Source organism: Anoplopoma fimbria, chromosome 3 (genome assembly GCF_027596085.1).
Source record: "Anoplopoma fimbria isolate UVic2021 breed Golden Eagle Sablefish chromosome 3, Afim_UVic_2022, whole genome shotgun sequence".
NCBI lineage: Eukaryota > Metazoa > Chordata > Actinopteri > Perciformes > Anoplopomatidae > Anoplopoma > Anoplopoma fimbria.
Genome location: NC_072451.1, coordinates 17,037,779 through 17,180,216, shown reverse-complemented (window position 1 = coordinate 17,180,216; position 142,438 = coordinate 17,037,779). Strand labels below are relative to the sequence as shown.

At 39.8% G+C, this 142,438-nt stretch overlaps 11 protein-coding genes across 17 annotated transcripts; 2 read left to right on the top strand and 9 right to left on the bottom strand.

Annotated features, from left to right (window-relative positions):
- Positions 1-25,016: 25,016 nt before the first annotated feature.
- Positions 25,017-30,168, bottom strand: LOC129089312 (myoneurin-like). Its single transcript, XM_054596723.1, has 5 exons — positions 29,872-30,168; positions 27,339-27,426; positions 27,077-27,203; positions 26,727-26,985; positions 25,017-26,477 (listed from the first exon to the last, which is right to left on the bottom strand). Exons 1-5 carry the CDS (start codon positions 30,166-30,168, stop codon positions 25,104-25,106), a joined length of 2,145 nt encoding a protein of 714 aa, XP_054452698.1. The 3' UTR covers positions 25,017-25,103.
- Positions 30,169-30,985: 817 nt separating this feature from the next.
- Positions 30,986-34,525, bottom strand: LOC129089194 (zinc finger and SCAN domain-containing protein 12-like). 3 transcript variants are annotated; one of them, XM_054596578.1, is made up of 5 exons: positions 34,173-34,525; positions 33,341-33,458; positions 33,151-33,253; positions 32,802-33,060; positions 30,986-32,395 (listed from the first exon to the last, which is right to left on the bottom strand). In XM_054596578.1, exons 1-5 carry the CDS (start codon positions 34,449-34,451, stop codon positions 31,115-31,117), a joined length of 2,040 nt encoding a protein of 679 aa, XP_054452553.1. In that variant the 5' UTR covers positions 34,452-34,525; the 3' UTR covers positions 30,986-31,114. The 3 variants fall into 3 exon arrangements, with proteins under 3 accessions (XP_054452553.1, XP_054452554.1, XP_054452555.1); XM_054596579.1 differs by having other exon boundaries at positions 33,359-33,458; XM_054596580.1 differs by lacking the exon at positions 34,173-34,525 and adding an exon at positions 34,034-34,101.
- Positions 34,526-35,157: 632 nt separating this feature from the next.
- On the bottom strand, positions 35,158-39,282 carry LOC129089048 (transcription factor E4F1-like). Of its 2 annotated transcripts, XM_054596378.1 has the most exons (5): positions 38,864-39,282; positions 37,793-37,880; positions 37,594-37,708; positions 37,248-37,506; positions 35,158-37,041 (listed from the first exon to the last, which is right to left on the bottom strand). In XM_054596378.1, exons 1-5 carry the CDS (start codon positions 39,173-39,175, stop codon positions 35,659-35,661), a joined length of 2,157 nt encoding a protein of 718 aa, XP_054452353.1. In that variant the 5' UTR covers positions 39,176-39,282; the 3' UTR covers positions 35,158-35,658. The 2 variants fall into 2 exon arrangements, with proteins under 2 accessions (XP_054452353.1, XP_054452354.1); XM_054596379.1 differs by lacking the exon at positions 37,793-37,880 and having other exon boundaries at positions 38,864-38,949.
- A 4,145-nt stretch (positions 39,283-43,427) lies between these two features.
- On the bottom strand, positions 43,428-51,337 carry amotl2b (angiomotin like 2b). Of its 3 annotated transcripts, none has more exons than XM_054626165.1 (10): positions 51,145-51,337; positions 49,753-50,549; positions 49,050-49,218; positions 47,450-47,594; positions 47,244-47,333; positions 46,261-46,556; positions 45,973-46,148; positions 45,567-45,865; positions 45,253-45,381; positions 43,428-44,812 (listed from the first exon to the last, which is right to left on the bottom strand). In XM_054626165.1, exons 2-10 carry the CDS (start codon positions 50,463-50,465, stop codon positions 44,724-44,726), a joined length of 2,106 nt encoding a protein of 701 aa, XP_054482140.1. In that variant the 5' UTR covers positions 50,466-50,549; positions 51,145-51,337; the 3' UTR covers positions 43,428-44,723. The 3 variants fall into 3 exon arrangements, with proteins under 3 accessions (XP_054482140.1, XP_054482149.1, XP_054482157.1); XM_054626174.1 differs by having other exon boundaries at positions 43,428-44,809; XM_054626182.1 differs by having other exon boundaries at positions 45,567-45,817.
- A 15,397-nt stretch (positions 51,338-66,734) lies between these two features.
- Positions 66,735-71,366, bottom strand: aire (autoimmune regulator). The gene is made up of 13 exons (XM_054596722.1): positions 71,220-71,366; positions 70,817-70,991; positions 70,149-70,283; positions 69,980-70,039; positions 69,770-69,892; positions 69,457-69,581; positions 69,238-69,359; positions 69,052-69,121; positions 68,572-68,697; positions 68,305-68,426; positions 67,635-67,734; positions 67,441-67,539; positions 66,735-66,825 (listed from the first exon to the last, which is right to left on the bottom strand). Exons 1-13 carry the CDS (start codon positions 71,364-71,366, stop codon positions 66,745-66,747), a joined length of 1,485 nt encoding a protein of 494 aa, XP_054452697.1. The 3' UTR covers positions 66,735-66,744.
- A 3,297-nt stretch (positions 71,367-74,663) lies between these two features.
- On the bottom strand, positions 74,664-80,438 carry LOC129089003 (ras-related protein Rab-6B-like). Of its 2 annotated transcripts, XM_054596310.1 has the most exons (8): positions 80,369-80,438; positions 78,035-78,093; positions 77,264-77,317; positions 76,635-76,740; positions 76,372-76,483; positions 76,137-76,230; positions 75,726-75,792; positions 74,664-74,728 (listed from the first exon to the last, which is right to left on the bottom strand). In XM_054596310.1, the coding sequence occupies exons 1-8, from the start codon at positions 80,436-80,438 to the stop codon at positions 74,664-74,666; spliced, it is 627 nt and encodes a 208-aa protein (XP_054452285.1). The 2 variants fall into 2 exon arrangements, with proteins under 2 accessions (XP_054452285.1, XP_054452286.1); XM_054596311.1 differs by lacking the exons at positions 76,137-76,230; positions 76,372-76,483; positions 76,635-76,740.
- A 1,601-nt stretch (positions 80,439-82,039) lies between these two features.
- Positions 82,040-90,793, bottom strand: espnlb (espin like b). The gene is made up of 6 exons (XM_054596721.1): positions 90,674-90,793; positions 86,288-86,423; positions 86,017-86,135; positions 84,339-84,518; positions 83,255-83,638; positions 82,040-83,137 (listed from the first exon to the last, which is right to left on the bottom strand). The coding sequence occupies exons 1-6, from the start codon at positions 90,791-90,793 to the stop codon at positions 82,040-82,042; spliced, it is 2,037 nt and encodes a 678-aa protein (XP_054452696.1).
- Positions 90,794-93,899: 3,106 nt separating this feature from the next.
- kif1ab (kinesin family member 1Ab) lies at positions 93,900-115,662 on the bottom strand. The gene is given in 48 exon segments (XM_054596470.1): positions 93,900-94,458; positions 95,251-95,369; positions 95,460-95,652; positions 95,814-95,933; positions 96,961-97,070; positions 97,809-97,880; positions 97,990-98,178; positions 98,790-98,935; positions 99,045-99,106; positions 99,226-99,359; positions 99,488-99,602; positions 99,750-99,773; positions 100,078-100,183; positions 100,298-100,382; positions 100,692-100,758; positions 100,940-101,048; positions 101,227-101,282; positions 101,373-101,491; positions 101,598-101,688; positions 102,120-102,294; positions 102,417-102,552; positions 102,735-102,820; positions 102,944-103,062; positions 103,161-103,298; positions 103,656-103,794; positions 103,797-103,833; positions 104,986-105,134; positions 105,239-105,329; positions 105,463-105,535; positions 105,614-105,794; positions 106,027-106,110; positions 106,253-106,359; positions 106,456-106,535; positions 106,635-106,710; positions 107,405-107,484; positions 107,644-107,843; positions 109,227-109,369; positions 109,856-109,934; positions 110,024-110,102; positions 110,199-110,216; positions 110,320-110,385; positions 110,504-110,581; positions 110,893-111,004; positions 111,189-111,367; positions 111,639-111,707; positions 111,831-112,010; positions 112,162-112,235; positions 115,557-115,662. Coding segments are annotated over 48 exon segments (5,109 nt in total). The 3' UTR covers positions 93,900-94,400.
- Positions 115,663-122,106: 6,444 nt separating this feature from the next.
- Positions 122,107-126,223, top strand: agxtb (alanine--glyoxylate and serine--pyruvate aminotransferase b). Its single transcript, XM_054624701.1, has 11 exons — positions 122,107-122,442; positions 123,018-123,210; positions 123,325-123,389; positions 123,763-123,863; positions 123,964-124,034; positions 124,126-124,210; positions 124,316-124,414; positions 124,588-124,657; positions 124,982-125,077; positions 125,349-125,477; positions 125,922-126,223. The coding sequence occupies exons 1-11, from the start codon at positions 122,191-122,193 to the stop codon at positions 126,027-126,029; spliced, it is 1,269 nt and encodes a 422-aa protein (XP_054480676.1). The 5' UTR covers positions 122,107-122,190; the 3' UTR covers positions 126,030-126,223.
- Positions 126,224-126,275: 52 nt separating this feature from the next.
- On the top strand, positions 126,276-130,823 carry thap4 (THAP domain containing 4). Its single transcript, XM_054624725.1, has 5 exons — positions 126,276-126,517; positions 129,585-129,738; positions 129,816-129,925; positions 130,438-130,541; positions 130,698-130,823. Exons 1-5 carry the CDS (start codon positions 126,493-126,495, stop codon positions 130,821-130,823), a joined length of 519 nt encoding a protein of 172 aa, XP_054480700.1. The 5' UTR covers positions 126,276-126,492.
- Positions 130,824-132,742: 1,919 nt separating this feature from the next.
- LOC129112557 (bcl-2-related ovarian killer protein homolog A-like) lies at positions 132,743-139,298 on the bottom strand. Its single transcript, XM_054624714.1, has 5 exons — positions 139,022-139,298; positions 138,178-138,519; positions 136,641-136,769; positions 133,690-133,853; positions 132,743-132,868 (listed from the first exon to the last, which is right to left on the bottom strand). Exons 2-5 carry the CDS (start codon positions 138,398-138,400, stop codon positions 132,743-132,745), a joined length of 642 nt encoding a protein of 213 aa, XP_054480689.1. The 5' UTR covers positions 138,401-138,519; positions 139,022-139,298.
- Positions 139,299-142,438: the final 3,140 nt, after the last annotated feature.

The following is a 142,438-nucleotide window of genomic DNA, read 5'->3' as shown; positions in this document are numbered from 1 at the left end:
AGTGCATAAATCCTGCAGATGAAAATGCCCACTATTTTCCAGTGCACATCTGAAGAAAAATAGCTAATAAGAGTTATAGGACATAAAGTGGCCGTCTAGGGACACACACATTTTTTACAGTCTATTAATCTATGAATAATTAAAGGCTCTCGGTAACCCCACAGGAGATTTCAGCACTTTGTCTTTCAATACAGTAACTTGTTTATGTCCATGTGCAGCGCACACACACAGTCTCTATTGTCAGGAGGTTCCGAGCACAAAAAATGAACACCTGCACTAAATGTTACAAACAGCAGAACAAAATAGGTCAGAAAAAGAGGCTGCGAAACTCCTGATATTGGTTTTGTTTAATTGGAAGCGACAACAAATATGCAACGTCCAAATTCCTCTCACTTGTTATTTTTATTCCAAGGTGACAAGAGATCACTTTCTTTTTACTGCAATAGAGATTTTTTCATCACTTTTACACAGGACCGTATTAAAATAGTTTGTCATTATTCTGTCACCATCATAACGCAGCAGGATTGATGATACACAGATTTATTTTTCCAGTTTTGTGAGCAGAGATGAGATGTCCAAACAGCAGCTGTTATGGCTGCTTTGCTTGCTTTGAGATTTCGAATGCTTACTCGCATCGCTGGTGACAGTAAACAAGTGCTTCTGAGTGCAGATGATGAAAACAAATAGTTTCCAATCTCATCAAAGGCCAGGCAAACTGAGATTGATACAAAGCCAAGCTGCTGCCAGCATCAAGTGTCTTGAAAATAAAAGCATTCTGCATTTTCTCCACATTAATGGGTGTTCTGTTGTCGGAGAGAGAAACTACTCCACTGTGACTTATATTTAAATCCGCTGGTTCAAATATGGGTTATGGATGCTGATGTGGGCGTTAATGATTGTTATGATGGTTACGTTAGTGAAAACAAAACACATTACACTGAATAAAAAAGCAGCATGATAACAAAGAAGGAATGGAAATAAAACGATAAAAACAGACCTGATCAAACTTAAACAAAAATGCTGTACAATCCAGCAGTGAATTGGTTGTGACTGATAGATGCCCAGAGAGAAAGACTAAGAGATATACAGTATCATAAAAGTAGCCCAAATTTCTTATCAGCAGTGTTTTCTCATTTTTGCAGGGAACAGTGAAGACAGGAAATCGTGGGTGCAATAATTGTCCTGTCTCCTATAATTAGATAAAAAGCCTTACAGCAGCATTTTAGATCAGCTAGCAGCGGGTGATTGGCTTGTGGATAAACCCAGAATAAAGGGATTGTAATTGTCCAAATGAGATTCAGATGAGACATTGTAAAGACAAAAGAATACTTTATTTTGGGTATAATCCCAAAAAGTATGACATGAGTCAAATATGCCACCCTAAATGTGGGTTGCTTCTTGGGTAAAAACCTGAACTGATAGAGAAAAGGACCCTGAATCTCAGATTTGGATTCACTTAGCTGATTTTTTCCCCCTCACTCTACATGATGGTGGCCTTTTAACCAGAATAAATCAAATAGGGTTCTCTCAGACATAGTTTAGAATAATCCTATATGAGTCTAATCCCCTTCAATGGGATTGGGTGATAATGTACTGTATACATAACGTGACCCGCCAGATGGTTTGTTACACAGAACCATCTGAGAGGCCGTCATTGGACAAAAATACTTGGCTAAAACATCTGTCAGTCAAACTCTTAGTCATTAGTTTTCCATTGAGAAAAGCCTTCATCTCTGACCTTTTTTCCTTCAAATAAATATTCTCAAATTCTATGCTATTGCAGCATCTACGCCAACCTCTTTAGGATACCCCATTGTTGTTTAGAAAAAGAACAGTTGCCTCTCCGTGTTGTCTCACACACACCTATGCGACATCTGTAGCTGCCAGTAGCTACTCACAGGATGCGGATTGATCCATGCTCTGGTTTACCAAACACAAAACACATTACTTGAAGCCTGACAAGAGTGGATTTTCTTGTGATATGTGATCCCACAATTTTTTCATTATCTTGTGATAACCAAGAATCCACCTGACTAGAAAGGTTACTGTGAGCCAATAGAAACAAGGCAAGAGAAATTTGAAAATCCTTCTTTACAATTGATGCATAGGTATCTGTTAATATCTCTGATATCAGATAATTGCAGGCAACGTCAGAAGTCAATTAACGGCGCTACTTCAGAAAACATTTGATCAATTTGACTTTTGCTTCATGGGGAGGAAGTTATTTTTCTCTGAATTAGTTAAACAGAAAAGCTGATTTCATAATTGAACTTCCAGACCCAAATGTATTATATCACAATAAATACCAATGTCACAAAAGAAAATTCAATGTAGATTAATAAAATACTCTTGCCTTCAGGTTTGGCACCAAGGTGATAAAGAGCCTGCTCATATAATAAATAGAGGGTTTGAAGGACTAACAGGAGAAAAACCTGGACTGACCTGAATTTTCATCTTTTTCTATTCTCTTGGCTAATTAGTGTCTGTTTCTAATCGTGTTCTAATGTCCTTTGGACTCTCGATGCTTTTGATGTTTTTTGTAAAGCACTTTGAATTGCCTTGTTGCTGACATGTTCTATATAAATACACTTGCCTTGCCTTAACCATGTAGCAACCGAAATGATAAGGGTCATAAGGTGGGTACTAAAAATACAAAAAATGTGAAAAATGAAACATGATAAAAAGGAGGATCAAGAAGGAGAGAGGGGAAGCCACAGGTTTGCATATAGACCTTTCCTAAAACACACACTAGTTGTCAGAGAAGCAACATAAACAAACCACATCAATTATGAAAGGGAAGAGGCAGAGAAGCAATTAAGGGACAAAACAATAAGACAGATTAAGAAGAGAATGTACAGGTGCCACTTATTGCAATAAAGATTGCTCTTTTCCATCCATAGTGTGCCAATATCAGTGAGCCAGCTTGAACACTACTACTGGCATACATGAATGGTATAGAGACATTACTAATGGAATGAAAGTGAGAAAGGTTTATAGTCATTTTTTTTTCAAAACAAAGACATTTCCTCATTTGTTTTATTAACAATACTTAATTACCTGATTTCTGTATTTTGTCACCTTCATTAAATGTGCCTGCTCCATTTTTGCAAAGGGAAGGTTAAGAAATAAAATTAATTTGAAAGAAAAATATGTAAAATCCTGAAATTTTTTAAATAAACCCACCTAAAAAAGAAAAAAAACGAGGGTTAAAATACCTTAAAGTTCTTGAGCACAAGAGGTTAATGATAGTGAACATTACATTACATTAAGTCCTAGCTGAGACCAATTTAAATGTATAAAAAAAGGAAAGCAAAGGAAATAGAATGAAACAATTAAGAGAGCAGAATGAGTTTTCACATAGTTAAATGGAAATAATGATTGTGTTTGAAAGAATAAAGCAGAAACTCTGATAAAGTTATTTCATAATGTTATCAAACACCCAGTGTACTAATATTTGCAGTTAGCTCTTTTTATTACTATCATTTTATTGCAGACAATATATCAGAACGCCTGTCATTGTGGCAGACAATCGTCTCATCATCCTTATCATCGTACGATAAGCGGCACCAGTTAAACACAGAACAGCTCTCCCAACATTCACTTTAACACAAAAACAGCTCGCTTCCTCTCAGTCTCAAAGCAGCAATAAGTGGAAACATCCCACAAATGTATTCATGAAAAACTGTGGAGGGAAACAGTGTCACAAAGTTACTGCAGAGACTTTCATTTTTCTTCAGCATTATCGGGCAATTAGTGCCTTTCATTTATCACGCACACTCGGCTCAGTGGACAATATCGAATATAAATACTGTCTCTCACACATACACACACACACACACAGAATTACACACACTCCCTCTAATGATGGGCATGCTTTTAGTTCTGTCAGCGCGTAGGCACACACACACGCGCACATGCACATACCTCAGTTCCAAAAGGATAAGCATGTTATTTCACAGAATAAAGGGGAGACAGTGAAGAAGAGGAGACCAGTTTTGTGAAGACTTGAGGATTGACAACTCCTGATAGGGCGGTTAAGTCAGCTCTAGATGTTACAGTCTGTTAATAGCTGTCTTTGTAAATAAAATGTTTGCCATTGTTTCAACACTTGAAGGGGATTAGACCGGTCACTAACTCTGCAGCGAAGACTACAACCTTTACAGAAGAAGTTTGGTGATTGCACCAAGTGATGTCTACAGGCTGAAACAAGCTTATGTGGTTTAGTCATGGACAGAGAGAAGAGGTGTCTGGGCAGCTGTAGCTCACAGATGCTCGCAGGGGAGCTAATGTGATCTCCAATATCCCAGCTGCCCATTATGTGTATCTGAAATGATGGTTGGTTGAGCGGACGGATATCCAGGAGCACCAAGGTTCGACCAGCTCCTATGAATTAATAAGAGCGCCGACAGCAAAAGCACCCAGGCTCTTTCATTTATTTTCCAGAAAGGGTTTCACATGAGTGATATTTTTCTGGTTAGATATCCGCTACGTTTTAGCTTGGATCCAACACTGCTCCCTGGTGTTAATGGGATCCGGATTATGTTTTACGTATAATAACATGAAGTGAATGCAGAAGCATTACTAGATATTTCAAGTCGTCAGAACTAATTTCGAGTCCGTAACTTTTTTTGCATCATACCAAACCTTTTCTGATTTTGTCATTTTAAAAATGTAAAAACAATGCCAATTTTTGCCTAGAGTTAGATGCGAAGACTGATATGACTCATATGTTTGTACAGTAAATGTGAGGCAAGCTTAGCTTAAAGACTGTAAATGAGGAGCAACAACTAGCTGCACAAAACAGTGCAGCTTGATGCTGATGGCAGATTTAATTAATTATAGTTGATTAATACCAAAATATAAGGTTATTAATAATTCAATTATAATTCATAAACCCATGAATTTGTATATAAAGAATGGTGGTACTAAGCTAACCCCATAATACACCATTAGTTTAACTAACACAATTGATATAAGATTTAATTCAGGACACCAACCAATTTTGGAAAAATAGGGGAAAATTTGATATTAACCAATTAAATCTCAATCTCAGGGTTATTACTAGTTCTTCTCATGGTGTACAGGTACCTAATATACTCACAAAACAGATGATCATGTTCTTTATAAATTATATATTTATTAGACCAACTCCATAACTAAACTACTGTACAGAAAGTTTATGAATTAACGATAATGTAAACAAAATGAATGGTATAAATAAAGAATATGATGACGAGTACAATGAATAACGGAGAACCAAAAATAAGATGAAAGGATTGTATGTGACCAGTTAGAATACGGGACTCATATTTCATTAATGTATATCAGTTAAATTCGTTTTTGGAAGTCAATACATTAAACTGACCCCAAATCTTAATTTGAGTGTATCCAGGCACATGGTAAATTGAAAGTCTAACCACTTAGTGCCTTATGGGTTGTGAGAGCAGTTCCTGAAATATGTTTTTTTTTATTTAAGACTTTGTCATTGTTGTATTTATTACATTTCAGTTTTAAGATCATTCCGTCAATGTTCGATACAACGGACACAAAAAACTCAAATATGAAAACAGCACGTTGGATATTTTAAATTAAGTGCTATAATTGCTTGGCAAACAGGAAGCCCAGCTGCCGGGTTGCCAAGAAATAGGCTCTTTATGCATAGCGCAAATTTCAGTTTTTGTACAGATTGAACAAACATACAACGCTTAAGTGATGGTGATAGTTGGATTTGTTTTCCTTTTGAAGATCCGGGCTTACCGTTTCCAGTCTGAGTTAATCATCACCAGCTCCACACTTAGCATACTGACATAAAAGTCATGTGGATCTTCTGATCTAACTCTTGGCAGGAACCAATTATCAGCAATAAATCTTTTGATGAATTTTTTTTTTTTTTGAAGAGGTATCATTTCTGAACAACGTGTGATGAAATACTGTAATTTGAACTTGACACAAGTGAAACATCAACTCTTCACTCCACAGTATGTAAATCATGGAAAAATCTGAAACCTCTTCAGTAGAAATGCCAATCGTGTCAAGCTGGCTCAGTTCTGCTGGAGTGCACACTGAAGAATCATCTCCTGAGAATGCAGTAATTTGTCTGCATGTGTTGATGGTCGAGATCCACACAAGGATGATCAGTCTTGACAGGAAACCTGGTTTTATCGCTTTCTTAGAAATCAGATAAGCAAGCAGGATTTAAAGTGAGGAGTGTGGCTTTACTGTAACAGATAGTGAGAGGTAACATAAAACTTTGCATTGGCAAATGAGCATCTAACCTGGCTACACAATGCTGGGGGACAGCCTTAAAATAATCATAGAAATACATTCTAATTGTTAATTCAATGTTTGGATTTCCTTTTTTCTGAAATAAAATAATAACACAAATTAGTAAAAATATAAATCTCACATGTAGGTAATCGTAGTGTTTGCAAGCGTGTTACCAGATCTAAACTTTTTGACTGGCATTTTTTCTCAGGGAACCCTGAACTGCAGCTGGGATCTAACAGCCACTCTGATTCCAGTGGTGTTGTGTTGCCTCTCAGTGTTGAAGTGAGCAGCAGGGATTTCTGCTGCCATTGAGTAACGCCAGAGGGCTTTTTCCACTCAGCAGTGGCTGACCGTGTGGATATGTGAGCTCTGTTTAGCCTCGTGTACCCTTCTAAAAGCGATAAAATGTACTCTCTCGACCGGACAAGCTCAACTGGATTATCTTTTACTACATTTGAGACAGGGACTTGAACACGTAAAAAAGCTTTGTCTTGCTGCTCACATAGCTTTTACTTCATTTTCAGCGGTTAGTGTTGAGCCGAACAAGTCCCAGATGTACCATGAACCATAAAGGTGTAGTAGCACATTTTGGGAAACACTCTTTACAGTATTTATGTAGCCAGCATCTGGTTAGCTAAGCTTAGCTCAAAGACTAGACACTCGGTAAACAGTTAGCCTGGCTCTGTTCAAAGGTAACAAAATCCAAATGCCAACCTATAAATCACTCACTTATTAACACGTTATATCTTGTTTAATTGGAACCCAAACCACAGAGTAGAAGGATAACCAAGAAATCAGAGAGACTTTTGCCAGATTGAGAGGGTGCACTCTTGGCAACATACTTCAACCACACTACAGCTGTTAAATTGACTCAACAGTAAATTATGCTAATTAAGAAACACCATTACTGCCTCTCTGTGCCCAGTGTTATTTTGTGTGTAACATAATGTGTCATAAGAAGCTGACAAAATAGGACAAAAATGGAGAATAATAATACAGAATAAGAAGATTTGAATGGATTTCTTAAAAACATAACATTAACACTAAGTACACCGACAGGTCTGTGTCTGCACTCTTTATGGAAGGTCACAGGCTAAAAGGATTCAAACTTTTTCAATATCATTTTCAGACGAGCAGAGGAGAAAAAGTGATTAAAAGCGATCGTTCAACGCTCTTCGTCTGGAAGTGAAGTGTTCAGCCAGCAGAGAAAGAGAAGAGAGGAAGAGTTGAGTGGAGGGGAGGAGCAGCAGTCAAGGCCTCTGCCAGCCGCTCTGTTCTCACGTGGGAAGGCTGTAATTAATTTGGACACTCGGCTGCTGGGTGGCATCAGCAATAATGTGTGTGTGTGTGTGTGCACAGGCCTTTTATCAGTGATGACATCCCCCCACCCTCCTACTGTATGTTGCCCTTGAGGTGGCTATTTGCATTAGTGTCAAAGCAGGGCACATAAGCTGACACACACACACACACACACACACACACACACACACACACACACACACACACACACACACACACACACACACACACACACACACACACACACACACACACACACACACACACACACACACACACACACACACACACACACACACACACACACACACACACACACACACACACACACACACACACACACACACACCAATTTCCACAGTGATATTTTACCATAGAAAGACAGCATTCTGTAGGATTAGTTCTGGATGTAATATTGAAATGTGTTTGTGAAAGTTGTCATTGATCTACCTCAGCAGACCTGCGGTTTGAATTCAAAACACAGCTATTAAAAATACATTCATTCCTTTTCAAGGCCATAGGGGGCTGTAGGCCTGCAGCATACGCCTGGAGTTGGTGAGAAGTAAGTTAAGAAACATCCTATATAAATCACCAGTCCATCCCAGTGCTAACAGAAATAAACAATTATGAGTGTGAGTGATTGATTGACATGCAGTTACCCTGACCTGCATGTCTTTAGACTGTGGAGAAAGAGGAGAACAGAGCAAGCAAGGCATCAATCCCTGGGTCTTCCTTGTTATTTTTTCCATACTGCACATCTCAGACACGGTAGGTAAAATATAATTTAGAGTGTAACGTCTCTGTGAGGGCCAGGCACAAGTGTATGACCACCTTATCTAGGCAATCACGAAGTAGAAAACCAAAACCCAGCGATCCACCTAAAATGCAAAGACAGGATTATCAGTCATAGAGAAGATAATAATTGTTCAATGGTTTATTGATTTTTTTAAGCCGCTTAGGACGGGCCAGAAGCTATGAACACAACACTGACATATTACACCATAAATAATCAATATGGCAAACATGTTAGCAAACAGTTGTTTATATTTACACATCCAGAAGTTTTGGATTAACATTAGCTTTTAGCGAGTAAATTTGAGTTCCCTCTCGTAAACAGTGATGCAGTGTATATGTCTGTGCTTTTAATGTCAAAGGTAAGAACAAAAGGAGAGGATCAGGTCTGCACTGCCTTTGTCAAGATTGAAATGAGTAATAAAGTTTGCCGTGGTTCAGATTAAGTAGTAGTGTTGTAAATTATTGTCTACGTTTTTATTATGTCCGTTCTGCACAACGTGATTGGTTGATGTATTTATTCAGGTTGCTTAACAGAAAAATCTACCTTATTACATAAAAAAATTACGCTGCTTTTTTCGCCTTGATTGTGTTCTGCGTGAAAGTACTCATGTCAAAAAAACTGTTGAAAAGAATATTAACATGTGATTTATTCACACGAAACAAACGCCCCGGGGTGAAAAGGCCTTAACCCCTTTATTATTACATGATGTATTTTAATCCATTGTTAGCATTAAATACTCATTAGTGTAGCTTTAACGTCTGCAAAGATTGATGGTGCGGAGCAGACGATCTCTCTTGAAACATCATGTAGCGTTGATGACCATCCGTACATGTGTGTGTATGTATATATATATATATATATATATATATATATATATATATATATATATATATAAATCGTATAATAAGGCAATAAGTGCAGCCAAGTGTAGCAGTGTTATAAACCAACCGCAGCTCAGCACTTTAGATGTAATTACAATATAGCAAGCTGTCACATAAACCCAGTACTTTGAGTTAAAATGTTTCTCTAATGCTTAGCTGAGTATTAAGTATAACTTTGCTGATAAACATGGAAGTTTGGCTGAAGAAATAAAAATTGTGATTTCAGCAATCTAAGAAGCAGACACAAATCCATTTCCTCAGAGGGACTCTACTGGGTACACTTTCTTCTTTCCAGTGACATTTTTCTACTGTTGTAGGCTGAGATAGATGTGTCAGCAGCTGTGTGACTCTGCCCACCAACTCTGCAACTGCAAATAAGAATTTCACACTTATGCACTCAGTTACTTGTAGTCTGAAGTTACTTCCATGCAGGCCATCAAAGAGCAGGGAAGTCATGCAGAGCATCACACCTCTGCCTTCACATGGTCAGTACTGCCACAAAAGTTATGATGATGTTGAATAAGGGTTACACAAGTGCCATTGATGATTTCAACACACTGGTGTCAGAGTCCAGAGTCCATAGGGACATGTCTAAGCTCTGCTCCCTTGACCAAAATCCTATGCATCACTTATGAACTACAAAGAAGCCCAGTGTAAGAACATTTTGTTCCTGCAGCTACTGTATGCAGAATTTTAGCTTCCTAACCAGACCGTTGTTGTAGCACAGCAATTTAGTATAACACCTCATCAAAGTTGGGGGACTCACAAGAGACAGATTACATAGAAAAACGAAGCAGCAGAGGCAGATATATCCTGTTTTATTAACCAGTGGGGAAAGCATATTTTGTTAACTTTAACCACACTGCCAAGTGCAAATATATTGCAGAAAGCAGGAATTTTAAAAACACTGTATATGGATGTTATTCAGGGTTTCGCAGAATTATCAAATATTGAGCTTCTTCTGGAGATGGTGCTCTAAATGCATGCTAACTCGTTCCACAATGGCTGTATAAAGACTGCTAAAGGTCACTTTAACCATTAACCATGATGGGGCCTCTTTTTCTTTTGCAGTGAAGATATACTGAAATGGAGTGTGATATGTGGGAAAATGTGAGTGTTCACCAGCATAATATCTGTCAATTCGAACTGAAAATGAACCCTTAAAGTACCAAATTCGGGATATCAGGTCTGGCTCTGACTGAGGGCCAGCAGGCTTTCGTATAGATATTCAGAGTGCCCCGTAATGGTCCAGAGGGGATCATGACAAGCTGTAATCGAGAGTGAGTGCTGTCATTATGCAGTATATCATGAAACAATTGAATATCTGATGTATAAATGTGTAAAATATATATAAAGGGCAAAAAAGCAGGGATGTAAGAGAGATGTAGAAATGGAGATTAATAATAAAAACAGAAAAGAGGAAATGTGCCACAGTCCTAATTAGTCAACCTTGGGCTGTCTGATGAAGATCAATCCATCGACAGAGGCAGCGTTTGTGCCTGCAGGCGGCCAGGAAGGGGAACACACACTGACACAAAAATACACACACTCTCCCACATGCACACACACAGCTTTAATTAAATTTACATTTGTCAAAGCTCTGATCACGAAAGCAAACCGCCCTCTTCCGTCCCTTTTTTCCCCCCACCCATCCCGAGCACATGGGTGACCCGAGCCACGAGGACAGCGCTGAGTGATGTGACAGTTGACGGACTGATGCTCTCTCTTTCTACCGCTCTCATTGTCACACACACAACACTTCCACACTCTATCACGCACACATGCGAGAAAGTGACTCCAGACAGCTATTGATCTGTTTTGTAGCTGATAGGACAGTGATGAACTTCCTGTAGAACAAGAAAGCAAATATGCTCCAAATGTCCCGAGCACGTCAAAGTTTTCTGACTGTTTTATTTTTATAGTCTGAAGTCACTTTTATTTCTTTTTGCAGCACAAGACACTGTCAAACAGATTTTTCCTCAACAAGGACACATCAGATGGTAGAAATGGTAGAAATGTTTGAAATGCCATGCACTTCTCTCACCTCCGTTTCCCCTAAATGATGGTTCGCTTGTTAAGGCGCCAAACCATAAACCATAAGTTATAATGAGCTGCTCTTTGCTCTATATCAGTGATTCCAAATTAGAGGTATGAGTAGCCCAGGGGGTCTGCAGGTACGTGGAAAGATTGTGAAGTAACTCAGCTGATTTGAAGTAGAAATTATGTTTCGTTATGAAATATAAAGATACATGCACATATTTGTGTTTAGGAAGAAAAAGAACACGCACAAATAGGATTACCAACGAGGGAGATGTTTCTCACACCAACCTGAGTCGGCTGTTGATTTTTTTATAAAACTAAATCAGATAATTCATTATTTTATATTTTTACAATAATTCCACATAAAATTAAATATTTTATATACTTTTAAAAGTTTAGTAACTTTAGATGCCATAGCTGCGTTATTCATCTATGTATGCCTGTATGAATAGACTAAAAGCCTTCATTGTTAACTAGAGAAGCCAGAAAAGATAGGAGGAAAACCAGACAGCGAACCATATTACTGATGACATGTTTTTCACTGTGGACAAAACATTCCATACTTATTAGGTGTATTTTCAGTTACATACTTCCTTTATAGAGCTGGGTCTGCATTCTTTCCATTCAGACTCGGTCTGTACTCTTTGTCCATTTTGTGTCCGACCAGCAGCAGGCATGTTGAAATAAATCTGCCCTTATTTAGAATCTACATTGTGGCCTAATTGGTTAATTTCTTCTTGAACTGATTACAGAATCTCACCTTCAGTTGTAACACCCAGTGAACACTATGTGTTGCAACTAAGGGTAAAAACTAGTTATTAGGCGAGCAGAAAAATCAAAATACTAAGCTAAAATAGATAAATACTGAAAATGTCAAGGTTTTGTCAAGTGGTAATTGCATGAATACAAACCTGACCAATCCAACTGAAAAATTGCTCTGAAAAAGACGAAGGTTCCTACAATTGATAATGCAATGTTTCGGGCTTTTTCAAGAGCTACTGTGATTTATTCATCAAGGTCATGTGAAATGAGGACATTCAACGAATTTGGGTGCCTTAAAGTCCTACAAACAAGAACATAGTAACATAATAAATGGAAAGTTAAATGTATGTTCAAGAGAAAATATTGTTTGAAAAAAATTCAACAACTAAGTTCACAAGGAAATAATAGTTATGTTCACATGAATGTTCAAAACGGTTGTCCCACACTCCAAAAAAAAATCCTCCTTATAGAGCACAGTCTCACTAAAATAAGAGATAAGGAGAAAAGAGAAAAAACGAGAATTTTTGATCCTCCCATCAAAATGCTAAAATATAACTCAGGAACAGCAATGCATTGCAAAAAACCCATGACTAAAACTCACCATAAGTAGAAGAGGGAAAAGATAGTCCAGCCTACAGTTGATCCCCAGTCCTCTCATCCCTTGTTATGGTCCTCACATCTCACAGAATGAGGTAGTCTCCACAGTAGGATCTTACATTACTCCTCTGTCTACCTCCAAAACCATTTTTCCTTTCCCAGAAACCAAACAATTCCCTTTCCTTTGTTCTCCAGGCCACACCCTCCTACACCTGTGATGTTGGAGCAACAGGTGACCAGGGGAACGTTCAAAAAGAAAACGGTGTGCAACATTTTGAATGTTTTTCTCTTGTTTGGTGGGAATCAGCAGTGACGTGTATGTAAACCCAGATTATTAAAAGGCAGTGTGCAGAAAACAGGGTATTCAACGATCCACTGTTTCCATTAACGTAAACGTTTTGCTACGTTTATTGGGGCTGAACTCACACCTGATCAGTGTAAGCTTCAGGAATTTGCATTGCAAACAAGTAAAAGCATGGATGACAAGGGTAGACCCCAAAGGGTTAACTTTGAAAGGTGTTTTAGCATTCAACCAACTCTCACTCTCTATTTATATATGAAGTAATTTATGTTTTAATTTAATTTTAGAACTGAAAAGCTGAACAAACAGGATCGTTTCTGCCTAAACAAAAATATTAATAGATTTACAGAATTTTGAGAATTGCCTATTTTAGAGCTGCTAAATAAATCTAGTCTTGAGATGATTGAAAGGGAAAACAGAATAAGTATGTACACAAATTAATTCTGTTAGATGTTGTTTTTTTCTTGTGAATTACTGAATCATTTCATCTGTTCGAACCTTTTAAAAGTATTCAAATAAAACTGTGGAAAATCCCACTATGGTGGACCCTTGAATCAACTGATACGGGTGGCAAGTTGGTGAATGTGATGGGATGGAAAAAAATAGAAAAATAAAGTTTTTGCTATACAAAATTATGTTTTTATTTGTGACTTGGCTTTTTATTCTCATTGTTTTTTCAGTTGTTATACTATTCAAATGAAACCATCTAAAAGGGAAAATAAAACTAAATGTGGCTACCTGCCAGAGGGTCAAATTATTATACTCACAGAAAGCAGTTACACTCTAAGTACTCACCTACCCTGACTATACGAGGATGACTCCCCCTTTGAGTGCCATGTTAGCTTCAAGATCAACTTGTCAGGCACTTAGATAGATGACCTGAAGTGTTGATGGGCTCCATTACACTCTCTAAAAGAACCCGAGTGATCATGAAATAACACGATAAGGACTGACCTTGCTTCTCCTCTTTTTGCTGTGCAAAAAAACGACTTCTCTTTGTTTCCCTCTTCACCCTATTGTCTTTTCTCCTCAGAGCTGTTTCACCATTAAGGTAATGGGGCACAGTCTTGAGTGTGCATGTGACAGAGGCACAGAGAGTGTGCCCTAAATGGACCTGGCATCTCCTCTGAATACAGAAAGGAGCCCATCAATCTTAATGTCCAGCTGGCCGTCCAGCAGCAACGACACTACAGTACTGTATCTGTATTTGTGGGTGTGTAAGTGTGTCCTGATGGGACCTTCTGCCAGAGGGAAGATAATGGGATGTAATGGAAATGAGGTTTATACTCTTTTTTTCCTCTCTTTCTCTTTTTCTATCTTTATCCTTCCTTCATCCTTCCTCTCTTACACTTTCTTCACAGTCTGTCCCTACAGACATGCCTGTTTCGTTTGACTCTCTGACTGACAGACTACATGTTTTCACAGCTCAATGTAAATCTGAGATATTCCTGCAGGATGTGCCGCAGCCGAAGACCGTTTTTTAGTAAGAATACACTTTGTTTTCCAACCTGATTTCATGGGAAAACTGAGTCCAAGCAGAATTTTAAAATGTATTAATTTTGCCTGTCTGCTCTCTCTTCCTTGACGATAGCAAGCTCTTAATCCACTTAGCGGGTTTATTTTTTGTCAGTTAAAAAACCCCACCGGTAGTTTTCAACTTGTCAGAGATCATTCACTCCGCCCCCAACAACATGCATAATCTAAAATATGAAAAATATGCCTCTTATCAAAAATGTCTACCCTCCAGTGATAGTGAGGAGAAAATAAACCATGCAGACAGGTTCATATAGTATACAGCTCACAGAAACACACACAGATATATCATTATCGTGAATGTATAAATGCAATGTACACGCAGGGCTTCATGGAGAGCTTTAGAGGCTGGTTTGATAGACAGGGATTTACCTTCAGGATTTATCATAAGAGCCCTGTAATAAGAGAGACACAGAGTAACAAATAGTAAACTGTGAGCAGCGCTGAGCTCCAGGCGAGAGGAAGCGATGTGTGGGGAGAACTAAATTATAATTTCAAACACTGCTTCCATTTTTTCCCCTCCTTCCTCCTCCCTCCCTCACAGTTATTCTGAAACATCACCCCTCCCCTTCTCTACTCTTACCTCTCCAGCCCGAAGTTGAATTCATACTTCCGTGTTGCAAGAATGAGATCTGAAGCTGAGTTGATGTAACACTCATGTGCCAAATGGGACAGATATTTGAATGAACTGTCACTTATTTCAGGTAGGATTGAAACTGTGCATGTGTTAAACTGGCATTGGGACATTTTTTAAGTTTGTTTCCAACGAAAAGGGAAATAAGATGCACATTTTCTCTTAAAGCTGAAGTCCTGGACATGTGAGTTCCACACATGCATAACAAACCACTCTCAGTGTGAGTGATTTAATATATAAGTGTATTTCAAAGATCACTCTTATCAATGTATTCTAGCCATTAAATCATCAATGTTTCAAAAACGGCATTTTGTTTAATTAAAGTTCAGGCAGATTAAAAATGACCTTAGTTAGACTCTTACATTTTTAATCTTTAGTCAGAGATCACAAAAAGTTATTACAATTCATCCTGAGGGGGGAAAGAACGTCTGTTTGAAATGTAATAACGATCTATCCAGTAGTTGTCGAGACGTTTCACTCAAAATTACAAATATAACACTCATGGTGCTGCTAGAGGAAATGTCAGGGGATCAGCAACGACTGTATGATAAATCACCTGGGAACCATGAAAACCTGTTCTAAAGTTTGTGCCATGTTGAATTAACTGGAAACTTAGCTGCTCGTGTGGATAAAAAGCCCAAACGGGACACTGTTTTTCCGTGGACATCATCTAAAACAAAACAAAAACGAATAATGTCACATATTGCTATAAATTGCATTTGTCAAGGTCCACAATGACTAATTAGCTTCCACAAGAACTCCACCACCAAGAACCTACTTTCAATTCCTTACAGGAATGTGCAGTAAGCTATTTATCAGCTTTAACATAAAAGACAGCGTAATAAATATTGACAGTAATTCAAGTTTAATGTCTATAGTGTAAAAAATAAAGAAAGAATGTTTTATGGAGCCTGAGAGTTCGTTCTTGATCTTGCTGTCTTTCAAGCACTTCTCTGGGTCTTAAAAACTAGAAAGTCGATCTTGGCACAGAATTTGCTGTCTATATCTTGACTTAACTAGCTCTGTTACGGTGGAGCAGATGTGGTTTTAAGTGCCTTTTATGCCACTGGGAGCTGTGTGCTGTTTATGCAACACACTCAAGCAAAACATTGCCTGCAAGAGAAAAAGAGACGGAGAACTGGGAGGACGAAACAGACATTTTTGTGTGATGTGTAATCCACGCAGTTCATATAGAAAAAGATGTATTTACTTCATAGCCTCTTAACTTCATGCATCATACATAGTTGGTTTTTTTCAGGGGACAGCGCTACTGCACATACATTTAGGGATCTGGAACAAGACAAGTCAGTGTTTTTGTGGGCTGCCTAGATCAGAAAACATGTGATTCATCCAGCTATTCAGATTTGGCTCCCCTTCCCATGTCGCATGCAGGCTCGTTGAAATATAGTGCCGGAGCTTTCCAGACAGAGAGTGAATGTATATACTAATAGACAGTATGGGAATATAATGTTGTTGTTTTTTTACATTTTTACATTTTTTCCTAGTGAAGCCATTGCGTGTGTCTTAAAACTTGCATTCTCTCTACTGACCAGCAGGAGCGACTCCTCTGGTTGCAAAAAGAAGTCTGATTTTAAAGAAGTCTACAAGAAAATGACTACTTTTCACTTGATTTATTACCTCAGTTAACATTGTAAACATGAGTTTATGGTCTCAATCTATAGTTTCAAGTCTTACTGTGAATGACCACTACCAGAGCCGCATACACCATCTCTACGTTCCTCTGCAGCTTTGAAAAAATGGTAACTTTATCGGTTGCAAAAAAAAACCAACATGGCGACAGCTGTAATCCAAGATGGCGACAACGAACTGGAGGCTTCAAAACGGCAGTCCACAAACCGATGGGTGACGTCACGATGACTACGTCCACCTCTTATATACAGTCTATGATGTAAACATGTTTTAAGAGGAACCCAAAATACAAGTTTGAACCTTAAAATGAGCATGACATTTCCCCACTAAATTAATGTTTGAAGTTTATTCTTGCTTTTAAAGCAGCTCCACAATACAAGTTCGTCTGAGTGCAGTGCATTGGAAACCATTGTTATGTTAACAAGGTCAGGGCGGGACAATGATAATAATTTTAGAATGCTTATCAAATGCCATTACACACACCATATATCCTTTTATATGATCTGTGAATGGACTTCACAGGGGAGGATGTTCACTTCGTCCTTGGTTTAATGGCTCTGTAAGTTGATAGAGTCATTGCTACAGACAACGTTATGTGCCTGATGTCTCACGTTCCTCCCTCTTGTTCTCCACACAGTCAAGCAGCAGCGTGTGTGCTTGTCAGGCCATCACCGTGATTTCACTGCAGGGTTCATTGCGAGGAAACGACCCATGGACCTTGAATGGGTGTCGTTTGAGAGTAAATAATATACAAGCTCTTCATATCACTCACGACTTTTACAAACCTTCAGGACACGGCAAGCGACATTAGAGGCAATGGAAATGGGCAATTTTGACAACAGTTATTGCCAACAATATTTTTACCATACATACAGTATGAGTGTTCTGCAATACCCATAATATTACTCACATTGATATTTTGTAGAAGAGATCTCAGTCTAACATATATTGGGAGCATTTCTTTGGAGCAGTAACGTCCCCTCATATCCAAATACTTTTGACCTCTATTATGAGAATAACAATGAAATAATACTGGTAGCAGCAGCACTAGCAATACGTATTTGACTCCATTGAGATGGAAGGATTACGCTGCTACTTTTTTCACTGTTATCTGTACTCAGTGGTGATATTTAGCCTGACAACCCCTTCTTTGAAAGCGATTGGTATTTTATACATATTCATGATTCCCATGGTGTATCCTTCTTCTCATGACCTTGGAATCACTAACTCATCTGCAGCGGGTATGGTCTCAACACACACACAGACACGCAAACACACATACAGGGCCTTGATCTGAATAACATGTGCAACCTAATGGCGTTGGAGCCATCAAATGTATATTTCTTCAGTCAAATCCAATTACTTCCTGTGTGGCTTTATACAACATGGAAGGAGTACGGTGAGCAGAGGTGCATTAAGCAGGGAAAGATGGATGGATAAAAAGGTAGAATTATATCCACAGAGAGATAATTATACAATGAATGTTGCAAAGGAGAATATGTAAATGTTTAAAAAGCAGCTAAAGGTGAGATCAAAAGGGATACGGACCATTATACAAAGGACAAAGAAAGACAGAAAGACAGTATCTAAGGACTAATACAGGCGTATACAGTTTCAGTGCTTTAAAGCTAAATCAAAGCACTATACAAATTGCATTTTGTAATGTGGCATAGATACATGGCAGCAAAAAGGGAATTCATGAAGGGCAAAGGGGTTTGGCAGAGATATAGAGTATAGCCAAGGCTATAAAAAAAGACATGGCCAGTAGATTGTTGTTTTGGCTGCCTGTTTTGATCATTTGAGGTCAGGGGAAACTAGTGAATGCAGTGGCCCTAGTAGTGCAGTGCAGCGTGCCAAGAAACCTTAACTGACACATTTTTGACAAGAGTAGGTAATGTTAAAATCACTCCACCTCCCTTATAGAGAAATAAAAGCAGACTGGTGTAAAAAGTGACAAAGTGATGCCTTAACCTTCATCCTAATGTCAGCATGCTAACACGTTTACCTTGACAGTGGAGTGCAACAGGAAATGAGTTAGCATCTTTCACTATGATGCAAAAATAAAAAAAAGTGATGATCATTTGTTAAGATTATCTTGCTGAACAAAATGTTCAAGTATCATAATCCAAAATCCAATGGAAAAATCCCATGGTTTTTTTGTCGAGGGCATCAGTGAGATGCTAATTTTGGGTTTGGCCTACAAAAAAAGAGTCATCGCTGCAGCACTGAGTGCTTGATAACATGCTGATGTCGATAGCAGCTATAATGCTTACAATGTTTACTACCTTAATTTAGCATGATAGCATACTAACATTTGCTAATTAGCACTAAACACAAAGTCCAGCACAGGCTGATGGGAATGTCATAAGGTTTTGCTGGAATTTATTAATAAACTAAAATTTAGGATAATTTTGACCTGATAATTGTGGTAGATGAAAAGTCAGGAGATCACCAAAGTCAGACGGATTCATCCTCTAGGGAACGTGAGTGTCTGAAACAGATGTAATGGCGATCCATTCAAAAGCTGTTAGATATTTCAGTCTGTACCAAAGTGTTGAACCGACAGACTTACCATCCTCGAGTCATGTCGCTTGCATGACTAAAACACGCAAATGTAACAAGTGCCAGTACGCAGTTTCAACCAAAGCTGCACAGAGAGACCTGACAGTAAGTCTGTGATGTGAATAGCTCCTTGAGGGAAGTATTAATCTGCTGCAAGGCGGTGAGTAGAAATGTAACATGCCTGTGTCGATTTGGAGGAGCACAGTAGCCTTGTACAGATAACTCTCTCTGTCTCAGGCCAGCAGTGTCACAGCCACTTGGGGGTTTCTGTCACCTCTGATTTTCCACACTCTGCCTTTCTGCATGCGTGTACTTGTGAGTAAAGGAGTGATTAACATTTAAGGGGTTGATTAAAATTTTTGATCCAAATTATGTAACTCAGGGAATGGGAGGGGAACAGGAAGCAGATGTCAGGTCTTGCAAATATCAACAACTCTCTCTCTCTCTCTCTCTCTCTCTCTCTCTCTCTCTTTATCTGTCTATCTTTCCATATCCAGGCAAGTCTGTCTCCGGTGGGAATACAGTGTTTAGCTCCTCACTTCTCACATTTTGTAGCGCTACAAACTGTGCAAAGAAAAGTGTCAAACTATTTTTTAAGGAGGAATCAGTAAAATTAGGAATGAACATGAGCAAGTACCAGCAAGTCTTATAAGAATCTGACACACTTATTAATATTAATATGACAAGGAAAATGTGGTTTAAATGATAGATATCTCACCAGTTTTGCCGTCATTACAATGAGTTATAACTCAAATGACTTCTTTCTCTTTATCTGCTTCACTTGCAGTCAGAGTGCATTAGTATGCAAGCCACTGAGTTCAAAATGTTTTCATATTATGAATATTTCCATCGCCAGGTTTCTTTATCTGCTTGTGTCTGAGGGTTTTATCCCTGCTGACGAGAGCAACAGGATGCCGAATGAATGCAATATGCTGGAGATCCTGTATGTTGATATTATCTGTCAGTTATAATTCCTTTTATGCTGGAAACTAGTCGACTGAGAAAATTGACTGCTCAGCCATCCATGTGAACTTCAAAGATGGAGCATAAAAGTTAAAACAGCACTTGTATGATTAAATCTCCCAATTGCAGTCACAAAACTTAAAATTCCTGTGAAGTGAATGGATTAGATAACCCATGAAATTAGCACTAGACAACAACAAGAGCTGTTGACTGTTGCAGGCTGCCCAGTGCCTCTTGCTACACAGCTAGTGTTTATTCAGAGTGCTCTGTTCTAAACACACATAAATTAATGTTGCATGGGGACGTTTCCATTAATGCAAATCTGCACCCTCAAGTTTAACTTTGTTGAATTGCAATAGAGCTGTACGCTTGTATTAACATTGACATATATGTATCTTTGTTGTTAGCAATAAAGTTGAAAATCTGACACTCACACAGATGCTGCAAATTGCTTCGGTGTTGCTTTCACATGTGGATTTATATTCAAAACTGACAACAGTATGGATTTCTCAGCCCCTCTCCCATCAAATATACGCTCGGCTCTGACTAAGATCTAACACATCTCCCAACTCAGGGAGAAAACTTGCAGACATCCTTGACACACTAGTCAGTCCCTGCTGTTTTGGATTGACGATGCCGCACTGTGACAGAGAGAGCAAACTAATACTTGCCAGTCAACCAGGCTGGATAGCAGGAGACAAGTGATTGCACAGTTGATGGGGGTAATTCTGCACAGATAGGGGGTGGAAGGTGAGGTGGGTTAGGATAAATAACAGAATACAAATGCTGTGTGATTGATAAATGCTCTATGACAGCAGTGGAAAAGGATGCCATGAAAACTACTGCAGTTAATATTTACAGAGGAAGAGATTTACAGAGGAATAATAGCTTGACATTTTGTGAAATATATTTGTTTGCAATCTTGTCTAAATATATACCACTCTTATGTACGTGAAATAAGAAGCAACAGCCAGCAGCGGGTTTAGCTTAGCTTAGCATAAAGACTGGAAACAGGGGAAACAGCTAGCATGGCTACGTGCAAAGGTTACAAAATCTGCCTATGGATCAACTCTGTTATATAAAACTATTCCTTTAATTGGAGGATAATCCAACTGAACTGTTTAAGAATAAGTTAAATGGTAAGAAAAATAATTGCTGTTATTTTTCTGTACAGGTTTTGCAAAGATATTAAACTTATAACTTGTCAATTGGTGAGCCTTTAAGGGTGCTGGTTGGGTGGATTTTGTCACCTTTGGACAAAGCCATGCTAGCTGTTTGCCCCTGTTTCCACTCTGGATGCTAAGCTAAACTAACCTGCTGATGGCTGTAATATTGTATTTAATATACAGAAGTTGATCTTCTCATTTAACTCTCACCAAGACAGCAAATAAGCATTCATATCAGTACATTTAAGTAAGGTGTTTTTTTAACTTCCCAAAAGCCCAATATTAAATATATTAAAATACAGAGAGCAGAAGAAAGAAAAGGACAACAGTACAAAGGTCAAGTGAATTTCAACAAACAACCAAGCAGTGTTATGAGAAAATGTCATTTGGCCCGGGTGGATTCCTATCTGTTGGGTTTATGACGTTCAGTAGGCATTTACGCTCCCATGTGGGAAACCTATTTTCAAATCTGATTTCTTTTGCAAATACAGACACCATAAAATAAGTTATAGTGGCTCTAGCTACTTGTGGATATATATTTCTAATCTCATTTCATGTTATTTTACCGTACATCTTTCTCCTGATGTTCCCGTCTGTCTGACTCACACTGTGGGAGAAATGAACACGGGGCAATCTACCCTGTATCTAACTGAGTGGATTTTATGGTGCCAAATAAATATTATCCTCACACTGATGGCGCCACAACAGTTATTTTCCTCCATGATGTGCTCTCCAACTCAAGTCTTCCGAAAGCATCAATCTAATTTTCTGTCAACAGCAGGCAGCTCAGATTATCTAACTGACATCTGAAAAAGACCAGCTTCAAATCATCAGAGGCACGGAGGGAGAGTTATGCCAGTGGAAAGAGGAGGAACAGATGGAGGAGGAGAATATTATGTGTACAGCCATGACCTAATAAAAAACAAATAGAAAAAAGTAGAGGAGATAGCTGCCGTTTGTGACGTTAGTGGACGACATTGATTTTGCAAGCCTCAGCAGCTGGCTCTGACGTCTAAGCTGTTATTTAATACATTCTCTTTGTGGGTTGCTTTAGGATATCTGCAAGACCAGGTCGCCTACAGAGTATAAATGGAGAGGGAGAGATGCTGCACTAAAAACCTGCACTCTCCTGGGAGGATATACTGGTTCCCGGGCAAGAAGACAGGGGGAGAGAAAGAGAGAGTGGAAAAGATGTGAATAAAGAAAGACCGAAGAGAAAGGAGAAAGCACATCCCTGACTTGTTCAACAGGCCGGTTCAGACACTGCAGCAGAAATAATGTGTTGGAGAGATGTCCGTGGTTTAAACTTATTGTTTTGCAAAATGAGTCAGTATGTGCGGCACAAGGAGGACATCTAGTGGGGACCCTGTAACCAGCAGGACACTATCATCACCCTGGACGGGCATTCTGTAATATATATGTTTCACAAAGGAACTTTTTAAAGGAAAGGGTTTGAAAGTAAAGTGATTGAAATAGATGTATAATGTTTTCTAATGTTGTGCCATTACCAAATATGTTATTACTAGAGATTCCTGAAAACATTATACTATAAAAATGCATGTAACTACCAAGATCAGGCAAGTATGTACCTGAACGCACTTATTTCAGAGGCCTGGTTCTGTCTTTCTCTTATTAAACCGTGCTGTTTTAAACAAGATACAAACCTGACTAGAGCTCAGTAAAATAAATCTAAATAAATCAATGCACACTGAACCAATTACTGCTTTATCAGTTACAAGCAATATCTGTCTACAGTTTCAAACCTCTGAGATGGAGAGGACTCCAGAGCCAAAGTGTGATCAGATAAAATACTATTACGTGATGAAATTAAAGTCTTAGATTTTCCCAATACATCACAAATTGATAAGACCAAACATGGGGCTCACTTAGCTTTTTTATCTTCTTGTTTTGAGCAGCTGAATAGTTTTGGCATTAAGGGCTTGTTGTGTATTCACACTGAGCTTTAAATAAACTACATCAAGTATCTGATTCACAACTTCTGAGAGGCTTTAAAAAAACTCATCTACCTCTTGTGCTTAAATCCTCATTTGTCGCTCTGAAATGTATCGGTACAACCTAAAAGTACCAAGGTTTGTAGCTCATTAAAACTCAAAAGAAATCCCTTTTATTTCAGTTCTCCAAACATCAGTCCTCATTTTGACAGGCAAACCGTCTGCATGTTTGATCCATTGAGCAGCCTTGGGTTAACTCAGCAACAGGCTGATTCTCTCCCAAAGAGCAAAGCTGAAGAACTTTTACTAACACTCAAAAAAACTTGTTGGGCCTTGAAGCTAGCTTAAGCACTGGCTCACCACAGAGACAGAGAGGATAAACAAGTAAGCAGGGGGAATTATTCAGGGTTCTGGATCAAAGTGGGAATTCAGAAGCCATAAAACCCTTGCACATTTAAATTCAGGAAATGCAAGGTAGGGGAAATAGTCAACGGTTCAATCGTTGTTCCTCCTTTGGCAAGATACTAAACCCACAGCAGCTCCACGGGAGATGGCCAGAGATCAGTTTGTCTGAGGTTTTTTGAGTAGAAATGTGAATGGACTAATCCTTCATTCACCACATTCATTAAGCTAATGGACAAGGTAAAATGACACTCTCAAAAAAGCAGTAAGACACATTTATCTTTTTCATGTTTTATGTCAAATGTATCAGTCCCTTAAAAGGCTCATACTTTGCAACTAGTATTTTGCATGTTTACACCGTTTTCTACAAATTGCATAAACTTAAAATGACTTGCAACTATGTACTAGTTAGTTTCTATTGCAACACACTTTGAGATAATTGACATTTACTTGAAAGGTTATGGGAAACAGTGAAGAAGTCTTCAGCTTTTAGGTATTTATTTAATAACATGTGTTCTATTTCCTTATATGCTTGAGGTCCTTGAACGTGCCATCTTTGTAAAGGTGTTATTGTAACATAAAAGTACCATAACTAACTTCTCTTCACTGCTATGAAGCAGCTACTTTAACTCAAAATAGTTTTAGCCTCAGCAAGCTGATTTTAGCTTCTTTTAGGAAAACAGAATAATAACAATTTGTAGCTATTGGGATGAACAAAACAAAACCATTGGTATGTTAATACCAGTCAACACTCAGGTCAGAGTGATTATCATTGAATTTTAAGACGAGAACCAACATTTCAATACTCTGAAACTTACAATCAGGTGGAAAAACCAAACTGTTATAGGTCTCTATATATACATGAAGGCATAAAAAAACCATTATCATTGAATGAGTCTGATCTATTAGCCGATTATTGTGGAATAATGATTTTTTAGAAGAAAATCAATCCATTGCTGTCTGAATATTTCTAGATTTCCATACGGACTGAAAATTCTCTGAAGTTGCATAATTTTGCAGGTTTAAAGTGAATAAGAAAAGATAGAAACTGGCTGTGCTACAGTGCCCTGACTTCAGCATGAGCATGTCTTTTAAAACTTGACTCACATTTTTACTCACTGTCTTACGACGCACCCAGTAGTCAATATTGAATGACTCCTGACCCTCCATTACTGCAGAGTTAAAGATAATTTAATGCAGAAAGTCATTGGTTTGTCATATTTAAAATATTTTTAATATATATATATATTTTATATATATTTATATATTCACACTCAAGATATATCAATCCACTTGGCTCAGACCACTAGATTCCTCGTTGGCCTCCCCCTACGTTTCCCTGAGCTCTGAGCGATGCTCTGGCTGTTGAACCTCTTTTTCTTTGCTTCTTCTTCTGGATCAAAATCAGTGTCAATGTCATTTTCTGCTCTTCCTCTTAATCTCGCTGTGCTCTTCCTCACCGTCTTCGTCTCCTTCTTCTTTTCTTCTTCTACTCCTTCTTCCTCTTCTGCTGATTCAAAGGACGTGTCGCTGTCTGATTGCTCGTCCTCACTCTCCTCGTTGCTGGAACCTGTTTTCCGGGCCTTTGATTTTGCAGTCTTAGTGTTTGAACGTTTAGCTTCTTTTTGCCCTGCCGGAGCCAAACTGCCCGCTACATTCCTCTTAGGCCTTCCTCTGGGTCTACCCGTGTTCCTCTTTCTACTTTTTCGCACCTCTGTTCTCTCCTTCTGCACCTCCTCTTCCTCGTCTCGTTCTTCTTCTACATATTCAAACTCACAGTCTGTGCCTTTCTTACTCCCACTGTCCTCAGCTTGTATGACCTTTCCCTTCTTCCGTTCACGTCCAGAGCCTGATGAGTGGTAACGCTGGACGTGACTCTTCAAGCTCACGTTGTGATTGAAGCTTTTGTCACAAAGCCGACACTTATAAGGCCTCTCCCCTGTGTGCAGACGCATGTGGGATTTCAGGTGGCTCGTCTGGTTGAAGCCACGTTGGCACACTGAACACTGGTACGGTTTCAAACCCGTGTGCACGACAGAATGTCTCCGAAGATGATGCACGTCTTTAAATTCAATCCCACAGACTCCGCATTTGTACTCTTTCGGGGTTCTGTGATTCGCCAGGTGGATTCTGCGTTTTTTACTGGTGGTGAATGTCTGTTGACAGTCGGGACATTTATAAGGATCTCCGTTATCTTGATGGGTCTGCTCATGTTTGAGTTTGTCCACCCTTGTTTTGAAGGTAACATAACAGTATTTGCAGGGATGGTCGTAGGTTTCGTTGTGGATTCTGCTGTGATTTTTCAGCGACGTCTCCGTAACACATCTTTTGCCACATATATTGCAGGAATAGGGCTTTATTTTGTGCTCACACGTGTGACGCTTCCGAATAGTGAAAAAACTTCCGCACTCGGTGCACAGCTCGTTGATTTTGAGGCCATCCGGGGAAACAAAATCCTCCTCCTCATCGCCTTGATCTTCCGTTTCCTCGTCAGACTCCTTTGTGAGCTCTTCAGCCAGTAAAAAATCCTTCGTTGGATTCCATTCCCCATCTGAACTCACCCCACCATCATCACTTTCCTCTCCTTCGTCCGACGGATCACTTTCTTCATCACTGAAAGTAACAATCTCAGAGAAAGCTGTGCTGCTGGGGGAGTCATCTGTAGACATTTCCTGTGAACAATAATAATAAAATAACCCAGCATGAGTTAGACTTTAAAAGTCTACACAGCACACATTATTGTAGCCAGATTAACAAAGAGAAGGCAGGCAGAAGAAACATTAGGATTTGAACAGCTCAGCCTATTTCTATTGATCCAAGGATTCTAAATGTACATAAAATAAATTCCTGGTTCTTTCAGGATAGAGTAGGTTCTGATGTCATTATACTACAATAATAATGTCTGACCATTAAAGTACTACCTGTTGGGTCTGTGGAGTTACTTCTACTACTTCTGTGAGGTGTTGACCCTCATCTGTTGGGACGCTGGCATTGACTTGGCTTTTCCATTGGTTTCTGTAGTCACACTGAAGACACTGCTGGTTCAAGATGATGAGCACCCCATAGGTGACTTTCTCCATCTGAAGTTTACACCCACACGATGGGCACTTGCGGCGGAACAACTGGAAGAGGCAGCTTTCATTCACAACATGCTTTCCTTTTATCTGTAGAAGTGCAGCTCTGGAAATCAATTCAAATGAAGATTTAAAAAGCCAACCCTAATGTCAACTGCAAAGAGAATAAGCAAACTTTTGGTAAAAGTTTAACTCACTTTTCCTTGTTCAAATCAATATTAATGGATTTTTGATGCATCTGGTCAGATCCGAAGATGGCAGCGTTTATAGCATCAGGTGAATTGGAATCAGAGACACCACTTGACATGGGCCTTGGTTGTGAACCTACAAATGTGAAGGTGTAGAGAAAGTTTACCTTCTTCATGTATTTATATTTATATATGTGTGTGTGTGTGTGTGTGTGTGTGTGTGTGTGTGTGTGTGTGTGTGTGTGTGTGTGCAATACGTAGAGGTTCTTACCTGTTACAGTATGTCTTGAATTGTCAGAGGAAGTTGAACTATTAAGGTCATCACACTGATGAGCAGAATCTGTGGTTTCCACAGGCTCCTACACAAAGGACAAAAGAAAAGCTTGTATCTTTTGTACTTAAACAAAGGCTACATGTAATACGCTAAAATTGTGTTTCAAAGCACCTTACAGAGAGCATAAATTTGAATGCAGTCAAAAAAATGGTTCGCTCTCCCCCTTACTGCACACAAAGCACACACCTGTATTAACAGGGCGGTCTATCAGCAATCAAACGAAACTGCCGAGGCCTAATCATTAAAGAAAGATATATAAAACATTTAAAGACTGACTCATTTATTCCAATAAATCACTTTATTCAAACTGAGTATTTTGTTTGAATAGTTTTTTATGTTGATGTCATAAAATATGACAACAGACATTTGAAGCTACATCCTGATTAAAATACAGCTTGTTTCTTCTCTTGGAGCGAGCAGGGAGCAGTTAGATTGGAGCGGGGTGAAATCTGAGTTTTGCGCGTAGTGAAATTGAGCGGAGGGAAATTCTGACCCCTCCTCTTCGCTCACATGCACTGAAAGTGTAAATCCAATAACTGCAGGGTGAATGGCTACATAACTTGCAGACGTGTGCAGTGGGACAACACAGTGTCTGTATAAGTGCTCATCATACTGTGTGTGACCACAACTGCACTGCAAGGATCAAGGCTGAGTAAATGAGCCGTTAAGCACCTGTCAGTACAAGCAGCATTTAAAGGGACAGTTCACCCCAAAATCAAAAATAGTTTTTTATCCTCTTAGCTGTAGTGCTATTTATCAAACTAGATCAGTGGTTCTTAAACCTTTTTATTAATATTGTACACTTTCTGACATTTCTTTTTTCAAGCCATGATCCCCTTACCAGCGCAAAAATATTTTTGGTTGAAAAAAAATAAAGGTAAAATCAAGCACTGGGCCATCAGTGTCTGATTTACTTAACAACAACATTGTAACTGTTAAACAAGTGTTTTCAGCTGCTACGTTGCCACCATATCCCCATTTTCAGGATTTACGTTTGTCATTTCATATTGAAACTGGCCTCCCTGTCAAAGTGAGGAAATGTAAATGTGATTTTGTTTGAAGTTAGTGTTATAAACTAATGTGTCGCAGTCGTACTCATAACAATCGAAGCATAGCTGCAGTCTACCAAATAACACAACATCATAATACAACTGAGCCTTTTTTCTATTGATCAGAGGTTGAAAGAACCTGATTTTAAATAAATGAAATCTCTCTGACTAGAAAATGTGCATGTTTAACAAATGCGTTGTGAATGGCTACATTAACCTGTAGATGTGGGCAGTGGGATAACACAGTCTCACACACTGTGTGACCTTCACAGCAGACAGCACTGTAGGGAGGAGTCAAGGTTCTATTAAAGGAATACTTCACCACCAATATGATCATCTGTATATCAATTACTCCCCCTGTGTTACTTTGAATTTGTGAAGAAAGCTTTTTTTCACATGCCTCCCGGGGGAATGAAGAATCAAAGAGAGATAAAACAGTTATAATGAATTGAAGTAAATGGAGACGCTTTCGACAACAGCAAAAATGTATCTAAACATCTGTTTACAAACTCTCACTCAACTCGTGCAGTATAATCCAAGTCTCATTTATCCGGTCCCGTGATCACTTCTTCCCAAACCCATACATTTTTGCTCAAACTTTACTATTTAAACACTTCGGCATAAACAGTTCCGTGCTTGCACAGGCGCCCTGGTCTGGTCTTGCTCGAATGAGTAGCGCCGTTTTCTTAACAAATTTAAGGTAAGGGTGAGTTATTGATGTACAAATTGTGATTTTGGGTAAGTTAAGTGTTCCTTCAAGCTCCTCTCAATACAAACAGCATTTAAATCAAGCTTCACAAGACGTGGAGTAACAGTTATTTATGAATATTTAGATATGTGGATGTGATTGACTTAATATATTCTACATGTTGTGTAATAGAAAATAAACAGTAAATATGTGTTTAATGATGGATGTTGATTTGTACAGTTTACAGGGATTACTGTGTCATAAATATGTGAATGAACAAAGGGCGTAGTTAATATAATTATAACTGTTTATGTCTCAAATATGAGCCTCTGACAAAATAAAGTTAATTATATGGAATAAAGACGTATGAAATGACCTGTAGTGTAAACACATGTTTATCTTTGCTTTTATACTGGAAAGCAAACCATGACAAACTTATTTTACTATGTACAGGCTGATTATATTAACACGTTTTATTAGAGTGTCATTCCTTAAATTAAGAAACCCTTCATCAATTACTTTTTTTTTTTTTTTTTTTTAATTGTGGCACTGGCACTGACCTGTTGCCATTTATGATTTATGACTTATTATGCTATTATTAACTAAGATTTAGAGCCACTGAAAGCAGATTTTGCAGATGTTTTGAAACTGTGCTAATGGATCAAGCTGGATTTGTTGGACATGGACGGGGCGGGGCCAGTTACAGATGTGACAGCTGTCAAAGCGGACTCACCACATGTTGCAGGCTCTCCAGATGTTCGCCAGGCTCTGGCTTGACACACACCGTTGGGACAGCGTCGGGCTTCAGCTGGACCCAGAGCACGCCAGTCACCGGGGTCACGTGCTCAAAACAGTCACCAGTAAAGTGTTCGTTACAAACGGTGATATCAGTGCAGCACGATTCTTTGAGTCTTTGCCCGTTGACCTCGAAAATGAACTGGACCCACTCCAGCCTCCTCTCCGGGTCCTCCGGTAACTTGAACCGCTGCGCACCGCGACGCCCCGAATCACACCCGACCACGGAGCACATCGTGGGGTTACACTCTGCCCCTGTACAGGTGGCCGGACTGCTTGGTTTACTAAAAAGGGACTGGGAGATGGACCGGAGCACCTGGGCAGACTGGCTGATAACAGTGACAGCTAAGGGCTATCCATTTAGCTAGGGGGCTGTGTTGGTAACGGAATGGGCGGGGCTCTATGGCCGGGAGTGCGTGGTTTGCTATAAGGCGTATCCCGTCTTTATGGAATTATCTTTTTGGGGAGTTTTTGGGGCGCTGAGAGACAGACCCTCTGTTTGTTGCCTTGACCTACTTTAAAATCTGTGACCCCTTTGTTCTATTTGTTAAAGTTTTAAAAAATGACATTTAACTGCTTTTTCCACGTCTAGACCACATCGACCCTTTCAAAATGCACCATACTTACACTCTCAAACAGTGGACAAGGTAATCCCAGGTAAACCAGAGATTATATCAAACATATCCCATCCTCCTCGTCAGTGCTTCAGGACAACACCAGCAGATGGCGCTGTTGAACTCAGACACACTCGGCCCTAGTGGTATGATACAGAGTATTTTGGTTTGCTTTATATTGACTTATATGTAGTTATATTGACTTCGTATTTAGTACATAACAATATTATGGAATCATGGAACATATGCAACAGGAAAATAGGCAACTAACATTATCCCACTTGAATCTAATTTTACTCATTTTTAACGGGAACAAAGTGACATTATGTCTTAACGGTGAAAAGCAATGAAGTGTGAAAAGAACTGATCCTAAGAATTCGTGTTCAGTTCCCTGATAATACTTAAATTGTTAAAATATATCATCGGAAACATTTCACGTATGTGTAGGACACTCTAAATGGTATTTCTATTAATAAATGCCAACTCAACTTTTATTTTTCAATGTTCATTGTCTTCAACTACTTGATTTTTTCCTGGTTTTCCCTGAGCTTTTACCACTCTTCTGGCTTATTTCCTTTTTTTTTCTGGGTCAAAATCAGGGTCACCATTACAATGTTTTGTCCTTCTTCTTCTTGATCTGCTTGTGTTGGATGTGACTTCCTCACTATTCCCCTCTTTCTCCTCTGTTGGGTCAAAGATCATGCCACTTTGGGTAGGCTCGCCCTCCCTTTCTTCATCACTGCGGCGTGTTCTCTTTGACTTGTGCTCTTGAGCTTCGGCAGTCTTAGTGTTTGAACGCCGGCCTTGCTTTTCACCCAAGTTGCCTGCTGAATCTCTCTTCGGCCTTCCTTTGGGTCGACCTGTGCTTCTCCTTTTACGCTTTGGTAATACTTTTCTGTCTTTCAGCACCTCCTCTTCTTTACCACTAAGCCCAGTGTCTGAGCCTCTGTTGTTCCCATCCTCCTGTGCAACAACAGTTTTGTTTCTTCGACCCTTCTTCCGCTCACGTCCAGAGCCTGGTGAGTGGTAACGCTGGACGTGACTCTTCAAGCTCACGTTGTGGTTGAAGCTTTTGTCACAAAGCTGACACTTATAAGGCCTCTCCCCTGTGTGCAGACGCATGTGGGATTTCAGGTGGCCCGCCTGCTTGAAGCCACGTTGGCACACTGAACACTTAAACGGCTTCTCACCCGTGTGCACGGCCAAGTGTCTCTGGAGAAAACCTTGTTGCGTAAAGTCAATCCCACAGATGTGACATTTAAGCTGTTGGGGGCCTCTGTGATCCTCCAGGTGGATTCTGCGTTCCTTATTTGTGGCAAAACTCTCGGGACAGTCGGGGCATTTATAGGGTTTTCCTTGAGTTACGTGGATCTGCTCGTGGGTGATTTTGTCCACCTTTGTTTTAAATGTAGCGCGACAGTATTTGCAACGGTACTCGTAGTTTTCGGCGTGGATTCTGCTGTGAGAACTGAGAGCGATCTCATTAACACATCTCTTACCACAAATGTTGCAAGAATAGGGTTTGATTTTGTACTCACATGTGTGAGGCTTCTGTTTATTGTAGAGCACCCCACACTCTGTGCAGAGCCGACTGTGTTTGGCAGGAAGTGGAGGATGATAACCATCTTCTTCTTCATCCTCTTCATCTTCAGTTTCCTCCTCAGATTCATCATAAATCTCATTCACCATTGAGAGATCCTCCTCCGGATGCCAATTCTCATCAGAATCCGTGTCACCCTCGTCACCTGATTCCTCCGTTTCATCTATGGGATCACTCTCATCATCAACAACAGGGGCCATCTCAGACATGTCTGTGATACTGCTGCAGTTGTCATCTGTTGACATCATCTGTGAAAGATTTAATGAGTACAAGTAAAGTGCGGCATTTTCAGAGTCTGTACACAATGATTATTGTAATGAGAAGCGGAAAGATAAGAAATTGCAGCATGTTTTAACTGCGTATTAAATAACTTTTAAAGTTATACTGTGAAATTATCAACAAATTTTTTTTTCCCCGTCAAAACAGTAATCGATTAACCGAATGATCGTTTCAGCTCTACCTATTTATGTTAGAGCTGGCACACTCAACTGCACAAAATTACAATAATACAATAATGTTTAAAAAACCAACATATCCAAAATATATAATCATGAGAGTGTATACTGTGTATGTTTTTAGTGTAAAAACTTTCTTGGATGCACAAACAGACACAGTGTGTTTGGATAGTCGTATGTCCAACTTTTAAAGTACTACCTGTTGGGTCTGTGGAGTTACTTCTACTACTTCTGTCAGGTGTTTATTCTCAGCTGTTGGGACGCTGGCATTGACTTGGCTTTTCCATTGGTTTCTGTAGTCACACTGAAGACACTGCTGGTTCAAGATGATGAGCACCCCATAGGTGACCTTCTCCATCTTCACTTTGGAGCCACATGACGGGCATTTGTGTCTGAACAGCTGGAGGAGACGTTTTTCCTTCAGGACGTACTTCCCTTTCATCTGCAGAAGTGCAGCTCTGAAACATGAGTTGAATTTAATTAGTGAGATGCAGCTTTTAAAAGCTAGCCTGGTATAATCAAAGTACAACCGTTCAAGATTAGCTTACTTTTCCCTGATCATATCGATGTTCACAACCTTTTGTAGCATCTGACCATAATCAGACATGAAAGCATCTGGATCATCACTTGGCACTGGGCTTTCTCTGGCAGCTACAAATTAAATTTAACATTCATTATTCACATTAAAATAATACATTTGAATGATTAATCACAATTATTGTTCTTATTAACACATACAAGGGTCAAGTTCCTCACTTGCTGAAGTCAGCCCTGATTCTTCAGAACAGGAGGATGGACTATCACATCTCTTCAGTTTATCGTACTGAGAAGCGACTTCTGTGGTTTCCTCAGGCTCCTACACAAGGTAACAGAGGTAACAGATTGTAGTTGTAGCAATGACTCTCTGTGTGTTGCTGTAACAACATTTACAAACAATACCCCAACAGTTGAGTTTGGTTGATGTTTCCGTTGAAAGCACCTTACAGTACTGCATGATTTATTTTATGGGAAAATAAGTTTACGGTCCATATTAATGGTGAATGGCTCAATGCATCTGTACTCTACATTCTACATATATAACTCCTTTTAATATGTTTGTTGATGGGATAATTTGTTTATTTATAATAAAGAAATGTGTGAATATCTTCAGTATAAAACACCTAGCATACCTGGAAGGGGAATAACCAAACCATTTAACACACCAAATTGTCTACCAAAAACTGCATTCGGTATACTCGACAACTATATTTGTTCTGTGGCTCTGGCCTGCTTTCTAATAATTATTTTTGAATTATGTAATCATTTTATAAGCAATTAACAAGCAATTAGTGGCTATTGAAAACACTTTGTTAATAAAAACCAGTGTGCTACACATAGTGAGTTAACTCCGCCCTCTCAGTTGGATGTGTGCATCAAAACAAACAAACAAACCTCTAAGAACATAATGGTGTCATCATCGGTCAGTGGCGTTTTGTTGTTGTGCTGTCGAAGTTATGAAGGTGTAACTTGTGTATTTGTATTGTACTCATTGTTGATGTCAAATCAGGACTATCACATCCTCCAGCCTCACCTCACGCGGCTCAGGTTCGTCTGGCTCTGACTTGACGCACAGTGACGGGACAGCACCGGACTTTAGCTGGACCGTGCCAGAGGGAGTCAGGTTTATAAAACTATCTCCTTTGAAATGATTTCTGCAAATAGTGATATCAGTCCAGCACGATTCTTTGAGTCGTTGCCCGTTGACTTCAAGAAGGAACTGGACCCACTCCAGCCTCCTCTCCGGGTCCTCCGGTAACCTGAAACGTTGCGCACCGTGACGCTCCGAATCACACCCGACCACGGAGCACATCCTGCTCCGTCCTCCCGTTTAAAGAGGAGGCCGACCACCTTAATGTTTACGGAGACCTCGGTGTGGACTCCTGTCTCCACATGCCAAACAGTCAGAAGCTAAATGTTAGCTTATCTGCTGGCGGGCAGCGGAGTGGGCGGGGTTTTGATTGGTGGGGTTCGCGTGGTTTGATATCACGCGTATCCCGGCTTGTCGTGATAAATTAGCTCGTTACTCTTAATAGAGCAAGCGTTCCCCCTTGGCCGCGGGAGCACGCACGCATTCAGTGAACGTGCACAGACATTACTACGCTCTGATTTTTACCAAAGTAAATGTAAAATAGCAACATGCAGATTGTTTAATGTATTATTTTAGTACATTTTGTCAAAGAGGTTTGACAAAACAAAACGCATGGTTTATCTGTCAAAATAAGTACTTCTATGTTATAAAACCTCGCATTATTCACTCCACTGAATTAAAATGTCATAGAACAGATTCTTTGGAAAAACCTCCTTCTAACAGGTTCAAAAATTCACCAAACCCCTTTTAGGTTCAATGGTTTCACACATAAACCTTCACTAAAGTTAACCTGTTAGATTTACACTGAAGTAAATCAAACTCTCCTCTCAGCAGCACGTGAGACTCATTTAAAGGCAAGTCAAACATCAATCATCATTACAAATGACAGTATTTTAAGTTTTATAAACGTACAACAGAAAAGGACGCAGGCGCTTAACATCAGCCCTGTTTAATATACTTTCATCCACTTTGACCATTTGATCAGGTAACAGGGTTCAAAGGTATTTTCAAAGCAAGAGCTTCTCTTAAAGGTACAGTGTGCATAATTTAGGGAGATATATTTCTTAGAAATGTAATACAATATTAATAAGTATGTTTTCTTTAGTGAAAAATTACCTGAAAAATAAGAATCGTTGTGTTTCTCTTAGAATGAGCTGTTCATATCTACATACGGAGCGGGGTCCTCTTCTTGGATCCGTCTGCCATGCTTCTACAGAAGCCCAGATGGACAAACCAGACCCTTGCTTAAGACAGGGCCATTAGCTGTTTTACATTTTTTTTTGTGCTGGGCACCGTAGTTCTACTTCATGCTTGCCACATTGGAAAGTTTCAGTTGTTTGCAATCTGCATCCTTTAACAGTAGAAGACAATCAAATTGAATTACATTCTTGTCTCGGTGAACATGCTTTGCCTGCTAGCTCAGTTCATTCTAAGAGTCATCTTTAGGATTTCTCCTTGGTCTTCCCCGACGCTTCCCTGAGCTTTTACCACTGCTCTGGCTGCTGTACCTCCTTTTCTTTCTTTCTTCTGGGTCAAAATCACAGTCACTATCAGAATGGTCTGGTCTCCCCCTTGATCTCACTGTGTTCTTCTTCGCATCCCTGCAGCTCTCCTCTTCCTCCTCTGCCGAATCAAAGGATGTGCCACTGTCACTTGGCTTGGCCTCACTTTCTTCATCCCTGCATTGTGTTCTCTTTGACCTCTGTGCTTGCAGTCTTCCAGACTTGGTGTTTGAAGACTGGCCTTCCGCTATGTTGCCTGGTTCATGGCGCTTAGGCCTTCCTATGGGCCTACCTGTGCTTTTCTTTTTAGGTCTATATGTGATCTCCCTCTGCGCCTCCTCTTCTGTGTCCTGTTCGTCCTCCACATTGTCAAGTCCTGAATCTGCACCTCTATTGTTCCCATAATCCTGAGCATCACCGGTGTCACTTGCCCTTTTGTTTAGCTTTTCTTTCATCCGCTCACGTCCAGAGCCTGGTGAGTGGTAACGCTGGACGTGACTCTTCAAGCTCACGTTGTGGTTGAAGCTTTTGTCACAAAGCTGACACTTATAAGGCCTCTCCCCTGTGTGCAGACGCATGTGGGATTTCAGGTGGCCCGCCTGCTTGAAGCCACGTTGGCACACTGAACACTTAAACGGCCTATCTCCCGTGTGCACGGCCAAGTGTCTCTGCAGAGAAAGTGGCCAGAGGAAGTCAATGCCACAGATGTGACATTTTAGCTGTTGGGGGCCTCTGTGATCCTCCAGGTGGATTCTGCGTTCCTTATTTGTGGCAAAACTCTCTGGACAGTCGGGGCATTTATAGGGTTTTCCTTGAATTACGTGGATCTGCTCGTGGGTGATTTTGTCCACCTTTGTTTTAAATGTAGCGTGACAGTATTTGCACTGATACTCGTAGTTTTCATCGTGGATTCTGCTGTGAGTAATCAAGGCTTTGTCACTAACGCATCTCTTACCGCAAATGTTGCAAGAAAAGGGTCTAATTTTGTGCTCACATGTGTGAGGCCTCTGTTTATTGTAGAGCACCCCACACTCTGTGCAGAGCCGACTGTGTTTGACAGGAAGTGGAGGATAATCACCGTCTTCTTCTTCATCCTCTTCTTCGTCACTGTCGTCTTCTTCTTCCTCTTCCTCTTCTGTTTCCCCCTTGGGTTTCTTTATTAGCACTCTAGCACGAGAAGAGCCATTCACTGGCTTCCAATCCTCGTCTGAATCCAGGTCCCCCTGATCACTCGATTCATCGATTGGCTCACTCTCCTCATCAATAACAGCAACAATCTCATGGACCCCCGTGACCCCCGTTGGCACAGCCTGTAACACAATGACAAGGAGGGCGTGAGTCAGATTTTAAGACTACAAGCGGTTTATAAAACTCACAAAAATATGGCATAGTAAATATTGAAAAGTGTGGTGTGTGATTGTGGTTTCCTTAAAGATACTTTCTGGGATGCACAATGTTTCATCCACAAGCAGAATGTCTGAATTTATAGTAGTATGTCTGACTATTTAAGTACTACCTGTTGGGTCTGTGGAGTTACTTCTACTACTTCCGTCAGGTGTTGATTCTCAGCTGTTGGGACGCTGGCATTGACTTGGCTTTTCCATTGGTTTCTGTAGTCACACTGAAGACACTGCTGGTTCAAAATGATGAGCAACCCATAGGTGACCTTCTCCATCTTCACTTTGGAGCCACATGACGGGCATTTGTGTCTGAACAGCTGGAGGAGACGTTTTTCATTCACGACGTACTTCCCTTTCATCTGCAGAAGTGCAGCTCTGAAAATCAATGTAAATGAATAAATATTAAAACATCAACCTGATGCGAAAAGTAGCCAAAGTAAGCAGAAAGTTAAGAAAACTTACTTTTCTCCGATCAAATCAAAATCCATATGTTTTGGTTGCATTTCGCCAGATACAAAAGCATTTGAAGCATCAGCTGAACATGAGACGCCTCTTGGGACTGGGCTTCCTTGGACAGCTGCAAGTTAAGATTTAAAGTGTGAGAAAATACATCACTGCTCTTCATTCTCAATAACGCATTTTTATAATTAAACACTTTTACCCATTGACTCTTCAGAAAAGGCAGTAGGGCCATCACATGTTTTAAGTTGATCACACAGACAAGCAACTTCTGTGGTTTCCTCAGGCTCCTACACAAAGTAACAAAAGTAAAAGTGTGTAGTTGTAACCAAAAGCGACAAACAATACATGTCAAAGCTATGTTTGGTCCATGTTAAAGTACCATATGTTTGAGTTACTTTACTTCCATTTTCAGCTCTGAAAAAAAATGTGAGTTGCTAGATTTACTAACCCGACATGGCGGTTAACTTGCCCCGGGGAAGTCTTATTACTGAGCCCTGCCGAGGACTACTGGGTGGTAGCACTACAGGGCTAAATCACTAATGGCATATTATGCACCTGTGAGTACAAGCAACATCTGAGGCAACATGCAAGAATACAAGATGTGGATTGGCACTGCCAGTAAGTTTGCTTTTGAATCATATTTAGAGTGCAAAAGGTCAGGACATAACCCTTGTGCTGCTGTGTGTTTACTGTGTTGGTGTGCTTGCTTGAGTGTTGCAGGACATCCTAGCCTACTGTACTTTTACTACCTACTGCATCGCTTCTCTCATGAGTCTCAAATGTGAGACCCTGAGGGAATAAGTTAGACATGCAACGAACACATGACGCAACAAATTTAAATCGTTACAGTATAAATGGCTCATACTTCCTCACACTTGTGTTTTAAAATAAAAAGACAGAAAAAAATCTTACTTGACAATAAAATTGTCACTTTTGTAATTCTGCTTTGTTAATGTGTCTTAACTTTATTTGATAACGAGTAAAGGGGAAAAGAGAAAATCTTCACTGTAACAGGATGCAATATAATTTACTCCATTAACTTAGTTTAGGCTTTATGTATACAAAACAAACAATCCCAGATAAGTGCATTTATGTATATATATATATATATATATATATATATATATATATATATATATATATATATATATATATATATATATATACTATAGGCTGTATATGTCAAAGGTAGGATGCAGCATGAGGTGATAATCGTCATGATGTTTAAGTGAGGTAGATCCTATGTTTACATCTGTCAAAGCTGACTCACCACACATGTTTGGCTCTCCAGATGTGTCTCAGGCTCCTCTGACTGGAGACACTGTGATGGGACAGCACCGGGTTTTAACGTCAGCTGGACCTCGTCAGTCACACCTGAACGGACGGATGTCCTGTTGTCAAAACAGCATTCTTTAAAGTGTTCGCTACAGATCGTAATGTCCGTCCAGGACGACTCTTTAAACCGCTGCTTATTGACTGTAGCGAGGAACTGGACCCACTCCAGCCTCCTCTCCGGGTCCTCCGGTAACTTGAACCGCTGCGCACCGCGACGCCCCGAATCACACCCGACCACGGAGCACATCGTGGGGTCAAGTAACGGGGTCCGGCCGCGTTTTAAGTGTCCACGAAGAGACGCACAGACTCTGGCTTCCACTTCCGACCTCAACGACAGCGCTAACCTAGATTAGCTAGTCGTTGTTGCGACTGTAGTGATGGCGACTGGGTGGGCGGGGTTTTATGGATAGGTACGCACGGTTTGTTGTCAGGCGTACACCGGACAGTGGTGCTTCAATCTACTATGGGAGTCTAGATGTTTTCTATTACTAACAACTAACAAGGATTAATAGGCTCTTTAAAAACCCTGCAGACCAAAGGTGACAGATGCCTAGTTACCTGCAGATAAAGTCATTGACACTAACTACAACTAGCCAGCATGACACACGAGGGAGGCCATGGTGGTGATATTAAACTAGCAGTATGACATCCTGTAGTGTATTGACCAGATACGGCTGTGTTTGGGTCAGCACCAGGGTCAGGACATTCCCTCTTGCGTACACACTGACTCCATCAACAGATTTGTCATTAATATAAAGGTTCTGTAGCAGGTGATGAATAGAAAATATGAGGAAATAACCGAATTGAGTCCCTTGAAAGTTTCAAAATAGACTGATAATGACAAAGTGCAGATGCGTTCTGTAGGCATCGGAATTGTCCAGTAGGTGGTGCTGTTCTACTTCAAAAGTTTTGCCAGTTTTGGACTATTGTGATCTTTACATCACTTAGTGAAGTTAACTATAAAATGTCCATTCAGACAACCTAAAGATCTGAGTGAAGTTAAGTAAAAGTCATTAGTTAGGTTAACTATGGCACTATGCCAGACTATGGCATTTGGAATGTATATATATGTGTATGAAAGGCTTTACCACTATAACCTTTATTTGATCAGGGGACGTCCCAATTAGATTTCATTTGCATGAGAGAACTTATAACCTATAAAGTTAAACTAGATACTCAAGAACTATAATACATTAGAATATTAATATATGATGTCAAGCAGAATATAAAATACAATATAATAAACAATAAAAATGAGTAATAAAAGTAGATAACTCAGTTAAAACAAGTTGCAACCTACAGTTAAAACACACACAAAACCCTCCTGAGGTGGCCAGTCATACATTCCCAATAGATGACCTGTGTGTGTGTGTGTGTGTGTGTGTGTGTGTGTGTGTGTGTGTGTGTGTGTGTGTGTGTGTGTGTGTGTGTGTGTGTGTGTGTGTGTTTAGCTTTGTAAAACAGTTAACAGATCTAATCCCCCCAAGTCAAAGAACAAAGAACACGTGTTTTCCAGGAGGTGGAGCATTCAGGGCTTGCCTCATTTTTTGAGTCTCAGAGGATCTGTAAGTGTGAATAATCCACAAGAGGCATTGAATTCTGTCTTTTAACTATTTAATGTATCTAGGGACATTTGTAAGGAGACCCAAACATTGACACATTGAACATTATGTTTATGTCCAGTCATACAAGTTTCTCAAATATTTCAACAGATGAACAACTTTTTAAGAATCCAAAAATGTACATTAGTATACACATATGAGAGTGTGAAGAATAGAACAAAATGGTATTTGGGATCTTTCTTTTGAAAATCAGTAGACATCTTAGCCTGGCTTTCAATTATAATACTGACTTTTTAATGAAGCCCACAGCAGCGACTTGTGGCTGAACTTTGTGTTTGGGGTAATTTTTAAACATAAGGCCCCTTAACAAACAGGAATGCCACTCACAACTGCAGGCTTGTGTAGTAGGTGGTGACAAGTTACTCTCCTGTGGGCATGAAACACATATCACTAATATCCAAAACATATAGGGCCCTACGAAATGACTGAGTTTTGAGGATTGCCGTACTGAGGATGTCTGCTTCCTGCGTATCTGACAAAGTATTCCATGTGTCCATTAATCAGCACTGCATATATCTGCCCTGAGGAGGCCAGCCAATCAATATCTCATCACACTGCCTCTGCATTCTTTAGTATCCTTGTGTTTGTTTGTATGTGTGTACATGCTTGTGGTATGGATACAGCAGATATTATTTAGTCCCCAGAAATCTGAATCGAAGTCCCTGTTCTTAATAAGTGTTTGGCCTAATTCAGAAATAGAGTAATATCATTACCATACCGATGTGACTCGAGGACAATCTGAATTCCAATTGCCCACTTTACTTACTTTGATATCATCATTCAGTGACAGCATATTTGCTGAATGTGCTGAAACTTCAGTGGCTGATGCACGGTAGGAATGTGCTGTTAAACTGTAAACATACGGACGGGGCAATAAATCCGTCAGTGCACACAAACAGCCAGTGTGAGAAGATCATTTCCACGGTTTACACAACAACAAACCCGTTCCTTTCATGGTGATTGCTGTCAACATGAAGTTCCCATGTGACTGAGTCCGAGGAATGAGGGGAATACCGTTCCAAAAAGTTTAGAGAATTAAATATTCTCGGATGTTTGAGCACAACAGGAATTTGACCCCTGACTCCCATTTACGTTCTATCCTCCTTCATCATATGAATTCTGGGAAAGAGAGGGAGCTGCAGTCGAAACATGTTAGCTGACATTCACATTCACGGAGGAATGTTGGCGAGTCTTCACAATGTTGTCAGTCAGTACGCCAGATAAGAGCTCTAAGTTCATAAATAAGATTGATGGCATCTCGCATACCACCAGTTCCTGATCTGTGTTTTCACATACAAGCATCTCCGTGAGAAGCACCCGCACTGCTTTCCTACTTTGATAAATCTGACATGTTTTAGTATGTAAACACAATATAAAAGTACGATCACACTGGACTAAAAGCTCCCCTTTTGGTTGGGTCAAAAACATCACTAATAAGGTATAATGTCAGAGAGCAGATACTTTTCTCTTGTATTCTTGTGATGTCTTGATACTCACCTTCGATGCCACTGAGCTTGGATGGGCATGTGCCACAATTGTATGCCCTTGTATCGACTGGTGTAACACTAAGAAATTGTAATGTAGTTAACAGAGACATTCAGTGTTTTACTTCCTCCCTCCAAAGGGAGGTCAGAGCAACTAGATTCAGAGTCCTCCTCAAGGACACTTCAGCATAAAGGATGCTTGGCAAAGTTAATGGATTGTGAAAATACCAGAGACAATGATGGAAATAGAGTCCAGTATTTTATTGTTCTGAATTGTTGTTTTGGTAGCAATGAGGAGCTCTTTATGAAGGCTTTATAACTTGTGATTACCCTTCAGCCTACCTTCATAATCAACTAAGACTCGCCTGAAAGGAATAGTTTTGCGAAAAAACATCTAAGCAAAATGTATTACACCAAAACAACCAAGATGTCCAAAAACATTTGGTGAATAAAGCCAGCAAAATTATTAGAAGTGTTGTGTGACATGTTTTCATTGTAACAAACCAAACATGGAACCAAAAAGTCACACTTCTTATTGCTCCACACAGCTCCACAATCATAAATTAAAATGTATGAAATCTTCTCTACCACAGCCATATTTCAAATATCACACACATGTTGCACTCAAAACGATGACTGTTGAAACATATGAGTGGCCCCTGATGACACTAAAGCATTCATTGTCATTGTCATTGTCCTGATGCATTGTGAATCCTCTTTGTCAGCGCTGCATAACTGGCCGAAACTGGTACAAGTTGACATCTGTGGCGCTATGTGTGCATGTGTGTGTGCGTGTGTTTGTGTGTGTGAAAGAGAGAAAGATCCATCCTGAAACTGACACCACATAACAGAGCTCTCCATGCCCTCATCTTCACATGCCACGGCACTTCCTGAAATAATTCATAAACACCTTTGTATGCGGGTTCAATCGGAGGCGATTAAAGGTTTTAGTAAACGCAGCACATGTTAGCAAAGGTTGATGGAGGCGCACAGGAATTTCAAAAGGCATTAGAGGCTAATCCGGGAGAAACCTGTCTTTGTCACTTGTAGGGTTACGTGTCCCTATGAGAATGTGATCTATGTCAAGCACGCTCTTCATGGCAAGAGGAGAACAAGAGAGCTGGCCACCCGAGAAAGTTGAACCCAAAAGAATGCAGCTCTGGCATTCAATAATGAAGAGCACTCTTCTCTGTGTTGGAACAAGAGCACAGGCATGAGGAGGTACGGTGACAATGTGAGAGGAAACGGGAAGACAACATTTACCAGAACAACTAATACGTTTTTAAATGATTAGGAGCGTATTTAAGATCCTCTTTATGTCAGAGAAATAAAAACTAGCATGATCTAGATTTCTGCAAATGAAACATTTCTCAAGACAACGAGCCAGTTAATGTATATTAGAATATTTTATTGCATTATGAAATGTTGCATGAATTCAACTGTAAAAACCTTCATATTGTTTGAAGTTCACAGAAATGTCTGTTTTAAGTCAACACTTGGTTGGTTGTGTACAGCTTGACATGACCGTGATTGTCGGCACATAACTTACAACAAACATACATAAAACTCTTTGGCAGCCTGCTCAAAGCACTATCATATCTAAAACAATACAAACATCTGTATAAAATATATAATAATAATAATAATAATAATAATAATAATAATAATAATTAACCTGTTTGTTAGTTCAAAGCTCACAGTACACAATAAAACAACAACACGGTGTAGTTTTCAACTTTTATCCCACAATGGTGAACCGGACCAGCAGAATCACCACATCAGGAAACACACTCACATACCGTAATCACACATGCAAACATACTTTGAGAAGGAAAAAGTCATCAGAAAAACAAATGATGAAATCAACACCATGATGCAACACCCTTCCAAAAAGGACAAACGACACTGTGTCTGTATCGATTTGTCTTTTTATATATTACGCAACCCACCGTTCACACACCTCTGAGCCTTTGCAGAGCCAGCTACTCGAGCTCAGGAGAAGTGGACAGTGAGAGCATTCAAATCAGCAGTGTTTCATGTGTTTTAAGCTTAAATTATTGAACAAAGGGAAGTGTTCCAAACAGATAAGATCCACGTGATGGGAATGAGGTTACTCAGATTGACTTGTTTTTTGGGAGAGGAGGTGCACGGAGGTCACACAGATAACCTTTTATTGAATATTTGTCTAGAAGAGCATGAGGCTTAAGTTAATATTTGGGGAATGTGGAAACCAGGTAAGATAAATATGTAGCTTCTTAATTCACTGGGTTGGGAGGGAAGGTAAAGGGGGAAATAAAGGGGGGGAGCAGCAATAATATATACATATATATATATATATATATATATATATATATATATAAATATTTTGGCATACACTCTCTGTTGTCGTATTACAATCCACAATACTGTCCAAGTACCTCAGAAGATTCATCTTTTTCTCTCCCAGTTGGGCAGACTGCCTGCAGCTGTTCAGCTTATTGAGAGGGAGTGAGTCGGAGCACAGCTCTTTCTCAAAAAATGTGAAAACAGTCCTTTTTTTTTTTTTTCTTCTCTTCGTGCGTTGGCCACTTTCCACGACATTCTTGCATCCAATATTTAATCCACTCACTATTCAAAAACTTGCACTCTTCACAGATTCTCAGAATTGTTTAGTTTTTCCCCTCATTCAAAGTCCACCTCTCGGTTCTTTTTAAATGAAGATTTCCACCGCCTCTGACTCCAGCTCATCCACTCCTCTGAAGGGGTTTAAGAGCAACTTCTTGGGCGCTGCTTTGTCTACTGGGGGGAAAAAAGGAGAGAATGAATAAAAATATAAATGCTCTGAGGCTAAAACAGTGGGTGAATGTCCTAGATAGAGCTCAGCTATCAATGAGTAAAGGTTAACAGAGATTTTCCACACTCAAACAGATCACTCTGGTAAATATGCTCAGTCAACAGATCCACAGTATTTCCTAACCATGCACATTCCTCAATCCCCCCCATTATGAACCATGACCTGGACGGATGCTATCTGATTGGCTGGTTAGGAGGCGGCATGGTGAATCAATCTGAGCATCCATAAATGCTGTATGTGTGTTTTGTGGTGTGGAGTCTGAGCTTGTGAAGGCCCGTTTATTAAATGAGTGCAAATTATTAATCATTCAAGTTTTATATGGAGAGCATTGGATGGATTATTGGCCCCCGTAAACATCACACTGCATGTTTGACAGATCACTCACCGCTGTTGAGCCGAGTTGTGCTGGCAGCCTCCTTGGCTTTGGTTGCTTCCACCTGCCGTTCTAGCGTTCCAGGTTCAGACTGAGAGGAGAACCGAGGTGGCGAAGTCTGATCATCTGAAAGACTCTTACCTAAAAGACAACCGTATCTGTCAGCAGTGCTTCAACCTGAAAATCATACTTTTTTTTTCAGCAGCTTGCACTAGTACAGAAGATTATTTGACTAGACTATGTGTAAATGTAAAAAGTAAAGTAGGCTGCTTAGCTTTAGAACCATTGAAACTAATTATAATTATTAATTATATTATGATCCTCACCACTACTCCTTGTGTTGCTTTTGGCGGTGTTGATGGAGGGGTTGGAGGAGGCCGGTCGGAGAGGGGCCTCCGCAATATTCAGGAGGTTTGTGCGGGGACTTTGCTCGTCCTTCCGCCCTTGGTCCTGATGCAGCCGCTGGTTGAGGATCTTGATCACAGCGTCCTTTTCCAAGATCTGAGCGTAAAGAGCGCGGATCCTGTTCTCCATCTCCTGATTCCTGTAGTCAGCTACCGGCAGGTCCTCGTTGAAACTGTTGTTAGAGGAGTGGCAAGGCGAGTGGTTAATGATGGTGGTGTCTCTGCAAAGGAAAAAATAATGTTCTGGGCTTGACTCAAATTCAAATGAGCTGAAAAAAAACACGTGTGCGTGGGATGTCTGGGCAAATGTAAAGCAAAAGATGTTTACCTCTGAGCCGCGGCCGTGGCGGCCACCTCCATTGCAAACTGCCTCATGGTGCTCTCTTCCAAGTACTTCTGCTCCCAGCGAACCATGTCGGCCTCGAGGGCCAGGATTCGCTCCTCGCGCTCATGCAGACGCTCTTGGAGGGAGCCCATGGTCACTCCTGGGGGCTGGGACTGCCTCTGGGGTGGAGGAAGAGAGGATTTAAAACAGGTGGCAAGGGAAACTAAAACTACTAAAAGGATAAAGTACAGAAATCAGGCTTTTTGGTGTTTCCTAGGACGGGATATTTACCTGTTGTGCTCTCAGACTCCGGAGCTCCTGCTCTAGTCGTGTCCTCAGCTTCATCTCCAGGGTCTCCCTCTTCTCACAGGTGGACTGTAGCTGGGCGAGCGCACTCTGAAGTCTCTCCACCTTCTCCACATAAGCCCTTTTCCTCCTCAACTCCTCCTCGAGCTGGCGGCCTCGTCCGCGAGCTGCGTCCAGGGCCTCCTCGAGTCTCTTCGACCTCAGACTCTGCTCCTCCGCCGTGGATCGAAATCGCTCCAGCTCCCGCTCTACGCGCTCCCGCTCAGAGTTCTGCTCCTCGTCTGAAGCAAAAAGGAAAAGTAAAGGTTGAGCAGAGTTAATCACATGTTTGATGAATGGTTGATTGATGGTCATGATCTTAATGGTTGTTTGGGCACATGTGCTATGAGATGAAATCATTCCAAATCTGCCTGAGGTTCTTTTCTCAAATACATATGATCTTCAATCCATAATATCTCCCTCCTGAGTCCAACCACAGTAATAAGCACCAGAGTTGCTACATGGCGGCCAGTGTTCTTCATTTAGCAAAGCACTCCTGGAATGCTGAGAGGAAGAAGGAGGAGGAGGAGGAAGGGGGAGAAAGCCGCCCTATCCCTTTGACCCACATAGCACAGGCCATTCCTCATCAAGGCCGTACAAACACCACCACTCTGCTTGAGTCCAGTTCCTTAAACAGACACCATAAATCACACTAACAACAGGTGGAGGGAACCTCATTTCTACCACTTCCACTGCTGCTCTGTGATTTAGAGCCCGCTCGTTTCCCTTTGCAAAAGATGTGCTTGGATTGAATTCCCTATTATTAAGCCTTCTCACCAAATAATCTGAGGTTATGCAAGAGGAATTCCTGCATGCAGGACGCCCTTAGCTACAAAAAGGGCCCCATGCTATGCTACGATCTGATCCAATCAAGCATGTTGATTACAAAGGAGGATGCAACAGAGAGCCAAACGGAATAAAATACTCACTTTGTTCAAGGAGTTTCGCCATGATGTGCTGGTTATGGTCGGCTACTTCTACTTCTTTTGCGACATGCGTTCTGGCATTTTCCAAGTTTTCTGTAATGCAGCAAAGTTTAGAATTAGATTAGGTTGTGAAATATGTCTGGATCTGATATTATGGTAGGATACTTAAACGTGGTATTATGCGTGTCTGTGCGGAAGTAGTTTAATACCTCTAAGGTCTCTGTTGAAGTCCTGCAGCCTCCTGATCTCAGCCACTAGTCTCCTCCTCAGTGTCTGCTCCAGGTTTTCCCTCTTACAGCTGCCCTGCATCAGTGTCTCATAAGCCTCCGAAATACGCTGGATCTCCTGCTCCAACTGAAAAAAGGAAAGAAAAGAAGAGGGGATGGAGGAAAGGATCGGAGAGAGGAGCACGGAAAAGGAGAAGGTGGAGAAGAGGAATTTTTTGGTTAACCTACTTCACATGCCAGGGAGGAGCTGGAATGTTGATTCATGTTGTTACAGTGCATAGATACATTATGTAAGACAGGGTACATATATGGGACTGTGTGTATACAGTACACACAGTGTGTGTGTGTGTGTGTGTGTGTGTGTGTGTGTGTGTGTGTGTGTGTGTGTGTGTGTGTGTGTGTGGTATAATTCTGAGAAGGAATTCAAGCCTGCACCACTCCCTATGAGACTGATTTATATCTACATTCCTGAGGGCTGATAGCTCTAGTTCCAGGTGTATGAGCGCACAGGAGCGTGCACGTACACAACACACCGCAAGTTAACATGCACACAACGACTCACACACACACACTCACACACAGAGCTCCGGGAAGGCTGCCAGCAGAGGGAAGGTGTGCATGCCTGTGCCTGGGTTGTGGAAACGGCAAAGAGAAACCCACCATTATAGCAGTCACACAGGCATGTTTACTCAGGGCTGCGGCCTGACGGGGAAAACTTTCCAACCCCGGCAATTATAATTCTTTAAGGCTGAGACAAGGCAACAGCCATGTGACATAACTCCGAACTCCAACAGAGAGCGGACTGGATTTTTTGCAAAGATTGGCTGGGGTGTCAAATGTCTCTGAAGCTGTTGTTTCACCACGTTGATCAAGAAAATATGCTTATCTAAGGCCTGTTTAGTCGGAGAGTCCATAACAAAAAGAGCAGGAAAGAAGAAGAGAGAAGGTGGAAACGTGTGCTGTTTGGTTGAAAAACAAAAGAGACCTTTCCCTTTTTACACAGCAGCCCACCACCACCTGCCATGGACGGACCCCCCCCCCCATCAGCTGTGTGTGCGGGTCACAGCCCAATCAACTGCTGTCTGACAAGCCCTAGATTACGCTGAAAATCTATGGCCTCCCTGGAACTAAAACACACACACGCACACACACACACACACACACACACCCACAAGGTCAGCTTCACAATGAAAGGAGTGTGTAAACACAGTAGCAGGCTGTGACCTCCGTTTGTGCCTCTGTGGTATGGAAGGTAGCAGCTGCTGATCTCATCTGTCCCGTCCAGATGAGGGAGTGTGCCGGGAGTTGGACGTTGGGGTGACAACTGTTGACCCGGGTTGGGTTTCATAGACAGGTGTGGGGGTGGAGGATGATGTCTGGCCGGTCAGCAACTAAATTACTGTGGTGTGTTTCCCTCTAAAATTGAGTCGCCGATGTTGTGACAACCCCTTCTTTTATTGGGCTTCACGGGCAAAATAAAAACTCCACTGAATGAAATGTAAAACTAGCTGATGTTTTGGTGTTCGTCCCCTGTCGCAATAAATAACATTAAGATTTTCTCTCATGGAAATCCTCTCCTTACCTTCTGAATACGGCCAGTCTTTTCCCTGTGTGCCTCCAGCTCTTGCCTCAGCCTCTCATTCTCCATCAGCAGCAGCTCCACCTGGTTGGGTTCCTCCAAGCCAGCAGGTGGCAGGCTGGTGAATGAGCCGTAGCAAGGGACTTCAGCTGGCTGACCCGACTGGACATACCTATGAGAGAGACGTTGCTGAGTTAAAATAAACTCTTATCTTAATGTGCATCTGAATTTGAGGCTGAATCAACACTTTTTGGGAAGCCAGCTTTGGTTTAGTTTAGAGCAAGGCATCTAAAATACTTCTCCTATTCCCGTCTATCAGCGAGTAGAGAAGTTGACTCCAGTGGCTGTAAAGAATGTAAAATCCTATATAAGGAACATACTTTTGTAAAGGCATCTGGGGCAACCCAAGCATGTGAAACTATCCTGTTCCACTATGCCAGGCATTACAAACACCTGCAGGGCTGGACTTGTTCTCCTCTAAGAATTTCAAGAAGCAAATGGGTACGCAGTCCACAGTGTGACTCACATTGGTAAGTATGTGTTTACGCATGTGAAGCACAATGACGAGTCCTGGAAGGTGAAGGCAAGTCTGGCTCTAGTACAAAAACCACACCACAGAATATGATGTAATGTTCAAGGGGTTTAAATAATAAATAAAAAAAGATGCACACACACAAGATTATGCCCTCTGAAGTTGTCTTTGTACCTGTGCTGTTGTGCCTGCACCGGCTCCTGGACCTGGTGAGGGATAAATCCTTGGCCCTGGATGGGGGCCGAGTACTCTGGAGGCGGGGTGCGCTTGTCCATGCTCTGCCTCGTGCTCTGGAGGCCTTGTGGTGCGTAGTAAGAAAGCTCTGGGTAGCTGTGAGAGGTGCTCTTGATGGCCTCCGCTTTAGCAGCTGCATCACTCCTCTCCAGAGAGATCTGCATGCGATGCTCACTGAGTGACCGCACGTGGCTGCACTTCAGCTCCATCAGATCAGCCTCTTCGTGGAAGGCCCCCTCATGCAGGAGCCCTCCATGGAGCTGCCCAGTGGAGCCTGTGGGGGCCCAGTGAGAGGCCAGATACTGAGAGTGCACCTTGGCCTGTTCATAAGTTGGCAGCTCCTCCCCGTGCAGCTGGTAGAGCTGGTAGCCACTCTCTGAGTGGTGGTAGTCGCCCTGGTGCTCCTGGCCCTGGGGCTCCTGCCTCGCAGAGAGCTGAGGGAACGGAGGGTCCTCCTGGGTGAGACTCTCAAGAGAGGACCGCGGGCTCCTGCCCATGTCCCCTCCACTGCTGGGTCCACTTCCACTGCCTCCACGCAGGGCCTGCTGCTGGATGGCTAATAAGGTGCGTGTGTCCGTGGGGTTTCCATAGCGCAGCTGCTCCTGGATGAGCCGGTGCAGGACCGTTCCAGACGGCTCTTCAGTGGACGACATAATGCTTTTGTGTACGTTGTTATCTTCTCTTCAGACCAGTCAAACTCTTCCTTATTTTGAAAATATTTAAATACGAATGCGAACCTGGAACAGAGCAGAATGAGAGAATAAAGTACAATCAGTCAGACATATAAAACAGGGTGCAAATCAATATTTGTAAAGTTACACACAGATGAAAGGCTCTGATTGAGCCATGTAGGCCTTTGGCAATAACAACAACACCTTGCTACACTGTATTAAAATGAATGTCAACATATTCCTTTTTTTTTATATATATATCAAATACATAAAGGCTTCCTGAATAATGTTTTAGCCCGACTATAATGGGAAAACAGTGTAGCCTTGAGTATAATTCGACAACAGCGACAATACAGTGATGTGGACACATTTTTCCACAGCAGCCCAAAAAAAAGAAAAAAAATGCATGCGCCAAAAATTCCAATCTCACGGGGGAGCAAAAGCGCACAAAACCGCATTGTAAAATAACTTCATCTTTGGCTCTTATAGCACAATTGTCGTCGTAAAAAAAACACCGTACATAGCGTTCAATTCCCACACAACACACTACAATCTCAAAAGTTTCAACTAGAAGTTACGATGGAGCTACTTTCTTCGTGTTTGTGTTCGCTTTTTTTTTCCTGTTTTGGCGAAGGTAGGGGGGAAGTAAGTCTATTCTTACCAGCTCACGCGCTCATCGTAACGAAACGTTGTTTCTCGATCTGGACGTTTAAAAAAAAAAAAAAAAAAAAAAAAAAGTCAGAGTAATTCCTCTATTTCCATGAGTTATTTTATTCTCGCGTCAAAACGTGTCTCATGGTCCTCCTCCCGGACGGGCTGCCGCGCTCCTCTCTCGCTGTGAAATGATTGTGGAGAGAGCAGGCGGCGGTAATAAGTAACCGAGGAGGGACTGAGGTCGGAATGCCAGGAATGTAAAACGCGAGGTCCCTCTGGGATCAAAAGCGTAAAACCACACTGGAGGGGGGGTGAGCAGAGAGGCTGCATTGCGCCTGAACGTTACCAATGAGGAGTTAAATGAAGTATATGATAGGGAATATGAGGGTTTTTTTTTGGAATGAATGCATTAATGCTCCGTGAAAGGGCAAAAATGTCTGACTTGTATTCTTGTACAAAAAGCTCCTTCCTGGGAGAGTTCACAGAAGTTCTCAGTACTTTAGTTTCTCTGATGGACTAATTTAGTGATAGAAGTATTCAGCCTAGAAAAAGTGTAAAAGAGGAAAAAGCTCTGCATTAAATATGTACATTTACTGAACAGAAATATCAGTAAAAACATGTACTAAAGGGACAATTCAACCACAAATTAAAATTCATATTTGCATCAATGGTTTTGGTGTAAGTTGCCCAATTTTGGAGATATGGTACAGAGCCATGTCTTCCTTCTCTTCATTAAATTAGACTATGTGGCACTCGGCTTGTGGTGCTCAAATCCCCCCAAAATACATTTGAAAAACTTAAATCATGACCCAGTTACTCAAGATAATACAATTTATTTATGATTTTGGGATGAACTGTCCCACTAAAGTAAATTTGTAAAATAACCCTCTCAAAGCTATATTATTATATCATTGGATATTATTGACTCATCCATCATTATTTAAATCTCTTCAAATTAATCATTTTTTATAACTAAATTTTGCATTTAAAATCCTTATCTGAAAAAAGTAACTGAAACTATTGAATAAACCTAGTAAAGTAAAAAAAGAAGAAAACAATTATCTTTAGGTCGTTTAAAGAAACAAAAAATGGAACTGTCGATTTAAAGTAGAATAAGGTCAATGAATGATATATTGACCTTATTCTACTTATATAGAATATATATATTTGTACTATATATATATTGTACTATATATATATATATATATATATATATATATATATATAGTACATATTTCTCTCTGAAAAGTATTAGTTGTAGTAGTGCATACAATTGACATTCACTCAAGTAACGTACTTGAGTGAATGTACTTAATTGAGTGTCTCTCTATTGTCTCTCTAATGTGTAGTTTGTGTCTTCTAAGTGACAGATAGAGGAAGGGAGAGCTCTACAACTCTGACCTTTGCACTTTTCTAGAATTAGGTTGCTTGTAATTTTGTTGTCTTAGAGGAATTCAAGCTCCTTGCATTCTCTGCAGGACACTATGGATGAGTGAAACTCCTCTTGTCTGTGAAAGTATGTCGATGCTGTGCATGCCTCGATTGTGTTTGAGTGTGTGTTGCTGTGTGCTGTGTGGTGTGTGGCAGCTGTCCACTGGAATCCGAGGTCTGCGTGTGCCCCATTACTACACACAGTGGCTCTTTGTACCCAACATCACACTACACGGTGCAGAGCAGAGCCTGGAGAATGCTACAGATGGGCATCGACCTTAAACACAGAGGGGTTGTCCTCCTGCTGAGACCGGGTCACACACAGAGTCACAACACATGTGGATGGCTGGAAAGTCAGGAGGGTAGTTAACTCCCCTTCCGTTCACATATTAAGTAATTTAATTGGTCATTCAATTTATTTCTATATCTTCTTTTCCAACATGGGGAACATCCATTTTTGTAATCTTGAAGATAAAAAACTTCCGACCTCGAGGGAGAAAGCAAATCTTTATGGCAGGCTTTATTTCTGTCCGAGCCAAAAGACAAGACTGAGCTATTTATTACCCACTTGAAGCTAAATGCTATATTGAGGACTTTAGACAGGGACTCTGACTTTTACTGTGGGCACTTTAAATAGCAGAGATTTTAGTCATAACAGACCAGCCACACGTCTGCATAATCCACCTTTTCCCTCCAGAAGCCGACAGCAGACAAAACAAAAAAGGGTGCAATCAAAGCACAACGATGATTGATTGTTGTACAGTATGTGGCCACTGGCCTCAGGCTGTTTATCTCATTAGACCTTAAAATCTATACACAATGAGTTGGTATTGAACTGACGATGGTATGTGTCCACATCATCTCTCTGGCTCTTTCCTCCTTAATTAAACACTCACACACACAAACACACACATTCCTGTCATGTTTCGGATGCTGCATACTAAAATGGGCTTTTTTTTTTTTTTTTTTTAAACATGCAGACACTGCGTCTCTGTGGGCGGCGCTCACATGGAGGCAACTGGTCAGCAAAGTGGAACATGTTTGCATTTCCCCTTCAGATCCACACTGTGTGGAGCAGCACAGTCTCCACCTTTTTAAATGTCTGGCCGTGTCATTTAACACCACCTCACTACTTCCTCTACTGTGTGTGTGTGTGTGTGTGTGTGTGTGTGTGTGTGTGTGTGTGTGTGTGTGTGTGTGTGTGTGTGTGTGTGTGTGTGTGTGTGTGTGTCTGCTGGGGACAACGCCTCTGGCCATTTTGTCCTCCATTGTGCCACACTTCCTGTGAACTTCCAAAGGAATGCAAGGCTGACCCTTTGGAAATTATGGACGCTTTCAAAAAGTCATTACAGGAGATGAACATCTAGAATGGCCACAAAAATGCCTCAGTGACTGTCTGTAGACGACCCCAAAGCAGACAAAACCTACATTTCTTGAGCCAGTCTGTGTTTGTGCAAAGAAGAGTGGCTTAAGGAAAATAAAACATAATTGTGTTGTTGCTTTACACAGTCAAATCATATTGCTGTTGAGGTTTTTGTGGAAACATGAGCACAAATGAGGCAACAGTGAGAGTAGTCAAACTAGCAGTTACACAATTGGAAACAGTCTGACTCTAAATTTATCCATCTGAGCCCTGTGTTAAAGTCGGAATAAAAATGTCTTTGTCAAAGGGAGGGAGCCAGGAAGACAAATCTGTATGTGTGTATGTGTGTGTGTGTGTGTTAATGGAGGGGGAGGTACAAACTACTGTTTCTTTTATTGTGAATAAGCTCTTTGATCAAACTTTACTTAACAGTTATTGATTTAAAAATGTGATGATGTTCCATTCAGTACAAAGTTTTAATGAAGTACATCATTTTAATAATGATATAATCAAATTACACACACTTTTTATGTCAACTGAAGTTTTAGTTTGTCTGCGTATTGCACAACATGGATTTTCTGTTATTCTGTGAATTTTAAGAAAGTTTCACGACAATGAAGATTAATATTAAAAAAGGTTTTAAAAAATGACAGTTTTCCAAAAGGCTCCTATGTCTGTGTGGTAAATAATGAATTCATTACTCATGTTTGGACTTGCATGAACTGGATTTTCTACTTCCTCACTTTCAACATACATCTTTCAGGCCGACCAAACGGGTATGAGCACATCCTGTCTTTGTACACAACTTTCATTCTTCACATATTGTAAAATGGCTTCATTTATGAATTCTACTTTGGTTGATCTAGTTCATTAACATATAACTAAAACTGGTTACAGGATGTCTCATTTGGACATTGCTTTGTTTTACTATGTCAAATGCCAAAAGAAAGGTGGGGATCCATTGGGTGCGACTTCCTATAGAGAATGAAAAATGAAAGAGCTCAACTTCAAGCTGTAATTTTCCATGGATTCATCATTAATGTGGAATGCTACCTCTTTGAATTTAATGTCAACTAAAACACTCTCCCTTAACTTGACACATAATACTAATAAAATAGAATCATACTTTCAACTGTACCATGACCCAATCCTTATATCTGAATAAAGTCTTCCTTCTAACCAAGGATTATTTGCTCCAGTCTTCATGTATAGATATGAATAGCACATGAAGAAGAGAGCTGTTACTTGATTTGGCTGCTTAACCACATCAAGGCATTGAAAACAGTCCATCTTCCAAACAGTTGAGACAACTGCTCAACAGGCTTGTGATGAATATAACCCACAGCACATTGTAATTAGGATCTATTTTATGTATATTCTACTCTGGGATGGTTTAAAATCAACTGGAGTCATTATGGCTTACATATCAGGACACATTACGTGGGCTGAAGGCTGTTTCACTTGTCATAGTTTAGATATGTGATTATGTAAAAAGAGATTTGCCATATTGTTAAACTGAGGACTAAACAACAAGATGTGTGACTCTCTGTCCCTCCTTTTTATCTCTGTGTTTTTTTTGTTCATTCCCGCATCCTATTGTCTTATTCACTTTGGACTCAGGGATTATCTGACAGTGTGGTGACTATATCTGGCTTGAGACAAGAGTAAAAGGGACAGAATAGAACAGGATGCATGTAACATTGTCGGACCGTGTGGGAAAGAATGACACAGAATAGCAGACAAGGTCATCTGATACTGCGGGATTGGTGAAGAATGTAACTGATAGTGTTGGAAGGAGTGGGATGGATTCCTCTCCTTGGCTCTCACATCCATGGATGGCTTCCTCATTCACACAGTGCACAATAGACGAGGAAAAGGTGCGCTGCACTTAAGTGGTATCCTGTTCCCAGGAAACCACAGACGACGAGCTTCCCATGTATTCGTGTTTCGCAACAGCTTGGATCGTGATGCTGGGGTTGATTTCCAGATGAAAATGATGTCGAGCCAAGCAGGGAAAGCATGATCTGACCTAATTCCTCTGTCAGGACACCTGTGAAATAAATAAATCTTACATTGGTTATATATTTCTTTAAAGTGAAGAGTCAAAAAAAAAATCTCTGCATGTTGCAGCAAGTCGAGTTGGATTGAGGGGGAATTTCCAGACATTCATAGCAAACAGACTTCAGACGTGAGTCACAAGAGATGAATCTGTCAAGTGTGCAAAGATTACAAAACAGATGTGTGTTGCATGTTGAAGGCCTCTTGTGCAAATTAGACAAACAAGAAATAAAGTGTTTATTAGTGAAATCTAGATTATGCCATGCTAGCAGTTTCCCTTGTTTCCAGTCTGTATGCAAAGCTAAACCAAAAATGACGTTCATATAGAACAAAACTGCATTGTCAATAACGTTTCCCTTGAAGCTTAATTAGGATTCCAGTTCAGTGGTGCAGAAATGTAATTTTGTAGAAGACAGGGCTGGGATATTTAATATACACACAAGAGTAATATGGATCTTCTCATCTGACACAGCAAGAAAGCAAACAAACCTATTTCCCAAAGCGTCAAACTGTTTCTTTAACATGACTCAGTAATATTACAAAGTGCAATGGACATCTTATAGTATTAGATGTGACAGCAAAATGAATCTCCCAATTTGAATGCCAATTTTGAAATTACTGCCCAACTGTGATGTTCAGGTGTGTTTTCAAAGAGACCACATGCACCCAACCCTGCCTGTCTGCAGAACCGGAAAATCCACATTTTTCTCCTCAGTCATGATATCTGAGAAGTCTTCTTGTGTATTGTGCTTTGCTGCGTGGAAGTCAGTGTTGCCAGCATCCAAAAAATAGAGGAAGGGTTAAATAAGATCCAACTGATGGACCTACACAACACACTGCGGTCTGTAAAAGTAGTCACAAGTCACCTGTACAACAGAGATAGTAGCAAGATAGTGAGATCAGTTGTTCAAAATAAATTTCAGATACTACAATATTATTTGCATGAAAATAGTACTTTATGTTCTACTTTTTCAAACGTAAGAAATGCCTTGCGACACTCCTTTAATCTATTGTTAGGCGGTTGTAAATGTGACTTCAAAACATCAAAACAATGGACACAGATTGTGAGTTTCAAAGTAAGAAAACTTGCCGACCTAGATTCACCAACAACCCTGTTCAACATAGACTTTATGGGAATTTTGTGCAAATGGGTAATAAAACGCTTACATGTTGCACCTTTAACACCATGAGATTTACATGTTGACAACGCCATGGTAACGTAACTGTTTCTTGTTAGTCTCAAAACACTGAATATTTGGCCTCTGCTTTCAGACGTATTACTCATACAGCGCTGAGGGCAAATAGCTGAGTGTCACTGTAATGATGTTCCCTTTTCTAGTTTCTTCCCATCCCCTTATTTCTCCTGCATTGTTTCTGTCAGTTCTCTTTGAGTTAACACAACGTAGCTTTGTCCAAGTTAACTGTATTTCTGGTATGTGTCAGGAATCTTGACAGGTCAAGTGTCAAGATGGGAAAGGTGTCAACAAAAGCTATTAGCCACAGGGCTAGAAGACAGATGTTTGTTCATTTTGTAGAGTGACTAGTATTTCAGTTTTCTAGATCTACTTAGGTCTCAGTCATCCGAATATAAGGGCGAATCTGCACCAAACTGTGCACCATTACTCTGAGGCATAGCTCCGAAGCCCTTTATAAATACCAGCCCCAAGCTGGCCTTTAGAGGTGTGAAAATATTTTGCAGCCTTCGGACCCGGAGACAAAATGCCTACCACAGACAAATGACACAGCAACAAGCCGTGACACCCCGTCCTAAAACAGCCCTCAGTTCCATCCCAGTGGTCGGCTGCCATCCTGGGAGGTCACCAGAATGCCAGTCATTCATTCAGGCCCCAGCATGTGTGCCCCCAGCAAATAGCTCTGCTCCTTTGCTGCTGAGGCTGCACATAGCATGTGATCTAATGGCTGGCTTTGGCCAGCGGCACCATGGAAAGAGAGAGAGAGAAGCTCTGTGTCTGAATACGGGCTCAGCAGCTCTGAAAAAATGTACCAGGGGCTTTCCATGGTCCAGAAACAGTGAATGTGGGCCGGGATTGAGAGTGAGGGGCTGGTGGGTGTGTGGGTGAGCGTTCGGTCAAGGGTGAGAGGAGGGGAGAGCAGGTAGGTGATCAATGTAGTAGTCTGGAGGGGGTCTGGATGTGATTGGTGGTTGATCTGGGCTCTAAAATAAGAAAGAAATGTGATAAGGATGTAACAGTTTATAGCTGACTGGTGACTACATTTTAAAATACATGATAAAGAATAGGGCAATGTTTTCACCTGCAGATTTAAATGTAATGTCATTATAATAAAGTTACACATTACATTACATTACAGTCATTTAGCAGACGCTTTTATCCAAAGCGACTTACAGGAAGTGTATTCAACATAGGTATTCAAGAGAACTACTAGTCACCAGAAGTCATAAGTGCATCTCCTTTCCTAAACAAGCATCTCAAAGCATAAGCCAGAGCAAAAGTATAGTGCAGAGGCAAGTTACTACGAAAACAATAATTGCAACAGACTAATCCGAATATAGTAAGTGCTACAAACTACTACGAATAGGATAAGTGCAGTAAACAAATACAAATTCAATAAGTGCAGCGAACTGATACGAATACAGTAAGTGCAGCAACTAATACGAGTGCAATAAGTGCTAAGAGGAAGGCTCAGGGTAGTGCTTCTTGAAGAGGTGAGTTTTCAGCCTGCGCCTAAAGATGGGCAGCGACTCTGCTGTCCTGACGTCAGTGGGGAGTTCATTCCACCACTGAGGGGCCAGGACAGAAAAAAGCTGTGACCGGGTGGATCGGCCGCAGGGACCTCTGAGCGACGGGGCAACCAATCGCCCCGAGGCAGCAGAGCGAAGTGGTCGGGCGGGGGTGTAGGGCTTGACCAAGGCCTGGAGATAGGAAGGAGCTGTTCCTTTCACTGCCCTGTAGGCTAGCACCAGAGTCTTAAACTGGATGCGAGCTCTTACAGGGAGCCAGTGTAGAGAACGGAGAAGGGAAGTTGTGTGAGAGAACTTGGGGCGATTGAACATCAGACGTGCTGCAGCTTTCTGGACAAGCTCCAGAGGTCTGATGGCCGACGCCGGGGCTCCAGCACTTCTGACAAGTCGTACATTGAGAACATGGCCTGCTGTTGGCAACACATCTATAATACATACCAGACTGTTCACTCCTACAACTGTCATGCTGATGTTGTGCAATACTTCATGGTCATATTGTGCAATATTACACACTAATCCATCCAGCTCTGAACAGTGACTGGATACACTCTGCATACTTGACCAAATATCAACCCAACTGAACCCTTCTGGGAGATCTTGGACTGACTTTCTACCATCCGCCATTATGAAAACAGCAAATCTGGAAATTGATTTTGTTTTTATTTGTCACCCACCTCTATTGTTTTTCTTCTGTCTTTTTGGTCATTTTATTCTTGTTACTCAATTTTAACACAAGTGTTAAGCTAATTGGTTTATTTACATGTTGTAAAGCACTATGGAATCACTGTTTATTATAAGTGCTATGTGAATTAACATTACTATTATAAGATTAGTTGCTGTATTTAATTTCAAAATATTTTCTGAATACTTTAACAACCCATATTTGATCTTTTGTGCATATGTGCATATATGCCAGTTACTATATACAGACTCTGGATTTGTTTTAGAATAATAATTTTGAATAATGGGACTTGGATGTGTTATTTATGTGTTTACTTTATCTTATTAATGACTTTCATTCAATACTAGAGCCCAAACACTACATCAGCATGGCCGACACTATCTTAACTTTAATGTTTTCTTATTTTTATTTTTAAACTAAACCTTTTGTTGTTATGTTGTTGAATGCTATGTATCTTGTTTTTTTGTAAAAAAATACATAATAATGTAGCTTGATATTGTAGGTGTCTCAACTTGATTAATCGACTCTGGGGAGTAGTTTCTGTCCATTATCTTATGGATGACTTCCAGCTTCAGAGTGACTGCCAGTAAGTGATGGTGATTCAGCTGTGAGATATGTTAATGGTTGCAACTGAAGGCCTGCATGTGTCTGTTGACACATAGTGACACTATTGTGTCGACTAAAAGAAGGGCATTGTGTTATTATACACAGACTGTCTATTTTTAAGGCTGGGGGGAAAATATCTATTCTGAGACTAATTCAAATAGTCTTTAATACCATTGGAAAAAAAAAACATTCGAGTCGCTTTTAAGTTAATGAAAAGTTACATTGTGCATTGATCCAAGTAGATAACGCTGTCAATGGATCAGCTGTCTGCACTGTATACATAATGTTCTTGGATAACAGACAGACAGAATATCATTGCAACTTTCTCTCTATCTACTAGTTTACATTGTTTGTCATTGATTTGGAACAATTTGACCAAAAATAATTACTTTTTACATCCAAACACAACTGACCCAATTTCCACACATGTCCAGCATAGTGACACGGCTTCAATTACATTACATTCGTTTCACTAGCTTGAATCTATTCAGAATAAATCCATTCAATGTGGAGAAAATGATCATGACATTGCAGTTTCCAAACACACTGGGGTCTGTTTGTACTAAGATCACCTTATCTTAACTCAAACGCCTTGGGGTTGTGCAGTTTGAGTCATCAGATGCAGAGATGAGAAATCAATAGTCGATAATAAAAATATAGAAATGAACATGTTTAACAGTCACCCAAATTTTTACTGTGCTAATGGTTTGATCAAAAACAAAATCCTGGTCAAATTGAATGGGGAAGATTTTCACTCTACTGAAAGTGAAATGAATAGCTGCAAGTAGTGGGGAGGATAGTTTATTGGGCAACTGGAAAAATGCACAGTATGCTGTTTTAGATTTAAAATGCCAATACTTATGTACACTAGCCAACAATCACAGAGATTAAAGACTGATTAAAGCGAGGACATTTTTTCCCTGTGAATATCAAATAGATTAATTACAAAAATGTGCAACAAGGTAAATCAAAAGTAAAATACATAAATACAACAACTACCCGCATGTAAAAAGGATACTGTGCAGGTATGCCTGTGTTATCAAACATTCTGTAGGTCTGAGAAGTTTCCTAAATCACTACTAAGCTATGACTCCTTGATGGATAGAACTTTGTAGGCTTAGTTGTTAAAGCTCTCTGAGAGTCTTCTCAGAATATTTGTAAATGTATAGCCCGAGCTGTTTTACATTGGAAGTGTTTAAGGATTTAAAGCAGCTATAGTTGATTTTTTTGGCCACCAAAACAATACATTCCTCATCTTACAAACACATAACACTTGAATAAATAAAACACACCCTTTCTCAATTCAGTAGACCCAGGACTGTTGCCGCTGCAGCTTTACCTGGTCTGGTATGACCAGCAGCTTATGGTGGCTAATGTTAGCTTATATTAGCGCTATAATTGCTCTATAACGCACATTACTGGATCACTTTGCTGACTCTATAACTCCTCTCCACTTGTGCTACTGTTACAATAGCTTAGCATGTTAGCTTAATGCTACACAGTGGTTTAGTTGCTGTCAAGTAAAAGTTCATAGTTTTACATAAATGCGTTGTTTGAGGACACTTTACTGGCTTAATCTTCTGTAAACTATTTAAAATGTATGAAAAAGAAGGACAAACATCTACTGTACTGCAACGATAGGCTGTATCTGCGTCACCACTGTCCAGTTCACAGTTTGCAGAGGAGTGCTCGACATCTGCTAGCCTCCATTCCTCCTCATATAATTCTCACTCGGGACGGGGCAGTGATCACAGGAGACGATGTTAGCGCTGCTGTCCCAAAGGAAGAATGCAAACACCAGAGAGGCTCTTCCAAGAATTCCCAGTTGAGGACATTTCTGGAATGCCCTAACGAGGTTTCTCCGCTGTGTTTACAGTTCCAGCCCAATGGCAACCCTGCAATCTGGCCTGCCAGCGTATCATTATCTGGCCTCCTCACGGGACACAGAGAGAGTTAGAGGAGTTTTCTTCTCCCTAAGCAAAGGTTTAGATGTTTGTCTTCAAAGCTGACCATATTGCTCTAAACAGCAGGGGAAAGACAGAGACAAGATGCGCCCACAGACAGTGACTTCATGAGTTTCAATAGATTGCTGTAAATCACATCAAATTAGTGATGTCTAGACAATTAAATAGATGCTGGGTAGCTGCTGTCATGTCAGATTAATCTTGCTGTAATCACTGCAGTTACTCTGTGTCTTAGTTCTTGGCTGCGCAGTGAAAAAGAAAAGGTATTTATTCATTGTAAAGCCAAGCAAAGTGATCATTGTTTTTGACTCATGCCTCATGTCGGGTTACAGATTGAGTTTCTTTCACACCAGGAAGGAAAACTGACCCTTACATTCTACTAAAAGTGGAAACTTCATGTCAGGAGAGAGAGGAGGGTACATTTTTCTTGGCAGAATGGGAAAAGCATGTGACACAGCTGTGTTGGTGGTGGTGGTGGTGGTGTGTGTGTGTGTGTGTGTGTGTGTGTGTGTGTGTGTGTGTGTGTGTGTGTGTGTGTGTGTGTGTGTGTGTGTGTGTGTGTGTGTGTGTGTGTGTGTGTGTGTGTGTGTGTGTGTGTGTGTGTGTGTGTTGGCAGTGGGTTCACCCCCAGCTAACAGTATGTTCTGATCTACTTCAGTGAGATCAGAAACACAAATAAGAGCTGAACAGACCACTCTTATGTAACATGGGGAATGTTGGACCTCTACCATCTCACCAGATCAAAACAGTACAGAGGAAATCTAAATTATGTTATGGTATCACTTTCAGATGTGTAGCAGGACATTTTTTATTTATTGTATTAACTTACAAGTTTTTGTTTGCTTATTTAGATCACCCTAATCATTTACTTAAAGTAAAATTAGCAATACCACAATGCAGAAATACTCCATTACAAGTATCAAAACTTATATTGTCCCGTCTCAGAGTGTTACATTTATAAATTATGTAACTAGATTGTTGTTGTTCCTGAAATCATTTGTAAACAGTATTTTATTTTATGTAGCATTTTTTGACTGCTTTATATAATGTTGGGTAAACTAAAACAACTTTGAATTTGATAATCTGCAATATTTGATTATCTTACCTGCAGAGTAACAAGCAACTATAGCTGTTAATTAAATGCAGTGGTGCAAAAGTACTTCTATTTACAGGTGTTGGGTAAAACTACTGCATTTATTAAATAAAGGATTAATTTATAAAGAAAAAACAACATTAACAAAAGATAGCTCTAAGTAATTATATCACCATTCAGTAAGGCAAATTAACCAGAAATAAAAGTGGGTTGGATATCTCTTTCCATCAATATCACATATTTTAAGAGCAATACAAGTCATATATTCTGTATAAAGTGGCAAAATATTTTAGATATGAACATATTTCACAATTTGAACATATTATGAAAAAGTAAAAAACAAAACAAAAAAGTGAAAGAATTTTGTTGTAATCAAGTTTTTAATGAATATTCAAAAAGAGCATAAACTCATGAATAAATGCAAATACAAATTTTGTTGGTTGGAAACAACTTTGAAAGTTTCAAAGTAACTTTTATTTTACTGCCATGTGCTCTTATTACTCATTAAGTAATTAAGTTACACATTCTGCTCTGAAACGTGTGCCAAAACAATGGAAGGCCTCTCTCAGTTTCCTGCCCACAACAATAGAATGAATAAAGAGCTGAGGGCCCTGACTGGAAATGGTGCAGGCTTCACCTCACTAAAAACCCTCAGACCATCGGTGGCCCAGCAGGAACACAAACTGGACAGCTGCCCGCACTTAAGGAATGCCAAGAAAATGAGAAGAGAGGATGCTCAAAGCGTGGGAATTTCACCTATCGTAGTTTTCCAAAGAATTCCAGGCCTGTGACCAACAGAGTCGAAACAGGATGTGTGTGTGTGTGTGTTCCAGGAATGTAACCTTCACACTGACACAGAAAACTGAGTGTTCATATGCGTTTCACTAATGTTATTTTAACTCTCGCTTTCTCACTTTCCAAACACTGTCATCTGAGAAACACTTATATATATAAATTAAAATATAAATATATTCATCAGCCTGATGAAACAGTAATAAACGTACATGTTAAGGGACATTAACTAGACATGTGGAGAGTATTTTTTTATTTCCCTACCAATAACTACATTCAAATTTTTACAGGGTTTGACCTTCTTGGACCAGTTTCTAGGTTTTTTTGTCCAGATATGAGGCGATTTTGAATATGTTGCTTAGTGAGAAGCTTAAGGTGGGTTTTGTTGTTGGACAGAGCCAGGCTAGCTGTTGCTGTTTCCCCGTTTCCAGTCTTAATCGCTGCTGCTACATGTTCATCTAACTCTTGAAAAGATAGCGAGAGGGCATTATTTCCCAAAATGTAAACATATTTCTTTAAAACAGCAACAGGCGAGAGGGTGTACATGATAGCGGAGGCCTTACACAAGACATTACTAATGCTCCTGATAACCTCTGTGACATGTCTGCCTCATTAGACATCATATAGGAATGCAATGCAGCGGGAAATAAGATATGTGAGATAAGATAGAAGATATGCTGCAACCGAGATGATGAGCAAGAATCAGGCCTCCAGCAAACTTTACAGTAACACCAAATGCCTGTGTGATTACACACACGATTGTTTGCATTCAGACCTCTAAATGCTAGATAACTCATGTTTTTGTGTGTAAATGGATGGATAGGGTGATGTTAAATTTTATTTTTTCATCTTAGTTTTCCAAAAAAATCGACAGAGAGCAGCAGTTCTCAGAAAAACTGTATGCAGAAAAGGAGTAATATGGCAGGTAAAGTTTGTGTGAAGATCGTTTACTTAAATTGGTTATACAAGAATGGAGAAATACAGGTAAAAGTCCTGCATTCATGATCTTCTAACTACTAGTACTTCTGCTAAAACAGCAGAAAGGCGCATTTCAGAGTGTTATTTCATTGGTATCACTGATACAGTATTTCCCACTGATATGTAATCATGTAGAATCTATAGCCTACAATGTAAAAAATGCATTTTAAAATTGAGTGAAGTACTTGCGTAAACCTTATTACTTCAAAGCTCTGCTCTGTGTAAAGATAACCTACATTAAAAAATATTTATTTCTTTTGGAAATAGTTCTGACAATCTTTTTTTGTTCTAGTAAGTAGGGGTAATTCCTACTTATCTATTAATAAACACGTTGTTTCGCAAGAGGAAATACTTCCTCTTATCACATTGTGATGGTTGCTTGAGTTAAGTGAAATGTTGTGCAGAATAAATGGGTGTTTCACTTCATCTATCACAGATGGATGCCACCTAGTGGTGAGAAGACGTTTGCCTCTTTTTCCTTCTGAAAAGAGAAGGAGTTTTTCTATGTGTTCTCTGTGTGATAGTTAAGCAGGAGTCATGATTGAAACCTACACAGTAAAGGAAATCTGATTTTTATGCAAAATATACCTGAAGGCGAGAATGAGAAAAAAAAACATAACGACTGCAATTTGGATACAAATTAAGACATGCAATATGTGTGTAGCAGTGCTAACTTTCTGAAATTATGCACACTTTGACATTTGACTTATCTTTGCAAATATTCAAAGAAGAGTCTCTCTGTGAGTGCTGTTGCTTTCCCTGCGAGGACACAAAACCCACAAGTATGCAGGATGTTTCATGAGCCATTTAGAAAAAGGATTCATAAACAAACAGAGACACACTTGCACAGAAACACACACACACACACACACACACACACACACACACACACACACACACACACACTGGAACATGTTTCTCATCCTCTGTTTTGGGCCTGCAGGAGCTGAGAGCCATGGCAACCAAATACCGAGGGGAGAAAAATCTGCCTGGCCGAGCTCCATCCCTCTGGCAGTCATGCTAAAACTCTTGAATCCCATGACAAAAACAACATTCCACATCTAAGTGATAGTCTTCAAGGAATTCCTGTAAAACAGAGACATTTCTCAGCATGCATACCTCATCGTATTGAAACCATCTGGTGTAACGTGTGAATGTGAATTCTTCTACAGATCCACACAGTCAGAGGGACTCTTTATTTGTAATTGTGCACATGTGGAAGTTTTCATTGTCTCTTTTATTTGCCGTGATGAGACACTGATCTCCTCTGACAAGTGTGTTACAGCCTGGGTCCTGATCTCAAACTGTTAACCAGTGAGTGTAACATCTCCTCCAACACTGCCTCCCTCAAGATGTTAACACATTCACACAAAAACAGCTAAGGCATATGAAAAATATATAAATGCATCACTTGGTTTCCGGGGCGACAGCAGTGGGATAAAGACAATTTTAAAAAGTGGATGTATTTTAGTTCGTTATGTCAAGTTAGCAAAAGTTAAAAAGAGATCCGACATCAGTGCTGACCCAATCTCCTACACAATTAGTCATTCTGTGATGATGCTTCACGAAGTGGTAGGAGATTTAGAAGCCTATATTTATAAGGAGTTCAGTTATCGTTTTTGTTATAACATGAACTCACATTCATCTGAGCACATTGTAGAATCTGTGGTTTGAAAAAAATGCAATGTTTTAACTTAAAATATAAAGAAATGTTTGAATATTAGAGCAAAAATATCATGTTCTATCTTAAATAGACCTCTACCAGACTTTTACTTCAAGAAAGATAGGAAACAAGAAAATAATCTTAACTATATTCAGCTATTTTCCATTTAATTAGCCATGTTAATGTAATCATTGATACTTTACAGCATTACTTCAAACAGTGATAGCTCATACTTGAGTGCAGATCGCCGGTCTGTCAATTGTAGAATCCTTGAGAATCTGCTAGAGGCCTGGATATGTTGTGGAAAGCCCATTGCAAGATGCCGTCAATGGTGCCCTGCTGAGGAACAAACACAGCAGGATCTATTGTTGAAGAAAATATCAAGTCCTGGTGGCATCATTTGGCAAACATGTACAGTTTGATGTCAGTGACAATGATGATGTCACACGACAACAGTATTTACTGGTTTATTACTGCAGTAATATCAGGTTAAATTTTTTGTTTTAGGTCATTCTGTCAGCACATTTACATTTTCTCAAGGTAGATTAAAAAGGAGTAAACTGAAAAGTGCAACTCTTCCTTTCTTTTACCTTAATCTTTTGAATGTCTTTGGCTTCAACAAACTACAGACTTACATGGTTAATTAAAAAATGTTTTTCAACCCTCACTAGTACCTTAGACCTTTTAATATATATAATACCTTTTTTCTTTCATTCATATTCTTCATAATGTTGACATTTTCGTAGATACAGATGCGCTGTTTTGTGAAAATGTGAACTAGACTACAGCTCAAACACTATCATGACACATCACTAATTGTTTGGTCCTCATTTTACCTTCACAACTCATTCCCTGTCTGTGTGATAAAAAAGTGCAGCCACCTTGTGTCTGATGTTATATTCATATCATGTCTACATCTGTGTTATCGACATGTAACTGAGCCTCACTCACGTCTCCCAGGATGGAGTCCAGTTCATCTTTATGCAGGAGGGGCTCAGGGACGGAGGAGCACTGATCATGTACGAGTGTGTTTTGAACCCCTGGGGCGAGCTGGAGACACACACACACACACACACATTCATGAGAGATTACACAGATTACACTCAATCATATTCAGAGACACACACACACATGTGCAGACATACCTGTAAGCCTCTGGATGATTCAGCCTCCTTCTCTGAGGAGCTGCCCCTGGGACGGGAGCAGGACGAGCAGATGGATCTCCCTCTATCAAACACAAGCACACTGTGAGTGAGTCAGACTGTTTTCTGTGGTGTATAATGTTACTATCAAATCAATATTTGATTCCCAACACTGAGGAGGATTACAGAGGAAGGTTTGATGATCTACTATACATGCTTTAGGAAATCTTGAATTTCTTTTCCATTAATCACGGAGAAACACTGAGAGACGCAGTCAATAAGTGGTGATCGCATGAGATCATCACCTGGATTTACATAGGTTTCAGATGTCATCCGTACCTCAAGTAGCATTTTGTAGAATCATTGATCTTCATTTACAGTACACGTTATGCTGTACACCCTGCTGCAGCTTTTACAATCCATTAGTCACCATTAGCTAGGCAATCATCACACCCTTAATGCAAATTGATGATCAATACTAACACAAACAGGAATCCAGAGGACGGACTTTGCCAGTAGGGATGTATGTATGTAAAAACTGATGCATAGATGAACCCACCCAGGCTGAGATTGGAATTAGTCAAGCTTGTGGGAAGTATCAAGTCGTCTTCTGGTGAAGTCTCATTATGAGACATAGTACTGTGATAGAGGAAGTGAGGAGTGGATGTCTTACCTGGTGAAGTGGCAGTGAATGTGGAAGTGCTGCAAACACTGCAGGCAGTGAGTCAGGTCTCCTCCTTCTATGTGACAAACACCACACACCTCCCTCACACTGAGCAGCTCTCCACCTGAGCACTGGATACACATTTTAGCAAACACGACTTTATTTGCAAGTAGCAGTGACACAAAATTACAATATGAGCAAAGGGAGTTAAAAGCTAAATAAGGTTTTAAGTGCGACAAAGTAAAGACTGCAACAAACAGAACATCAAGTCTTCACCTGGTTTCTGAGCTCATTCATAGAAGCTGTGACACTGGGGAGAGACGAGGATGACAGCGAGGAGAGGAAGGAGACGTCTATGATGGAGTTGCTTGAGTTCGTGTTTGTTTGCTGGGCAACGAGTGGCTGTGACATAAAATATGATGACCATGAGCAGTACGAGAAAAACTGATCTCATACTTGACTGTTTAAATTGTATCGTCAAATCATGAAGACTTAGAGAGGAGCGAGGGGAGCAACATCCAACATTAAAAACATGGAAATGACTGGCAATGTGAGGTTTGATAAAGGAAGCAGATCATTAAAAGTTATTTATATCGCCTTTGTTTCTCAGTAAGTCATAAATCAATAACCATTATGATCCAATAAAAAAATATTTTACCATGTCATGCGGAGATTTTCATACAAAAATTAAACACAAAAATGAACCTCCAGACATGTAATGTGTAAAGTCCATGTAAACGTCTTTCAGATACTTACTTGTAAAGGTATTTGGGCATTCTCTCTTTTCACTCTGTTTCCACAGCACCACTCACAACGCCAAATGCCACTGCAGATTAAAAAAAATGTGTAACGTTAAAACCTTATTTTCAGAGCAAGAGTTGAAAAAAGAAAGGCATCCCTTAACACACAAACAAGCTTATATATAACAGTAATATTTTTCACCTTGGTATAGATGTGATTGGAGGGTCCAGGCAGTTCAGATGAAAAGCTTGAGGGCAGCCGTCGCAACAAATCAGCTCCCCTCCGTCCTTACACACCGAACACTCATCCTCATTGTATTGAACCTACACTCTCAGAGACACAGAACAAAGTAAATGTACACACCTGCAAAAGGGAAGACTGATTGACTGTGAATGAATGGATGCTGACTGGATCCTCTACCATGCACGTGGTTGTCTCCCCCTTGTGGTGAAACACCTTCTTAACAGCTTTGGACTCTGAATGTCCATTTATATCCTCTGACTGAACACAGGAGTAAAAGTCCCCACCAACTTCTCTGGTACTTCCTGTTGAACAAGAAAGACTTAAAATATTTTCTATAACCATATATTCAGTGCTCACACTGAAAAATGTTACTGTTCCTTTGTCTTCTTACATCTAACATATTTTCTCTAAATCAGTTTATGATTCAAACATTCACATTTAATGGCAGTTGTACTAATATTTGTAACTATTAAAAAAAACAGTGGCTTACCATCTGAGCCCAACATCTGTTTGACATGTATCGTTTCTGTGGCTTCATGGCTGACTGGCGGCTCAGTTAAGGAGGAAGACAGCGTGACTTGTCTCTGGATGGAAGACGACACCGCCTGATCACCTGTAGCAGGACAAAGGTTAAAAGTTTTATACCAATAAATCATTTTCTGTATATATATGTTGGAATATGATTTGTAATTACTGTTACCAGATGTTAACTGTGGGGCTGAAGCTTCACTCTTCACTCTGTACAGCCTCACTTTACCCCCTGGGGAAAAAAACATATCTCATCAGGAGAGTAAACATTTTGTTGAGTTTAGTTTGTTAGAAGACAGAGGCAGAAGAGATGTATTATGGGAAATAACCTGGTCCGTCACTTGTCTTGGCATGATACTGTGGATGCAGATTGTTTGAGTTTGTCTCTTTCTCCCCGTGGCTCCTCTTCTTGATGTGAGGAGTTTTGTGGCCTCCAGAGGATCTCTTCTCACCTCTGGAACCTGCAGCGTCCCATCCTGTCAACAAAATGTCAGCAAATGACAGAATAATAAAGACTCATAAAATTGTTCTTAATGTCATAATCCTAGATAGCGAACTCTGTTCTGAAAGGAAAGGGAGGATAGGTAACAGCTGGGACGGGAAATGAAAGCCTCTACTTCCAACCAAATTACTTTCTACAAATTTACAAACTCTTAACTCTTCAGAAAATGTAACATGTAAAATTACAGACAATTGTATTATGAAATTAAATATTAGTCTTTTTTTATGCTTACAGAAAAAAATCTCAATGTGTAGATTCCTATACCATGGATCAATCTGGGTTTTATAAGACTTAAGAAGCATGTTTATTTATGATAAACTTGGCAGAAAAAATCTATTAAATAAGGAATTTCATACGAGCAATATATGTTTGAGCAAAATGGAAAGTAAGCTACTCATCTGGACAAAAAAGCAAGTTCCAGCATATACATTGCAATCAAGTTGAAATGATTAAACAGACATACTATATACATTTGACAAATATTTTGGTGAAACTTTAAATACACACTCGAGTGGAGGTTGGTGAGCAGCGTCTGTAGCTTGGGGTAGCTGTCCAGGTTGTAGTTCTTGGATAAGTTGCTCCAGAAAGCTTGGATGGTGGATCTGCTCTGCTCCAGGACCCAGGACAGGAGGTAGTACATGGCCTTATGGATCCCTTCTCTGCCTTCCTTCTCCAGGGTGTCCTATGAAAACAACAAGAGCTAAGTAACCTCTGCAGTAATAATCTAAGCAGGCGTTCCAGGATTATGATCTGAATTACTTTGTGGACAACAGGAGAGGTATGTGTTCGACGGTTGCACAAATTGCAAAATGCTTGTAATCAAAATGAAAAATATGAGTGGAAACTGCTGACATTTCCAATCAAAATGAAAAATAAACAATGAATTCACATTTTCATATTCTTCGCTTACCTTCAATAGTTGGTCAGTGATGATATTTTTGTCCACCAAACCGTAAACGAGAGGGAAAGGGTCGTCTACAGCCATAGCAATATCAGTCCGCATCTCCCTAAGTAGGGAGCGAAGGTTTGTGTCCCGAAAAGCTCCCGTTCTGGACATGATCCGCTTTGTGTCTAAATGAGATCCAAAGTGATCCAGACCTTAGAGAACCGGAGATCATACAAGAGGAACTCCGGATGGAAGAGGTGTGTCCTTCTTAGATAAGCACATATTGTACAGGTTCATTGTTTCAAGCTGATAATAAATAATTCGTGTTTATCTGTCATGTTCTTTTTTATACGTCATCCAGTGTTTTTGTTTTTCATCTATGTTTATACAGTATGTATATCACGATACCACCATGTATATGTACACTGATGCCACTAATTTTGACTGGCGGAAGTTTTCAGAAACTCCACATTAAAGGTCTCACCCTTGAGGAAATCAAACCGAAGCCACCCTGGACCTCTTGTCTCTGTGGAGTTCATGTGTCCACTAACATAACCAACTGTCTCTGTCCACCTGATGATCCTCAGGGGGATCGAATGACGAGCTGTCCATCTAGGGGAATACCTGTCCTCTTACATTAGGAGGGCTGAGTGCATGCGACCTGAAAACGTCACAGTGACAGTTTCCTTCTTAAAAGGTTCTTTCCATCACTACTTCCCCTTAACTATCAGGTTTTCAGACGCTGTCTCACCACAGGGACCTCAGGTTTAGTGCGATAATTATTGGTGTGCAATAGGCAGGACAAATGAACACTGTAAACAATTAACTGATTGACAGATTGATTATATAATTACTTGATTGCTGTTGTTCTCAGCATATTTGCCTTTGTTTCAGTTACTGTTACACATTAGACTAATACAAACAAAATATAAATAAAATCTGCAGCACACATAGCTGGACTCTAAATTGCACGTGTACCCTGCCTTTGCCCAATGTCAGCTGGAACCGGCTCCAGCCAGAACCCGACCCTGAACAGTATAAGCGGTTAAAGATAATGGATGGATGGATACACATAGCTAGTTCTAATGCTAAATGCTAGCATTCTAGTGATAACAATAAGCGATTCACAGGCTGATTGGAAGGGTAAATGCTATCATTAACGACAATTAAAAACAGTAAATTCTGAATAGATGTTAAAGTAGTCCAGTAGTTCACATGGTTATTTTCAATAGTTCTTAATGTGACCTATTAACAGAGTTTTGTATATTTTGAACTGTGCAAAAGTCCCAAATACTCTATTAGACAGGCAGGACGTCAGAAGAATGCAGCCGTCGAGTCCAAACCAATGAAATCAACATTTAACCCCGTACAATTTCAACAGTTAAACCAATCATATCACGGTGGGTGGGATTGATGTTCAATGTTGAACCCCACCCCATATTGGCTGAAATCATGCCATTCATAATTTTCCAGGATAGAGGCACCTCAGCATAAACTCTGGGGTTTATTTACTCTTTTATGTGAGTTCATCTTTGAAAAAGTTTTTTCCAGGGTGGCAATCTGATTCACCCAACGTGCAAATTGCACCAGAGTGCAGCCAAATACGATGACTGAATACAACTAATGTCACTAAAATAGGAATCTGGCGGTTCTCGACTGCCTTCCTTCCCTCCAGCAGACCCAGCACTACGTCCTGGTCCTCCAGTAGCCTGGTGTTTGTGTTGGCATGCAGTGAGGTGAAGCTCTCCCTGATGGTCTGAAGGTCATATAGAGGCATCAGTATAAACATTAGACTGTTTCATAACCAGTTAAAAGTTCCTCACAGTAACTTTGATCAAAAGTAAGCCTGTTGTCAGTTATGAAACATCATCTAACTGACAACAGATGTAAGCTTTTACGACTTTTCATTATATTATCCATTGGTATTATCCCTTTGAGATAAAGGTAATGTTAGCTGTCAATTTAAACTTGACAATGCGAAAGTGGGCTATCTCCACATATAATATCCAGTCACTGACCTTAAATTGTAGAATGATGATTAAATAACAGCAGAAACCAATAGTTTTCAAGTCATACAATTCAATTTATAATAATTCTATATTACCAGCCTTACCTCTTGTTGTGCATTAGAAGGCCTACTCAAAGTTATTAAAATTAGGTTTGAAGATAGTTAAGACCATACACCTTATGGAATGACGTGTTGAGGTAGCTTATTTAACATTTTACAACAATATGAGCCGAGACATTATCTTTCAGTGACTTAAAAAAATGTAACTAGCAATGTGGTTAAAGACATAAAAACCTGCTTGTGTGAAAATTCATTAAAGGCTAGCCTCTTCTATATCTCTTTGTTAATTGTTAATGCTACAGGGATGTAAAACTGTGTGTTAGAAGTAACATATTTAGACTCAATTAATAAAACCGGGGAAAAAGGAAAGATTCAATAGATTAGACCAGTTTGCTAACATGTAAATGTTGATGGTTAGGAGAGTGAAGCCCTTTAATCTGTAATTTATTAATCATTTAACATTATTACATTATTCATACTGGTGAACAAGGACCACTTCTACAGAGGGACGTTCACAACATACATATTACATTATTATATACAGTGCAGTGCATTACAGTGGATCGTTATATGTGTATTACCGGGATGAAGGGATGGAGAGACTGGGAAGGAGAGGGGGTTTGAGGGAAACGGGAAAGGGGGAGGAGAGGTTGGAGGGAGCGGGAGTTGTGATAGTAAGTTTTCTTTTATTACTTCGTTTTTTTTAACCACAGTACAGTTTGTTCTAAAAAAGTTAAACCCATAGAGAGATAGAGTGCGACATTTTCACAGCTACTGTTAGGTGAACCTACTGAAAGTTGACTCTTGTGGGAATATCAAATGAGATACATTTTGTCATGAGATGCTATAGAGAGATGCTATAAAACATTCTAAGATAGTCGACCTCCTTCCAGAGTGTGGAGACTCTGAAGGGCAGGCCAAAGGTCAAAGGTCAAAGGTCAAAGATCAGATCAACGTGCATGCGTGCTGCAGACATTCAGACGTGTTCGGCCATCTAGAAAAATGGCCGACCCCCCACTATTTCTTCCTTCTATATTTAGGCATCATTTTTGGTGCTTTCCCTTTTTATATATAAAAAATACAAAACATAACAGCGAAAAGAACTCCGTTGGTTGTCCCGTTTTCCTCCTTTTTCATTCTTCCAAAACAGTTTTTTTGCTCATTTTCATTTTAACATTTGGTTGGGTTTTTTTCCCCTTTTCTCCTCCAGTCACTTACATATTGACAAAGTATACAATATTTTACAACTGAACAAGACTGAAAGATAACATTTGATTTGTCCAATCAGATACAAGGCCCACATCCTATATCCCATTAGAGAAGTCAACTGGAAGCTAGCCAGTAGTAAGCAACACAACAAGCCTATGGTGTGAAGGGAGCTGTCCGATTTCAGCTCTGCACTAACATGAGCACCCGCCTTCGGGGACAGTAGGCTCTACTGGTTTGTCCAGCTTGATGTCGATCACTGGGAATTGTCCAGTTAAGGAAAAGTCTGGTGGATGAGGAGAAAAAGTAAAATATTTTGAATGTACATTACAGTTAATGGGTAATGCATTCAAATTACAAGTAACATTGTAAATAGTATGTACATACAGGTCATATATGAAATACTTGCTGGGCACCTTTCCCTAGTAAAAAAGATAAATGATTAAATGTGATCCCAAAACTACATAAGTTTTGCAGTATTTAATCATCATCTTAAAATCATACACACAACGATTTCATAGCCACAGCTATGTTTTGTTCCAAAGAGCAAAAGAAAAAGAACAAAAGAAAAAAAAATGCTCACATTAGTAATTCTCACAGCACTGTACTGTGTTTGCTTGCAATGTAACTTTGTTACCCCATTTACTCATTCCTTTTGTCTTGTTACCGGGTAATAATAATATTGTAACCCTTAACTATTAAATAGATACTCTAATATAAAAAAATACTTACTGTATAGTGTAATTTACTTCTGGTCCCTCATAAACCCAATATTACATCTAACACTCTTATTCCCTAACCGGTTTCCTGATATATTTGTACCCAGAAAGTATTTTATTGATACCCCATATGTGCTAAATAGCAACACTGTAATTTTCTGCTGTAATCTAGAGTCAAATGCTGCAATTATCAAGCAGCTCGAAGTATAATTTCGTATGTTTCTATAAACTAATTCACATTTATTGATAACTATTTATCTTTTCAATCAGTCTTCCATCTTTCATCACACATCCTCAGTGTCACTTCCCAGACACCCACTATGTGGTGCTATACCGTGCTTCCACACCACCTTCCTGGCTCTGTGCATTTCCTCTTTACTAAGCAGAAAAGGTTTAATAGCTGATGCCTCAGTAGACAGTGGGCTGGGCGGTCTGTTTGTACTTGAGCCAACAACCACTAAGAGATTAAAAATAAATTGTCTATTTCTTGGTTTTGTGGCTCTCGGCACAGTGAATCACAGTGGCTGTAAAGGATACTGCCTTCAGGATTTGCGTCGTCCAAGCTTTCCATTCCAGGTAGGGCTGCTGCAACACGGCGAAACAGCTAGGAGGAGAGAAAAGGAGGAGGATAAGATGAGGGGAGAGGATCAAAAAACATTTAATCTCCTAATTAATGCAAAGTAACATTCCACTGTTTTGTGGAGCCTGCAATGCAGCGTCAAGACTTCCTCCATTTTTCCTTTGTTTTCTACTTTTGTCCTGTACCCACTAGGGTTGGATGTGCAAACTATCCACCACACTTGTTACTACTTTTTCCACATATTAACACATAGAATATTTTAAATATTCATGTTAGTGACTCAATCACCAACAGAGAGGAATGACAGAAAAGCTGGGAGCAAATGACGCCCAAAATGCTGTGAAATATAGTGAAACTGCAGGGATCACCTGTTTGACATTGCAGCCTGTCTTGGCACTGGTCTCGATGAACATGACGTTCAGCTCTTTGGCTCTCTGCTCTCCTTCCTCAATCATGATCTGCCTGCAGGAAAACAGGCCAGGCTCAGCATCACGGCGTCAAAGGAATGTTTATTTATTGCTTACATGTTGCTTTGAACAACACTCTTTATGCTCAGCTAATGAAAAATATCTTCATGTCAAAGACTACATAACTGTAGCTCACCTCTTCTCTTCCAGATCTGTTTTGTTGCCGACTAGCATGATGATGACATCACTTCCTCTCTCTGTCCTGACATCATCGATCCATTTGCAGGTCTGCTGGAATGAGTTCACATCTGTGGAGACCAGACTCTTGTTTTAAATCCAGTCGTTTTTTTTGTGTTAGCTGTGTTAAAGTCCCATGTACAAATAGATTTTCTTTACTTTGTCACACAGATGAAAACATACAATACATACATGCTCACAGGTAAATTAGCACTATCTCACTTGTTATGTCATAGACGACCACAGCTACTGTAGAGTCTCGAATGTAGCTGGGGATGAGACTCCTGAAACGCTCCTGTCCAGCAGTATCCCACAGCTGCAGCCTTACCTGCATTTACACACACACACACACACACACACACACACACACACACACACACACACACACACACACACACACACACACACACACACACACACACACCTTCAGCGGCTGCTTCAACATTAACCATCGTACTACATACAGACTATACAGATGTAAGGCCTCATAAGTACACATCCAAAGGGTGGGATAAGCCAGTATCAGCTTGAGAGCAGGCTGCCAGAGCATAATATGCTGACAAAGAAATAGAATTAATACCAGCTAAAGAAGATGATCCATGCGAAAGGCTTTGACTTCCTAGGGCTAAAAAGCCAAAGCTATTACCAGCTGAAATAACCTTAGGATAATCGTGTTACTCTGTGAAGAGAGAAGTAATTAAGCAAACCAAATCAAAGATTATTGAAACCAGAGTGGAAATTGGGCCATTTCTTATTTTGCATGGTAACTGCCTAAAACAAGTACAAATAATTAATTAATCTTTACACATGTAACTACAAGTGAATTTTAAATGACAATCAAGGCTCCATACTGTTCGGTCTTCCAGGTACATTGTCTTCGATAGGAAGTCTATTCCAATGGTGGCCTGCAGTGGAGAAAGAACAAAAGAAGGGGGGGGGGGGATAATCAGTATTGCCCAGACTTTAAAAGCTAAATGTCCTCTGCTCCATCTGTTGCTCCTTGCAGATTGACCGTTGTTTAAATGAAGGAAAACACAAAAAGCTGTTAAGTTAAGAAAACGTCCAATAAGCACCGAAATTGAATCAGACTGAAAAACTAATTTCATTTGTATTCCCCTCAGGGCTCAATCATTCAGACTTGTTATGTACCTTACTTCAAGGAAAAGCAAGGGACAGAATAATCTGTATTCTCTTTTAAGAGCGTACTAATTAAATACTAACTTTTCCTTTTCATAATTGCATTGATTACATTCTTAATTTACTTATTTATATGAACCCTGGTTTGTTATTTGTATATCAAGCTGGCATTTTTGGAAAAAAGAAACATCGTTGTAACATTATTTAGTTGGTAATCTACCATACCATAGAAGGCTTTTACATGTGTGTTAAACTTGTGTTTAGTCACATTTTTCCATTTATTCAAATCTGATCTCAGAGGACGATAAATGAACACATTGTTAATACATTTTGGCAAGAAATATAGAAATAGAGAGCCGTCACCCCCATTACTTCTTCAGTACAGTTATTGACCATAGCCAGTCATCATTTCATGCATTCAATTCTTTAATATAAATGTATATGTTTTCTGATGTTTTTGGTTCTGGATCTGGTCCGAGTCTCACCTGATACGTGTTGTCGAAACTGTCGTACATGAATCTAGTGATGAGAGACGTTTTCCCCACTAGAAGAGAGAACAGAGGTTGTTTTTTAAATAAGTGTTAGTTCAGATGCATATAACATTCAACAACAGCCACTGTAACCATCACTATCAAACTATAAAAGAGTAAAAACCATTACATTGAAACAAAACCATAAGCCATCTCATGTACTTTAGAATCTGCCTGATAATTCAGCATGCAACTGTCCTCACAAGATAACATTGTCTAAGTATGAAAGAAAAGGAGCTCAAAAAACCTTCATAATATAATTATTTTCTCTGATGGTAACATCTGTTTTCCTTCCGAGGCAAGGTAATACACTTGATTGTACATTGTCTGTCATTAAGTGAAAGATCAGAGATGTAAAAGCTGATTTTAAAGATATAGAAATTTATAAACATTAGTATTTTAAATGGATTTAGTGAAAGCATGAATCATTTTTCACTTTGCTGAAACAGATTTGTAAATGTTACTCAATATTAAACCAATGTGAAAGAAATGTGAGGTGATAAACAATTTAAATAATGGGAAATTACCTGCTTTGATCAGTTAAAAGTGGTCAAAAGTTTTTCTCAATTTCATGATTTGAACAATTTGTCGCTACCAAATTACTTTTATTAGCAATATTATCTTGTGTTTATTTGTGTGTTGTGCTGTTTGGTATGTATTTTGTTGTTGAGTTTGTGTATTTGTATAAAGGCCCATCTACGGAGGGGCATTGCAAACCAAATGGGGCTATAAATGCTGTGGTATGTACTGTATATATAAACATAAATATATATTGAAATAAAAGAATAGTGGTAGATTTATTCTGTTAACAAACAGATTGATAGATCAAGGATTTTTTTCAGTTCTATTTGCTTTTATTCTCTATTCTGTCTTTTATTATGGTGAGGAAAATGCTATAACAGAATTGCAGGGGGGGAAAAATAAAAATAATCATTGATCACAAAAAAATGAACGAGGCCATCCTTAAGCAAACAAATCCAAAACAAATATATATTTAGCAGCGTGCAAAAGCTGGATGGGGACTTCTCAAGAGGATCAAGGTTAGCCTTGTGAGCTGGATTCTTATTTACATCCTACCCAGCACCATCTTTAACATCATTTTTTTTTTACGTCACATCTATACATATGTGAGGACTGGACTTTTCCAGCAGGCCCCGGGCTCTAATGCAGAGTCTCTCTATGCAGACAGCAGTAGTTTTGAAGCCAGCGAGGGGCAGTGGCCACACCAGGCCTCGATTCAGCACCATGGACAGTAACATTGCAGTGCAGGCCACACAAACACACAAGGAGGCTTGTAGTCGACACACAGCCTCCTGATATGCAGCAGTCTCTCACACACACATACACTGGAGCACCACAATGTATGACACAAACAGCAGTCAGGCTGTTGCATTATCAGGTCTAGTTAATTGCATTCTGCTGCTGTATTTGATGGGATATGTGCTCCTCTGCTGCCACTCTGGATGTCTGAACACGTATTCAGGCGGCTTTACAGCAGTAAACCATTATCGATCAGCACCTCCCGAATTTGTGCCATCACATCAAATCACACACACATACACAGTTATTCCCACCCCAAATAGATGGCGTATTGAACAAATAGTATAACGTTGTGGTGCTGCCAAGCCCGTTATAATTTGGTTATTTGTGTCACCGATCCGGAGACTGCGAGCTTTAGAGATGCTTCAGACATCGCCAGCCTAGGGTGTGTCCCGAACTGACACATGGGGGGGGGGGGGACTGTTTATTATCTTCTCTAAATAGATTTTTAAAAAAACCACACAAGACATGGGGGAATATATAACCCACTAATCATGTAATGGAATAAAGGATTGTGCATGTTGTAGAAATAATAAACCGGTTATTTGTAAAAACAGGCTGAGCATATTTGTCGGTCACTGCAGCACATCAAAACATCCGAATTCATATCGCCTGCTCTGATGCGAATTATGGCCATTTGCGACAACTCGACAATCCTCGAGGATATTCAGCACAAAGAGCAGTTGTTTTTGAAGTGATCATGATAGTTACATTTAATCCAAGAGTGAGATTAATATGCATGCGGGTTTTTTTTTTTTCTTCTTCTCCTTCGGTTAATAAGATCTTCTACAGTCACAGATTGTGCCAAAAGGTGCATGGGCGTCAATTTACCCAGAGCCAGTCGGCCACATCCTCAAGATTCAGCAAAAACTTTACAAATCAACAAGAATTACATACATGGCCTTCTACGTAAATGCATGTTTAGCATAAGGGGAGGATAACATCGAATCTCTCCAAGATTTGACTCACCGCTCTGCTCGCCCAAAAATACGAGTTTAAATTTCCTCAGGGGGTTCCCCAAATCTCCTCCAGCTGACATGGTGGCAGATAAAGAGCTCAACTTGGATTATTTGATATGTTCTTAGCGCTCGGCGTCTCCTAAGGGTTGTGGGTGCGCAGGGGGATCCTCCTCTCCTCACAGAATGATGGGAATGCAGCTCAGCATCCTCCTGTCAATTTAGGGAGCCTGTGCGCCTGCGCGACCTCACCTTTTTCAATCCGTCACCTTTCTATAGGAAACGAAACGACACTGTGGTCTTTATGTAGATAGAAGATGATGAAACATAATACATAAATGTGAATACATATTTTGTTGGTTACAGTGAAAGCATACCAGTGGTAGACTACATTCACTCAAGTTAATGTGCTTTACTTATTTGAAGCTAATGCTGCCTTATGCTACTTCGCCCTACCTTAGATAAATATATACTTTTTACTTCACTATACATGTATTTGATTGACAGCTATAGTGACTTTACAGATTAAAAATGTTATGATAAAACAGTTCATCATCTTATAAAATGTGATGCATTGTTATAGGCTAGAAAAATGCCCAACACTGTATTAAGTATTTAAATTAGAGTCGAAATTATGTAGTTTAATCGATCAGTTGATCTACAGATACATTTTGTACAACTTAATGTTTAGGGTTTTTTTAAGCAAAAAACGTTTAACAATTTGAACATGTCACCTTTGGCTTAGTGAACTTGTAACATATATTTTTTACTTCTAAAAATATATACATTTTAAAAATCAAAATGATTAATAGATTACTTTAGAAAATAATTATTCTTCCACCACTGCACATCTCACTCCCCTTTTTGATAATTAGAATAATTAAATAACTTCAGTTTTAAAAAGAAGCCCACTCTTACTTTCTTTACACTTCTTAACATTACAGCACTAAGAACTGAGTGAGGATATTAAGGGGCATTCTAGCTATTTAATATCAGACATCCATTCATTTAGGGTGACATAAGGGAGGCAGGTTAAAACAAGAATGGTCAAAACTGATGCAGGAGAGGCAGAGAAAAACGGTTTTTAACTCCCCAAAGGTCAAACTTCAGGAAAACCCTTGATCCTACAATTCCCATAATGCAACTGGATAACATCATTCATTATATCCTCTCCTCCTGGTAAATCCCCCCGCCCCAGCTTTTATACTTCACACCCTCAGTTTGTATCCAACACATGATTACTTGAGGGAGCACATCATACAACTGTTTTCACGTGATTAGTAGTAATTGACTTTGACATGTAAAATCAGTGGATTGCACCTTGACGAATAAGATATTATAAGAATCCTCTGAGATCTTTATGCAGTCTTTGAATTGTATTTAATGTTTTATGTGGTACAGCTGTCAGATTACAAATATGATACCATAAAGCTTTTTAAATGGTAGTGTTTTGTGTTTGCAAAAAATGGATGTAAAGGAAAACTGAATGCATAACGTGGAAGCATTTATTTGTCAGTGACTGGGATGTAAACAAGTAATAACGGTAATTACCACTTTGTTTTACAAAATAATGCATCAATTATGCATTTTCAACAGAATTTTATTCCGCTCCCGTTAGTTTACAAAACATAAACAAACCAACATGTCATAATTTTCTGCAAAAATGTCAAATTCAACCTTAATGCTAATGTTCAAAATCGAACAGCTCTGCCTCCTTCTCTTTCCAGAAAGCAAAGCTGCGGTCGATGTATTTACAAATGTTTGTGTCACTGCCACAGTCATCTGGAGCTGCAGTTTGATCTATAACTACTTCTGGTACGAGTCTGGAATCTGACAACAAAGACGAGGATGATGGTAATGGTGATGGACAGCGGCATGGTCCGGAGTCCCCAAAGAAGCAAACTTTGATGTCCTCGAAGCCGTCGCTCCACTGTCGACTCCCGGCCCGGATCTCCTGGAGAACAGCCTTGTGGAAGTCCCTCACCAGCTCCCAGGAGAAACTACCAACGTGGTCAAAAACTTCGAAGCAGAGTAGATGCCTCATCTTCCTCTCCTCGGGCGACAGCTCTTGCTCTAGGATGTGGAAGTATCCCAACATGAAGAGGTCAAGGGTCAAGCTGTCATGCGTCACTGCAGCACCATCTACATCTGGCAGGAATTGCTCTGGGGAGAAGGTTACACGAGGTGGGGGCTTTTGTGAGGAGTTAGAGGAGGACAAACAGGACTTCTGTGCACCTTGGAGTTGTAGTCTATTCCTCCAGGAGTTTAGCATCTTGTCCACAGCACCTCGTTGTTTGCAGAATTGAAACATGGAGGTGATTTTCTGTTTGGGTGATGCTGCGGTCACTCTCACTGAAAGCACTTCTTGTCCCTGTCTCTTTCTCGCTGCTCTCACTGATATAGCATATGCAGATTTCTTCCAGTGGCTCAGGAACAGCACCACTATACGCTCTTTCCTTAAGCAGGTAGTCTCCATCACAAGTTTTTTAGGAGGATCACATTGGCTCACCTCAACATGGAGGCCTGTGTTGGCATTCTGGTTGTCTACTCCAAACACTACCTGGCTGTTCAAGCCCGGGCCTCCTTTCACAACCCCAGCAAAGGGATAAATACCACCGATCTGACCTTCAAAGTTGGATCTGAGGTTTCTGACCGACACCCCAGACTGTTGAATCTCCCTCTCCACCCTCTCCCTGCGTGCTCTGCTGTAGCTGTTGGTCTCCAGACGGTGGCTAAAAGCAGACACCATCCCTATATGAGGAATCCGACATCCGCTGGAGATCTCACCATGTGATTGCATCGTCTCTTGGCCCGGCTGCACCAATCCCTGGCCTAAATCAATACCTAAACCATCTCTTACACCCTGGAAGTACCTCATCTCCTCCATCATGCCTTCCACGATCCTCCTCTCACCCCCTTCCTCTGTGGTTTGTGTCAGATTAGCCACCAGCAGCGACATACTCTTAACAATCTCTGAGACACGACCGCACCACCCTGGCAAGGTCAGGTGCATTTTCCCCTCTGCATCCATCTTTTGTAGGACCTCTTTGTTAAGGGAGATGTTTACGATTGGATCAGGTAAAATGGCCCTCAGCTCCTCGGTCAGCCTGGTCAGCTCCAGCTCATAGGCCTCGCAGCGTTTCTGTAGTGAAACAGTCTCGATCTGCTGCTGCAGGTACACCAGGTCATCCTCTGTTAAGAGCTCACCAAAGGGCCCCAAGACTGCATTGTGGGCTTGGGAGTACTTCCAGCCATCCACTGGTGTGCAGTCACTGCTCATGTCCTGTTAGAGGGACAAACATATTTCAGCAAACAATCCTGAGAGATGTTGATTTTGTCAATGGAATAACATTTGAAATATTTTGCTTTCTTGTCAAAAGTTAGACGAGAATGTTTGCCTGTTCAGTAGGAAGCTCCAGTTAGCAGCCAGGAAAAAGCTAGCTTCTAATCTACCTTTTGAAGAGAAAGAGATTATGTGTATTTCCAAAAATGTTGAACTATTTCTTTAAGAAAGTCCTTTTAAAAAAATTAAGTCATTTGATGAATTTAAAGCACTCAGATTGGACTGACATATAGTATACTCAGGTTTTCTTCACTATATCATTCCTGCCTGTTTTGATTCAGTTTAAGACGCACATTTTTCAATCTTTTTGTACACTTGAGACATTTTACACTACGGAAAACAATAGACACAAAACATGCAAAAGGAACTTCATGAGCCACATTTATTTTCTTACGCTTGTTTCTCTTAAGGCTCTGTTGTGCTCAGTTGTCTTGTGTGTTTAATGGCTTCTCCACACTTTGGATTTGACCTACATTTTTGCTCTATGAAAGAAACCTGTTTGTTTATGGAAAGTCTGTGCATCTTATACTTTACGTTTTATTTTGTCACATTTCAAATCATGCTTACCTGGGTCTTGTTAAGTCAAAGAATGTTTGCATCGTTACAGACTCACACAAAGTAGATAAAAGTACACGTTTACCTGTCTCCTCTGTTCCTCCTCATCCTGCAGCCTGACCTGTAGCTGCCGCACCATCACCTGTCGTTTCCACTCTGCTATGGGGCGGCCGGCTTCATCGTGAGTGGGCACCAGGGAGTCGATGTCGGCCAGGATCACATCCACAATTGGTACCTCCTCGAACAGCTCCTCACCGTCAAGCTTCTGTCAGCGTTCAACCATGTAAGACAGGAGGAGAGTCAGTGCTAAAGCCGGATTTGTGAATATAACACACAAGTGTATGATGCTCCTCTAGTTATGTGTTGGATTATCTATAAAATTATTATATGTGCACCAGTGGGTCCTAAAAGTCATACTAAATCAAGTAAATACCTGCTGTATATGAAAAATAAAACAGCATTCATTTAATTTAGGTGTTTATCACTCAGCCTTGATACACCCTTGTCATTGTTATTCGTTCATGAATGTTAGTGATGTCATGCATACCTCAACCCTACTGTGTTAGCATCTTAAAATAAGATGATGAAATAAAATCTTAAAATAAGATGATAACTCAGATGATAAACTGAAAACATTAGAGATGGAGTTTTACAAGGTTACAAGATTACAAGGTTAGAGGGTTTCATTTAGTCATTGCACAACAGGTTTCCAAAATGAAAAACAGTTTGTAGGCACATCAGCTACATTTGAAAAATAGACAAAAAGCAAAAATATATTACATGCTGGAATATAAATTTGCTCTGAAGTCTGGTGGTATGACAGCTGATGCTTCTAGCGCCCCCCTGAACTTGGCCATACATATCCCATGTCAGTCTGTAATGTTTCCTGTTACGATGCTTCCTCTGAAACATTAACAAAAACTTTCTATCTTAAGTTTCCTTAATAAGCCGTTAATAAGCTTTCTCCACAAGGATGGAGATGAGTGATTACCATTTCAGGTTGTTTGTGATGCTGATTCCCAGGAACTTCAAACTGTTCACTTGCTCCAATTAGGCTCCATTGATGTAGGCAGGGGTGTGTGTCTTTTCTCCCCATTTTTCTAAAATTAACAATCAGCTCCTTGGTTTTAAATACGTTTAGCAGTAGGTTCCTCTCTGAGCAACACTCTGCTAGATTGTTGATTTCTTCTCTATATGAACTATTAAGTTGTTTGTAACCGACCAATGACGGAAGAGCTATCTGCAAACTTAACAACAGAGTTCACTTTATGTCGGTGGTTGCAGTCGTGAGCCTAGAGCTTTAACAGGAGGGGGCTGAGCAAACAACCCGGGTTCCAGTATTTTCAACCATCTCACAGAATTAGCATTAATTAGCTAGCACAGGGCCTTTAAAACAGGAAGATCCACATTTATATATTCATATATTTATCCATATAAGGATTGTTTTTTTTACAGTAGAACAAACTTCACACAACATCATATAATTTTCCACCCATGTACAGTATTTTTTGTTTTTGTATAAGACCTTGTTAATTATTCCCAATTATTCATGAAAAAATATTAACGTTTTTTACTTATTTATTATACTTCCCTGTGTGATTACTTATTCATTATACTTGTTTTGATCTTGTTTTCTACTTATCTCTTATTGGTTTGTTTGCACTATCCACTCTGCTGCCGTAATCCTGCAAATTTCCCCGCTGTGGGACTAATAAAGGATTATCTTATTTTATACATTTTCTTATACTCTCCCACTGAGTCACCGTTTGTCCAGTGAAGACCGCAGTGAAGCCGGCGTGCCTCAGTGACTTAATAGACTTCATGTGGGACATCAGGGTGAGATCCCTCTCTGGAGGCTTTAAATGGCTGAACGATGTAACCACTGTAACAAACATAACAAAGTCCAATTGTCAACAATTCAGTTTTAAAATGACTATGTTTTTTTTTTGTTTTTTTTTACACAAAAGGTATTAGTTATTTGTAAAATATTGTGTCGTTGTACACAATGCAAACATTGGCCTCTTTGTTAATCACCTGACGAGGCCACCTGTACGTGCTGCATGGAGCCTGTGTTGTGTTTCTTCAAAGTGGCAGCAGGGGTCAGAGAGGAAGAGGTCACAGGAAGTGGGGAAGGGTGGCGAGGCAGGGGGAGCACCTCCTTCACCGGCTGCTAGGGACACACACAGCAGGGGTGAACAATGATTAAAGGGACAGTTAATCTTTGTTTTGCTTTCATTCACATGTTATAATGAGAATATAGCTTAGTCTTGAGTTTATTTGTTTCTCTAATTTCTATATCAACAGTGTTTCTGAGAGATCCAGTGATTCATTTTTTTTTTGGTGCCTGCATTGCCCATCCTTGTTTACAACATGTAAGCCCAGTGATGAATGAAAATACAAAATACACTGTACAGCAGTGGTCCTTGCAGACAAATCTGGTGGAGATCTGCGCTCTTTTCAGCCAAACTTTCAAGTTACAGTGTTTGACAGGTTAAAGTCTCCTACTGTTATTTCAGTTCCTGAACTGATGATTGGTCACCTTGTTGTTCTCCATGTTGGCTCTGCTCATTCAAGTCTGCTCATTCAAGTCCAGACTTTCAAAGCAGCAGGAGCTCCTCTTTCTGAAACTGACAATATGAATAAAATACAGTAACAAAACCATATAACATGAGCAAAAGAGGACCCCACCTGGAGAGAAATATGACACAGAGCATTGAGTATAAAGGATTTCAAAGTAATCATCTAAGAGACTGAGGCCCCCTTGATGCCATACATGCTCAATTCAACACAGGCCACAGCTTGTAGTAATTGGAAGAAAAATAAAAAGTGGTGAAACAGGACCCCGGTCAGTGAAGGTAGCGTAGCCCACACAGAGTGCAGGAGAAAGTGTGTTAGAGCTTGGAGAGACTTGATATCCTGCTTCAGGTAACCTTACTGATACACAGGACATTCTAACAAGCGCCACGCCATTCAATACTACGCAGACAATTACAGTGTTTCTCCCAATTAGATGCATATCGCCTCGTAAGAAGTCAGATTCCTTGTTAGTGGTAGCTAGCTTTGTTTACACTTTATGTCAAACATACATTAATATAATTTTGGAGGATGATGTTAAGTTAATTTATCATCTAATATCTTCAACCCCTTTGATTGGGGAAAGCTTTAAACACATTTGAAGTGTTTTTTATTTTTTGCTAAATGCATTGTATAACGTGCATTTGTAATTTACCAATCTAATGCTTTTATTCCACCTATTACTAGCAGAAGTTTGCAATATACTTTTAACTGAAACATTGTGTAATTTGTCTTATGTTGTTTGTCTGTAACTGATTGTTATTGCTGAGCCAGGACACTCCTAAAAAAGAGATTTTATTTTATATCAGAAAGGCTTTGCTGGTTAAAGAAAGGTACAATGTCACCTTTCTTAAAACATGTTACATAATTATGTGAATTTTACTTTATTTATTTATTTTAAGAACGAAAAGAAGAAAGGAGTTTCACTCTGCAAATAGCTCAACATAGATTCATAATAGTTTTTGTCATATGTCAATATATTACTTTATTCCCCTTTAGTTCCAGATGTCCCAATTTTTCATTCAAAATCTGATATATTATTTATACATATATATACAAATGTATATGCATGCAGTACTTACAATATGGTCCAGAAACTGAGGAATCACCAACAAAGTGAGAGAAGATTATTGCTATAGGTTTAAAAAAAATTAAGAAAATGTAAACAGAAAGGAAAAAGTAACAAGGCAGAAAATCCAGAAGGTGTTGTCTCTTTACTCTGGAGCAGCCAATAAACATTCAGACCAAGGACCAGCATCACCAGGACCCAGACCTCGGACAGGGGGCCTTCTTAGTATGCATAATTAAATAAGTGGGATAGTATGACCTGCACCTGGAAGTATAGAACAATAGCTCTGTGAATGTATGTAGGAGAGAACATACTGTTGGCTGATGGGGCAGGCGTGTGTGTGTGAGTGCGTGTGTGTGCTTGTGGTTGAACACCTTCTAACATGCTCAGATGTGTGTGTTTGTGTGTGTGTGTGTGTGTGTGTGTGTGTGTGTGTGTGTGTGTGTGTGTGTGTGTGTTGGTGTGTTCACACTTATGACACAAGATGACTAGGCACTACATCCACGGCTGCTTGACCACTGATTCCTGTAGCATGAGTTAGTGACTTCTTTTGGCTCACAGATTTGGCTATTTAATGTGTATTATTGGTTTCAGTTGAACATTTCGTTGCTATGACAACCCATACTGCCTAGTGCCTACTCCCTAAGCTAACACCATAACAAGTATTTACACGCACACATCAGTTATCTATTTCTTGTTGGAGCATAATGCTTTAGTACTTGTTTTACTATAGCTGATTTGTGATTGTTAATTTGTAATTTGTTGATTTATTTTTCCTACAATCAATTGATTGCTGACAAAGCTAGCCAGCTAGCCTAGCTGTGGCTAAAGCATTGCTGACGCAACATTCTGGGCTGACTGTGACTTTATTTACTTTAACTATACTCTTTTTACTTGTGTCATTGTGTGCTATATATATATATATATATATATATATATATATATATATATATATATATATATATATATATATATATATATACGTATATATATACACATCTTGGACTTAATCTTGATCTTCACTAGCGACATTTTTCTCTGTTCCTTCTTAGGTTTATTTCCTGGCATGAAAGACAATCCAACCAGTTTCCTTGATTGTATTCATTTATTTAAAAATGTTTGGATAAACTCTCTCTCTATGGCATCTGTTCTTCTCTAATTTGCAATTACTAAAATTATATTTTCTGTCTAATACTGTTTCTACAGTTTCCCTTCATCACAAAGTTTTTCAAGGCTGGCTGCTGTCTTTAAATTCTATGGTAGTGTTTGGTTCTCTGCATAGCTGTGTACAGTACACACAGTGACTGCAGGTAGACAGGTAGACAGATATATTGAAACAGACACACAACACATGATTAAATATTCAACATTCATTACATATAGAGGCAGACAGTTACCTTCCCAAACGTATTGTACATCAGTAGTGTGCTGTAACCTCAGTGTCTAATGGGAGGTGGCTGACCCTTACTCAGCCCAGGGCCTTTGTGTCGGGTCGAGTATTTCTGCCTCTGTTAAGAGGGGATTAGTCTGTCTGACCCTGCTGCATCTGAGCACATGGGGAGTAGAACATAATCAATAATGGAAGGCTGCACAAAGAAGAACAGTCTCACAAACGCGTTCACATGTGTTCACCCTGAGCAAAAGTACAGACTGTTATGCAACAGACATGGGAAGAGCATGATGTTATGTTATCCATTTATTATGTTCAGCTGTCAGCAAAAACACTGTCCAGTTGGGGTCAGGTTTTTTCCTACTCTTTAGTACATATTAAACCGGTTGAGATTTGGATACTCCAGATAAATACATTACCAGGTTCCTGTGCCTCTGTTCTACTTATGCTGTGGATATTAAAAATTAAAAATAAGAACAGACCAGATGTAATGATCCCACTTTAAGAAAAAGGAAATAAGCTTTGTAAAAAATAAAGATTTCTTAGCTACTGACTAATCTGGCACATATATAATAAATACATTTTCTCATCTAACTCTCAGCAGCAGAGCGAATAACCATATTTGCCAAAAAGATCCAAATCAAAAGGGTACAGAGCTAGATAATGCAGGCCTTTCCGCTTCTCCAGGAATACATGTGCATATTTCATGGCATTCAGTTGCTTGTGGCGTATAATTTTTTCTCATTGAAGAGCAGAGATGAATGCAGGATCATGAATGAATTGTCATAATTCTGCCATGTAAGAAGTCAGCCCATTTCCTCAATTAAACTGACAAATTGATATTTAAACTATCTTCTGTGGAAAATAATATTCTACAGTTGTTTTTGTTATTTTAATCTTTGAGATATATGACCGACACACTTGCAGCCTGTATTATAGCTTTTTTATTGTAGATGTCAATGTACTATATCTGCAGTTGGGTCGGTCAATTGGGCAAAATCATCAAATAGCAGTATTACAAGATGATAAAAACTGGGCTGCAGACTTATAATTAGCACTGAATGTAAATATCTACTCGTCCATGTACCATAATATGAGGTCTCTTGTGTGCCATATTGTGTGCTGATAATACAATTGCAAAAATTGATAAAGGCAACAATCAAACACATCACTCTAAGATGTTGCAATGTTTTCAACACTCATTTATTTGTTTGCCTTATTATTTTCTTGACAACTTTTGTTACGTGTCCACAAACATGATAAAGAACTCCAGAACACTCAAAAGATAAACGTGAGCACTGAGATTAAGACTTCATCACAGGCTAAGACCGGTTTCTGCTTCTGTCAAGCAGCTCAGAGCAAGAGTGGCAGACCTGGGATCACCTACCCGGTCCACGGTGGCCACCTCACCCACACTGAGCTGAAATGTGCAAAACTGATCCCTGATCAGCACTCTTAACTCTGGGGTGACCCTTGACGAAGCAGCAGGCCAGTTATTCTTATTCATCTTGGTATAGAGGAAGAGAGAGTTAATATCATCTGTGTGATGAGACCCAACACAGAAAATCTCCATTTATATACAAGACAGAGCCGAGAGGAAGGTTTCCAGTTAGTCATCACAGGGGTCATGAATGACAATACTTTACAAGCAGCACTTCGGGGGCGGGGAATGCTGTTGTCATTAGCAAGCGGTAAGGCAGGAGAGAGGGACAGAGGACAGCAGAAGATAAGTGGACCTGCATGCTTAGATCCAGAGCTATGACAGTTAAAAAGCAGCCAAATATAAATTAATCAACTCATTTACCTTTCAACAATTATTGGCCAGTGCATCAAAGCTGTCTCACAAAGTGTTTTTTTTAAAACATGATACCGTCAAACTATAAGGGCTGGAAGCATTGCGAGTCATTTGCCAGTTTTACACAAAACCATACGAAAATCAATGCAATCTTGAGCAGTGTTGTTGGGTTTCAGAATCTAATCTTCTCCCTTCAGGACAGGGTTGTAGTAAACACAAACCAGTTTTTTTCCATACATTCCTAAAACATCATCATACAAAAATCATATTAAATAAAGATGTCTTGTGCATAAGTGCAATATAATTTAAGACCATAATTAATCCATTCTTCTACACTTAATAAATAAAACTTTCTATTTGTCTTCTGTTTCCGCACACGTTCATTTTCTATATATATCTATAAGCAACAAAGTTGATTACACCAAAATGACCCAGAAAAAATGATGTTATCACAATTATTTCTTTGCCAACAAATAGAATATTCTTTTCAAAATAAAAGAAGCTCCATGTAGCAACAAAGTTAAATGTGAAATATAATTTTGAACATATTTTATGGGTACTAGGCTGCTTTGCTCAACAGGTTGGTTGGCCTGTGGCGTACAGTCCTGAGTACGTTCAGTAATCTGATTATAAATCAGGTTTAACAAAAAGATGATCGTTACCAGTCCGACAAGAAAGAAGAGGAAAATTTGGAGAGACGAAATGGTTGGCTGACCACGTCTTTGAGTTACAACAGAAGAAGTTAGCAGATAATATCCTTTTAGATGCAAATGAGAAAATAGAAAACATAAATTATATCCACCTTAAAAATTCTCTCTAACAAAGGCAACTTAGGTTTTGTTGCCTTTTTCCTTCCAGTAATTATATTGATTTCAAACCAATATTTGGGGTCATCTTGGTATAATAAAAAATAACATAAAAGCATCTAGAAACCATCCCTGGAGATTGAAGTCATAACAACACCCCGCTAATCATACTGTACTGGTTTCTGACACAAGCCTCAAGATGTCAAATATCTAGACTAGCAGCTACAGTACAAAAGCTAAGAGGGGGATTGCTTTTAAATGCAACATTTACAGTAGATGACAATGAGATATACGCTGTACTGTTACAGGCTATACCAACATACTCTATAGCATCATTGATAATATTCACTCTCCGAAACATTAATATAGATCATCAATATAAAAAAAAGATTCACAGCATCTACTTTTACTCTACATAAAATCTTAATCTTGGACACGTGTAGCTAACTTTAGTGTTGATGTCAAAGACGACGATGAAGGAGGGAGAGAAGAAAAAGAGGTGAAGAAAGGGAGGCACTATCTGGTGCTTGGACAACGCTCTTGCCCACTCAAAGCAACCTTCAACAGATTTCAGGTCCATGGTCAATAACAACTTTCCATTTAGCTACTAAAGGAAACTTAAATAGTCAACTTATTTTCTGTGGCGACTCTGCTGGCCCGTAACAGACAGATTAAGTGCTTATTTGATTATGGTTGAAGGGCCAGTGTGTAGGATTTGGCGGCATCTAGCGGTGGGGTTGCAGATTTCAACCAACAGAAACGTGTCCTGTATGCTAAGCGTGTGTAACTACGGTGGCCACAACAAAAACACAAATGACCTTATTCAGAGCCAGTGTTTGGTTTGTCCGCTCTAGGCTACTGAAGAAACATGGTGGTGCAACTCAGCAGACTCCATGAATAGAACCTTCTACCTACGTAAACATAAACGGCTCATTCTAAGGTAACAAAAACACGACAGTTCCTATTTTCAGGTGATTATACACCAAAGAAAACTATTATTATTTCCATATATTCCAACAGATCCCCCTTAATGCCACACACTGTACCTTTAAACTAGCCACATACAGAACAGTAGTCCTCCTGGTGTAGTCTATTTATCATGTAGACAACCTGGGGTTAATTTGGGTATAATTGCTAAGTTTTTAGTGCAATAGATTTGGGGAAAATGTTTATTCGCTCTCTTGCCAAAAGTTACATTTGGAGATTGAAGAAAAATCAAATATCCCAAAATTTTAGACCAGATACCTTTATATCAATATTACAACTAATTGTAATGCTGACCACAGGTGTTTTCACAATATGTTTCATACATTTTTCTGATAAATAGTCATCAGTAATGTGGATATAATGACTTAACAGCTAGAACAGTCTGGAACTCTCGGCAAGAAAGCAAATAAGTGTTTTTCCCAATATAGCAAACTATTTCTCTAACATCCTAAGTATTTGCTAACACAGCAGACCATTGGACATTGATTTACAATAAAATGAAAATAAAAACTTTGGTCAAAATAACTGAGTAAATGATACAATACATAAACTCAATACAGACAATAAAGTGCCATGCAACAAAACTGGTCAGTGGTCCTGTCACAAATAAATAACAGTGCAAAAAACCTATAATAGCAACAATAAATACACTTCTCCATCATGGTTATACCCACAAGGGATTATCAAAAAAAAGAAAGAAGCAGATAACGAAAATGACATGAGTTCTCTCTCCTGATTATTTTTGCCTTAATCTAGTTTTCTTGGAATAGGTTAAAGAAATAACGACACAGGAACAACAACGTACCATTTTGTCCTAACAAATCCCTCATGCTACTTCAATGATAAAATGACTGATCTGTTTGCTATCTAAAAACAATGCAGTGAAACTAATACTCTATGCTGTAGAGCACCAAGCCAATCCAAACTGAGGTAATGTACAATATATTACGGTTGTTTGGAGCGATCACCGCTGCACTTTACACAACTCTACAAAGCAAAACATCTGTTTGATGTTTGCCATTTCCCCCTCACCTGATGGCGTTGATTAGAAATAAATGAATGGCTGATTTTAAACTGTGACTTTTTTTCAGTTATTATGAATGAAGGAGGGACTGACCACATACTAACTCTCTACAGGGAACTTTTAGCCTCACAGATGACAGACTTCTACATGAACGCTGATAAAAACGAGTCCCAAAGCCCAGCAGGGGTAAGTTTATTAACAGGTTTGGGTGGTTAGTTTCTCTTATGTTTTTGCTAAAGGTCAGAAGGGAGCACACCATGCAGGGTTTTAAGGTGGTGACTTAAAAAAGAGAGAAAAGACGGTTTTATTGGTTTAAGGGATGAGCGATCAAGTGATGTTTGGGAGTGGGACAGTCGTCATATAGAAGGTTATTTAACTGGTTTATGTATAACTTTGCTTATATGGTCTATGTTCATTAGAGCAGGATGCTGAGTTGAGCCTTTAGATTGTATTGTTTGGTATGTTTGTTTGTTTGTTGTTTTCCACCAGGCCGGTTCACCTCTCACATCCTCATAGCAGAGGGGACCGACTGGATCGACTTTCTCCGGGACAGCTTTGACCTGAGGAGAGAGAGGGGAAGAAAGGAAAAGTTTGCAAAGCAGTTTACCATACATTTTTCTGAAAAGATAAAATAACTTGTCAATAATTATAGAGAAGATATAGATAATATTCTGAGTTATTTGAGGTAAGTTCATTGTCTATAGTTAGTAGTTTGTTTAGTTTGTTGATTCTCAGTTGTGGACTAATTTAAAATGATTGGATATTGAGCTGACCTGTAGTTCGTGGACTAAAAGACAACATGGGTCATTGGTTTAAAATCTGCAGGTCGGGAGGCCTCAAGAGAGAGGGGAAGAGACATCTGTGAAGCCGCCAGATATTTCCGTTTAACAAAACTATTTGTTTTTATGATTTTGTTTTTGTTCTTGTGAAGTATACTGGAACTGTTCAACTATTTAGGCCTTTGAAAATCCTTCAAATGAAACACCTCAATTAAAATGATCACTCTTTAGTTAAAGTGCAAAGATTCATCACCCATAATGAGGGGTCACAGGTACACACTACTTTGTCTTAAGGGGTCACAAGACAAAAAGGTTGGGAACCGCTGATCTGGGTTATGTTAATTGATAGGCAGTTTCACAGTAATTAGTACAAATTACTTAGAACATTTCTAAATATTAACAATTACATCTCCATTTCTTTAAAGGGACAACTTCATAAAACTATAGGACCTATAAGAAAGTGTTACCGCAGTTATATTTCAAATGTGTAAGATCGACTGAATAGCTGTTTTAAACAGTTCTCCATGATGTTTTTTAGATGGATTTTCTCCTAAAAGTCTCATCACCACTCACCTGATGGTGCCGGCTAACAGAGGGTTAAAAGCGTACAGCCAGTCGTGCATCTCTTTGTCATTGGTGGCCTGCAGCAGTATCCCACGATGCTCAGTGCACACAGCAAACGTGTTGGGTGTCTGTAGACATGAGGTTACTTCAGTTCATTCAGGTTCAGTGGGTTACTATTTATCAATTGATCTAAAAATCTGTTTTACTATTGTACTTACCCGCAGTAAGGTCTGTTTGTCCTCGCTGTATTCCACCTTTGCAGACGACAGGTTGATGACGGCTCTCTCCACGTTGTCCCTCTCACTGCGGTAAAGGTAGACGTAGGGCCTGCGCACCACCACGAAACGCTTCACCCAGCCGCTGGTGTGGGGCTCCAGGAAGTGCAGGTAACCCTTCTTTGACACAATGGGGCTGCACACGATGAAATAAATTAAAATGTTAAGACACATCAAATTATCTTTTTTCTTAAATAAACCTTGTTCCCCAAATAAAAACATTATATTTTCAATTTATAAATAAAAGGTTAACTTTCTCCACAATGACTCAAAATCAAGTAATGTGTGTGGTCTGACCTGACACGGATCTCCTGTATGTCAGGAACAAAGGAGCATCCTCTGAGAGCCTTCTTTCTGTCTACAGGGCTGTACGGGTCCAGATCTGGTGTGGACGCTCCTGAACTCGGTTCAGTGTGTCTACACAACATAATCAACATTTTCTTAAGGTGGCAAAAGCAACGTGGTTTAAATAATTCAAAGCACTATCAAAGTCAGATTTGGCCTGCAAATCTGACTTTAAAAATACTTCTTAATAATTCATTACAAAAAACAAGATTTTAAATTCAGTCATTGCTCTGACAAAGTCTCAGCAATGAGTAACTGCACTCTGGATAAGTATTTTCATTTTATGCTACTAATTAATTCCACCCCACTACATTTCAAAGAAAAATACTTTGCTCTTAACTCTGCTAGATTACTTTGACAGCTGTGGAAACTGGTTTCTTTGCAGATTAAGATTTGTAAAACAAATCCTAACCAGTTTGTAGAATATGATCTATTATCAGAGATTAAAATAGCCAGTAGCATAAAAAGTAGTTACAGTCGGCTCCACATCGTCCTGCTACAACATTCAAATAGTGCTTACATGTTAATGCCTCAGTAATAATAATACAATAATATGTAATATGTTATACATTATAATAAAACACTCTGAATCAACTAATCTGCGTATTAAGTACTTCTGATACTTCTAAGTATATTTTGCTGATCATACCTTTGAATGGAGGATCTCAGACCAGTATTTTTTTACATTGTGGTGTTTTTACTTTTACTTTAGTAAATCGTTTGAATACTTCTTCAACCACTACCAGCTTTTCATGCAAATGTTTGTTGCATAATGATAGACCAACTGAAACATTTAGAATATGAAAAGCTTAATTTTTAAACCTATGATGGTTACCTACTTTTCCTGGACAAAAATGTACAGTGGCAACAATGTTTGTTGTTTTGAGTAAATGAAAGACAATTGAAACTAAATTGCAGTATTTTAGGACATTTGAAGATAATCTGTTATCACCTGATTACAACTGAAGCTAAATGTTCTTTAATCAGGACATTTACTTTATTTATCTTCTCTGGCACAGTGAAACAAAGTATCTAAAAACCTGAAGGACCAATGGTATTAAACTGATACTGCGACGAGTATGAGTACGTATTCACATACCTGAGGTCATAATTTCCCTCGACCAGTGAGGGGCAGGTAGAGGACGGAGTGAGCGTGCTCAGTCCAGACGAGGAGGAGTCTCTCATTAGCGACGCAGACATCTCAGAAAGCTAAAACACACACAACCACACACACAGCAACACATTCACAACAAACCATGCATGGAGTAGCACACACACACAAGACGAAAAGGACAAACACAGGTACAGACAAAACATACCAGCAAACAATTAAGCACAAACAACACAGACGTGCATTCAGAAAATAATCCAATCAGAATATTTGTCATTTTCTAGCATTGTACTGTAAAAACCATCTCTTTACTATTGTAATCCTCATTATCTAAGAGCCCCTTGCTGATTAAAATGTTAAGAAGACATGCAGGAGAGACATCAGGTTAGTGTAAGCCTTGCAGATTCTCAAGAGGGGGGCACTGAGGGATGAGTCCGGGTAAAGGAGGAGGGGAAACGTTGAATCATAAATATGAGGTATGGATACATGGCTTTGAAACTGCAGTAAACCTGAGTAAATATTATCTTTAACAAAATTGTTTCTTGTTGAAGCTGAAGAATTTATTATTTGTGAATAATATTTAACCCTGGTTTACTGAGTGATTATAAATAAATAAAGACATAAGGTTAAGAAACAGAGGGATTTGAAAATAGATGTGATAAGGAAGAAAGAAAGAAAAAGACAGAAGTACTGAAAAATTACAAAGTAATGAATGAAAGCAACGGCAGAGAGTGGTTGAAGTGCGGGGCTTAAATGTGTTGTGAGGGTACAGCGGTAAACGCTAAAGGTTCAGAAGGATTATCGGGCCGGGTTAGAGGGCCTAGGCTGGGGCTCACCTTGCTCTCACTGGCACTGCTGCTCACCTGGCTGTACTCCCTGTTGAAGGTGTGCATGAGCAGACGCAGACACTGAAAAGGCAAAAAAGGGAAAGACAGATGATGTTGAATGAAAACTGTAACTGATCGAAAAAATTAAATAAGAGAAGTTTACTGTAAGGCCCCGGGGAGCAGCAGTCACCTTGGCAGCCAGCTCCCTCTGCCTCTGGTTGGGGCTGTCGAGGGCAGGGCTGCTGCCGGGACTGTGGCTGAGGACGGGACTCTTCGCAAAATCGCTAATGTCGCTGCTTTTGTAGAGCGCATCCTGTCCTGCCAGCAGAGTCGCCTCCAGCTTCTCCCTCAGCAGCAGGTAGTGCCTGGTCTTCTCCACCTAAAACCACGAGCACGAAAAAGATAATAACATAATTATGGTGTTATATTTGAAGGGATGTAGAATATGATGTGTAGACCAGGACTTCTCTGCAGATTGGCAATTTTCATTTAAAAGGGTAGTTCGACATAAACACATTTACTTGGACAAATATTGCACTTTGTGCAATTTAAAATTTGCAGTCGAAAATATTGCCATTTCAATAAAATTGTAATTAATTGTGCAGCCCTAATTAAAATGTTTCAGTCGATCTGCAAGCGTCATATTCTTCCCAAAGTATCAACCAAGTTTATGCATATAGTAAAATGAACACCTGGTTCGAATAAATGCTCACAACGTTGTGGTGATTTGAAAGGTGTGCTATGTCATTATCTAATCCGTCCATCATAACTTCATCCCTGTCCAATGAAAAGCCTGTATCTTTAAGTTTAGTCATGTTTGATTTGAGATAAACTGAAAGATTAAGAAAATCATCCTACTCCTTGAGTTCAGTTAACCATTAAAAACCTAGTGGACTTCCTGGAGGGTGTATTATCACAAAGCTGGGAAATATAATGTATCTTTTCTAAGTGTCATTTTTACTAACAAACCTATTCAGTCAAAAAACTGACCTCCTGCAGTAAACTGAGTTTCTCCAGCTCCCACTGGTGGTCCAGGATGAGGCTGTCGCTGCGAGGCCTCCATCCAGCCAGGTTCTCCTCTCCTCGGACGTACGCCACCGAGGTGTCCAGCACACGCCTGCGACGACGCTGCATGCCTGTGGAAAATGATGTTTTGTTAGTATTTTAAACTAAAATCCAAACTCTAGCTGAAAAGGAAATGCTATCGTAGTTCTTCCTGATTATTTTCTTTGATTTTGGTCTCACCCGGACTTCCATTGTCCGCCACATGGCAAAGAGTGACTTCATAGACTCCAGTGACACGGTTACTGGGAAGGAGAGAGATGAAATTCAGTTAACTGCCAATTCCATTGAACACGTTTATTAGATTGAGAGATAGTCCAGAATCAGTGTAAGATTCAGACTGTATGAATCCATAAATCGGTACCTCTCAGAGGGCCGGAGGCAGCCGGTGCTGAAGAGGTTTCTGATGGAGCGAGAGGCCGGCAGCTTCGCATCACGGGAATAAAACACCATGCAGAAATCTTTGGTGATCACTGTTGGCTGAGTGCAGTTTTCCATCTAAATACAAGACAGCAACAAGTCAGAATCCAGAAGGGCCTGGTTATAATTTGGATGAACTGTTCTTAGTTCTAAACAAGTATTTATGGTCAGCATTGACAGAAAGTTTTAGTCTACAGTCTTAGTACCTCTAGATAAGCAGAGAGGGTGATGTAGATCTTCTCCCCATAGGGAGTGACTCTGTTCAGAAGCAGAGAGTTGTGCATGGAGCTGTCCCATGCTGCCTCGAATCGGTAGAAAGTTCTGCAATGTGAAAAACGTACATTTATTCTCTCTTTTTTTTTTAAAGGGACAAGTTTCAACCTCATGAAAAGCTTTCGAGTAATTAGCCTTTTTTTTATCAGAAGCAATAATTGATTAATAGGATTAAAAAATGATTGTCATTTATACCTATGATCAACTCCCAAGGAGAGGCTGGCGTTAGCAAAGGATAAAGAGAAACAGGACACGAGTTAGAAACTTTTAACTGCAGCTGTTAAAAGTTTGAACTCAGCAAACCATATTGATCCATGCAAACTGAAAAATGCATTGAAGCAAAATAGTATTTGATTATAAAAGGCACTTTGAAGCAATGTTGAAAAAAAATTACTTAACAAAGAAACTGATCTGGTTTTATAATATAGGTTTGTTAATTTATTCATAGAGGTAACTGTTGTGAAATATCAAATGGCAAATACACAAAGAGAGAAAAAAAGAAATATAAGTCTAAAATGTATACTTGTCGTTGTGTTTTGGCCAGAAGTACCCAGAAGACAGGATGTTGAGGGAAAGGATGTTTGGGTCTATGATGGTCTCATCAGCCTCTGGTGTGTTTCGAATGCGGCCTGAAGTCAAACAAGTCATGATGGGATTAATCCGGTGAGAAAAACTGAACTTTCAAAGATCTCTTCCCACTAGAATCTAACTAAAAATGGTTTTGAATTGTCCTTGTCACTCACCAATAACCAGCTCCTTCACCTCTTTCCACTCAATATCATTTCCTGTTTCATGAGCGATGGTAACTGTGATCCTCCTCTGGATGCCCTGTGGAGTTGAGAGAAGATAAACCAGTTTGTAACTGTTGTTCCAGTGGTGAACAAAAAATAATAATCTAAATAATAAAAATAAAAAGGCTAAGATAAAATAAATACATTTTCAGAGTTTTTTAAACTTAACACTGGTATTAAAACAAGTTCTGTCCCATATGTTCAAAGGACAGATACAGGAAAAAAGACAATCTGGAAAGTGATTTATCAAAAGCTATAGATAATAGCTAATGATATTCAACACTCTATAGACAATTAATTTTTTTATATAAATATGAAACTGGTGAATTGGTGTGACATGTCAGACCTGATGTAAGAGGAACGTGCCGTGGCAGGGCATCCCACCTCTGTGGTCAACAACAGCTGGGATGTAGCTATAGAAATGGAAATAATCAATGTGTTTAATGTTAGTACTCATTTGCTTTAACAGAGATGATAATATTCACTGCAGAATCAGAAAACAGTAAAATTATTTTTCTTGCATACAGCATGATTTACTATGTTCCTTGCTTAATGGAATTGAAGTGGAAACACAGCGATAAAGATGCAACTCACTCTCCATTAGCTTCCAGCTCACAGATCTCAAAGAAGGCCATGAGGTCGTATTTGGCGTGACAAGGTCCTGCAGTGGAGCGAGTCAGAGTGCTGAGCTTTGTGGCCGGCACTGAAGGAACGAAGAAAGAGCAGATTAATGTTGGAGACTGAGTAAACCAGCCTGTACTAAAAATAAACTGTTTTTAATATCAAACTGGCAGTGGGAAAATAGAGCGGGTTGCAGAGATCATATAGTTAATAAAAACAAACTTTTGATATACTCAGGCACATTAAATGTCACGGCTAACCTGGTTTGGATAGGGGCATCACCCTGGGGAACTGCCTCCTGGAAGGTCGCAGCGGGCTAAAAAGACAAGTCAATGAAACCAAACGTGAGGAAACTAAAAATATCACCCACATTGGGCAACGGCTGGTGGAAATAAAAGTTCCTGACCTGATCAGGTCTTTGCAGAGCGGAGGGAAGGGTTGCTTCTGATAGTGACCAAACACCTCGAAGACGATGGGCTGAGTCTTGATGTACTCCACGAAGGACTTTGTCACCTCCACTGTGATCTGACACAGAAGAGAGGAAATACAATTCAAACACACCCTTCAGACAACTATGTGTAATCAGAAATATTTTCTTATAATAGGTGTGAATGTTATGTCCACTGTTTACATTTTGAACATGGTAGAAGCCCAGCGGAGGTCCTCTGCCCGTGTTCTTCAGCGGCTCAGTGGAGAAAGCTTCGTCATGGCGATGGATGAAGCTGAAAAAAGTAAATCCATTATATAAGACTGACCTCCCTTTGCTCTTCCTGCACATTACGTCAACCAAATGCATCAGGCTGACCACCACACATACTAGTAATTATGCGTGGTGCCACGAACCACAAACATCTACATCATTGAACATTTTGGTTAATATCATTATGTATTGATTTCATTCTTGTGCAGCATCTTTAACTACAACCTGATGATTAAAATCTTAAGTGTTGAGGACACGTTGTTTTGCATCTTTTTTGAGATAATTGTTCTGCAGATTATTTAATGCGAAACAATGTGATATAAGCTTTAACAGCAGGAGTAAATGTGCATGCAATGATATACTACTTATTGTTTACAGAAGAGAGAGTTAGAGTTTAGTAAGAAATGTGTAGCAGATAGACAATATAATTTACAAGACGTTCTTGAAACTCACTTGAACTGGCAGAAGATGTCGGCGTACTCGGCTGAGATGCTGGATGCCTGTAGAACGGTGACTCTGAAGGTGAAGGTGCTGCCGATCTTCAGGTGGGACAGAGCTTTCTCCGGGGAGAGGTCCAGAGGAAGATCCAGACCCAGACCTGAACTCTTCACTGGGCTGGGAGGAGCCTCTATCATGGCTACATGAAAACACACGTGCCTGGTGTTAAAACTTTTGGGGATAATTTTCCTTTTAAACAAAACATTTATTTCAGCGTTGGTGTACCATGAACATATGTGGGGAAAACCTCACCTGGACAGGTGTTGTTGTTGACCTCATCGGCAGATACTCCTATCTCTGCACTCTGTCCTTCACCCTCCACGAATCGCAGCTCCTCCTGGGAGGTGTTAGAGTGGGAGAGACCGCCAGGACACGACTCGGTCTGGAACTGGAACAAGATAGAAAAAAATCAGACTGGATCCAATTTACACCAAACATTTACATTCAGAAATAAATTCAAATTCTGACTCTCTTTTTTAAAAACACTTGTGCTTAAACTATATTTGACTTTTATTGGTTGTAGAGGACACATTCAGAGAATACCAGTACAAATCACCAGCGAATAAGTACCTTCTCAAACTGTTTGTCTTCAAAGGAGATCTTGGCAGTGCCTGACTGCCTCACACCAGAACCATAATCAGGGGCCTCCTCATCAGCTGAAGGGGGACAAAACAGAGAGATAAGAAGTTAAATCACGTTTTCTCAATACAATAGAACAGCTACAATATGTTCAACAGCATCTGCCTGTGATAAGACTGATATTCAACTTGTATTTGTACCTGAGATGGCCTGCACAGCCACTCTGAGGAAGCCTTTCACCTCTCCTTTCTCACTGACGATGGCCACGCGATGTACCAGGGGCACCGGGTACAGCAGGTTACTCAGGTACACAAAAGCCCTGAGGAGAAGGTAGGGAGTGATGATTTATTGTGCAATAAAGAGAAAGAGAAGAGATTTTAATCGATGCAGCCTCCAGGCGGGAGGGAGGTGACGTACCTGCCGACAAGACGAAACCAGGGGAAGCGGTCGTAGAAGGGGTCGCCTCCGGTGAGGGCGTGGTCACAGTCCTCCACAGCGCTGCTGGGGAGCTCTGCGGCACGATCGTACATTTCCCTCATCAGGTCCAGCCTCTGCCTGCAGGGGGCAGCATGAAAAGAAATTCAAACTTATAGAGTAAGGACCTGTCTGTCTATACTGTGTGTGCTGAAGCATGGATGAAAACAGGATATAAAGACAGGGATGACATAGAAACACATAATACTGTTAGAGAGTAGTTAGTATTCATGTGGTTCTTTTACATTTTTAATAGAAACCATGTATCAATATCAATGGTTTGTTTTTTAGTTTGTGGGTATTATATCATATCATTTAAATCAGCATCAGATGATAATGATGTGAACTCCAACATTTCCATGATTTTATGGGTGAATAAACAGACCTTGACCATGGAATGAGCTTTTAACACTGTAATTACTTACAAAATCACTGTACCTGAGTTTCTCCAGAGTCCAGTAATGTGTGGCTCCGTTCTTCTGATCTTGTACTTCAACAGCGACAATGGTTCGGGGGAAGGGTCGTTTCTCCCTCTCTTGGGCTATGCTCGGGGGCAGCAGGTCGGGTGGTAGGGGGAGTACAGAGTGTCTGTCAACAAGACGAACTGGAACTGAACCTGTGGACAACATGAGACATAAAACATGAGTGACTGCTGGTTTATATGCTCCTGCATCATATCGACTTATTATGTCATTGCACATGCAAAATAAATACAAAAGACCTTTTATCACCACAACAAATAAGAGGAGTGATACTGTGATATTTGTTTTCATTAAAAAATACCATTTCTGCAAGCAGTAGGTGATGTGAGATGCCATCCCGCTTTTAAGCAAAATGACCAAAATGCATGTCCCTTGTTAAAATGTAATTCCCCCTCTCCATTCCCTTGTGGCAAGAAGAGTGCTGGGGTTGTTAAGTTTAATTTATTACTCTAGTCTGACTGTTGCATTTATCCTTTATATCTGACTAAGGTTTGTGCAGAATTTATGGCCCATGGTCATTAGCCTAACTGCTCTATGATAAATCCATGGCTCTGTCTGCAGTGCTAAAGTAACAAACATATTTATAATTGGGACTTTTAATTTCCAGCCCTTCTGTCAGTTTCGTCCTGGATGTATATTATATTCAAAACTATACAGGGATTAACAAATCGCCTACTGTCTACATAAAGCACAGATAAATGGAGGTATTACTACTGTATACCGACAGTTGCATAACATCAGAAGGATTACTTAGCAAGTAAAAGTTTGTTTTTCTGCTTATTGAAAACAAAAACTTGATTAGAGTAGAGTTTCATTTTGGCTGAAAAAAATGCTTCGTCATGAGCACCTTTTATTAGATGGATGACTGGACAGAGCTCAAATTTAATATGCAGCACTGTGTATTACATTGCGATGACTCACTGTGCTAACTCATTGTTGGAAGTCAAGAATGGCCACTGACCGACACTTAATAACAAGCAGTCTGCCTCAAGTCTGGACTGAAGAGCAAACTCTTCAAACACCAGCGTCACATTGAAATGATGCCATATTTGCACTCTGACTTAAAAAAGGATGAATGCTCTCAACAATACAAGCCAAATTTGAGTCACTGTTAAGACTTTAACAGCAAAAATGTACTGTATATGGAACTAGATTGGGATTATGTTATCTAGAAAAATCAGTTTTATACTTACTGTACCTAAAAATTTAAAATAATAATAGCACATGACATTTCATATGTGACAGGGTTGAATAAGGACAATGTTTTACAGTAACAAACATCCCACCTTTTTCTTTAGCTCCACACTGATGGCATTAGCCTCTTTAAGGAAGATGGCGTTGCCCCAAAGCAGATCCCTGAGAGAAGTGAACTGGTAGAAACGCCACTTCCTGAAAGCCCACAGAGCCAACTCAGTCTCACGTGGCGTCCACGGCACTGAGGGGGACAGACACATGATATGTGAGTACATTCTGACCAAATACAAAGCTGGATTCAGAGATGATTGTTGTGATGAGTCAGTTAAAAAGTGACAGTATCACCTTCCTCTTCAGGTTCCTCTTCTTCCTCAGGAGACTCCAGGTATCGGGAGTCCACTTGTTTCTGGAGAGCCTCTAGTTTACTCTCATAATCCTGAAAGAAAACACAGATTCAGTTCAAATACTCATGTGAAGCTGGTATTTATTTCTATCAGACACCTTAACTGGTCATAAATTATACATTTAAAAGGTAAAATAAATAATAAACCGTATTTCTATTGACTCACCAGTCTCTGTTGTTCTAGCAGGTTACTAGCTTCTTCTCTTTCTTTGCGGTACTGATCTTCGAGCTCCTGAAGCCTGAAAGAGATACAAAACTCCATGCTAGAAAAGTTATATAATCAAATGCAATGAAATAATAATGTGTTCCCCACACACCTCTGCTCCATCTCCTGCTTCATGTCGATGCCCTGTTTCTCCAGCAGCTCTCTCTGAGCGAAGGCCCAGTCGACGGGCTCAACCGGCGTCTCGGCGCACGGCGTCTTCTCTCGCTCCATACGAGCCTGCTCCGGGTCGTTGAAGCGAAACACGTGGCTCTTTCCCATGATGATGCGGTTCCCTAAAAAGTGCACACAAAAACAAAATGAATTAACATTAATTACAGATTAGACCTGTGTTGACATACTAAAATTCTTTGGACGCTTTCCTGATTACCAAACACTTAATGCAAGCAATACAAATGTGACACAGACTTATCTCTTCCTACCTATACATTGCTCTGTTTACTCTCTTGGTACAGTTACTTTGTCTTACATCTTTTCTAGCAAAATAATATGAAGCTTCTCACGCACCAGATCGCAGAACAATGGGCGAGCTGACTCGCTTCCCGTTGACATACGTCTCTGAACCCTCACATGGCTCCAGGATTACACATCCTGTTCAAAAGAAGATTACAGAACTATTTCAACAAAGACTTAAACACATATACAATATGTATGTCTTCATTTACTATACGAAATTACATGTTACAACATTTATTTAACATGTTAATCTTGAGAGAGAGTAGCCAGCCTTTACCTTCTCCCTGAGGACCGATGGTGCTGCTGAAGGTGCAGTGTTCATCTCTGATGAAATGGCCGCTGAGAACAATGTCTTGGCGAGTCTTGGCATCTTCACGGCCAACCCTAAGTGAAGATAAGGCAAACAAATTTAGACAAATTCACAGAAACAGCGCAGTATCTGGATTAAATCTCAAAAAATTTAAATATAAAAAAAAATACTTTGTGATGCCGTCTTTGATATAATACAGCAGACACTCTGACATCAGCGGGTCTTCGTTCAGATTCACCAGATGAGGCGTCTAAAGGGAAATAATGGCAAATATGTTTTAGTGTTTGTGTGTTTGGACAGATGTTGTAAATATGTCAAACTATTGTGCAACAGTGACGATGCTTGGTACCTTTTTCGGGGAGAAGACGCCCAAAGTGCCTCCATCTTCTCTCATGGCAACACCCATTTCAGCCAGAAGGGCCTCTCTGTGGGAACCAATCACACATGTTGCTAGCATAGCTAAAAAATATGGTGTATTATTACTTTCTAAGCAGTTTGGCAATCCAACAACACAATATATCCTTAAAGACTTTAGGTCCATATTCAGCTCAAGGGTTCATCCATCAAAGATAGTCCATTACCAGCAAGAATAGCTAAAGCACAAGTTGGTAAAGCAATCGACAGGCTCCACCGCTGTAGCTAGAATTATTCTTCATCACTTGAAGACTCAAACTCGACCAGAATTTACTGACTGTGTTATGCTGATTAAGGATAACACTTCCTTTGACTTGATGATAAGCTATGTTAATAGCAAAAGAACAATTTTATATTTTTATATCATGTATGAGGAGGAAGAGAAATATTTTATTTAACATCCTTCATAGTTGAGATATATGTGATATGGTATTTAAAATCAAATGATCATGTGCTTTGTTTATATTTGATATATGAACACACATTTTTTTCCTTTTATTTATCTTAATCAAACATAGTTGTATTTTGTGTTTGTTTGTTTATTTGTGGGGTTTATTTGTTTACTTCATATGATGTTTGACTAGTCCAAATTTTTATAAAAACTTAAATTAAAAAAATAGTCCATTTGTTTTAACGTCTGTTAAATATAAATTACTTGGGGGAGAATAATCTGATATGAATCATGCATGGATAGGTTTGACGAACCTCTCCATACGGATGGCCTCGGTACGTCGCAGCTTCTCTTCCCAAGTCTCATTGAGCTCTGCAATGATTTTTTCTGTTTCCTGTTGGTAATATTAAGACAGAGATCTATAAATTATACAAAATGGAATTATTCACTTTGCTCAATCTTGGATTTAGCAAGAAGCTGACCTTGTATCTCTGTCCACAAGCCCATATCTAACCTACAATTTCCTGGACAATTTCAATATCACCCCTCTTACCTTGAGCCTCTCGATGGCCTCTTCACTGGCCGGGCTGAAGATGCGGTCATGGAGGTTGGCGATGGACCCAACGCGACTGGACAGGGTCGAGAGCGAGGGGGAGGGACTCATTCCTGTCATGGCATTGGACACTGCGGAGAGATCACCCCTTTGATTGACAGCCTCGCGATTATTCACAAAGTTCTTGTAATCGCACAGGTCTGCCAGAGAGAGAGGCGTTGCATGGAAGTGAGGAAGGAAGGAAGGAAGGAAGGAAGGAAGGAAGGAAGGAAGGAAGGAAGGAAGGAAGGAAGGACAGAAGGACAGAAGGACAGAAGGACAGAAGGACGGAAGGACGGAGCAGACGCCGGGTAATTAAGGAGAGACATCAGGGATTGAGAGGAGCACGCAGATAAAAAGGAAATGAATAGGGGAAGAACGGGAAGGAGTACAAAAAAAGAAGAGAAAGCTCAAATAATGGATCGAAGAAGCAGAGGTCATTTCACCAAAGCCATCGCAGACAGAGAGGAAAGAGCAACTCAAACTGATAGAGCACAAAATGCCAAATAGACTAAAAGTCTGAGACCTTTTTTTTCTGTCCCCGACACACTCAACAAGCTCACAAGCATGAGAATGTCCATGAGAAATAAAACCAAAAATATATACATCGCTACAATGCAATAAGACCGATATGTTCATATGTTTGCATTTCCTTGTGTTTTCAAAGCATTAACACAGCCTTTGGAAGCACAGCTCTCAGAGATGCAGGCCTCTAAGCACCTGACTCATAGCTTAAATTAGCTCCACACACAGAGAACCAGGATGAAAGAAAGGGAGTTCCTCTGCAATCTAAAATGGCGTCCTCCCAGTCATTGCTTTCTTCCATCATCACTAGTCTGGTAAAACAAAATCCTTCCACTCTTTTCTTTTTTTGCAGAAGCAAAGAGTCAGGCTACTCAGATTCTTAATGATCGGCTACAGGATCACAGAGCAAAGCTTCTCAGTGAAATAGAAAATCCCAGCCAATTTAAAATTGCTCTGTAAGGATGAAAGTATTAAGAGGCTGGACATCCCAGATTAAATGAGAGAAGAAAAAAACATATTACCATGGAAACTAGAACTAATGGAAAGAAAAAAGGAGGCCATTTTGCAGAATTCCTGAGAAAAGAGTAACTTAATACAGCAACTATAGATTATTTTTGTGTTGCTCTAAATAATAAAGTAGGATTTGAATGTATTTTACTTAATTCATGTCTGAGTTCACATAAGATCTCTTGGCATGTTAGTAAAGGGCTCTGGTGTGTCGGAGGAGGAAGTACGGCTCGGGATTCATTTTTTTAGTTGCAAAGCGCAGGCTTGATAGAGTTATACCAACATTTCAAACCAGCGATGACCGGGTCGTTGCAGCGATATGCTGATAGGACAGAGGAGAAAAGAGAATGGGGGAGAGAGACACCCACACTCCAAGTTTAACTGTCATCCTCTGTCTTACATGTACAGTCAGAAAAAAACTGCACAATGGGTATAAATTCAGGTTTGTGTGTGTGTGTGTGCCTATATAAGTGCGTTTTCTTTGAGTCAGCGTTTCTTTGTGCGACACTCACTCTCTATGATGTCCCCCAGGCCCTGTGAGAACAGCAGGTCTCTGAGGCGAGCCACCTCCTCTTTCAGCTCACGCACCAGACGGTTGCTGGGGTCCTCGTTGATCACGGCATTACATCGGATCTGTTTGGCACGATCAGCGTACCTAGAGGGACAGAGGTCATCCAGGTCAAGAAGCCATTAAGCTATGAAGCATGATTCCTCAGGCTCTCAATACTGAAAGACAATGATCAACTAATGACAATACTAGCCTACCAACTATTCCAATATTAATTGTGATTACAAACTTTTGGCTTCATACAATTAGCTGGAGTCCAGAGTAGACAAACCTTATTTGAAGTCTTTAAGACTTGGTACGATTTGTAAATTAGTAGGAATGTAGCAGTGCTCTGTTGATTTAATTTGGGGTTAAAACGTTTGGTGACATTTTTTTTTGTTTCTAGGAGATGCCCATGAATGCTGACCCATTTCCCGGGCATCTCGTGAATGGGTCAGCATTCAAAGATTTATAGATTAGCAGGAGTCTAGCACAACGTGGCAGTGAAAGCAGTGCTCTGTTTAGCAGGCATTTGTACAGGTACACGAAGATTCAATGATCTTCAAAAAGAGAGGTTATTGACATTTTACTCACCTGAGGGTACTGAGAGTCTCATCGTAGTTAATGTCCGCAGGGCTGAGGGCGGCCACCATGGCTGTACGAGAGTTTCCTCCTGGAAGACAGAGAGTAGGACAATAAAAACTTACAGAGAAAATGTGTTTATTTGAGTAAAAACTAAGGTTCACTATTATGTGTGCGTACCCAGGTTCTCCCTCAGTAGCCAAGTCAGAACTGAGTCTCTGTAGGGAACAAAATTCTCCACCTTCTTCTTTTTCTTGTTCTGTACACAAAACAAGCACAATTGATCTCTGAATTTTCTTTAATATTGTTGGCAATATATTAAATTTGAAGTTTCAAATGTGTTAGTATTACTGACCTTGTTTGGTACCGAGTCCTGATAGTTGAAAGAGAAATGACAACGTTTGTTATTTGGACAACATAAAATAAAAATAATTTGTAACAGAATATTCTTGATGACAAGTGTGAAATAAACATACTTGTTCAGCTAGAGCAGAAATAACTTTCCCCAGTGTCGTCAGAGATTTGTTGATGTTTGCTCCTTCCTGAAAATAAAAGCCAGTCTTACTGAGTATTTGTCAATCTTCTTATATATTTGAAATACTGCATTCAAACAATCATTATTAAATTGAAAACAGCCTAAAAACTGTTTCCTGCTCTCACCTTCAGTCTGGTTCCTTTAGCTCCAGTTGAGTCAGCTCTTTCGCTGCCAGCCAAGTCCACCAGGCTGATCTTGCTGACCTGTGATGATACAAAAGATCAAACATCCACCTCAGCTAACATATTTCACCTGAAACTGCACAGGGACAACTGGCAGTAAAGTGTTATCGATCAATTCAACAACACATTCCTCAGATAACTACACCACCGATGGCCTCCACTCGGGTCATAAAAGATAATAAAATCGTTTCTGCCTTGTAGCATCTCTTCTGATGCTTCTGTGGTGAAACTAGAATCATAAAACTATTCCACTCATTGATTTGTTTGTCTGAGAAGCAGAAAAACAACTGTCAGACTGGGTGATTTCTAAGGCATGAGCTTGTTGTTCAAACCTTTTCTGAGGTGTTCTCCGAATCCATTTCGTGTTTCTTCTGTGTGAAGATGATGTTGAAGACGGCGTGGGAGCGGCTGCTGGTTTCGTTCATGTTGGTAGCAGCCACAGTCCTGAAAAAAAATAAAAATGCTGTGTTAGGTGCATATTACTGACTTAAACACTGTCTGGTCCATCCGTCATTTCAATTATTTACTTAAACATCCAAATCCCTCATCCGCGTATATCTTTTCCATCCACCAACACACACAGACATCTAAGGAGTATGTCCCTGTCATTCAGTCCCACTCTGATTACCTGGCCTTGTTTCCAGAGTCCATCAGGTCCTGGATGTCATTGTACGAGGTGACGGCCAGTTTGGACAGATCTTCAACGTAGGGACCCATCAGAGGATGCTCTCGGACACGCAGGTTTCCTTTGTTCTTGGGATTCAGCAGGTCGCGCACCCGCTCACAGTAGATCTCCATGTAACTCACCTGGAGCAGGCACAGAGACGGATGTGTTTTAAAATGTTTTTATGATTTATTAATTGGTTATCATTACCTCGGTAGCCTCAGGGCTATCATTACCTCGGTAGCCCCAGGGCGAATAAAATATTCAAAATCAAGTGAATTTGCCTCAGACTATTTAATGCACAAATATAATTACAATTACAGCTGCCCATCAACAATATTTGTAATGTTTCCTTTAATTTATCTGACTGTTCAGGGGGAAATAGAATACATGAAACAGTTTGCCGTCACTCACCTCCACCGAGTAAGACATGTTGTTGTCGTTATTGGTGCCATGGATCTTGGTGAAAAGGTCTTCACACAGCTAGAAAAGACAGTAACTGATATGGTTAAGGTTGCATTGTTGATTATTTGTACTGTTCTAACAGTTATAAAAGATAATTGGATTATGTGTTTAATTATTGTTCTGAACTGTATTCTGTTTTACCAGAGGTATGATTCCTTCTTGGTCCTTCTCCTGTCGTCCCATCATGGTGTAGCTTTTGCCTGCTCCTGTCTGACCGTATGCAAATATACACACGTTGTAGCCTTCAAAGGCATGAAACAGCATCTCCTCGCCAATGTCCTTGTACACCTGCAGCTGGGAGGCGAAGTTGATGTCCTCGGGCTGCAGAGAGAGAGAGGCAGCGCAGCAGGAATAAAGAGATAAATATTTCAATTCAAATCAATTATTAGTGACTTGTTCTAGTGCAAGTCCTTCATTTCTTATCAGACAAGTAGTACACATATTTAAAACTAAGTGATGCAGTAAAACTTACCGTGGTGTGTGACCAGTAAGAATAGTCAAAGTTGAAACTCTTGTTCTCTTTTGGCTGTTTAGGGTTCAGGATCGCTAAAAGAGAGTAAAATAGAGGCATCACAAACCGAGTCATCCTAATTACCTGCATTTTCCTTCATTTCAGTTTATTTACTGTCAGTTTCAGAAAAGCTGCAAGATGCAAACTGTGAAAACATTTCATTCAAAGCAGCACATTCTCTCTTTCACACCGTTTGTCTCTGTATACCTTGACTGAGCCTTTATCATCTCCTAGCAGGCACACACATTAAATTCAATTTTACAAATATTTTTTTAGTAATTTTCCATCATGATCACTTTAATCCAGTTGTGTCTTGTCATCTTAATTACTGACAGTTTTTCTTAACTGTTTTGTTGCATTGTTGCAAAGCAGTTTTCCAAACAGCACAAACTTTGCAAAACAGCAAAAGCTCCAAACATAAACATAAGAAATGCACCTATAACCGTGACGAGAATTCACACAAGTCTCGTAGACTTATATATGATACGACTTATTTTTGCTTCCTGATGACCATTAGAAAGAATGAAGGTTTAAGGCACTTGCACAATGGCTTCACTTTTCAGAACCAAAGGGTTGCCGCATTTCTCCAAAAAGGTGTCATGTTCTCAAAAACAATACCATAAGAAATTCCATTTTGGTGTCTAGAAAGACAATACTGTAACAATTTATCTTGAATGGGAACAACAATGACAATATTGTGAGCAAACGACTCTCATTTGGAATCTGTGAGAGAACTTGTAGAAGGAACCAGAACTCATTAAGAGTCAGGTAGTGATCGACGCACGGTTGGAAGAAATGATTCAAATCAATGGTGGGAGACTGCATTTCTCTTGTATAAGCTTGTGGAAATAATTAAACTTGAACTACCAAAACATGTACATTTGGGACCAGCCCTGTTGACTTGTGTTTAAAGATTCATATAATCTGTCTACACTGTGATGCCAACGTCACTGATTCAATTCCAACTCCTGTTCCCTGTCACCTCTCTACTTTTCACATGCAATTAACAACAACCAAAAATGCTTAGTAATAATATATGATGATGAGTAATGCAATGCTACATTGTTTAACTTAAAGCATGTACTGCTATTTGTCAATTTTCTACATTAGGATTTGAAATTATTGGTAGCAACATATAATGTCTCAAAACCTCATCACCAGAAAATATGTGGCATTGAAACACTTTGAAATAATTTCATCTCTAACTCAAGAGAGAGAAAGGACCGCACTGTTCAGAGAGGACTTACTATATTACAGTCAGAATCAAAAGCAGCACCACTCATCCTTTTTTAAAGAGCGGAGGGGTGACGAGCATGCAGAATATGAAACAAGAACTGAGCAGGAGCAGATGCTCTTACGGCTGCAAACTAAATACACAGCATCGCCCCCTGTGGACAAGCTCAATATAGCAGCACACATAACCATCCTGCTCAGAGGTGCATTCAGCCGGAAGAAAACGTGTGTGACCATCCATCAGCTGTACCTGCTAATCTTTTAGAGGATCGTGGGGGCAGTGTGACCATAATGCAGAAATAAAAATAAGGGGACAACTGTGAGCCGTCGTATGGGGAATCAGTGAGGTTGATGAGGTGAAATAATACAATTTTGAATCTTTGGCTCTAATGAGGTCATTTAAACCACGGACAGGCACAACAGGCTGACATACTCCGCCTTCCTCTCTCACACACAAACACACACTTGCATCAGCTGACCCGGCGTCTGGGCTCAACCAGAACAAGGAGGTCTTTTTGGTCCCTGCAGCGACTGTCGCTACATCCTACACCCACTGACAGGCTTCAGACCTGACTGGCTCTTTTGTTTCCTTCTCTGGCCGCCATGATGCTTGCTGCATGCCTCCCAACCTACTCTCTTGTTGCTGCAGGGCAAAGCTGCCTACCAGACAAATAACTGAGGTGGAATGTTAAACGTGGCTCAATGTCGGTTGCAGGAATACGATCAAAAGAGCAGCAGGATGTGGTTGCATTTCTGGGTGTCACACTCTAAAGTCATGACTTTAAAAGATACAGGACCTTACAACTGCTTAATCAGAAAGTCTCAATTATTTATATAGGCATGTTGTGATTCAGGTTAGCAGACCGGAAAATTTACTGACTCAAGCATTTTCAACACCTATCAGTTTGTGCATGCTTTCTTTTTTAAGCTCTCTGTTATTAACATATAGTGTTTAATGTTTCATTAAGCTGTTGTCAGTTTACTATTGATCCTTTACATTACACATCACTGCAGTATTTCACAGATTACATACAGTGTGTTTTATATCATATTTCTTGATGCATTTATCGAAATGAGCATTTTCTTTTCTGCCCCTTTGTGTAGAAGTTTTGGTACCCTCTTTCAAGGTTTTTTTATGGCATACATTTTTGTTTGCATGATAAAAAAAAAAATTTGCTTCACTGTTTAATCGACATAGTTGTCTTTTTTGTGACAATGTCTTTTTTAAAGATCCCCTACAGACATCTTTTAAAATAAGTAAAACACTCTACTTTTTGTGTGATATAGATTTACAAAACACTTCAATCATTTGGTTAGGAATTCTTCAATCTACATCTGCTCGTTCTCCCTCATTAAAAAAAATCATAATCTCTGAATATTATTATTATTAATATTATTATATTTGTTTAACTGCTGAAAAGTCTATCAGTGTATGTTTGTGGGGGTTTCAAGTTTCCACATCAAACTAAGTTGTAGGCAGCCCCCCTTTTTGTTGATTAATCAACTTATCGGTTGTTTTGATCTTACGTGGCTCTTATGGAAACTCCTTTACAGCTGAAACGAATCAGCTGAGTCACTTCACAAAGAATTAGGCGGCAGCTATTTTTACAATAAATAAATTGTTTCAGTCTTTGCTGGTTCTTTGGGTTTTGGGCTGTTGGTTAGAAAAGCAGTCTGAAGATGTCAACTTGGGCTCTGGGAAGTTATTATGTCAGTTTTCCACTATTTTGTGACATTTAAAGGCCAAATGACAAATCACAACTTGCTTAATAATCGGCACCTAAAATGAATAATGACAGTAATGACAGATGTGAGTTGAGCACAGAGAAACTTTCCCCCTACAGCAGATGAATGTAAAAACAGCTGTCTAGTGTCAAACTCTGCACATATGTGATTCTGCACAGTGAAGCTCAAACATCCAGGTGAAGTAACAATAAGCAAAACACATTCAAATTAAAAGATGGCTTTAACCAAAACAGGATAAATATAAAAAGTTAATGATTGTAATTTTACTGAGGAAAGTAACTGTCAGAACGTTATTCAATTTGTTCCCATTACAGTTGAAATCCACATCCTATAACTTTAAATACAAAAAAGAAAAATTGACTTAAACTCATACTCACTTGTGGTGTTTCCTGTCATCTGAATGATGCACTTGCTGTCCTTCCCCGTCTCTCTGGAGTTGAAGGGTCGGACCCTCACCGCCACCTTCACTGAAGCCGTCGCCATGTTGCAGGACGGTGTGCGAGTGAGCAGGAGAGCTGAAGAACTGTGTGGCTACACAGACACACACCTGGCACCTGCACAGGTAGATGATGACAGGGATTTAGTACTGCTGCAGGCAGAGACATGTATGATACAGACCAACCTGTCAGATGGAAACGGAGTTTTTGTTTTGCATCATGATACATTTCATTACACCATTAATAAGGATAAATACCTAAAAATACAGATTTAAAAACGATGATTTGAATCATCCATGATCTGTTGTTGTTACTATAATTAAATATTAAGGAGTGGGCCTTGTAAGTTAAACCAAGCAGCTAAGACTGAGACACATTCAAGCTGTGAATCAGAGAGTTTTTGAGACTCACAGTTCCTTAAACATGCAGACTAAATGGCCTGGACATTATCTGGCATGATGATCATCAGCATCCCTGCTATTCTCCAGTAAAATGGCTGCTTATTCTTTGGGCATCATCCCTTGGCTTCAAGTATCAGGCTGAAGGGCCTGTGATGAAACTGTATCTGCTCAATGCTTCACCCCCAAAGAAAACAACATACATTCCTGAATGTGTAGACTCAGCTGTAGTGTTTTTACAGCATCTTTACAACAATAATCGTACTGCTGTTGTTTTATCGTTAAAAACCTTAATGATGGCTTTCATCTTTTGCTCTGTTAATGACCAGATCATTGAGGGTGATTTTAACGGTAGCCTATAATTGCTTTCAGGGCAGCGCCGCGCACATCCATCTTCTCTGCCTCAATCGATGGAAAAGACAATTCCCCCTTAACATCTTTATAATAAGCCATTATATATTAAGACTAAAAGCTAAATGTGGATGACAAACATCCTCAGAACATTTGAGAAGACATTTTACCGTACAGATGAATAAGCCATGTAAATATTGTCTCCTCCATCTTGCCTTGCCTGCCGCACCTCAAACACAGGCCGCGTAAACACAAACGGGCACACAAACACCAAATCATCTAACGCTGCGTCAGAGAGGAGCTCAGCACACATCATGAGAGCCGACATTACATTTACAGAATTAGCGAGATCATTTATATGTAATCGAGTCGGAGCGTCTTTTCTTTAAAGGTTGACATACTTATATATTTAAAGACAATTGTTGTCATCGGCGGAATCGAACACCCTGACGCAGCGTCCTTATTCACCGCCTCACATGTACAAAGGGCCTCGAAATCACAAAACACGCAGGCATGCTGTCCTCATTGAGGCGCGACATCCATCAGTACAGATGATGTGCAGTGGAAAACATCTCCGAGGAGCTGTTTCTTACCTCAGCGACTCAGACTCGACGATCGCAGGGGGTGAGTCCTCTGCCCATTCAAGACAGCGCCCGGATCCTCCGGTGTACCTCCTTCTTGAATCTCCTCAGCAGCCTGTATTGTTGTTTTTTTTCGTCTGTCTCTCTGTGTTTGGTCAGCCTACAGCATCCCTTTCGTTTGCGCATCCATACATGGAGAATCCGCCGGGGAACCAGAGGAGAGTCAGCCTCAGCTTCAGCAGCGGCTGCGCTGGGTGGGCTGGAGGGTGATGAACGCAGAGGTGCGTCAATCAGAGACTGCTGAGAGAGAGGAGGAGGAGGAGGAGGAGGGAGGAGGAGGAGCGAAGAGCCGGATGGATAAACAGGAGGATGGGTGCGGGTCCGTCAGTCAGTCTGAAACTAGGGAAAATGGCGGTTCTGCTGTACCAGGGATGCAGGGAGGCGGTGATGACATCAGCAACAGCATCATCATCATCAGCAGCAGCAGCAGCAGCAGCATGCAGCCATGAAGCAGAGCGATGCAACTCAGAGACACAACAGAGGGAGAGGCCCAGTGATGGAGCACAATAAACCTTAGAGAGACAAATATACTGAGCTGCATTTAGGGGCTTCTTACAGACTATGTCCTGATATCCCCAGAGGTCCAAACGCTCCAGGTTCTTTGTGGGTCAATTGGTTTTGTGGTCATTTAACTGTAAATTTGTTAGGGAGTTTGAATTACTAAAGCACAATATGTAACTGCATAAACCCTACGTTATTAGGCTAGTTAATAATAATAATAATAATAATAATAATAATAATAATAATAATAATAATAATAATAATAGTTTTAGTTTTATCAGCATAGCAATTTTCAAGCTGGGAGCACAAAGTGCTTTCCATAGACAGCAGATCAAATATCAAGAAATAAAAACAGATGTAACAGATGTATCATCAATCATTCAAAAGCATATAAGGTAGGACAGGTGAAACCTTTAAAATGAACTTAAACTCAAGTGGTTACACAACCGAGCTATATTTAAAATGAAATAAGTAAATAAATATATAAGACTACTTGTCAACCGAGAAAGGCAAGTCCATAAAAATGAGTCAGGATTTATAAGCGGAAACAGTGTCAGCAGATCGGATACTAACTGGAAAATAAACGTTAGCTTTTCTGGAACAAGGGAGTAAGTGGACATCTGGATATTTTCCCAGGGGTGCTAAGGTGTTTAGCCAGATGAATATTCTTCACTGAGACTTGTATCGTATCAGTATTGTAGAAGTTAGAGTTCTCCTACCAAGGAAAATGTAAATGTGATTAATTCGAAATTCAGAGAATATCTAATAACTCCAAAAGCATCATCTGGTCTAACGTCAACGAAGCAAACAGCGCTAACATTCTAAACAATGGCAACAGTGCTGACAGAGATAACAGTGTTTACCTGTGGGGGGAACTGGAGGGTGACTGCTAGCTCCAGTGATAACACTGTTGGTCAGGATGGCCAGCTGTAACCATGTTGTAAGAGCAGTGCTTAAGATACTCTATAACTAGTTATAACAGTACAGAGCAGCAACAATGAGCTAGCCAGTGGGGCACGCTCACATGCACTGAAAGGGACGCGTGGCTGGTCGGCTACGTAAACAAAGCACAAAGACACTGGAAATATAATATACACAGAATAGTGGGGACTTCATTCTCTGCTAAAGACAACATTACTCGACTAAATCTTAACAAAACAAATAGCCAAGTTTTTTGCTGCTATATCTGATTTTTTTTATATAAAACATTCAATACTTCATAAATAAATAATTCATTTCAACACAACATTGTGGGTGTTTATTTGAGATCTTGAAACTTTAATTCTGCATTGATTTTGCCGGTCCCTGTGGACAAAAGTAGTTGTGTTTCCAAGCACATTCCCTTTAAAAAAACTAAAATTTTACAGCAGCAGGGTCTGACTGTCTACCAGCACTGTCATGACCATGGCCATGTCTCTGTTTATTCCTTGTGTTTCATGTGTTTTCCCTTGCCCTTGTGTCTCCTGTGCTCCCTTGTTTGGTTATCTCTGTGTGTGTGTGTGTGTGTGTGTGTGTGTGTGTGTGTGTGTGTGTGTGTGTGTGTGTGTGTGTGTGTGTGTGTGTGTCTGTGAGGTGGGTGTGTCACCCCTCCCACTCTCTCACCACACTCTTCCCTCACTCACCTCATCAGCACAAGCATACTCACCTGCTCCAAGCCACACACCTGCCTTATATCTACTCATCAACTCTGCAGTATTTAAACACCAGTCTCACACACACTCACGGCCAGATCGTACTCCGCATTATGCCAGACCTTCCAGCGTTATCCCCCGGACTGATTTCCCTTTGCCGACCCTGCCTGCCTGCCTGTCTGGACTTACCTGCCTTGCCTGTGCCCCGGTCAACGACTCAGCCTTCTGTCCCCGACCCTGAGTTTAACCTCCGCTTCCTCTGATTTTTGTCTGCCTGATCCCCTGCCTGTTTCCCTCTGTGAGTCTTATCCTGCCTGTCTGTATGCTGAGTTCTCTGCTTTAAATAAAGCGCCAGAACTGTATCCGTCTCCTGGTCGTTCTGCTTTTTGGGTCCACACCACATTCCGTAACAAGCTCAGTCCTGGTGCTGGTTCTACCATTGGACCTGGAATTTCTCATAAAACCTGCAAGGTTTCATCTGATTTTGCTAAGTATTGGACCTTGGTGCACCGATGACAAGCATTAAGATAGAAGATCCAAAGAAATAGCCCATCTTCTCTTCATGTAGAGGCATCAGTATTAAATTGAGACTGTTTCATAACCAGTTAAAAGTTCCTCCCAGTATCTTTAAATTTCATCATAATCCAGAATGATAATCCATACACATTGCCCTTTTCTAAAACATCTATAGTGACAACCTGTCAAACGTTTACTAATTGGTTAAATGATTACTACAAAGTATGAAGACTTTCATACCACATAATATTTAGTGTTTAATATAAGTAAGCATTATATCTGTAAAAAACAAGATGTTATAGGATTATTTAAATTCCACTTCTTTTTTACATTTGAGGAAATCCAGATTTAAATTCAAAATAAAAGTATAATTCTGTCATTTAAATTAGTGCAAGATTGGTTCAATTGTCCATGACCTTGTACATAACATCGCCATTTTGAAGTTTGAACTTTAACGGTGTGACTCTAAGATCACTATTGACAGACAGTTTTATGACGCCCTCCGGAGATGAATTCTGTCCCTCCCCTCCTCCTGCTCTGTTTGGGTAGATATCGAGTGTTCAGTCCAGTGCAAAGGCCAGAATGAGGATAACAGCGAGTCCCATTTATTTACCACTGGTATAATTATTTACCCAGCCGGACTCAAAGAGGGGCACCTTCTGGTGATCCTGCTAGCTGAGACACAGCAGTTAGAAATGGCTGCAATATAGATATTCTACTCAGTTACTGACAAAAGGCAAAGAGTAAAAATGATATTTTAAATTTATGGAACAAAACTTGGCCTTTTAATCAAATAAAGCAAATTAACCCTTGATCTGGATCTATATTTGTTAATGTAAATGTTTGACCTGGATGGTTTGGATTTTAAGCCTCATTTTGACTTCTTTCAATCTGTAACATCCCTAAAAACATGATTTCAATGATTTCTTGTACTTCCATACTTAATAACTTTTCCTGTATTCATAGAACACTTGGCAGATGTTAATGTTTACACTATAAAGTGTTGTGTGGTGTCAGTTTGAGAATAAAACTTATTTGGTGACCAAAAATAATTCACACCTCTCTCAGAGGACATTATTGAGAGTTGAAAATTACTTCTGCTCCCTCTTCCCTGCTATGTTTTGTTTTGAGAATTACAAGCCACAACAACATTAATAATATGGCCTCCCCATGGGGGTTGGACAGCTGTAAACACACTTGGCACTAAAATAAATCTGGAGTGATACAATCTTGGCTGAGCAGATCAAAATAAAGATGTGACACCCAAAACTGAATCAGCACAGAATACTATTTGATCACTCATAAGTGGTCAAAGGTTGACAACATGGTCTCTATTCAAGGTGTTTTTTTCTGCAATTTGAATATTCCACACAAATCCTACTAAAGATCCACTCTGACATCCAGTGTGAGCTGTCACCAGTCTCAACTGGAGCTTGACACAATCTGTATTTCTAAACAATTAATAACTAAATAAATAATATAATAACCTAACCTGTGTGGGTGAAAACGTTTGAGCCCATTGTGTGAAAATTTAAAAAAAACCATTTCATTTTAAAAACATCTGAAACACAACAAACAGAACACAATCTGATATCACAAAAGTTCTATAAAAGCTTACTTTACAAGGAACTTATGCACAATAGAAAAATGATTGAGCCATTTGCTGTGGTGGGTTTCGATGTGTGTATTGGTGGTAGGGTGTGTGTGTGCCTGCCCTTTTTACCTCCTCTCAGAGAGCCGATTGGCTCTCTGAGAGGAGACTCCTCTTTACAAACCCAATGCTGCTGTGACTGGAGGGACACACAAAATCAACAAGCCACCTGCCAACGGACCTGAACCGGTTCAAAGCTGTCCTCCGGTTCAAAGCTGTCTTCACTATTATGTAAGGGTCAAGTGCTGTGAATCCAATCCATCAATGACTCACAAAATCAGTGGTGGATCCAAACTGTAACAAAAGTTCCAACACCAATGAGTCTATGTGTTGGCCTGACTTTTCCTAAAAATCAAACACTGATCTGGGAAAAGATTTTAAATATCTTACACACACAATTGACATTTGAAGTGTGTACCTTTTTTGGCTGGATAACAAAATAATGAACCGTTATTTGTATCGTATATTTCCACATACAGTCTCTGCCAAATGGGTAAAAGGACTATCTGCTCAAGATATTTAAATTATTTCTAGTTTTGAAGGTTAATTGTTAGTGCTATTTTCATAAGTTAAAAAAAAACACAAATCATATATTACATTGCATTACATCACAGTCATTTAGCAGACGCTTTTATCCAAAATAAAATAAAACTTCTTTATTTCTTATACTAGGCCTAATACTTGTTTTGCCATTGTGTCCTTTATTACCAGCCCTGAAGTCAAGGGCAGGGTTGGTCGTGAGGCACACCGCCCCGTGGCCAACAGGTCAAAGACCTGTTTGTTTATAAATATTCACCAAAAACTCACAGTCAGGTTCAGTCACTCCGTCTGTCGGTGGTGATCCCACTCAGTGCAGGCTTCTCAGGAACTACCAGACCACCCGTGATGCAGCGGGCTTTGTTCAGCCGGAGCGCGCTGCTCGCCCAGCAGGCAGCAGCAGCCCTCGACAGTCCTCTTCTCCAGCGGCTGGACCGCTCCATGTCCTCCGTCACCATCCCGCCGCCAGCATGCATGCTCCGGCCGTTGGAAGCTCCACTGCGTTACCTGTTCGGACCGGGACCCTCAAACGTTCCTCCACGTATCTTATCTGCACAGGCCAGGCCGATAATTGGTCACCTGCATCCAGAAATGTATGAGGTAAACGCTTTGATTGATCCTCGAACTCTGAAAGACTAAGTTATAGTATATAATCAATTCACAATCAGGCCTGCTTTAAGGTGAGAATGAGCAGGTTTACTCAATGCTGAACTTGAGTACAATGTTGAGTCGCGGGTGCGTTTTGTGGACATTGGAGAAGTTTTCCTCCATGGTTTTCTTTTAGAAATCCCCATAGGTTTAGGAAAAGACGTGGTTTGGGTCAAAATATTTGGAAAACCGAATTATTAGGCTTATTTTATTGACACATTTAACATTGTGGTATTCTCATCCGGTAGAGTATAATTGGTTGAATATGTTTTCAACACTGAAATGTCGGTTTTATCAGACCAAATTCAATTTGAAAGTATGTTGTGGTACACCAATATTTCATGTTGACAATTACATTTTCCATTTTTTTCCCCAGATCTCATTACAAATAGAACAAATAAATATTTGCATGGGATCAAGAACTAGTAGTTGTGCGTAATTGCGCATATTGTGCCCACTTACTCAAATCACTGAAAGTAATTGGCGACAATACCGTGACAGATTAGGCTAAACATTGTGTTTCTTAGATCATGAATGACATCAAGCGAGGGATCCAGTACATCTTTCAGACAGAGAACAACATGACCATAGCTATGAGTGGCTCCGGGCACGCGGCCATGGAGTGTGCAGTGTTCAACACGGTGGAGCCCGGAGAGAGCGTGCTCGTTGCCATTAACGGAATCTGGGGAGAGCGCGTTGCAGAAATTGCCGAAAGAATGGGTACGTCTTTACGCACGGTTTTACGCACTCATCCATTGGGTCTCCAAAGAAGATACACGACTGCATTTACACTGATTGTTTATTCTCTCTCTATGTCCGTCTGTCTGTCTGTAGGTGCCAATGTACATAGAATGGTAAAAGCACCTGGAGGATATTTCAGCAATAAGGAAATTGAACAGGTAGGCACAGTGTATCTGAGGCAGCCCATCACTTACTAAAGCTACAAAACATTCTATTAGCCCACATTTGAGATTAAACACTTGTTGTAGTAGTTGTTGTTTTTTTTCTCTGTCTGTAAATATAATATTTCAGTTATTGTTGTTTTTTTCTACTGTTTTTTATTGCTTATTTATAATACTTGTTTTATTTTATTTTTATTTTTTATTTCTTTATTTTTTTATTCTTAGCTTGTCTTCTTCTACTATGTCTCTTGTGTGCACTTTACTCTACGCTGTTGTAAGTCTGCAAATTTCCCCGCTGCGGGACTAATAAAGGATTATCTTATCTTATCTTATCTTATCTTGTTTTTGTTTTTTTTACCATTTTCTCTAGGCTGTAGAAAAACACAAGCCTGTCCTGTTTTTCCTCACACATGGAGAGTCTTCCGCTGGCCTCTGTCACCCAGTAGACGGCATTGGAGATATCTGCAGAAAGTGAGCTTCCTAATGTGGCCTAAAACATTACATACAAAACGGTTTTATGTGACCTCCAAATATCATGTCATATTTCTCACTGTTGTCATATCTCCTGCAGACATAACTGCCTCTTCCTGGTTGACACGGTTGCATCTCTTGGTGCAACGCCAATTTTCATGGACAAACAAAGTAAGGCAATGATAAACAATGGATTTAATTCTGTTACAAGCTACCATGTGCTTGCTTGTGTGATCTCACCTGTCTTTCATTGTGCTCCTAGATATCGACATCCTCTACAGTGGTTCTCAGAAGGCTCTGAATGCGCCTCCTGGCACAGCACCCATTTCCTTCAATGAGAGAGCATGGTGAGGACGGACCTTTGCAAGCATATTTTCATGTATGAGTCCTAAAGTGTAACATAAAAAGGACACCAAGCAAGCATCTGTTTGACTCTCTGTAACCCCTCACAGCCACAAGATGTTTAACCGGAAAACAAAGCCAGTATCCTACCTCTTTGATATGACGCATTTGTCGAACTACTGGGGTTGTGATGGCCAACCAGCAAGACTGTAAGTCCAATACACCCAACTGGTTACATCCTTAATCTCATCATACCACATTAACCATATTTTTAACTCGAATGGGAGATAACAAAAAAATTGGTTTTAGATTGTTTATCACTATTATTAAAAATGTTATAATTATACATTTTGAACTTTTGGGGTGTCATTGTTGGTTATAGGTACCACCACACCGGTCCAGTGTCTGGATTCTTCGCCCTGAGAGAGGGTCTGGCAATTGTTGCTGAGAAGGTAAAAGAAAATTTCGACACATTTTGTAGTTATGTTATTTAAATAAACTCCCAACTTGTCGAGATACTAAAACATACAAATTGTGGGCCGTGCTTAATTATGCTGATCATTTTTATTGGCAGCAATATAACAACTTCATTGTCCAACACATCATTACATCTCAAGTCGGAAGAAGCAGTGTTTTTATTATGCTAGAAAATGGAGATAGCTCTTTGAATATGCCTCTCATAGTGCAGTAGTTTTGACTTGGCAGTATTGCCATAGTCCCCTTCTAAATTCTTGTGTGATTCTCACATAACTCTGCCAATCTTTGTCTCCCTCTAGGGGCTGGAGGAGTCCTGGAAGAAACACAGGGAGGTGGCATCCTACCTGTACAGAGGACTGGAGGATTTGGGCCTCAAGCTCTTCATCCCTGAACGGGTAAGGTGGACACCAAACAAACCGCAGGCTGGACGTTTTGTGCAGCAGGACAACAAAGAGCGTATCTGCAAGGAGATAAAACAAAAAGAATAAACAACACTGAACAAGAATTTACATTTGACATAAAAATAATCAGCATTACTGACTTTAGCCCTGTATATATAATATCTGTTTGAAACAGAAGTGTTTGTGTTGCACTAGAAGCCATCAGAGTTATTATGACAGCACTATGTTGCCCTGTTGTGACCACTAACTTTGACATGTCCTGCAGGACTTAAGGCTTCCCTCTGTCACCACCATCGCCATTCCTGAGGGCTACAACTGGAGGGAGTTGCTGGCCTACATCATGAAACACCACCAGATGGAGATGACCGGAGGCCTAGGCCCTTCCATTGGCATGGTTGGTTTATGCTATTCCGCTCTGTACAGTAGACAAACTATGGCTTTAACTTTGTGGTCATGGTCATCAGCAGATCGTTATGGTAGCTATTCTAGATGTTGCCATTGGTCTCAGCATCTTTACAGCAGAAGGTTATTTTTTTTAAATGAAATAATTTCCCCTAAAATAAACACTGAACAAAGAGAAATAGTCCTGGATAGAATAATGTGTTGCCATAAGGAATAATTGTCATCTTCATTGCCTCAATACCAACTCACATCTTGATTTAAATGCACTAAAAATATAGACATCATTTCACATCTTGTCTAAAATGTACTAATTAAACCAGACATCAAATTAGCAAGAGCCATGTCATTGTTGTGGTGTCTAAACATCTTTCTGCATCTTGCCGCCCAGTCGATGCTGGCTCTGATGTACTGTACTCTCCCACTCTTTTTTCATTAGGTGATGAGGATCGGATTGATGGGATACAACTGCGAGAAGACTAATGCTGACATGGCACTGCATGCCCTGGCAGATGCTCTCAAGAACTGCAAAAAGAGCAAGGTTTAAGAGACCCGATTCCATGGCCACTCGATCTGTGCTCATTCATTAGGGAATAAAAAAGTAAATATTCAGTGTCCCCACATGATGGATATCTGGGATAAGTAGGATAGTTTTGAAATTAAGGAACAGATATTATCTATGGTCCATGCTGAGGCTACTGAAAGATGTCAATAAAGTGTGCTTTAATTTATCAAACACTCCTCCTGCCTCAATGTGTGAAAATTGTAAGAAAGAATTTGAGAAATAGCTCAAAAATTCTATAAATGTGTATAAATGTGTCTGAACTACATTTCCCAAGATTCCCTATCGTGATGGTCGTATATAGATCTACGTCATATTACACTGACGCAGCTGAACTATTCATTTAGTGGCATTTCATCTTGTAGCTCGGTTTGATTTAATGTATTAATTACATTACAGTCATTTAGCAGACGCTTTTATCCTCGCTTGCCTGCAGTTTGGTTTATTAATGGCGTGTCCAGTCAATCACACAGGTAGGATGATGGTTACATTTTAAATGAAAGGTTAATCAATGTCAAATGTTCTAGCTACAATGTCGTTAATTTAGTTAATTTATGCCGACGTCACTCATAAAGCATGTAGTAGCTTTTGGCTTAATCATTTACTGAAGGGATCAATGTGCAAATGTGTAGTATGTTCTCATTATACACACGTTTTTACATCCAACTGAAGCCTCCCGTTGAAATCTATGGCAAGCTTTTCCCAGGTGTATTAGCTTAGTCTGCCTTTCTGGAATTAACATGCAGATAGTTTGAAAACGCTTGCCATTTTTGAGCCAACTTTGAAAACGAAAGTAACTGTGCTAACGTTAGTGCCCTGATGGCAAGACAAATTGCAACTACCGCATGTTATGACTTTTGAATGTTAGAGAATGCTGCTTATGTTTGTGATCAGCTAATCGATACTGAAATGTGGCCGTGATAACTGCGGCTTGTTTGCACAGTTTTTTTATGTTTATCTGAGTGCGATGAAAAACAGTCACCTTCCTATTTACATGCAGAGACGTCTTCTTCTGGTTTCTGCAAAATGTCGACCAAACCGTGACGTTACTGCCACCCACTGTCCCAAGTAGAGAGAGGCAACCATGGAGCAATTTCATTTAAACCCTCCCTTGCCTCGATTCACCATCCCATTTATGTATGCCGAAGTGACAAATATGAAGCATTAACGCACAGTTTATTTTCTTTATTTTGAGAATTACAAGCCACAACAACATTAATAATATGGCCTCCCCATGGGGGTTGGACAGCTGTAAACACACTTGGCACTAAAATAAATCTGGAGTGATACAATCTTGGCTGAGCAGATCAAAATAAAGATGTGACACCCAAAACTGAATCAGCACAGAATACTATTTGATCACTCAGAAGTGGTCAAAGGTTGACAACATGGTCTCTATTCAAGGTGTTTTTTTCTGCAATTTGAATATTCCACACAAATCCTACTAAAGATCCAGTTATTTAATAAGTTATTTAATCCTGAGAATAAGTTATTTAATCCTGAGGCAATTTTTTGATAATAAGGAAATTAATGATAATAATGAACTTGATTTCTATATCACATTTCATGCAACACAAACTGCTTATCATAAAAGTGAATAACTCTGATGACTGTGATATGTTCAGTTACACTTTATTCAGAATACAATCAAATCAATTTAAATTAAATTAAAGAAAAGACTAGATTACTAAATATGATAATAAAACAACTTTGGGGAGAAAAACATAAAGATGTGTGATTTTGTATTTTCTTTCATTCAATTAAATGAACAAATTTTGCCTCAGAAGGATTTACAAGCTGTACAACATACGGCATCCTCTGTCCTTGGACCATGGCAACGGAAAAGGAAAAACTCCCCCTGAAAAAACTTTAATGGGGAAACAAGGAAGAAACCTCAGGGAGAGAAAAATGAAAAGGGACTCTTCTCCCAGAATGGGCAGATGTGCATCAAAGTGTCCTTTTGAGGTGGCCAGCTTCTTAGATTATACCTGTCCTGTTTTGTCTGGCTATGTTTGTACTCAGCTCTCTCTTGCAAAATATGTCTTGATCGCTATGAGATCACCTGATCAAATACAGGTTATATATACATATTTAAGAGAATAAGCTTTTTTCAACTGAAGACTTTTTTTTGACCTGTCACAGTTGGAAAAAGCATTCCAATTATCAAATTAAATGGGCTTAGCTCCATTTAGCTGCTTCAGTTTCAAGGTCCTGGTATTCTGTGTGCTGACTCACTGTCATGACTCATTGGACTATAACAGAGTCATTGCTAATGTTATGAATAACACCTATTGGTTAATTGAGAGAAATGCTTTTAAATTAAAAAGTTCCCCATTGTCCACTTTTAAACTCATATTAATTGTCAAGTCAGTTGACTCATACATTTTTTTGTCACATGATTAAAGATATATATTTATTTTGACCATTGTTTATTCCAAATTATATAATATTATCTTTTATTTAACACAACATTCAAACTTCCTGTTAATGTTGAGTAATATCAGTGTATTCGAATCAAATCAAGTTTGTGCTATATCACCCATCATCGCCTCTAGGGCTGTAATCAACCAAAGAAATTCTTGGTCGACTGAAACCCTGAAATTTCGACTAAAAATCGACTAATGGGGGGGGGGGGGGGGGGCATCACGTGCATCTGCGCAATATAATAGCCCATGATTACCGAAAATATATACTGATATCAGCACAAGAAGGCAATTAAACACAAAAGGCAATTCAGGGGAAATTATCTTTATTAAACATCCCAGATCATGTACCAAAAATAAAGCAAAGGCTCAAAACAATAGCCTACAAACAGTGGGCACGGCGCAATTGCGCATTAGTGTGGTCTGGGTGTATCGGAGGGATCCTGCCGTTTTTGCGGGCGGGTGCGCCTGCAGTTATAAAACGAATAAACGATTATTAGACTAAAATATTGAAATATGTTTAATATGATATTAATAGGCTATAATATTGAAATATTACCGTTTTTAGATGATACGCCATGTTTGTAGTCGAGCTGTGATATGCAAACTGTTGTTTGCAAATTTTACATTCGACTTTTTTCCCGCCATTTATTTTGGAAATATTCTGCCACACTGCCGATGTCTTTGACATGGATGGTAGAGGAGGAGGACTCAAATGAAACTTAAATGAAACGCTCAAAATAAAAATAAATATTCAGCAATTAAACCACCGGACGTTGAATAACATGGACCTTCTTCAATCTACCTGTCTCTAGTGGGTTGGGCTAATCCAAAATAGTGAAAACAAGGGGGGTGTTCTCTGAAGACAGGCTGTTTTCTGTGAAACAGGGCTCTGAAAACACCCCCATTAGCACTTGGTACTTTCCTCCTGATGACGACTTTATGAAATTAACACGGCAAAAAATCGACCAATCAGAATTTTGGTCGACCCAGAACGTATCGACCAATAAGTCGACCAGTCGACTAGGACTTTACAGCCCTAATCGCCTCATATTAAATTCCTTTCCTCTGTTTTCATGACAGTGCAGCATAAACTGTTTGTGTGTTTTACCATCAGCGGAGTTGAACCCAGCCATCCTCCATCTAGACTGGCTGCTGGGTACCTGGGAGTCAGATGAACCTGGAGAGGGCTGTTTTCCTACCATTAAACCTTTCCGCTACACAGAGACACTGACCTTCAGCCACGTGGGACAACCAGTCATCAACTTCATGTAGGTGAATTTGTGATCAGTGGGAAAATTGCATCATCAATCTTCAGTTGATTCCTTGCTGTTACTGTGTCTGACAGGTTCAATGCCTTCCATGCAGAGACCAAGAAGCCTCTTCACAGGGAGTGTGGCTTCATCCGGATGCAGCCAGGATCCAACAGAGTGGCGTTCATCATCGCACAGAACTCAGGTAGTTACATACACACATACCGTGTATGTAACTACCCTCGTTTCTGCTGACCAGGCTCCTGCTGTTATTTGGTCATTTTGAAAGGAACATTCCAGATGTGGAGAAGCTGGGAGTTCTTTGAGGGAAACAGCCGCTTAACTTGGATATACGAAATGTATCTCACATTTGAAGTCGGCATGCATTATATTAGATGTGATTCAGGGCCATAGTGATATTCCAGACATGATGCAGAAACATGAATTGGCAATTACACACCTCTCTATGTTTGTTCGTCTCATTTCTTTGCTGTTTTTCATTTTGCATTAGGTAATACATTATTCTCAAAAATGTACAGTACAATTTCCGATGTAAAATTAAGAACTTATTCCTATGAAAAGATATAGATAATCGGTATAAAACTAAATTGGTATTAAATTGGGTATAAACGTTTTTTAATGGCTAACTGTCTTGTCTACACAAATACACACACACTTCCCATTTATGTTTTGAGACCAGTGTGTCTTTGTGTGCAGGTCTGGTGGAGATTGAGGAGGGAGAGCTGACACAGCAGCAGCTGAACCTGCAGAGCCAGGCGATGGCAAGAATCTCTTTTGCCAGAGAGCCGCATGTACAAAAGGTAAAACTAACGTTATAATGCATCATGCACTCATTTTTGATATAAAAAAAATGAAATCAGTGTTACAATTCTGCCCACATACTTATTTTAATCAATGAAATATATTTTTTGCTCTTTTTGTGTTGGTGACCTTGCGTGTTCTCTTCCATCTCTCAGATTTCTAGAGTGATTCAGCTCCGACCAGATGGGAGGCTGGAGCAGACAGTTTCCATGGCAACAGACAACCAACCACTGATGCAGCACTTGCACATCACCTACCGTCGGCAGGCTTCTTTTACTTGAAGCACTTCGGTCAGGAAAGATAAATGTTGACCAAATAAGCTGACACGATCAATAATCAGGGTTTAGTCTGATAATCATATAAACGTTTGAGTTATGGCGTACATTAATACAATACATACAGTAATAAATGTGTGTTGTTTAAGGCACCACAAATGTAGAGTTAATGTTACTGTCAAATTCAAAAGTTAAAGGGCCCTGTGGAGTTTTGTGTAAACAAACATAATGTTTACGTTCAGCTTTACTCTCCAAAAGGTGATTGTTCACATCCATGTTTACTAGCAAACTTCTTCTCTGCCTTTGCTTGCATATTTCTATATGTCTTGGCATTTTACCACCACCTGTTAGTCAAAGGAATAGAGTGAAACTACTACTACTGGTCTAAAACTCCACAGCGAACCTTTACATTTTAGGGCTTTGCTTTAGTATGGGTGCTTGCCTTATCTTAATATTTATTGTCTGGATATTTCTTCTTGGAGCTGTAAAGCTTATAAAGCACTGATGACTTAATGTTAAGAAAATTGTCCTTATCTCTATTTTATTGCACTATTTTAAGATTGAGGGCTCAATCAACTGCTGTATTACTGGGGTCAATGAACAGTGTTTGAGTGTGAAATTCAGAGTTGTTGTTGTACTGGGTGTTTCAAGGTTTTCATAACGTGTCTCAGCAGGATGTCCAAGATTGATTTGTCTTTTAGTAGACAGGTTCATAAACAAGTAGATGTACTTATACCGGCTGTAAAAAGAAAAATGTAATTTATTTCAGCTATTTTTGTTCAACTTTGTCTTCATTCATTTTAGTCTTAATGTTTAAGCTTCCTGTTCTGTCCCTATAGATTTATGTATACGTTTTAAACATGACTTATGTTACTGATGCTTTTCTGCATCACAGTGTTATAACATCAACTCTAGGATTCTGAATGAGGGGGAAGATGTTGGCTATGACATGCAACAAAGAATCCGCTTTAAGCCCCCGTGTCAGATCAGTGGGATTAAGTATCATAAAAGAATCAACACAATAAATTCACGTGAAGATTTTAGGTTTATTATGGATTACAAAAAAAACGTTCAGACACACATTTATAAATTAACACTGTGAAAGTGACAACCATCAAACATATCACACCATCATCCCGAAGAGTTGTTGTCTTTATACTGTAGTGGCTTCAATTGTTAAAGTCATAATCAAAATAAAAAATATAAAACAAATATGGATAAGAATATTTACAGATTTACAAAAAGGATTTCAATTTCACCAACTAATATGGATTCGTTTTAGCACCGTTCTTCTTTGGCCAAAAATAAGACCCACCATTTCTTGGTCAATGGTGTCTAAAATTGCAGCAGAAAGTTTCATCGTATTCGGGAAGAGACACTGCTTGTGCTGTCATGGTGACGTAATAGTGTTAATCAAGCAGTTGAAACACCTTCACATCACCATGTGATGACAGTCCTTTTCAGACTCTGAGAACTCACCAGACCCAGCCAGCTGAGTGTCAATTTGTATTACAAACGTGGCTTTCTCTTTCATTTACCGAGACGAACATCAAATCAAAGCATCGAACAGTTTCTCTGAGGAGTGCAACCTGAACACCATCACACACATTACAGCTACAAAGCCAGCTTTTCTGCACCGGTGTAAGCAGTGCCCCAGTATGTAGAGGAGGTGGAGTGACACAGACTTGTTTCATGGCATTTATGCTCTTAAATATCACAGTGACTACTCTTTGGATGAAGGTAATCACTTATCCGACACTGAGATGACACAAACACGATGCTGATGAAACATTTGTTGATGGCCATTCAGCGCTGGCAGGCACAGCGACCATTTCCACTCCATCCATTATTATTATTGACAAGTCTGAGATATAATCTCATATCATTCATTGATGAGGACTCCAGTGCCCTCAGTGTGTGCTCATTCATTGCTCCTTCATGATGTAGACGTACACTGTAGTGAGGAAATACTTCAGGGACTCTATGACGGACGACAGCCAGTGGTGCTCAGGGGTCAGATCCTTCTTCAACACACATTTTGTGATCTCCGCCTGATACAAGGAGAGTGATATTTTAAATTAGACTACAATGAAACATAAAAAAATGAATTTAATGGGTTTTTTATGCCAAATAAAAATATCATTCAATGAAAAAGTTGCACTTTTCAGGGAAAAAAGTGTTTGTTTCCACAAAACAGATTCAGGGAAGTGCTTTAGCAGGTAAAATATTAAAATGTTAACAATCTTAGTTAGCGTGTTAGCATGCTTACATCTGATTGTGAACTCTAAACGCAAAGTCCAGGTGACGCTGATCAGAATGGCATTAATTTTGAAGGTATTGGTATTGACAATACTTTGGTTTATGGCCAAGTATTTGGCATTCACTCTGAGGGGGACATGAATATCTGTACCAAACTTTATGCCAAAGTTATTCTTTCCCCCATTTTTTGGGGTTAAGTGCTACACCCGAAAATGTATTTTTGCTATCTTTTAACCAAGAGAGGGCCTCAGAGTCAAACATTACCACTGCAAATCTTTGCATCAGATCAGCCAACAGGAAACAACAGTATGTGATTTACATATTACATGCAACTCCCCTCTAACTCTGATTATCAGAGCTGACGTACACAAACTGAGCTCTCATCCATAAACAAGATAAAGTAATTAGTCATGTATCTTTGGTAGAAGTGATGTAGAAGAACAGAAAGTTGCAAGTTTTAATCTCCAGATTTTTTCCCCTCTTGCTGTAAACTCAGGGATACTAATCATGCAGAAGCGTTAGTCATATAGAAATCAGAGAAGAAAGATACATGAGAAACGTTATTTAGTAAGTTTATATGGAGAAAGTTCACTAAAATAAAAACGTCACATACCCATCCTCCCCGTCTCTTCAGCCAATGAACCAGAAACTTGCGGACAAACTGTCCCAGGCTGTCCACTAAGATGTGAACGGTGGTTGGATGACCCTGTCTGACACAATCCACTGCAAGGGCTCCGGCTACTGCAAACATGGATACCACCTTACCCCATGTGATACCTACAGTGAGAAAAAACAGACATCACCTGGTTACGTTTCATGTCTTCTTTATCTACATCTATGGATGGATGTTCATCATCAATGTATTGTTTAAAACATGTCTGGATGGGATCTTTACGCTCCAGCAATTCCAGAAAAAACTCCTTTTGCTGTTCTCGTAAATATTCACATATTCTGTGACCTGGCACCCAGCGTGTGGGGCAGTCGGTGGACCTTGAACTGAAATAAACTGTAAATACCAGCTTTAAGTCAACAAACCAGTGCATTTGTGTTACTGTAGCTGATAAGATGTCTTAGCAAGCAGTTCTAAATTAAAGAGTGTGAGATTGTGTTGCTTTCCCCTGGAGGTGGGTGAACACTGACACAGTTTCTAGTGTGGAGAGGTCAACAAGTTCAGAAAAAGATTTTGCATTTACCACCAGGAAGCAGAGTCATAAAGCTCCTTCCAAGTGGAACAATCCAGTCTGACAATTGATGGCATCCAGCCATTTCTAGGTTCAGTTTCCAGGGCAGCAGGGACTGTTATAACAGCCGTCAGTGATGCAGCAGGGCCTAATGGCATTAGCCGCCTTAGGCCAGCTCACATTGTCATGGCTGACCTACAGCGTCTGACTGTGGCTATAAGTGGGATAGAGCGAGCTCTGGGCAAGCTTAAATGAGATAACTGTCCATGGAAGCTGTCAAAGCACGTCACATCTCACTCCTTACTGAGAAGCAGGCCAAGAATAGAGACAAGATTGTCAGGGATAAAGCTGGAGAAGAGGAGGCGGAAAGACGAGGAACAGAAGTGGGAGGCAGGAGAAGATAGATGGAGGAGAGACAAGTCATGTTGATTTTACTGAGATAGACCGCAGTACAGATGGCAGCTAAAACGTTTCTAAAAAAAAATATGTGCTTATGATACATAGATTCCCTGGACTTATCATTCCTTTGTGGTCATGTTAAGTACTTGGAGGCATAATGACGAAGAACAGAAACCTAAATAGGTTGTTATAAAACTAATTCCGGGCAGCAGGGAAAAACAAACTTGGATGCATTCTTCTATTTATATCCAGGTTTCAACCCGTCCCAGAAGGCTGGGGCAGCCTGGGTTCACCAGTTTGTTATTCTTCAGGAGGAATCCCACGCCGTTTACAGAAATACATCCTTGTGACGCCAAATGAGCACAAGTTTATTCAGAACACAGGCAAGAAAATTCCATTTAGCAAATCCATTTTTGATCTTCCCTTGAAACATGAAGAGGTTGAGTTGCTCATCACACTGAGGCCAGACCATCTAATCTCCCCCACGGGCTCATACTGAGGACATACCACTCTTTTTATTTGGATAATGCAGTATTGCTTTGAATTGTGTACAAAGCAGATCTGTTGTCAAGGCAACCTGAACAAGTCCAAGAGCCAGCACAAACAGTTCAACATCTACAGTAATCAGACAGACAAAAGTCCTCTCTCAAGACCAAGATTGAACATAGATTTGACCAGAAACTATTTCAGACTTACTTTCTGTGTTATTTTATCTATTCACAGTTAACACAGGACAATGTGACATGAACAGGAAAACAGAGATCTCTTCGGAGGTAGTGGGCATAGTGAAAATCAAAGTTTGGTATAGTTACTGTGACTCAACTTACAAAGACATAATCGTTACCTTACACTACTATATAGCACATCCCTGATATTAGACCAATAACCATTAGAAATTACAGCAAGTTTGGTTGCACTTTCCCTCACCTTTCCCAGACTGCGGTGATAAATCTCGAACATGTCACACCTTTATTATTCATCAAAATAAAACACACCCCAGACTCCAACAAGACTAACCACACCATCGACGCTGCAGCATGCTGACATTTAGCAGCTATAACGTTTGCCATGTTAGTCATGGTGTTAGTATGCTAACATTTGCTAATTTGCAATAGACTTCTGGCATTGTCAAAGGTTTTACAGGTTAATACCAAAGTATTGGATAAGTTATTCTAATAAGGGATCACCAAAGGGATTTCAATTGATCCTATCGGGACACAAATTTCATAGCAATCCATCAAAAAGTTGTCAAGACAAACCCAGAAATGATGTTGCTAGAGGTTATGTCAGGGGATCAGTGTCAAGAGGATTCATTCTCTCAGGGAAAACCATGAATGTCTGAACCACATTTCATCTCAATCCATCAGTTAGTCAACAAAAGTGGAATACCAACTAAACGACAGGCTGACATCAATGACCCCAGAGTGACGCGTTAGCGTGGACACAAAGTTTTAGAACGCCCAACAATGTCTGCAAACAACAATTCCAAAAGACCTAAACAGCCTTGGTCACAACAAAGTACTTTAAGGGCTATACCAAGTCCAGTTAAAAAAAAAAAAACCTACAACATGACATTGAGACCTGATTCATGACCAAGAGCAGGCAGAAGCGGGGGAAGCGGATATTGCTAGGCCTAGATTCAAAGACAAAAAAGTAGAAGAAAATCTATTTGTTCTAATATTCAGGCAATACACTTTGATATACAATGTAAATCAATACATTAATTAGTTTTCTAAACTTAGTGACTGTGGGAGTGTCACTGCACCTACTTATGATTCACACCTACTCACTCTCACTGTAAGAACCTCTCAGCCAAAAGAGCCTGCTGGAAACTGCAGACTCACACCTGTTTAATGACAGTGAAGGCCTTCATCAGTAGTGGGAGACATTGTGGAAGTGTGAATCACTTCCGATGCCGGCCAAAGACCACAGGTTTAGTTATAGCATACAGGATGCTACATAATCAGCAGCAACAGCCGTGTACCTGTTGAGAAGATCTCTGTTGCCACACCGATGAAGGCATCTGAAACCATGTTCTCCATGGCAACAGAGATGTTGAGCTGCCGTGCCACGTTCCTGTACAAACTGGGCTGTATACACTCCAGCTCGTCGCCTAGGTAACAGAGGGAGAGCACAGACAGAAAGAGAGAAGATTTAAGTCTGTTTCGAGGACCACAGTTTAAACTAATTATTTAAAGGTGTACAGTACAACCATTCAACTGGCTCAAACTGTTTACTCTGTTCTGCTGGTGGAGGGTCACTCAAATGTTTAAAGTAAAGAATGTTTATTTCTGAAAGAGACGCTGGGCACTTTAGCTGCTGTGTTAAGTGAGTCAAGTCCTCCAGATATAATCACTTGGTTCAAGCCACACACACACACACACACACACACACACACACACACACACACACACACACACACACACACACACACACACACACACACACACACACACACACACACACACACACACACACACACACACACACACACACACACACACGATCCTTAACTCATTGTCTGAGCCAAGCTCATCATAGCTTGAACTGTACAGCATGTAGTGCAGCATGTGGAAATCAGTCAGGTCTAGTTTCTTAGGTCTCATATGATCAATAACCTCTTCCAGCTCTGTTGAGTCATCTCAGCCTTCAGCCTACTATCATCTAAAAGTAGATTAGCAACTCTGATTTTTAAACCCAAGAGCAGTGATCATTTCACCGTCACAGCAGGCAGCTCTCAGCTTCCAGCTGAAGTGGATATTAAAGAATTTATTGATTATTTTGAAATGATTAATTTATCAATCCGTGTTCCATTCCTGAATAGAGAACTGAAAAAGTATTTAAAAACCCATGGAATTAGCAACCTTTTCTCAAATCCAACACTTTGAATGATTTGAACTGAACATTAGTCCTGGTCCTCTAGTTGTATTGTATGTTAATACATCCACCAAGGAGGTATCTTTTCAGACCCACTTGATCAAGCTGATTTAAAAAATATAGATAATATTATGAAATGGGGAAAATATTCTCTTGAAATTCCCATTCTCAATAAATCAAAAACATCTGGCACACATTTCATCTTTGTCTTTCACTAAATGTATTTTAAGACCCAAATGAAAGAACAAAGCATCCAGAGCAGATTAAAACAAGTCACACACACCATGAACCATGACCATGAACCACCATGTCCTCTGACTGAGACCTTAACTGGATCATCTCTCTTCTGTCTATACGTGGTATAAATATATATATATATAATAATATAAAAAAAATTATAAAAACACCGCCAAAATACTTGAAAATCAAGTCTAAGGACTGTGCATTGTTTGCTGTGTTATGCACTTCGGCTCCAGTTAAAATAAATTTGTAAAAACCAATGTGGCCTATTCATCTTATTTCATCTATCCTCTCCTGAGTGTGTAGATAAAAGTACACAAGGAAACAACAATCATGGCCATTATTTAACTCACTTTACAGTTCACTGTTTTGTAAGACTTGACAGTTCGTCAGGTTGCTCTTACCAAGACAGAGAAGCACCAAAGACACCTCAGCGAGCGCTGCATTTGAGGGAGAGAGGTGGAGTTCAGTTTTGGACCATCCCAGTCCATTCTGGTTGAGTCTGGACAGTATGTAGTCTCTGCACAAGGCTTTAGACTGGGACACCAGCTCCTTCTCAGTCAACGATCGGTCAAACACATCCAGGACCTCCGCAGCAAACACAGAGGACCTCCGTAGGACCTCCATGTCCTTCTGCAGGGGGATCAGGGTCAGAGAGCGTCTGACCTCCTGGGATCAGCTGTGTCTCAGGGTATCCTCTCTTAATCCCAGAGGAACAAAGTTTAAAGATCAAGACAATATGGCAGCTGTGGAGGACAGAAAAAAACTTAATCAGAGGCAGCGAGGTTAGACTTGCATCCCTTAATCTTGAAATGTTTCTGTCACACAGGGTGAGAGACAAAGACCCTTCTAATCAACAAACTGGTGCAAACAACAGGTTATCATCTTGAGTGATTAAATACTTTTTTCTTTCCATTCAAAAGGACTTTGGGTGTAAATAGACACTGATAATCTAAATCACAGCACACACTTACATAAGATTATGATGGAGGCGTTATTGTTGTTGAGTCACATGGTGGGATAGTCAAGATATTGCTACATTTCTTTGATTATGCAACACCAAGCTGATACCACAAGATGGTAAAATAATTGTTAATTTGAGATAAAAAAAAAATGCATAAAGCATATTGTTTCCGTGCAACATTTAGTAACCTGTGAAAGAGTAGAATATTTAAGATATATTTTAGAATATAGGCTAGATGCATCTATATATTAGACTGCTGCAACGAAAGAACAAGCCACGCTTACCTTCAACGTTGTGTCCACATTGAGATGTCCCTGCTTCTGATATGAAAATTTGTGATTTTTTTTTTTTTTTTTTCTCCTATCAATTAATCAGAAAACCCTTCGAACAGCTCTCTGTAGAGTTCATCTGCCAAAAGAGCCCGAAAGCCACAGGGAACTCAGCCCGTCTGCTCTCAAAAAAGAAACTGTCTCAGATCATTAGCAAGCCACTAAAGCGAAGTTCTGCCTCTGGATTCATTTAAAGGAGAGCTCATGCTCCGCTCGGTCCACTTGTTCCCCCGGAAAGCACAGACTGAGCCGAGGGACGCTGTTAGAGGACGCCTACCTGTTGTTCCACCTTCCCATTGGCGCTCAGTGGGTGCGTTGGTTTCAGAGTCAGGAAAAGCCCGGAGGAGGAGTTTGACGCCTGCCTCCACGCAACTAAACAAGACAAGCCTCACTGCTGGGGACAGAGGCAGACAAATAAACTGCATCTGCATTTTCATTCACCAATCTGGACAGATTAAGACTGCACAATTCTCTGAAAGGACCCTTGTTTTGTCATATGTATTTTTTTTGTCATACATCGAGTCAGTCTTCAAACATTTCACATTTTTGTAATGTCAGTGAGTGAGTGAGAGGATGGGTGAATGGTGTTTCCCACAACGGGTGTATCCGATGATCTCACAGAATAACGTGTTCCTTGCTGAAACCCAAAGTGTCACACCTTTAATCCCTTGCAGAGCAGATAAATATAGGTGTCCAAATCGGAATTTAGAGTACTGAGACAAAGTTAAGTGGGCTTTATCATGCTCCATTAATGACTATTTTTTAATTATATCTAAATACAATACACGTCATCCCCTTGGGGCCCCATCGATCTTGTTTTATGCTTTCAAAGTAAAACTCAGTTAGCTTTTGATGTTTTGAAAGGTGTTATCATGTGTTCCACAACATTAAACAAAGAAAATAAGGTCAGTCAGAGGAGATAGGCTCATTCCAGGTAACAAATCCGACGCTTATTCATTTCTCTCCTCTCGTTTCCTGCCACATTAATAAAATAAGCAAAACCCAATCCTGATATGTTGTATACTAAACTGATCACAGGTATAATGGTTGTTTATTGGAGGATATTATTTTACTCTTTATAATAATGGCGATAACCTACTATTACCTACACCTGTCATAATGTTAAATGATTAGGTTTTTTTATTGATATAGTTACGTGTTTGACCGCTGGGTGTCGCTGTTACTCACTTTACAGTTGAGATCAACATTGTTGTTTCCAGGATTGTTTTCTGAGCTGATCCGGTCATTTCTTCAGGACTAGTTTGTCTCCTGGGACAGACTCAGATACTAATCAACATATCAGTACAGCACAATAACATTTGCAAGTATTGTATTGCCGCTTAATCGATTTACTCGTTATTATAGTCTAATCCTTGTTTGTCAACAGAGAAACACATTGACCTTAAGAGTAAAACATTTACTTCTTCATGACCTTTTTGGTCAGCAGCAGTGTCTCCACCTCTACAAGCTTGTCTATACTAGAGATGTTCTGCATACATACTGTCAGTATTTCAGTTCCTGACTAAAAACACATCAATAATCTGTTTGACTTTGCAACACTGACAACAGGTTACATTCAGCCTGATTCACACAGCATTATGTGAAACATTTAGGATTTGTTTGCTATTAATACAGTGGTGATGTGTACCTCTTGGGAAGCTTTGCCTTCCTTAAATGAGAATAGTTCAAGTAAAATTATAATTAACCTCAATTTGCCTACATGGTGAAACACAGTTCAATCTTTGGGATTTATACAAAAAAAGCCTCAATATTATAAAATAGCTGAGGTTAAACCTATAATCTCTGTTTTATGGATGGTCCATCAATGTATAAGTGGACCTAAACCAGTTAATATCTCTCGATAAAATCCATAACCTGCTATAATTATAGACCAGTGCTTCAAAAAGACCAGAATGAATGAATTGATATTATTTTCAAGTAGTTTCAAAGTAAAAGAGCAAACTATTGAAAACTCAAAGCATTCCTGTTTCCATAGGAAGAAAACAAAGTACAGAGACGTTGATGTCTCAGTAATTAGCATGCTGATGGGTGAGTTTCTACTGTAACTGATCCTGTTTAAAGAAAAGTGTGGCTATAAAAGAAAACCTCGCCCCCTTTGAGTCAGTATTTAAATTAATTTGTTCTAATGAGAAACCTGAACTTTCAAATACGAACCCAACTGACCCCCTTTTCTGGGTTGTATGACAGGTTGAATACAATATAATGAGTTTTAATTGTTTTACACATTTTTGGTCAGCTAGGTTTTTAACACTGCCATGAATGAAATACGGCTTGGTTGCAAACCCTACTGCTGTATTATGAAACACAATACTCGGGAAATTATTTCATTACAATTGACACAAAGAGTGCAACTCACCTATTCCAAGAATGTCAGCATCACTGAGAAGGGAATTTATACGCTTTGGGTTTGGCAGTCTTTGCTGTTATTTCATAGACTACCACATTGAATGTTAAATTTTTTTCCACAATTGGATAATTGTGGACGACCCGGTATGTCTGAGGCGGCTGTCTATTCTCTGGTTATGTTGTTTGGTAGAGAACTATGGGCCAATGTTATGTTGTTATGTTGTTCGGTTGTTTGTTCATTTTTATGTGATGAACTCTCTTGGGCTAAACCTTGATTTAAGTCAATGTGAAACGGTCACAAGACCAAGGAGAACAGGGAGTGTGTTGTAGTTTGTAGTAATATGGCAGCTACGAAAAAGCAGTGCTGCTTTGTTTCTTCCACAGTACATCTTTTTAGTGGATAAATAGAGGCGATATTTGTTATGATTGGTTTAAACTTAGTGTAACAAGATGGGCTGACTGTTTCTATCCAGATCCTTGTCTGCTGGTATGCAAGAAATTCCTCAGTACAGCTGCAACACCCCCCCCCCCTTCCCTCTATAAAGATAAATGAGTGAAACAACTGTTGAATATGTTAACCCACTCAGTTTCTCTTCTATTATAGATTTGAGTGACCTGAAGCTAGTGAGACTGAGAGACACACATTCAAGTGACCAGTTAGTATAGCCACTGCTCAAGTTTTAGGCCTTCTCTACCACCAAGAGTGATGCAATGTCAGTATACTTAAACAAGGTACTATACTAGTCCAAACTGCATGCCATACAAGCAGCAAATGTAAACGTAGTTGTTTTCTTTTCCCCCGGAATTCCCTTAACGACAAAACCGTCTAACTAGGGAATTTGTTGTTCCTCTAAATATACAACTAAACATGCTAAAAACCACTTCAAGGTGTCATGTTTATATTTAAGATTTTGGGTATTAATCAAATGTTAAATGATTCAGTTGTCATGCCTACACTTCAATGAGGAGCCATCATGTGCTAGATGAGACCTTGATGACCCCACT

Coding starts and splice junctions, on each gene's coding strand:
- agxtb (XM_054624701.1), top strand. CDS start 122,191: ATGCAGCGGGCTTTGTTCAGCCGGAGCGCGCTGCTCGCCCAGCAGGCA. Junction 124,658..124,981: donor TGGCAATTGTTGCTGAGAAG/GTAAAAGAAAAT, acceptor GTCTCCCTCTAG/GGGCTGGAGGAGTCCTGGAA. Junction 125,078..125,348: donor AGCTCTTCATCCCTGAACGG/GTAAGGTGGACA, acceptor CATGTCCTGCAG/GACTTAAGGCTTCCCTCTGT.
- espnlb (XM_054596721.1), bottom strand. CDS start 90,793: ATGAATAAGAATAACTGGCCTGCTGCTTCGTCAAGGGTCACCCCAGAG. Junction 86,424..90,673: donor AGGTGGCCACCGTGGACCGG/GTAGGTGATCCC, acceptor GTGTGTCCCTAG/CAGCCGGTGAAGGAGGTGCT. Junction 83,639..84,338: donor AGGAGGAACAGAGGAGACAG/GTAAACGTGTAC, acceptor TCCCTCTAACAG/GACATGAGCAGTGACTGCAC.
- LOC129089003 (XM_054596310.1), bottom strand. CDS start 80,438: ATGTCAGCTGGAGGAGATTTGGGGAACCCCCTGAGGAAATTTAAACTC. Junction 76,231..76,371: donor ACAGATCTGGAAGAGAAGAG/GTGAGCTACAGT, acceptor GTTTTCCTGCAG/GCAGATCATGATTGAGGAAG. Junction 75,793..76,136: donor CAGGCTGCAATGTCAAACAG/GTGATCCCTGCA, acceptor CTCTCCTCCTAG/CTGTTTCGCCGTGTTGCAGC.
- LOC129089194 (XM_054596578.1), bottom strand. CDS start 34,451: ATGTGCTCCGTGGTCGGGTGTGATTCGGAGCGTCACGGTGCGCAACGT. Junction 33,254..33,340: donor AAGTGAGGAACTTGACCCTT/GTATGTGTTAAT, acceptor TTTAATTTGTAG/CTGCCAGAGAAAGCCCAGTG. Junction 32,396..32,801: donor TAACTCCACAGACCCAACAG/GTAGTACTTTAA, acceptor AATCTTTCACAG/ATGATGTCAACAGATGACAA.
- amotl2b (XM_054626165.1), bottom strand. CDS start 50,465: ATGTCGTCCACTGAAGAGCCGTCTGGAACGGTCCTGCACCGGCTCATC. Junction 45,382..45,566: donor AAGCAACACAAGGAGTAGTG/GTGAGGATCATA, acceptor GTTGTCTTTTAG/GTAAGAGTCTTTCAGATGAT. Junction 44,813..45,252: donor CACAACTCGGCTCAACAGCG/GTGAGTGATCTG, acceptor TTTTCCCCCCAG/TAGACAAAGCAGCGCCCAAG.
- LOC129112557 (XM_054624714.1), bottom strand. CDS start 138,400: ATGGAGGTCCTACGGAGGTCCTCTGTGTTTGCTGCGGAGGTCCTGGAT. Junction 136,770..138,177: donor TTTGGTGCTTCTCTGTCTTG/GTAAGAGCAACC, acceptor TCTGTTACCTAG/GCGACGAGCTGGAGTGTATA. Junction 133,854..136,640: donor AACAGAGATCTTCTCAACAG/GTACACGGCTGT, acceptor TTCTCACTGTAG/GTATCACATGGGGTAAGGTG.
- LOC129089048 (XM_054596378.1), bottom strand. CDS start 39,175: ATGTGCTCCGTGGTCGGGTGTGATTCGGGGCGTCGCGGTGCGCAGCGG. Junction 37,709..37,792: donor CTTTTCTGAAGAGTCAATGG/GTAAAAGTGTTT, acceptor CTTAACTTGCAG/CTGTCCAAGGAAGCCCAGTC. Junction 37,042..37,247: donor TAACTCCACAGACCCAACAG/GTAGTACTTAAA, acceptor ATTGTGTTACAG/GCTGTGCCAACGGGGGTCAC.
- LOC129089312 (XM_054596723.1), bottom strand. CDS start 30,168: ATGTGCTCCGTGGTCGGGTGTGATTCGGGGCGTCGCGGTGCGCAGCGG. Junction 27,427..29,871: donor TGGAGAGCCTGCAACATGTG/GTGAGTCCGCTT, acceptor TCCTTTGTGTAG/GAGCCTGTGGAAACCACAGA. Junction 27,204..27,338: donor TTCAAGACATACTGTAACAG/GTAAGAACCTCT, acceptor TCACATTTGTAG/GTTCACAACCAAGGCCCATG.
- aire (XM_054596722.1), bottom strand. CDS start 71,366: ATGTCCAGAACGGGAGCTTTTCGGGACACAAACCTTCGCTCCCTACTT. Junction 69,360..69,456: donor GGGAGACAACCACGTGCATG/GTAGAGGATCCA, acceptor CTGAGAGTGTAG/GTTCAATACAATGAGGATGA. Junction 68,698..69,051: donor ATGCCCAAATACCTTTACAA/GTAAGTATCTGA, acceptor TTTATGTCACAG/CCACTCGTTGCCCAGCAAAC.
- thap4 (XM_054624725.1), top strand. CDS start 126,493: ATGGCGTGTCCAGTCAATCACACAG. Junction 129,926..130,437: donor CATCATCGCACAGAACTCAG/GTAGTTACATAC, acceptor CTTTGTGTGCAG/GTCTGGTGGAGATTGAGGAG. Junction 130,542..130,697: donor GAGAGCCGCATGTACAAAAG/GTAAAACTAACG, acceptor TCCATCTCTCAG/ATTTCTAGAGTGATTCAGCT.